Source organism: Dama dama, chromosome 26 (assembly GCF_033118175.1).
Source record: "Dama dama isolate Ldn47 chromosome 26, ASM3311817v1, whole genome shotgun sequence".
Lineage (NCBI taxonomy): Eukaryota > Metazoa > Chordata > Mammalia > Artiodactyla > Cervidae > Dama > Dama dama.
This window is the reverse complement of record NC_083706.1, coordinates 45241646-45385824: the sequence shown is the minus strand read 5'-3', so window position 1 is coordinate 45385824 and position 144179 is coordinate 45241646. Positions and strand designations below refer to the sequence as shown.

At 43.6% G+C, this 144179-nt stretch overlaps 1 protein-coding gene and 1 pseudogene across 2 annotated transcripts; one reads left to right on the top strand and one right to left on the bottom strand.

Moving 5' to 3' along the window:
• Positions 1-30701: 30701 nt before the first annotated feature.
• Positions 30702-30975, bottom strand: LOC133047277 (non-histone chromosomal protein HMG-17-like; annotated as a pseudogene).
• A 7759-nt stretch (positions 30976-38734) lies between these two features.
• CNKSR3 (CNKSR family member 3) lies at positions 38735-141473 on the top strand. 2 transcript variants are annotated; one of them, XM_061130180.1, is made up of 13 exons: positions 38735-38902; positions 100863-101026; positions 109683-109885; positions 110358-110445; positions 116421-116462; positions 119587-119706; positions 121286-121345; positions 126259-126327; positions 126595-126741; positions 132870-132994; positions 135556-135761; positions 136227-136316; positions 139046-141473. In XM_061130180.1, exons 1-13 carry the CDS (start codon positions 38851-38853, stop codon positions 139336-139338), a joined length of 1659 nt encoding a protein of 552 aa, XP_060986163.1. In that variant the 5' UTR covers positions 38735-38850; the 3' UTR covers positions 139339-141473. The 2 variants fall into 2 exon arrangements, with proteins under 2 accessions (XP_060986163.1, XP_060986164.1); XM_061130181.1 differs by having other exon boundaries at positions 139134-139312.
• The last annotated feature ends 2706 nt before the right edge of the window (positions 141474-144179 follow it).

The window sequence follows — 144179 nt, the reverse complement described above, 5'->3', positions numbered from 1 at the left end:
TTCTCCCGCAGTGTAGAGGAGAGAATCCTACCTCAACTGTAGATGGAGTCAGAAAGAGGAGGACAGGATGGGGCAAAGTATGAGGAAAGTCCCCCTGTTTTCTGGCCCTGGGGAGCATGGGGAGGAGAAGGGAGACCGAGAGTGTCTGTGTGAAGGGTAAGGAGAAGGAGGAGAGACAGATGTCAGTCCTGAGTCTCTGAGACGGTGAAAGCAGAAATGTTAGTTGCTCAGTTGTGTCCGACTCTTTGCGACCCTGTGGACTGTAGCCCGCCAGGCTACTCTGTTCATGGAAATCTCCAGGCAAGAATACTGGAGTGGGTAGCCATTCCCTTCTGCAGGGGATCTTCCCAATAAAGGGATCAAACCCAGGTCTCCTGCATTGCAGGAGGATTCTTTACTCTGAGCCACCAGAGAAGCCCCTCTGAGAGGGTGGGGACCCACGAAATCAGTGGGTTACGCTGAGGGCAAGTTGGGGAACTCTTGCCACGGCCACCATGGTGTATGGCCTCAAAAAATACAGCAGTGTGGGTAATTTTTGAGGTTCAGCCTCCTTCTTATGTGAGGATGAAGCTAAGTCAGCCTGGGGTGCTGAGGCGCAACAGGGCAACCTGCTGCGGGGCTGGGAGCCCCGGGCACTCGGGTCAGAGAAGGCGGCTGGCAGGAGCCTAGAGTGAGGTGGGGTAGCCACGTCTGGTCCTGGCCAGGCTCAGAGGGCCCGACCACGGGTCCCGCTAACACCTAGGATGCAGAGGAACTCTGGATGATGCTGTGTGGCTCTGGGAATCCCAGCATCTCCCCCAAGCCTCAGAGACACCTCCATCCCATACCTCTGTTTCTGTTCACCCAGAAACACTTCAAGAAAGAAGTGGGAGACGGGCAGGCGTCTTAAGTATCTTTTCCAAAGAGAGACTTGGCATCCCCTACGCGTGCTATTTCAATTACTGTGCTGAGCTATGCTTTTAGCAGATGTGAACATTAACTGAATTTATTTTTTTATTAACCAGACTTACGAAAAAGGCCAGCATAAAGAAATTACTTTTTTTTCTGCACATCCCGGTTGGAATGTGTGAAGCAGTCCACTCACCGTTGGTATTTGTAAGGCACGATATAAAGTAGGACATACGATTTTCAGTTCCCCTTTCTCATCCCCCGCCCCCCTTTCTTCTGCTTCGAATGTTTTACAAAGTCTGAAGAGAACCAAGGGCAATATTCTGAGGCTCCAAATTTGGGCGACTGACTGGGTGAGGCTGCTGCTAACGTACTCGAGATTAGAATGGATTTGAAACGGGAAACATGATTAAAACTCCATTTAGGACAAGTAAGAAGAGTATACATTGATGGTGGAGGAGACAGCCAGTAAAAAAGACTGAGAAGGAAGAATGTTGCTCATAAAGTGTTCAGTTGGGAGAAAGCAAGACGAGGTCGTGGAAGGCGAAGAAGAGACAGCGTCAGGAATTGGTCTGTGACAACCTGGGTCAAATTAGTTAATTAATTATTAATTCATTCAACAACAGCTAAGCGCTCATCCTGTGCCTGGTGGGGAATTAGGCTCCGGGGATACAAAGATGAAAAGACAAAAGCTGCAAAGTCGTTGGCGGCTTGCCAGTTTGGGAGAGGTCACTGGATTTTGCCCCCTGGAAGTCTTGTTGTTGTTCAGTTGCCCAGTCGTGTCTGACCCTTTGCAGCCCCATGGACTGCAGCACTCCAGGCCTCTCTGTCCCTCACCATCTCCCAGAATTTGCCCAAGTTCATGTCCATTGCATTGGTGATGCCACCCAGGCATCTCATCCTCTGACGCCTCTTCTCCTTCATGTAGTTTTAACAAAATGATGGGATCAGGGGTAAAGCCACAGTAGCTGAGGCCTGGCTGGAAGAGAAGAGCTTCCTTCAAGACAATTTGGGGTGAAATGTAGGAAAGCATTGGGCTTCCCAGGTGGCGCTAGTGGTAAAGAGCCCATTTGCCAATGCAGGAGACATAAAGAGACACAAGTTTAATCCCTGGGTTAGGAAGAACCCCTGGAGAAGGGAGTGGCAACCCACTCCAGTATTTTTGCCTGGAGAATCCCATGGCCAAGGAGCCTGGTGGGCTACAGTCCATGGGGTCACAAAGAGTTGGACATGACTGAAATGACTTAGCATGCATGCAGGAAAACAGTGGGGAATATGCAGGAATGCATATTGGGAGGCAGAATGTCTTTGGAAGAGAAACAAGAGCATGTGTGTAAACTGAGTGGAATAAGGCAATGGATCGGACATGACTTTTCCAGCAAATATTTATGGACTAGCTTTTCTGTGTCAGACACTGTTACCGGGTGAGGGGGCATGGAGCAGTACAGTAAAACCCTGTCCTTAGGGGCCCCGTTCCAGTGGGGGAGACAGACACATGTTCTGAACATGTAGAAACATTTTCAGATTTGGGGAAGGTAATAAACAACCTACAAGGCCAGTGATGTGGGAGAGGGGCTCTTTGTCCAGAAGCCAGGACCCCTGTGGATGCTGAGGCCAGGGGGAGGGGGAGGGGCAGCACCCAGACACCCATGTGAGCAGCCAGGGAGTGGGGGAGGGGGTTGGGGGTGACGGGGAGGTGGGTGGAAGCGAAGGAGGATAAGCAGGAGCAGGGCTGCAGGAGGGGAGGCGAAAACCCAGGCAGGGTCAGCTCACCCTTGGCTAGTCAAAACAAAGCGTTTGGCTTTTGTTTTAATCTCAGTGGGAAATGACTGGAGGTTTGAAATAGAGGATGGATTTTTTTTTCCTTGTTGGCTGTTAATGGAAAGAGTCTGTTGGTATTGCGGGTAGGGGGACCCCTTCCAGGGCCCAAGAGGGGGCTCTTGTCTAACACTTGGAAATGAATTGTCCGAGGAGTCGCAGGTGCTGCCAAAGCAACAGACTTCATTGGGAAGGAAGACCTGGGCAGAGAGTAACACGGTAAGGGAACCCAGCAGGACTGCTCAGTCACGTGGCTCGAATTCTTGGGTTTCCCAAGTGGTGCCTGTGGTAAAGAACCTGCCTACCAATGCAGGAGATGTCAGAGACGTGGGTTCGATCCTTGGGTCAGGAAGATTCCCCTGGAGGAGGGCATGGCGACCCACTCCAGCATTCTTGCCTGGAGAGTCCCATGGACAGAGGAGCCTGGCAGGCTTCGGTCCATAGGGTCGCACAGAGTCGGACACCAGTGAAGCGACTTAGCATGCACACATGGAGTTACTTTCCGGGTTGTTGTTTCTGACCTATCACTCTGACTCAGGGTCCTTCCTGGTGGTGCACGCCTTGCTCAGACAAGATAGATTTCAGCCAGGATTCTGGGAGGTGGTGGGATACGTGGTGTCTTCTTTTGACCTTTCCTGAACTCTTTGGGGAGGTGCTGGCATTTTAGTTCTGTGCTCCTTCCTAGGTTCTCCTGTTGTAAAATAACTCACACGAATGGTTACTACGGTGCCCGGCCAGGGTGGGTGGCTTCAGTCGGTGTGTTTCCCCCAATATTGGGACAGGAGATGGGGCAGTGAGAACCCTCAGGAGGCGGGCATGGTGGGTGAGGCCTGAGTGCCCGGCCTGGACCAGGCCCAGGTGTTGGGCACCAGGATGTTGGCAAGTGGTGGCATTCAGGACATTTTGGGATGGAAGGCCATCAGGAGACTGTGGGAAGTCAGTGGTGGGGTTCTGTCCCAGCCCACGGGCTGGTTTAAGGCCCAGAGCCCAAAGGCTAGAGAACCAGCAGCGCTGATGTGCAGAGGGTGGCAGTGAGTGGAGATTCGCCCTTCCTTCCGCTTCTGTTCTTTAGAGGTCCCTGGGAGGCTAAGGGTGCTGTCCTCACAGATGTGCGTGTCTTTACCTTTCACACAGATTCAAGTACTGTTCAGAGAAGGCAATGGCAAGCCACTCCAGTACTCCTGCCTAGAAAATCCCATGGACGGAGGAGCCTGGTAGGCTGCAGTCCATGGGGTTGCTATGAGTCGGACTCGACTGAGCGACTTTACTTTCACGCATTGGAGAAGGAAATGGCAACCCACTCCAGTGTTCTTGCCTGGAGAATCCCAGGGACGGGGGAGCCTGGTGGGCTGCCGTCTATGGGGTCGCACAGAGTCGGACACAACTGAAATGACTTAGCAGCAGCAAGTACTGTTGGAGAATCAGCCTCACACACACACACCCAGAAATAACGTTTTCTCAGCTGTCTGAGCATCCCTCAGCATAGTCAAGTTGACACATTAAAATTTATCCTCACGGGAGGATGGAGTAATTGATAAAGCCTCCAGAGGAGGTGAGAGGCATGGGTGTGCATTCACAGGTGTGTGTGTGCAATAGAGATGCTTTGGTGTTCTTTTTTTTTTTTTTTCCCTATAATTTTATTTATTTACTTTTGGCCGTTCTGGGTCTTCGATGCTGAGAGCAGGTTTTCTCTAGTTACAATGAGCGGGAGCTACTCACTAGTTTCGGCATCTGAGCTTATTGCCATGGCTTCTTTGCACAGGCTCTAGGCAGGCGGGCTTCAGTAGCTGCAGCATGTAGACCCAGGAGTGGTGGCACCTGGTCTTAGTCGCTCCTCGGTATGTGGACTCTTCCCGGAGCAGGGATCAAATCCATGACCCCTGAGTTGGAAGGCAGATTCTTAATCAGGAAAGTCCTGTTTTATTTTATTTAACCACCTCCCCCCCCATCGCCCCCCACCCGCAACTAGCTTTGTTGAGGTATATGATGAACAAACAAATATAATTGTAAGGTTCTTCAAGTGCACAATGTGATGATTTGATGGGTATATATATGCTGAAAGATTCCCCCCCCCACCCCATGATGTTAACACGCCATCACCTCACTTACTTACTTTTTGGGGGTGTGGAGGTTCTGATGAGAACATTTCTATTCTACTCTCTTAGCAAATTGCAATTACGCAACACAGGGTTATCAACAATGGGATGCTTCTTTTTAGACTTAGAGGAGGGACACATAAATGAAAAAACTCTGGTGAATTCCTGAACTTCTCTGAGTCTTTTTTTGTAGATCAGAGAATTACCCTTGGGATTAAATCGGCTTTCAAGTGCTAAGGGCTTGGCATAATGCCTGGCACCATAGCAGACAGGTAGCCACTAGACTGTACACATGGGGAGAAAGATGCTGAAACAGGGCAGAGGAAGCTGAAGGGCTTCTTACCTTATGAACAGTATTGTCCTGGAGACCACTTGAGGGACTTCTCTGAGGGTGAGGGCTTGGAGGGAGGAGCAGGAAGGGGCCAGGAGGAGAATGATAACATTTAGAAAGCTGCTGGGGAGGAGGCCAAGGGGGTCAGGAACTGCTAAGGCTGCTAAGGTTCTTGTTGCTCTGTGGTTCAGTGATATTCTTTTCCCTGGAAGTATTTTTTTAAGCCAACAGTTGTATCCAAAAGTGAAGTCTCTCTGTACTGATTCCAAGAACAACAGAAGTCATATTACAATGATAGGACTTGACAGGAAAGCAGTACCCAAGAGAGCTGGCCGAGGATATGTTTGGGAGGGGTTCCCTGCTCATCCCCCAAGCTGACCGGGTCTGGTCCAACCTGAAGACTCTTACCTGGAAACAGGACCTCACCTTGGAAAGGATGGCCTTGGTGATGCTGATGGTGGCCACGCCAGTTTACTTCCAGGCCCCATCCACATGTGCGTCATGCCTGATCAGTCGCTCAGTCGTGTCTGACTCTTTTTGACCCTTTGAACTGTAACCTGCCAGGCTCCTCTGTTAATGGAATTTCCCAAGCAAGAATACTGGAGTGGGTAGCCATTTCCTCCTCCAGGGCATATTTCCCACCCAGGGGTCGAACCCGAGTCTCCTGCATTGGAGGCAGATTCTTTACCGCTGAGCTACCTGGGAAGAGCTATGGGATTTGGTTACACCCAGTAAGAGCCTGAGGAATAGCCACTGATAAGTAATGTTCTGCTATACAGTTTATATGGTGCAAGACCCAATTAGGATGTATTTTTATGGATTTAAATACCCAGTTCATTTTTTTTTTTTTGCCATTTAAAAACATATTTTGAAAGCATAGAATATGTGTATAATACTCCTATCCTAAAAAATTACTGAAACTTTGTGCTATTTTTCTTTGTAACTAGTTTTCCTTGCACAACAAAAATAAGTAATTTCGTCACTGAAATACTGTGCTTTTATTTTCCTAATGTCCACTGTCTCTGAAGTCATTAGGTGAATTAAACTTCTTTTGCATGTCTTGTTTTCTTTATATAAAAAATAAAATATACAAGTATTTTCATGCAGCTGTTAATAAAAGAAGTTAATGTAATCCTTTGTGATACTGATTTCACAATGTTTCTTTTCTATAAACTGCTGTTGCTTGTTTTAATGAAATAACCTGTGAAATTTCTTGAAGTACTGTTATTTTTCTTTCTCTTCCTTTTTCTCACCTACTTTCAAATTTAGTTTGGAAGTTTGCAGCATCTTTATTTTGGTAGCTAACTGTTAAGGTTCTTATCCTTTAAAAAGCTTTCCTACACAGAAATTAAAAATCCAGAATATATTTATGGCTTTAGACTTGCATTTAAGTTAGGAAGCAGTATCTATTGCTGGGACTTACCTGATGGCTCAGACAGTAAAGAATCTGCCTGCAATGCAGGTGACCTGGATTCAAGCCCTGGGTTGGGAAGATCCCTTGGGGAAGGAAATGGCAATACACTCCAGTATACTTGTCTGGAGAATTCCATGGACAGAGGAGCCTGGCGGGCTGTGGTTTATGGGGTCTCAAAGAGTTTGACTTGACTGAGCAACTAACACACACATACACATCTATTGCTGGTCAGTAGAAGGACGATCTTCACACAAGCAGCTGTCTTTGACTTTTCTTAGAAAGTGACCTTTTCCTGTTAAATGGCTATTATTAGGAGAGTCATGAGAAGAGATGGAAAGACACTGCATGGGGTTTATTAATGAGGCTTTCTGATATTAAGTCTAAGAAATTTACATCAATACTTCAGATGTTGGTTTGAAAATCTGATCAGAGATCAATGTAATTGCAATCCTTGGACCATCTAGACCCCTCCACTGGTGCTGTGATTCCTTTTGGCAGGCGCGGTGGCTCCACTTTCTGGACTGTTCCTCTTCAGCTTAACTGAAGTTTTATGTTGTCTTATGTAGCTGTAGAATAACATCTGGCTTCCTCAGTGGCTCAGTGGGTAAAGAATCCACCTGCAATGCAGGAGATGCAGGAAACACAGGTTTGATCCCTGGGATGGGAAGATCCCCTGGAGAAGGGAACAGCAAGCCACTCCAGTATTCTTGCCTGGAAAATTGCTTGGTTAAAGGAGCTTGGTGGGTTACAGTCCAAAGGGTCACAAAGAGTCAAACATGACTGAGTGACTAAACACATATAGTAAATAGCATCTAGGCACTGAATATCATGTCTGTAAACATATGTCACCACATGAGCAAACTGAAAAACAGTTGACTTTGCCAATTACCAATGCTTTAATTTATTTTATAACACTATTTGCTTTAAGTATTTTTAAAATTTTCTTGCTGCCTTTGGACTGTAGTCAAATTCTCAATGGAAACGATGCAAATATTATATTCAACTGAATTTCTATGCAAGTTAAAATATCCACTCTTGGAGAAGTTAAAATAGCCATTGCTTTTGGGCAATCATTTTCTCTTGATGGTTTTATAATTTAGACTTCAAATTCTGCTTTAGTGATCACAACAAACTGTAGTTTGACATTTGAACAATGACAGCATATTAGTTTTTTTTATTTTTTGGCTGCACCACACAGCTTGTGGGAATTCCCTGACCAGAGATTGAACCCACGTCCCAGCCATCAAAGTATGGAGTTCTAACCACTGGACCGCCAGGGAATTCCCCAGCATATTTGTTATTTTAAAGAACATAGGCTTAGGATGGAGGGTAAGTATGAAATAACAGCATTGGGGATTTAGATTTTCTGGTCACCAGGAAATGGATATGTTTTCCCCCCACCAAGCATGATGATAGGGAGAAAATTTGGAAGTCCAGATCAGAGAATCATGAAATTTTTGAGGTATGGAGAATCTTAATTCTAATATGATCTAATACAACTCTCCTATTTTTATAGAGATGAAAGCAGAAGGAGGTGATTTGTCTGAAGATGTTTAGTTTTTAGTGGTAGAGATGGAGCTGGGTTTGAACTCAGGCCTCCAGACTCAATGTTCTGCTTATTAGCCAACAAATCATGTAAGTGGAGGTAGGGGGAATAAGGAGGGCTGGGCAGGATTTTGAAAGCAATTACCACCGAGTTCTCCTTTTTGGAACTCACAACTCTGAACCAAAGGGAGCTAATTAAGCAGTTACCAAGGGGAAATGCAGATGAGATTTGCCTTGCTATGTTTCACACCTTGAAGCCTGCAAGAGATTTGGAATTGAATCCCAATTTTGACATTAATGATTTTAGGCTTAGATGCCTCAATTGTTAAGAAAAAAAAAAGGGCTAGCCTAAATCTGTGATTCGAAGCTTTACCATGCATCACCTGGAGGATGTGTTCAAAACTAGCTGTGTAGGCTCAGTCCCCAAGTTTCTGGTTCAATAGGTCCAGGTGAGGCACCAAAATTTGCCTTTCTGATAGGTTTGTATGTTGTCTGAGAACCATATTTTGAAAACTAGTGGCTTAGAGATAATTTTAAAGGTCTTTTCCTGCACAAAAGCATTCTTTTTTTTTTAAATCAACTTTGTTGAGGTATAATTTATATGCAAGTGAAATGCATGAATCTTAAGGAAATAGTGAGCTGTGACAAATGTATTCATGCATGTAATCACCACCAAAGGCAAGGTGTTTAGATTTTTCCATCAAGGCAGAAAGCTTCCCAATGCCCTGCTAAAGTCAGTGTCATTTTCTTTTTTCTTCTTTTTAACCAGTTTTTACATGGAAGTATAGTTCGTTTAGAAAGTTGTATTGCTTTCAAGGGTACAGCAAAGAGATTCAGTTTTATATATAAATATATATTCTTTTTTGGGTTCTTTTCCATTATAGATCCTGCCTGAAAAATTCTTAACCTTCTTACCCTAACTTTCTCAACAAACGAAAAGTTTATACATTCATGGCCCTTGGAAAGCAAGGGCAGGGAGATATTTTATTTGTATGAGAAATTAAGTTTTGTGAGGTCTTCAAATGAAAGATGCAAGTTATATTCAGTATGACTTTAACAGAGTATTATTTTGAAAGTCACAAATGTTGTAGGAAAAGGAATGTGAGCTATTTTATGTAACTGGCGAAAGAAAATTGTGGAAGAACTGACTACTCTAGGTACTGAGCACACACTTCTCGGTGGGGCCTTCCCAAGGAAGCCGAGCTCATAACAAACCTTATTTATTTAAATTGGAGCCAGTGGGAGTTCCCGACAAGAAAAAACAGTTATAAGATCAAAGCCTTAAGTGAAAAACCAGGAAATAAGAATTTTATGCAACTTCTATCTAAGGAATTCTGAGGGTAAGAATTTTCAGTTACATTTTATTGATGTTTTTTCAGAGTTAAAAGGGCATGAAGTCATGGTTTTAATCCCACTTCTTTCTCAAATGTTAGTACAAATACACTTGGTTGTTCTATTGAGTTTGGCAGTTCTTTAATGATAACAAAGAGAAATGGGGGAGTCCAAATGGGTACTGAGTTTTTGTGCCTCTTGCAAATTGCAGCATCTTCTTACAGGAATGTATGTTGGCTGAGGGTGCTATGCTGAGGTTTTAGATATTACATTTTGTACCATATGTAATGTCATGGCTAAATGGACACACTGTTTAAACACTGTCTTAGGCCAGCTTTTAAAATATTCCCAAGAGTTGGAACATGTCTTTTAAAAGGTAAAAATTGCACTTTAGGTGTGAAAATACACCCCCAGTATAAAAAAATAATTTATTTTTTATTTCTTTAAAAACAACCTCAAGTCTGATGTAAGCCACTTAAAAAGAGGTGACTTGCTTTTTCTGGAAATGATCGAATACACTATTGATCTGCTTTTGTCCTAATGAGATATGACCCTTATAAAATACAAACGCATAGGAAAGAAAGAAAATGAACCCGTACTTCTCATTTGGCTTTCTGTTGGCTGTATAACAAACGGTGTTTTACATGGTTTTTCACAGACTCAGCAGGGAGGAAGTTGTGTGAGAAAGGGTCTTGTGTTGAAAAGTAGCCTGATTGATCCTTTAAAGACCATCTGGGAAACCTGCCTGCAAATAGCTGATGGGCCTCCTGACACTTAGTGCTGGGCCGCATAGTCCCACATAGCACAGAGGAGCTCTGCGACTGGTGTCCGGCTTAATTAGGGCTCCGGAATTTAAGAATTTCTTTCTTTCTTCCTTCCTTTCTTTTCTTTATGTTTTGGCCGCACTGCAAAGCGTGTGGGATCTTAGTTTCCCGACTAGGAATTGAACCTGTGCCCCTTAGAGAGGAAGGGTGGAGTCTCAACCACTGGACCACCAGGGAAGTTCCCTTTTTTCCTTTAATCTGGGTGATTTGTGACACTATCTGTGATTTTGTTTCAGAAGTATATATATCAGTTTAAAAATGAGGTTCATTGTGGTTATTTTTTGGAAGTCAGATAATAACAAATGCTGGCGAGGATGTAGAGAAATTGGAACCCACGTACTTTGTTGACGGGATGCAAAGTGACGCAGCCACTTTGGAAAACAGTCTGGCACGTCCATAAGTGGTTAAACACGGAGTTCCTGCGTGACTGGGGAGCTCCACTCCTCTCCCCCTCTCTCTTCCTCCCCCTCTCTCTTCCTCCCCCTGCTTCCCGTATTCTTTCAAACTCTCCTCCCCGGAGTGTAAGCTCCGTAACAGTCCAGGCCTGCGCTGTCTGGTTGTTGCTCTGCCTCTGACGTCTGGGACAGAGTTTGGCACGTGGCAGGAACTCAGTGTTTTTTTAATTGAGCAAACCAGTAGGAAATAGGCATACAGTAAAGTTATTCAGAGCATAGCCTCTGGAGTTACCCTGCATCACTATGAATTCAGGCCCAACTCTCCCCGTGGGACCTTGCTTTTATTACTCAGCCTTTTTGAGCCTCAGTTTCCTTAGCTGTGAAATGGGATAATAACAGCACATAAGATTTTTGACTGACAAGCCCTCAAGAAAACGTATTAAGAATAAATAAGATTCATTTGAAAAGTGACTAAAGAAATTCATTTAATAAAAAGTTATTAAGAATTGATTGCATAACACTTTGTGCCATATAAAATGAGCGTCATCTCCGTAGATGAATAAGATGTGGTCTCCGGCTTTAAGATCATGAGGAAGTGTCACCCTAGTTGAAAAGAGATCCTTAAAAACCAAGAAAGAGACCTAGGCCTGAGGAGAATATGTAAAGTGAACGCACACCCTTAGCCAAACACTTTAGTTTAGCCTAACTTTGTTCCCAGTCTTTTGCATTAAGGAGAGTCGTTTTGAATTGAATTTGCTTCTCCAAAATGTTGTATATGGAGACATTAATTCCTATGAATTCCAAGTGGACACAATTTGGCCATCGTGAGAAAATTTAATTTTATGCCTGGCCTATTTGCTTCATTTAAAAAGAAGGAAGGGAATTCCCATGGTGGTCCAGTGGTTAGGATTCAGTACTTTGACTGCTGAGGGCTGAGGTTCAGTCCCTGGTCAGGGAATTAAGATCCCACAAGCCTTATAGTAAGGCCAAAAAAAAAAAAAAAAAAATAGAGCTTTGTCTTCCTCCTCTTTAAAGTGTATTCAGTGGGAGTGCTTTCCCCTGTCCCTGATGATAGCTTGGGCAGGTGCTTTGACTCTGGGGCTCACTTGTAGATCCTTTTAGTTCTGTTAGTTGTGATCATAATAGCAGGCTGTGCCTTTCTTGATCCAAAGTTCCCCTTATGCCAGAGTTCCAGAAGATGTGAAAGAATTCACAGTTCAGAAATGCAATACCTTATGGGAAAACAAAATAGAGATAAGAGACTGGGCCGTAAGTCAATCGATTCTTTCCTCAGATTTGCCAACTCTAGCTCATAAAAATCAAACTTGGAACATTAATCTGCACAAAAGCACCCCAAAACTTCTGCAGCTGTTGTAAGATCACTTATAGTTGGGGACTTCCCTGGTGGTCCAGTGGCTAAAACTCCGCACTCCCAATGCAGGAGGACCAGGCTCGATCCCTGGTCAGGGAACTAGATCCTGCAAACTGAAACAAAGAAAAAGAAGATCCCGCATGCTGCAATGAAGATCGGAGATCCTGCGTGCCGCAACTAAGACCTGGCACAGCCACGTAAATAAATATACGCATATTTTTAAACAGATCCCCTGTAGCTGGAGGTCTATAGTTGGGACATTTTTCAAAGTTTCTCAGAAGATTATGATGATCTACAGACGCTTCCAAAACATGGAGGCAAACGGAATCATTGCGAGTTCTGCTAGTTTGGGTGCTCTCAACCTGGCTGTTTAAGTACCCGGAAACACGTCTCTATGACATCCTTAAACGAGAGGAGAATCCTGGGGAGAAGAGAGTGGCAGCTGGGAACTGGCACATTCTTATTCTTAGCAGACTGATATTAGGAACTTGTGTAAAAGAATCAGGGCTGGGTTTTTAACCAACACAGTTTTTCAAAAGTGCATTTTTTGGAAATCTCTAAAGTAAAAGTCATTATTGTTAAGAACATTACTACAAGCATAGGATGTCTACCTAATGGTTTTTACGGTTATCACTATCACACCTAAAAATATTATAGGTATATCTGGGATGTGAGTCTCTTTTTTTAGTCCTAATACTTGGTGAAGGCGCCAAGTATCAACAATCTGCTTTCTGTTTAAATAGTAGAGGCATTTTCACCACTGTTCGGTTAATACTGGAATGCCAGTGTTTGCCATCTCTATAGCAGAGGCTCATCGTGGCTTCTCTGTATAAGGTAAAACTAATTCTTAGAGCAGACAAAGATCTGATTAGTAACAACCTTTGTGTGATGAAAATTCATGTAGTCTGTATAGTCCCTTGTGCCTATTTTTCCATTTAATTAAAGAAAAGAATACACTAAATTAAAATGTTTTTGGAGGCATTTTATACATGTTAAATTAATAATAATGAGTACAGGGGCTTGCCTTAGAGCTCAGTTGGTAAAGAATCTGCCTGCAATGCAGGAGACCTGGGTTTGATCCCTGGGTTGGGAAGATCCCCTGGAGAAGGGAAAGGCTATCCACTCCAGTATTCTGGCCTGGAGAATTCCATGGACTGTATAGTCCATGGGGTCCCAAAGAGTCAGACACGACTGAGCGACTTTCACTTTCAAGGGACCATTCCTTGTCATATACTGTAGCTAGGAGCTTTCTTTCTCTCCTCCTTTTCTAAGATTTTAAATAAATTCAATTTACTCTATAACAAAATAGATCCTAGAAGTAGTTTTTCCCCTTTCTGGTTCTCCAGCCACACATTCAGAGCCTCTTGTGGCTTCATCCTCCAGAGCTACAAATGCTGGTCTCTGGGGTCCTTGTATGATCCCGGAGGTGCAGACCTGAATAGTTGCAATGGGAAAAAAATTGGAGAAACTTTTACTAAAGCTATTTGGTATACTTAGTCATTTCTCAGTTTCCCAAACCCCTGTCCTCACTGCCACCAGGATACAGGTTGTACAGTCCTAGCTCTGCTCACGATCACTTCTTGCCAATGTGCCTGAATCTCTCTGGCCCCTGGAACCGTTCTGAGTCTCAGGTTCACTTTCCCATAAACTCTCACTTTATGCTCAAGGTTTGTACCTGACTTGATCACAAAAATCTCAGCTTCTGCTTTGCTTATGTGAGTCTCAGGTGTGTCTCTTTGCGACCGCATGGACTGTAGCCCACCAGGCTCCAGTTCATGGGGTTCTCTAGGCAAGAATACTGGAGTAGGTTGCCATTTCCTACTCCAGGGGACATTCCAGACCCAGGGATCAAACCTGTGTCTCTTGCAGTCTTTGCTGTGATCTAAATGCCATAGTAAAGTGAGTCCACTGTATTTGATAATGGCATCAGGGAATGTGTGGCTGGGGAAGGAATTTAGTATCTAAAAACTAAAAACAAATTGACAAGTAGACATATACTACAAAATAAAACAAAACCCTCTCATTTCACTGATGGGCTTCTTAATATAGGATTTAGTGCTGAAAAAATTATCATGATTATTGCTAAATCTGTTCAGCAGATTTTGATCACATATTATAATTAAGCATTGTTTGCCCTCCTCTTCTATTTTTTTAAACCTAAAACTTTAATGGAAACATAAGCTTTTTGTTCTGCAGCGTCCTAGTGCATTGCTAAATGGGAAAAGGCCACAATGTCTCCTTATATCACAATTACAGTATCCGCAGCTGTTTGACCCTGGTACTATGTTGTAATACTTCTGAAATCAGGGTTAGATTTTATTTATTTTTGCATTTCTCCTTGGCTTTTAACATGTTTAATAAATTATTAGGGGGAGAATATTTCTCATCACTGTTTTTTTTTTTTCCTTCCTGGAAGATGATTTACAAAAAATACTAAGGTCATTGTGAATATATATCTCCTGAAAGAAATAAAATTTATTTTGTGCCAATTAGTCTTTTATTTCAATAGCATGAAAAATTGCAAAACAAATAAGGAGTATAAAATCAGGACAGTCTCTCCAAATTCTTTTATAGCTGAAAAATCACACAAGGACCTTTTGTGTGAATGTTTTAGTTTGCTGCTACCATTAAAAGAACTCTTAAATCACTACCCAAGACACAGTTATTGTGGGCAAGTCTTCAGGACTTGCCAGTCTTTTCTCTTCTTCAAACTAAAGCAGGTCAATAAAAGGGAGAGATGGAAGACACAGAGATGAAGGGGCGCACGCGCGCACGCACACACACACACACACACACACACACACACACACACACACACACACGGCTGCCTCTGTGACCACCCTGCAGGCTCATTTGGTGTTTTATGGCCTTTATTGTCTTGCTCAGGACAGGGAACTGATGACCCCACCGCATGGTGACCTGTGAACACCCAGATGCAGCTGAGCTCTATTGTCAAAGAAAACAATACAGGTGAGCTCACATATGCTAGTAACAAACATAATCATCACAGAGATGCAAGGTAATTAAGCAGCAATATTTAGCATCTTGTATAAATTACTATAATAATTATTTATTTTTATTAAAAAAAGTAGAGGTTTATAGTTGCTTCTTTGGTGTATTTGTAATCAGTCCAGAATGTTCTCCGTAAAACCTGCCATTCCTTTTTGTCATCATCAGTAACAACTCCAACTGCATTTACTCACAGTACTTGGGACTCCTTGCCTTCAACAGCATCCCTTCTGCCTCCCCCAGCCAACATCCTGCCTGCGCGCTCGGACCCTCCCCCAGCCTCCTCCATCCCTCTGCCCTACCCGTTACTGGGGGTGCCCTTACACCACGCCTCCTGACCCCGAAACCAAGGGGTGAGCACGAGGCCTGTGGACTCTACGGTGGGTGAGCCAGAAGATAATAATCCATCATAAAAGGGTGAGTAAGAAAGTAACAATCCGATATAATAGGGAAGGAGGTCAAAGTTCAAGGACAGTCATATAGGAATAAGAGGGCCCCTTGAGACTGAAGCTTGGCTCCCCAGAATCCTTGAACTGTGATCCCGTGTATTGAAGGAGAGGCCTCAGGAAGGAAGCAGAGGCCCTTGCAAGCGGGCCCACTTTTTCATCTCAGCAAGGATTATTAGCTGCAATTTTGAAAACATGAACAAAAGACTACCCTATTTTTGGAAATTGTTTCCTACAGTTTTCATTTGAGTTATGTTATCACATTCTGTTTATCCTTCTGAATTTGAAGGAACTGTAAAAATCCTCAACTGTGCTGACATCTGGCCTGTTGCATCTATGAGTCATCTTAGGAAGCCTTCTTCCATGTATAAAACATTCCACTGTAGCTTATGAAATATTGAACTGCTTCCCTGCTAATCCTACTCTTTTCTAATTCTAAAATAAGAAAAAAAGTTCATTTAATTTTTAAATGAGATTTAAAAATCTGTTGTTTTTAGATGGCAAAATATTCTCAGCCCACTCTTCACAGCTGGGAAATAGTTGTTCTTACGGCCTTTTCTCTTGCTTTTTACGCTTGCCTTCTGAATTTCATGTTCAGATAAATTTTCTATGACTTGAGAGAGGTTTATGTTACTTATAATGTACTAGCAGGTCTCTAAATGACCAAATCAGTGGTTCTCAAACTTTTTAGTCTTGGGATCTTTTTATCTGGTTTTTTTATGGGATGTTACTACCGATTAAAAAAATAAGTTTATTACTATTTTTATTTATTTATTTGGCTATGCTAGGTCTCAGTTGCAGCACACAGAATCTTCAGTCTTTGTTGTGGCATGTGGAATCTATTTTCCCGACCAGGGATTAACTCAGGCTCCCTGCATTGGTAGCAAGGAATTTTAGCCACTGGACCACCAGGAAAGTCGGGAAGATCACCAATGTTTACCCATAATGGAAAATAAAACTGAGAAAATTGTGATATATTTATTTACAATTCATTTAAAGGCGCAATAATAATGTTAACTGAAGTAACATTATTTTTTAATAAAAAAATATACCAAACCAAAAGAATTTGTGAGAACGGCATTGTTTTACATTCTGGCAAATGTCTTCACTATCTGCTTTACAGGATGGCAGCTGATACTGTAAAGCAATTATCCTTCAATTAAAAATAAATGAATTAAAAAAAGAAGACAATTGAATTCTCATATCTGCTTCTGCTTCGATTTGTTGTAATATCACACATCATGTAGCCTCTGGAAAATTCCACTGCAAAAAGCCCAAATAACTTTGTTTTATTTTGAAAATGGTTTGACTTTGTGGAACACCAGGAGGGTCTTGGGACCATGATAGTCTCCAAACCACACTTTGATAACAGCTATACTCAACCACCATGATAAGGCTTAGAAGAACCTAAGAGGCTATTTCTAATAAGTACAGTCATTCTTAAACCCCTCCAAAATGTTAGCTATCCACAGGTATGCTTATAGGGTGCCTTCCCATGACTGCATTAGAGCATTTCCTTTTTCTTTTTTTTTTTTTTTGGTGAATTTCATCATTTACATGCTATCAGAAGATCCTAATGCTTCGAAGTAAACAACATAATACCATGGTTAAGAAAAATTGCTTTACAAGGTGCAGAACACTGTGTGCTCCTATTTGTGTTAAAAATAAAGAGTGAGGAAGAGATACTTTTATAGACTTTCTAGAAGAATATATAAAAAACTAGGAATAGTGGTTCTTTTTGGCGTGATGACTAGGAAACAGAATATTGGAGAAGAAAAGAATGATTACCTCCCATTTATGGACTTCCCAGGTGGCACAGTGGTAAAGAATCCACCTGCCAATGTAGGAGACACAGTTCACTCCTTAGGTCAGGAAAATCCCCTGGAGTAGGAAATGGTGACGTGCTCCAGAATTCTTGCTTGGGAAATTCCATGGACAGAGCAGCCTGGCAGGCTACAGTCCACGCGGTTTCAAAGAGCTGAACATGACTGAGCGCACACACACACAAACCTCCCATTTATGGTTCATGATTTATTTTTTATTAAAATTTTTTTTGTCCATGCCATGTGGCATGGGGGGATCTTTGTTCCCTGACCAGGGATTGAATCTGTGCCCCCTGCAGTGGAAGCACAGAGTCTTTACCACTGGCCCACCAGGGAAGTCCCCACCATTTTTTAACCAGATGCATGTATTAGTTTCTCAATTAAAAGATGTAGCTAATAAAAGGAAAAAACAACAAAACCTTTAGAATCATAAAGATTTAACTTAGAACCTTCAGTTCAGTTCAGTTCAGTCACTCAGTCATGTCTGACTCTTTGCAACCCCATGGACTGCAGCATGCCAGGCCTCCCTGTCCATCACCAACGCCCGGAGCTTGCTCAGACTCATGTACATTGAGTCAGTGACGCCATCCAACCATCTCATCCTCTGTCGTCCCCTTCTCCTCCTACCTTCAATCTTTCCCAGCATCAGGGTCTTTTCCAATGAGTTAGTTCTTCTCAACAGATGGCCAAAGTATTGGAGTTTCAGCTTCAGCATCAGTCCTTCCAATGAATATTCAGGACTGATTTCCTTTAGGATGGACTATTTTGATCTCCTTCAACTTAGAACCTTAGTCTGCCATTTATTACCCACACAAAGTATGAAAGTGAAAGTATTAGTCGCTCAGCCACATCTGACTCTTTGCGACCCCATGGACAATAGCTCACCAGGCTCCTCTGTCTATGGGATTTTCCAGGCAAGAATACTGGAGTGGGTTGCCATTTCCTTCTCCAGGGGATCTTCCTAACCCAGGGATCAAACTCTGGTCTCCTGTATCACAAGCAGATTCTTAACTGTCTGAGCTACCAGGAAGCCCACACAACTTTGACCTAATTACTTGACCTATTTCTTACCAATTTTTTTAACCTGTAAGTTGAAGTTACTGCTAGCATCTACCTCATGAGACTATTGTGAGTGTTAAAAGAGAAAGTAAAAATAATATCTTACTCTTGGCCCATCGAAGCATATGTTGTACTTATTACTGCTAATCATAATCATCATCATTTTATGAATCAAAGGCTTAATTTGAAAGTTGCTAATCATTCTTTCATTTTCCTTTTATTGGGTGATTCTGAAGTTTCATTAGACAGATATGATAATGTAATTGCAATCATGATCAGCTCAATGAAGACCTGTTAAAAAGATCCCGCATGCTGCGGAGCAGCTAATCCTGGGTGTCACACCTGTGGAATCTGTGCTCTGGAGCTCTTGAACTGCAACTACTGAGCCCATGAGCCCTGGATCCCATGCTGTACAATAAGAGAAGCCCTCACACCACAACTAGAAAGTAGCCCCCACTCACTGCAACTGGAGAAAAGCCTACCCAGCAACAAAGACCCAGCACAGACCAAAATAAAAGTAAATAAATAAAAAATTATTTAAAAAATTCTAGAGTAGTCTATCAATTTTGACTACATCTTCTTATCTTTATGCTTAACATTGTTTCTGCATAACCATGCATCTTAAGTCTCACTCCTGTCCTTGGTCACACTTAAGCTGGGTCTGATTCATCAGTCCAGTCTTACTTAACTCTGTGGCAGAATCTCTAGCTCTAGGTCAAGCAGTCTGAACTGGCCTTTGGCCCGTGTTGTGTTTGAATGTGCTTCATTTTGCTCTGTCATCCCTGTATGGGATTTGGAGTCATCCGTTTTTAGTAAACTTTTAATTTCCTGATTATTCTGCTCAACTAGGCTAAATTTGTAAGTTCCCACTCCTCTGACTTTGATTTGGTATATGTTCTTTTTTTTTTAAAAAAAATTGATGTGTTTCTTTGGCTGTGTGGGTCTTAGCTGTGGCATGCAGAATCTTCGTTGTGATGCACAAACTCTCTAGTTGTGGCGAGCAGGCTTGGTAGTTGCAACGCCCAAGCTGAGTTGCTCCGCAGCATGTGGGATCTTAGTTCCCTAACCAGGGGTCGAACTTGCCTCCTTGCACTGCAAGGGGGATTCTTAACCACTGGACCACCAGGGAAGTCCCTTTGTGTATGTTCATTCCTGTACTGTATTAATGCATTCCTACTTAACCTAATATCTATATGATAATTTTCTTCTTGCCTCACATCCCATTTTTCTGGGGTTGGCTCCCTGCTGGTCACTTCACAAGTGTCTAAGCTTCATCTCCCACATCTTGGTGCCTAACAAATCTGAACATGCTGATCTCATTAATGTACAGATTTATGTGAGAAGCAGATTCCTGATACAAGTGTGTCCCCTAGCAGAGATGGCTTTAGTTGAGACAGCACTCTATAAAGGGTGCTGCTTATTAGATTTTGCCAGAATCTTGGTAGCGACTGTTGTGAGTTCACCCAGTCCAGATATCTGTATAAAATAATAGCTATGAAATTATTGGGAAGGCAGAAGGATTTGTTGAGTATGAAATGAGAAATATATACTTTTTCTATAGACCTTTCTTAAATTCTTATGGATTTATAATGGGTTCAGGTGTCGATCTTTAGGTCCTTTTCAATAAAGAGGTGGTGGTAAACTTAAGGAGTACAGCTAAAAAAATAGCCTTTATTATATTCTAGTTCAGTTTCTCAGCCTGAGCACCACTGACACTTTGAGTGGATAATTAAGTCAGTGTTGTCGGGGGCTATTCTGCGCATTTTCAGGTGTTTAGCAGCTTCCTTGGTCCAACCTGCTGGATACCAATAGCACCCCCTTAGCCACGATGATCACAAACATCTCTGGATTTTGCCAGATGTCCTCTGGGGGTGAAAATCATCTCCTGCTGAAGACTACTGGTCTTGTCTTTGTAAATTTATGACAGTATAGTCTAACTTAATTTTCAGCAAAATGGGTGCAAGAGTATTGGACTTAATTTCCTTCTTCAAAGTTTTCATTTTGTGAAAATATTTTATTATTGTTAATTTTTTGTTTTCATTCTTTCATTTTTTGTTTCCCTTACCAGAAGACTGAATTTTTATATTTGCTACATTTTCTTGTAATTGTTTTTTTGTTATGATTATCGTCCCTATTAATAGCTATCTATTTTCCCCAGGGCTTCTGAACATGGCGCAGAAAAGAAAAACTTTTTCTGGACCAGTGTATGTCCTTGTCTATATTAATTGCTGTCAATTGGTAGGTGCTTAATAAATATTTGTGAAGTGAGTGAATGAATGAATTCTTATGCTTGAATTGGAGGCAGGAAGTTCATGCAAGACTAGAATAAGAGTCAGAAACTCTGGGTTCTAGTCTTGCTTGCGCTGTGGGCGCTTTGGCAAATCTTTTCATTTCGCTGGCTTGCCATTTCCTCTTAGGTAAAATGATGACCCACAAAAGATTCTTCTGTTAACTTACTAGGGCTGCTGAAACAAAAGTATGAAGTACTAGCTCAACAGGTAAAGAATCTGCCTGCAATGCAGGAGACCTGGGTTCAGTTCCTGGGTCAGGAAGATCCCCTGGAGAAGGAAATGGCAATCCACTCCAGCATTCCTGCCTGGGAAATCCCATGGACAGAGAAGCCTGGCGGGCTACAGTCCATTGGGTTGCAAAGAGTCGGACACGACTTAGTGACTAAACCACCACAACCGCTGAGTGGCTTAAAGTAGAAATTTATTTCCATACTTCGCTCTTAGACTGGAAGTCTGAAATCAAAGTGTTGGCAGGGCCATGCTCTCTCTGAAGCCTGTAGGGGAGAATCCTTCCTTGCCTCTTCTAGCTTCTGATGTTTGCCAGCAGTCCTTGAGTTCCTTAGCTTCTTCTATCTGTGTTGCTCCAATCTCTTGCTCCACTGTTACATGATCTTCTTCCTGGTGTCTGTCTTTCTGGGTCTTCTTACCTTATAAGGACAACAGTCATACTGAATTAGAGCCTGCCCTAATGACCTCATCTTAACTTGATGACATCTGCAAAGACCCAATTCCCAAATAAAGTCACATTCAAGGTACCAGGGGTTAGGACTTCAATGTATCTTTCAGGCAGACACGTTTCAACCTATAACAGATCCTATTTAGCCTAAATGCTTCTATTATGGTTTCTGCCTTTGTTCATTGCTCTTACATTATAGATAATAATTAGTATTGAGAACAGAATTATTATTTGAATCTAGTTTTGTGATTAGATCCCTTGAAAAGAAAGGGCTGAAATAGTGCTTGGGGAACCTCTGAGGATTGGCTTTGTTTCACTGTAACTACAGGCTAATGCTGTGAGCGTGTGGATACCCAAACTTTATCTCCAACCCCTACACATGGCCCGCCTTAGAACTTGATGGAGCGTACTGGCAGCCTCTCCACACTTGGGAAGATGGACTTGAAGAAGAGCTTTGCACAGGCACTGACCGCAGACTTGCGTCTATTGGGGCGGTATTATTTTCCTAAGGGCTTCCCTGGTGGCTCAGCTGGTAAAGAATCCGCTTGCAATGCAGAAGACCTGTGTTCGATCCCTGGGTTGGGAAGATCCCCTGGAGAAGGGAAAGGCTACCCACTCCAGTAATCTGGCCTGGAGAATTCCATGGACTGTGTAGCCCATGGGGTCGCAGAGAGTCAGACACGACTGAGTGACTTTCACACATTTTCCTAAACTAAGAGACTGTGTATCAAAGTATCATTTGGGTACGTTGGGTACTTGGTAGCTTAAACAACACAAACATTGCCTCGCAGTTCTGGAGGCTGGGAGCCTGAATCAGGATGTTGGCAAAACCGATTCCTTCTGAGGGGTGGGAGGACCCTCCTCCCGGCTTGTAGATGGCCATCTCGTCCTTGGGTGTCTTTGCATCATCTCTGCTCTACTTGGGTTTGCTTCTGTACTCAAATTTCCTGTTTTTTTGTTTTAAAATAAGAGCACCAGCCATATTGGAGTAGGGTCCAGTCTAAGGAAGTCATTTTGGTATTTCCCTGGTGGTCTGGTAGCTAAGATTTGGTGCCTCCATTGCAAGGGCACGGGCTCAGTCCCTGGTAAGGGAACTAAGATCCTGCATGCCACCCAGCACAGCCAAACAAACAAATAAAACAAACACGTGAATATCTAATGACATCATTCTAACTTAGCTTTGTAAAGACTCAGTCTCCGAATGAGTGCACACTCTGTGGCACTGGGGGTTAGGACTCCCATCATGATTTTTGTTTGGAGGACACGATTTACCCTTATCAGACAAGAATCCTGGGATTCTGTGGAGCCTGGCCCAGAGGGGTCTATGGGTTCCATGTGGCCAGGTCCTCTTAGCAGAGGAAGGTCCCCTATACAGAGGAAGACCACAGGGGCCCAGCGGGTAATGTGCCTGTGAGCAATGCACTCTGTAATGTAGCATATGCAATTATAAACTGTACCAAACTCTGCCCCACCTTTTCCTCCTGCCTTTGCCATTCCAGAGTCAGCTGGGTCCAAGATGAGTAAGACAATTTGGTTTTAGCTCAAACAACTCAAACAAGACCTGGCATTAAAGTTTTTTTCCTGAAATGTTTATGTATTTTTTTTTCTCTTGTAGAGTGTTTTTTATTCTATGAAGGAGAGTGTAATAAGTCAACAGGTAGAGAAAATAAAGTAGGAATACGTATTGGGTGAATGATAGGAGAGGAACATTAGTCAGGGTGGTAAGAGAAAGCTTCTGAAGAAATAACATTTGGCTTACGATCTGACTGATGAGAATGGAATGGCCATGCAAAGACCTGGGGAAGAGTGATCCAGGCAGAGGAAACAACAGGTGCAAAGGCCCTGGGGCAGGGGTAAGCTTGCTGTTTAGGAGGACAGGAAAAGGGACAGGATGACTGTAGCCCAGTGAACAAGGGTGACAGTGATGTCAAAGGAAGAGGAGGAGGAAGGAGAGCAGGAGAACAGATTTTTGTTGCCTGAGATCACACAGCTCATTAGTTACTCATTCAGCTCTGTGAATTTTGAATTCTAGCTCTGTGTCAGGTCTCATGCCAGGCTCTGGAGCTTCCAGGGCCAGAGATGACTGATATTTGTGCAGTGCTTTATAGTTTATGAAGCACCTTTAACACTTAATCATCAGGGTGGTTCTCTTATGATAGATTCCTGTTTGTCAATAAAGGCAGAGAGGTAAAGTCTTTATCAGGGTCACACAGCGAATTAGTGACAGAGTCCAGTCACTCATATACTTGAACATACCAGTCCTCAAACTGCAAATCCATGTCTTTTTGCCAATACCAGGTGACCTAAAAACTGATGACAATATGTTACTTATTTATCTTAAAGAAGATTTCTAGATACTTATATTTGCATTTTGCTTTAGTCATGTCGCTTTAGTCATGTCCGATTCTCTGCAACCCAATGGACTGTAGCCCACCAGGCTCCTCTGTCCATGGGATTTTCCAGGCAAGAATACTGGAGTGGGGTTTATGTATTTTTGATATCACCAAGCTTCCATAGTTTCCATTTCTGTTACATAATTCAGTCAGGAAATTGAATTAATCAATATACAATTTCTCCAATTGCCTAACATAAGACTAGTGTGATAATCCTGTCTATTACAGTAACATTTCAAGGAGTAGGTTTTATTTCCTCTTAGAAAAGATTATTTAATTTTAAAAAATCTTATTTCATTTAATAAATTGCTTAGAGCAGTAGGGGCTGGTGGTAGATACTCAACTCCTTCGTGAGTTAACCACAAGATAAAACACAGACTTTTTAAAGCTGTCTTAGACCTGACTGGTAAAATACAGCATAATCATTTATGAAGCATCTCTTTTATGTCCAGTGAGTATTAAAAAAAGTAAAATGGTACAATGACTGCCATGGAAGAGCACAGAGGAATTGTATAACTTTAATAAAGAGTTAATTTAATAGAGAAAGATTTAGTTGGACACGGGTGGAAAATAATTAGATTGACTAGATGGGTCTTTAGATGCAAATAGGAAAGCTGTTGAAATGGAGAAAACCAATGGACCTATCCGAGTCTGTAGTAAACACAGGAAAGCAGCTGCTTTGTAATTGTTGAAAATGAACACTGTACTATTTATTTTGGTTCTGAGAAGACTTACCACATTGTACTCATGTTACAGCTCCTCAGCCTTTTCAAGTTATCAATAGAGTTAATCACATGACTTAGAGAACTTTTAGTCCATTCTCCCACACTGGATTCTAGGGTGTGGTGTGCATGTGTGTTACTATTTTGGTTTTTGTTTGTTTCTTTATTAAACTCTCTTCTCATACTTATTTGTTGGTTAACACTATGTGGAAAGATTATAGAATTTATCTCCAGTTGAGCCTGTTCCTTTTGTCAACAAATAGATTTCACAGATATTTTGTCTATAAAATAAAAAATTATCTGAACATTAGAAAGGTTATTCCACATTTAGTATAAATATTATTACCATTTAGCACCTTTGCTGATATTTATTCAGTCTGTGTGTGTGTGCGTGCTCTGTCGCTTAGTTGTATCTGACTCTTTGAGACCCCATGGGCTGTACCTCACCAGGCTCCTCTGTCCATGGAATTTTCCAGGCAAGAATGCTGGAGTGGGTTGCCATGCCCTCCTCCAGGGGATCTTCCTGACCCAGGGATCGAACCCATGTCTCCTGTGTCTGCTTCATTGGCAAGTGGATTCTTTACCACTGTACCTCCTTCCCAAACTAAATTGGGAAGCCCACAGTTTAGTTTACTACTGATGAAACAGCAGTTGAAAACATATTTTTTTAAATTCTGCACTCTTCATCTGATAGAGTATGACAAATTCATCAAATGAACTGTGCACTCAAGAAATGTATATCGAGTACCCACTCTGTGCCCTGCTGTTTTTCACTGTAAATGCACAGCACAAAATAGAAATTTTCTGCTTTCTTGCAGCTTATATTCTGTTGAGAGGGGTTTGACAATGGGAAAATTAATAATGTTTGAGATAGTGACATACTGTATATGTGAAAGAAGTCTATGTAGAAATGGCTCAAATATTCTATACTAGTTATCCATTGTTACAGAGCTTAACCCTAAATTTAGCTGCTTAATTTAGAGGTTATCTTACCCACTTTCCATGAGTCAGGATCCAGGACTAGCTTAGGTAATGGTTCAGTCCAGGGTCTCTCATGAGGTCACGATAAAGATGTTGACCAAGGCTGGAGTTATCTGAAGGTGGATTGGGCGTGAAGGACTCCTTCCAAGGAAGCTCCCAGGGCTGGCAAATTGGTGCTGGTCTTTGACTGCAGGCCTTAGTTCCTGACCACGTGGACCCTCTGCAGGGCTTGGGGGTCATTGCAACAGGGAGGCTGACTTCCCCCACTGAGGCTGATCCAAGAGGAAGAGGCAGAAGCCACATGTCTTTTAAGCCATGGTCTTAAAATAACACATCGTCACCTCCACCATATTCTGTTAGAAGAGAGTCACTCACTCAAGGAGTTGGGAATTAGGGTCTACCATTTAAAGGGGTAATAGTAAAGAATTTGTACGTTTTTAAAAAACCACCATAATTACTTAGATACATTGAAGAGCAAATAAGCAAATTAAATATGTTACAGAGCTATTCCACAATGAATTATGCCTTTTTAAATATACGTTGTTAGTATTATATACTAATATATATATATACAAGTGTATATATATATATACATATATATACTTGTTGTACCTTATTTTGCAGCTGTTGGTTTTTAAAAATTGTTTTTAGACCAAAAAAAAAAAAATCTTTGAAAATTTAGGTTTCCTGAACTTTACCTTTTTCTTACTGTTTTGGTTGACTGTTACTATGCTGTCAACACTGTCTAGGGTTCCACAGATGAAAACACTCGAGGTCTTTTTTTTTCATTTCTGGAATTAGTTGATGAATTTAAGGTTATTTGTATTACTCCACATTTGTATTGAATATGGTTTGTCTAAATGACTGGAAGACTGGAGTTTCATAGCCCAGGAGTAAACTAAAATCCTCTTTGGTTCTCAAATAAGTTACTTTTGGTGGGGCATCTAAAGTCTATGAAACATGGACTTCCCTAGCACAGTGGAGAAGAATCCGCCTGTCAGAGCAGGGGATGCAGGTTCGATCTCTGGTCTGGGAAGGTCCCACATGCCATGCCTCGGAGGAACTAAACCTGTGCGCCCCAGCTACTGAAACCCGAATGTCAAGAGCCCATGCTCTGCACCAAGAGAGTAGCCCCTGCTTGCCACAACTAGAGAAAGACCTCATGTAGTCACAAAGACCCAGTGCAGTCAAAAATAAACAAATTAATTAAAAACATAAAGTCTATGGAAACATAACTCCTATGTGGAATCCACATAAACTTGCCTAGCCACAAATGCTGTACTTTGAGATGACAATTTAAAATTGTGGCCAGCTACACTTTAGCTTAGAAACCTGGTGAGAGATTGTGTACGGTTGCTCAGAGGATGTAAATAACACATAGAGAAACATGGATAATTCTCTGGCTACGTGGCTATAATATTTGTATATTTGGTTGGAACAGACGAGAGGCACCCTTTTGTGGCCCGTGTGTGGCGACAGTTCCAGGGCTTATCTCTTAATGACTTGAAATGATAAATTTGGAATTCATCAAGCTTAACTTTTCTCTGTGACTGGACTTCCCCTTTGGGCAGTCTTCCATGGGAAGCCTTTAGTGAGTCTTTAAAAGTACAGCAGCTCTATTGGAGATGGACAATGATTTAGCCTTTGGACCTTTAAAGATAAAAGACTCTTGTCAACTGTATAAGGCCTCCTTTTCTCAGAAGGGAAGAATGCTCTTAAGTTTCTTAGTGGATTAATTAGTAACTGAAAATAGCACCATTCTTTGAATTCTTCCCACTTTTACAATGAATAACGGCAGAAACAAGTGCCACCAGAAGGAGAAAAACAGATAAAAGATGATCAAATTCCAGACCTTATCATTTATGTGAAGATTTCATACCTACTCCTAGATCCTGCCCCAAATAGAAGAAGCTACTGATGGAGTCAGGTGCTGAGGAAAGGGGGAACAAAAGAGGCAGTTTTTCTCCCCCTGTATTGGTGGGAGTTTACTGTCTTGAATGTCTGAGACATTTCTAAGTGTAGAGAAGGATGGAAGCTAGTTGTTTCAGAAAAACATACTAGTTTACACATGCATGCATGCGAAGTCACTTCAGTTGTGTCTGACTCTTTGCGACCCTATGGACTGTGGCCATCCAGGCTCCTCTGTCCGTGGGATTTTCCAGACAAGAATACTGGAGTGGGTGGCCATGCCCTCTTGCAGGGGGTCTTCCCGACCCAGGAATTGAAACTGTACCTCTGACCTCTCCTGCATTGGCAGGTGGGTTCTTTACCACTTTCGTCACCTGGGAAGCCCTGAGAGCAAAATGAAGACCAAAAATAAGGGGAGGGGGGTGCTCCCCGGGTGGTCTAGTAGTTAAGAATCTGCCTTGCAAGGCAGAGGACATTAGTTGGAATCCTGGTCTGGGATCTACGAGCCCACATACCATGGAGCAACCAAGCCCGTCTGCCATGACTACCAAGCTTGAACTCTAGAGCCCTCGAGCCACAACTACTGAAGCTTGCATGCCTAGAGCCCGTGCCCCACAACAAGAGAAGCCATCGCAATGAAAAGCCCATGCACTGCAGCTAGAGAAAGCCTGTGAAGAGTAAGCAAGACTTGGCATAGCCACCCCCCCCCCCCAAAAAAAAAGAACCCCAGGTTCTCACTCAGGTAAGATGGTTCCTTGGGAAAAACAAACAAACAAACAAAAAAAACCCCCAAGTGCTGAATAAAGCCATACTTGGATCCAGGGGTTCTTTTGAATTGGATGAAGCAATCCTCAGATGTAGTACTTATGTTTGTTCTTAGATAACGTTATACAGTGTTGCAATGGTTAAATTCATGATGCAGAGCTGGGATAGACTTTGTAGAGGGTTTGGTTCTGACCCCAGAGAGATGGAATGATTTCGTGAATCATCACTTGGTGAAGGGATGTGGTCAGAGCTAGTTCTAGAAACTTCCAGTACGTTACTTTTTTTTTTCTGAAGACACCAAGCCACTGATTTTTGGATTTTTACGTTTTATAAAATAGTAATCTAATTAGAGGTTATTGTGTGGATATGTTTTCATCTGAGGAGGAGAAAGAAAAAGAAACAAGAGCCACAGAATTAAATAGAATAGGTATTGTTTAAAAAAAAATCAGTTGAGATTATAATTTAGTGTTTGCTTGTGGGCCATCCTGGGCTGGGGAGAAGACAGGGTGAATGGGCAGGATGTAAGACAGCGGTTTGGGTTCTAAATGCAACTGGGGTACCTCCCTTCACACCAGGTGACATTTATTTCTTGGGGAGCCAGACCCTCATGGTAGGGCCAGAGTGGGCATCTGATAGTAGTAAGTATTTTTCTGTGTATTTAATATTTTTATTTATTTTATTTTGATACTGGCACAAGTGAGACCCTTGGTTTAACAACAAAGCATGATTTGTATCATTACATTATTGATAGCTTCTCACAAACTTCATCCTGACCAATGACACAGTCAGTTCAGTCTCTCAGTCATGTCTGACTCTGCGACCCCATGGACTGCAACATGCCAGGCTTCCCTGTCCATCACCAGCTCCTGGAGTTTACTCAAACTCATGTCCATCGAGTTGGTGATGCCATCCAATCATATCATCCTCTGTCATCCCCTTCTCCTCCCACCTTCAATCTTTCCCAGCATCAGGGTCTTTTCTAGTGGGTCAGTTCTTCGCATCAGGTGGCCAAAGTATTGGAGTTTCAGCTTCAGCATCAGTCCTTCCAATGAACACCCAGGACTGATCTTCTTTAGGATGGACTGGTTGGATCTCCTTGCAGTCCAAGGGACTCTCAAGAGTCTTCTCCAACACCACAGTTCAAAAGCATCAATTCTTCGGCACTCAGCTTTACTTTATAGTCCAACTCTCACATCCATACATGACCACTGGAAAAACCATAGCCTTGATTAGACAGACCTTTGTTGGTAAAGTAATGTCTCTGCTTTTTAATATGCTGTCTAAGTTGGTCAAAGCTTTTCTTCTAAGGAGCAAGCGTCTTTTACTTTCATGGCTGTGATCACCATCTGCAGTGATTTTGGAGCCCCCCAAAATAAAGTCTATCATTGTTTCCATTGTTTACCCATCTATTTGCCATGAAGTAATGCGGCTGGATGCTGTGATCTTAGTTTCCTGAATGTTGAGTTTTAAGCCAACTTTTCACTCTCCTCTTTCACTTTCATATCTCCACTCCGAGTTAAAATCTATAAACAATGTACAGAATATTGAATCTCCTCCATTTTCTCCTCTTATCACTACTCCGTATCTTATTTTGAAACTCAGTGTCAGCAAGTCAGTTTACGCAATCACGATGAGTCCTCCAGATTTATAGAAGCCACGAAGCAGGGTGTCAGCTTCCTCATGCCAAACTGCCCTCCCTCTCATCTGCCCAACTAATTGATACTGCAGCATTAGGAAAGAGAATTTTGATGATTTAAACAAAAAAAAAAATTTTTTTTGTCTGCGCTTGGCCTTTTTTTTTCCAAACCAAACTGTATCTAGCTCTATTAAGTATACTTTTCATAAACAATCATGGTATTTCAGGCAGGCCATGGGCAATCGTTAATAGTATACAACTTTCAAACTCCCTTTTTCAATGGACCACCAAAATCGGAAAGCCATTATAAAACCCAGGGAAGTCTTCATGCGATGCTCTGAACAGGGCAAGTTTAGAGTGAGGGCTGACTGTTCACATTTCGCGTGTTGCTTGACAGCTTTTCACAAGCTGACCCTACCTTTCAGGAAATGGGAATGAAAATGGGGGCGGTATCAACCCGAGGAGGAGCCACAGTCTAAAAAAGGAACCACTGCTCTTTCAAAGAATGCCATCTCAGTGTTGACACTGGAAAGTCCAAATTGCCTGACATACTGGTAACCAGTTTTGGGGGGGGGCGGTCAGGTTCTGACAGGTCTCTGGGATTAGGGGAGTCAAGTCTATGCTGAAGTAGAGAAGGAGAAGAGGACATAAAATCTAACTTTAGCTTTTCCATACCACAAGGCATTTGTGCCAAGGTGGCTAATGTGTGTCAACATTAAGGAATCCCTCCTTCCTGGGAATCAAGAAGTCTCTCAAAGCTAGACGGGAAAGATGTTTTTCCCCCCATGTCAACCCAGCTTTGGAGATGCTCCATTAGTGACATGTATCCTTCCCCTCCTCCCAAAACAACAATGAAGTGTTCTTTGTGCTAACAATATAGCTTAAAAAAATTCTACATTTTTATAAAAATTCATAAAAAATAGCATTTCCAGCTGTACAGTCATCAGAAGTACACAGTTAACAAAAATGCACAAACTTCACTTGGCATCTCCAGCACCTTCAGCTTTCTGAGCCTGGTCTGTTTTGGCAACTCCATCTTCTGCAGTGTTATTCTCATCCCTACCAGCATCAGCTTTCCTCCTTTTCCCTTTGGGTCCTTTCTCTCCCTCCTTTGCAGGGGCCTTTGCAGGCTTGGGTTCTGGCTTTGGAGGAACAGGTTGAGCAGATGACCTTGCAGATCTTCTCTGTGGTCCAGCCTTCACCTTGGCTTTAATCTCCTGTAGCATCACTTTCAGCCTTTCTCTTGGGCATGGCGGTGACAGTGGCGGGACATAGGCGCTGCACCCAGGCATGCAGGGGCACGCGGGCACTGGTCTGTCCAGGGGTCCCTCTCACCTCTTCTTCTGTGCTGGCTCTTCAGGGGGCGCGGAATCTTCTCTATTGAGGTGCATGGGTTTAGTTGCTCCCCAGCAAGTAGGATCTTAGTTCCCAAACCAGGGATCAAACCTGGGTTCCCTGTATGGGAAGGTGGAATCTTCACCACTGGGCCACCAGGGAAGTCCGAGAAAAGAGAATTTAGAAGCTAGAAGGATTCCCAAAGTTCCTTTAGACCTAAATCTTCAATGCATAAGCCCCAAAAAGCTGGCTTGCTCAAGGTTACAGGGTGGCTTATAGACTGCTTCAGGACTGGGGTGATCAAGTCAGTTGGGATCTCAAAGAATTTCCCTTCAAGATATGGATTCTCTAAGAATAAAACCAGCCTGAGCCAGCACCTTAGTAGAGATGAGGTTATTTAACCACAGGACACGGGCACACGGCGGGAGGAGGTGGCCTTGGAAGCAGAGGCGATGCAGGTGGCAAACCTGGCCTCCTGACCGTGTTGCCTGGGTCCTTGCAGATGAGGCCAGCATCGTATTTCTCCTGTTCTTATCTCTTGCTCCACCTGGCCGGTATCCACAGGGGACATTATTTGGAGCAGGACAGAGGTGAGGCCTCTCTGGTGTTATGCGGGTCCTTCCGTTGTTTCTTTCCTGCCAGCACCAAGGATTTCCTAGGACCCAGGCATCACAAGCTCGACCAGCAAAGGGCTTTCTGTTGGCCCTTAAACTGAGGTTCCTTTAGCTTCTGGAATCAGCCCCCAACCCCACCCCATCCCAGCTCTTTCACTGGAACTAAACCCAGAAGGGAAAGAACGTGAAAAATGAACAAATACAACCCCATTCCTTTGTAACTCAAAGCAAAACTTATATGGAACTCAAATGGAAAAAGAGATTTGATCTGGCAGGTTCTTTTTTTTTTCCCCCCAGAGTGGCATGCATACTGTAAAACGATTACTGTAAAACAATTACTGTTGCTAGCATTTGTGAGCTGGTTGTGGGTTTAACAACCATTTTGCTGACTTTTTGGCAGCAAGTGTGAGTTTTCCTGTTCAATTAGACCTTTGGGAGTGCTCTTAAAATCCTATGGAATCATCTGATTCCCTCCAGGAAAACACTGATTGGTATTAATTTTCTTCCTTTCCCTTTTGATGCTGTAGTAGACTGAAACACTTCCTGCTTTTCTAATATGTTCCTTTTCTTTCTACCTTTCCTCCATCCCCAATGACTACAATATTTCCGAATACAAGGCCTGGTTGTGGAAAATTAAGGAATAGGGTCCTGTTACAGGCTCAAATGTACAGATCCTCAAAAAGGATCCCAAATGGAAGGCATAAACATGTCTTTAGTGAAAATCTGGGTGTGTTGAATAGCAGAGGCTGAAGAATTTAAATATTGTGATAGGTTACAACTAGAAGAAAATTTCTTCTTTGGTGTGCAATTGTAGCTGTATAATGAAAGAGCAAACTTCTTTAGTGAACTCAAAGTTCATTAAAGCTGCTTAATTATAGTCTGAGCACTTGGATTTATATTTCTATTTGATGTAAAATGACATTATAAAATATCTCTGTTATGCCAAAGTCAAATTAGGAAAACATAAAATAGTAAGTAGACAACTGCTTTTATGTCCTTTTAACACTTTAGAGATTTTTGTGATATTGTGACGTAGTGTGTTTATGATTCTCAAATCTGTGTTTTATTTCTCATGTTAAAAGTTTACTTGGTTTGCTATGGAGAACAATATGGAGGGTCCCTGAAAAATTAAAATAGAGTTACCAGTGGGATCCAGCAATCCCATTCCTGGGCATATATCCAGAAAAGACAAAAACATTAATAGGAAAGATATATGCACCTCAATGTTCTTAGCAGCTGTATTTATGATAGCCAAGACACGGAAACCACAGAAATGTCCCCTGAGAGATGAACGGACAAAGAAGATGTGGTATATATGTACATTAAATATTGCACAGCCATGAAAAAAGAATGAAATAATGCCATTTATAGCAAGATGGACAGACTTAGAGATTATCATACGAAATGAAGTAAATCAGAGACAGAAAGAAACATACCACATGATATCACTAATATGTGGAATCTAAACGAATGACACAAATTAACTTATTTACAGAACAGAAGAGATTCAGAGACACAGAAAACAAACTATGGTTATCCAAAGGGAAAGAGGGGTGGGGAGAGGCATAAATTAGGAATAGATTAATAGATATACACTACTATAAATAAAATGGATCTTAAAAAAAACAAAGAAAAAAAAAGAAAAAGAAAACAAATAAATAAAATGGATCTACTATACATATACAGTATATAGTATACACACTAGTAATATATACTACTATATATAAAACAACAAGGACCGACTGTATAGCACAGGGGATTATATTCAATATCTTGTAATAAGCTAAACTGGAAAAGAATCTGAAAAAGAATATACAGATACATATATGTGTGCATACAATTGAATCACTTTGCTGTATATCTGAAACATTATAAATCAACTATACCTCAACTTAAAAAATATAAAGAAATATTTTTTGCTTGGTTCATTTCATTATAGTTTTATTTTTAAGTTTTATTATGACGAACAAAAGTACTTTTTCACCCTAAGCTTTTATCTGTTATCATCAAGTTGGAATTTATGTTTCAAGCAGAAATCACTGGATCTGAAGCTCTTGGCATTGTATTTTCATGTGCAGAGATGATGAGTCTCACAAAGTTAAATGGAAACTGTAAGAGCAACCAGTACAAATGGCATTTGGTTCCTTCCTGGACTCTTGGCAGCTCATTGAGAGCTGGAAGGAAAAGTAGCATAAATTCATGGGGGAATGTGTAGGATTGATTGTTTCTTCTTGGTCTATAGCAAGCTCCCCTAATGGCTAATTTAACAGTTGTACATAAAGAACTTTTTTTCTGAGTATGGCCTCATGTAACAATTCTTTCAAAATACAGCTCTAAGTCCCGGAAAAGAAGATTTAACAGTGTCAACCTTTCTCTTTTGTTCTACAAAAGTGTCACCAATTTCTGCAACTCTGATTTCAAAAGATGAGGTTTCTGAACATTTATCCAATCAAAATTGATCTCTGAGTTACAGATAGGGCTCAGTAAAAGAAAGCCAAATATCAACTTTCCTGCAGTAGGAGGAGTTAATGTAACTGATCAGAAGAATATGGATAAGTAGGGCAGCCCTTGTGAGAATTAGAAAGACAAAACAAAAAAAGTTGGAGGACTTTCCTACTTGAAATATCTGATAAAAAACTCAGCATATTTAGGAGGGTAACTGCATGATTGTGGTGTGAAGTTCTGACCAAATGGAATTGACTGACAGACAAGATCATCAACAGCTTGGATAATTTACTTAACCAGTGACTTTGCAGTGAGGTCATGTTACAGATAAGAATGCTTAATGCAAACCAAGTAGAATACTTCCCAGGTAGCATTTTGAAGAATGGTTTGGGATCTCTCAAGATGTAAGATAACATAAGAGATATACATGAGACAATTGTATGTGCAGAGAATATTAAGTAATTTGGAATGTTCTGAAAAGAATAAAAAAAATCAATGTGATGGGAAAAAATGATAATCAAAAGAAGGATCATAAATTGTGAGAGAAAGTAGACTGGGGAAGCTCACTTTATTATATTTTTTTCTCTTATTCTGGAAAACATTGCTTTGGATTGGGGGAGGAGCCTGGGTCTTTACAGATTAATTTGCTTACAGGTTTGCTTATTTTGCTTCTCTTGTATTTATCAACTAAATTATGGTAATAACTACTAACACAAATTGTTTCATCTCTAGTTCTCAAAAAATTAATAAAGTATGGACTGGCTCAAAAATGTTCATATCTTATTGATCCTTAGAACTCTTTGGGTCAAACAGGGTACTTTACTCTGATTAAAGATTAGAGGAGAAACTCCCCCCTCTGAAAATCCCATGATATCTTTGTTCTACAAAGGCTGCGAAGAACTGACTCATTGGAAAAGACCCTGATGCTGGGAAAGACTGAAGGTAGGAGGAGAAGGGGACGACAGAGTATGAGACGGTTGGATGGCGTCACTGACTCAATGTACATGAGTCTGAGCAAGCCCTGGGAGTTGGTGATGGACAGGGAAGCCTGGCATGCTGCAGTCCATGGGGTCACAAAGAGTCAGACATGACTGAGCGACTGAACTGAAGTGACAAAGGCTACTTGGCATTTGTTTCTGTGCCTAGTTTCGTGCTTTAATAATACAGAGTAAATATCTCATTGACTGAATAAATGACCTATGTGTGTAAGGAGACCCCAAGGCAGAAAAATAAAGGTGCTGAAAGGAGAAATCTAGGGAGCCTGGGCTTTAGTATCAGTTCTACAAATTCAGTTAAAAAGAGGATTTATTTAGCTCTTTGTTCTGTGTCAGGGATTGCGGTAAACATCAAGCTGCCGGTGAGAAATTCTACTTCTCAAGAATCTAGCCTGGCTGTTGTTTCGTAATGTGCCTGCAAGTGCAGTGTAATAGAGTGGTAAAGATTATAGCAAGCAGAGAAGAAAAACTGGCACATTTATAAATGATCATTTTGTATCCACTTTCATTTCCAAAGTTATTTACCTAAGATTCTGCCTTTATTATCTGCCATTAGTGACTGGACATCTTCAAGTCTGCATTTCAGATAGGAAAGCAGGCCTCCCTCAAACTTTCACATGCTAACAACTGTAATTAAGGTAGAAGGCCTTATTTAAATAGTAATTAGCCTTCAGGACTTGAAGTGTAAACAGAATGCTAATTCATTTAGGTAGTTAATTGGTCTTCCGGGTTAGAGATCTTCACATGGCCTTCCTTTTCAGCAATGATGTATTTATCATCAACACACAGATAATAGGTTGACTCAGTGGGATAAAATTTTGCAAACTCTTGTTTGACTCTCAGAATTTTAGCTTTTAACACTCTGGTAGTGACGAATGCAAATGAGTTTGAAAACACTGTGAAAACATCAAGTAGAATGCTATGGTAAGATCATTTGACATCATTTGACGTCTTCTTCATAATTACAGGGACCATATGGCTCAGTTAATTCATGTTATTCCATCTTAAGTACTGGTAAATCCCCTTTCGGATTCAGGAATATCTTGGCTTGGAGGTAAATTGTGTGGTCATGCTAATCATGACTGAAAGAAGTCACAAAATTCAGTGATTACTGAATAAAGCTGTAGGTAAGACTGGTTACATTTTCCAATGAATTCAGTGACAAACACTGAGAGCTTCCCTATCTGTTGCCATAAAGAAAAGATGGTTAACAATTGATGTTATTAATTTTAAAAAGTCATTTTTTTGGAAAGACTACTCCATCTGGAATTTTGTCATTGCCTTTACCAGGTTTCCTGGTCTACCGGTAACTCTTGCTCAAACAACAACAGCAAAAATCACTGTGTTTGATAACTTCGTATCGGTGTTGTGATGGCTTCTCTGCCCTATAGGTAGGTTGCATGGAAGGTGGGTATGATGCTTCACTTTTCCAAATATGTTTTTTCTTCTTGGGCACTCCAGCTCATCACACCCTACAACAGAAGCATAGGCCTTCTGTTAGCCATCCTTCCAACACGTGCATTCGAGCAGACCTGTATAAATAGTACATATCACCAATTCAACAGATAGTTCATGAATGCTGGGGCTGGCTGGCACTCAGGAGGCATCCACAGATACATATTAAGTGAATGGAGAAACACCAGCCACACCTTTGACTCCTGCTAGATGCCAAGGGGTAGGAAGAGGGAGAGAAGAAAAGCTCTATATAATATCAGGTAAGTTCTGCCCGCCAGGAGTTACCAGTCTCCAAGGGGAAGACATAAATGAATAATGCAATTGAAGCTAAGAATCACTAAGTGCCAAAGAATCTCTGTGAGTGGGAGGTAGAGGCCACAGGGACTGGGGTGTGGTGGGGGGCGGTGCAGTGGGACTTGAGGGAGGAGAGGTAGATATTCGAATTTAGGATTTTCTCCCAATTCTGGGTTAACTCTGGCCTCAGACAGAGTTCCTGAAAGTAAAAGGGCCCTCTGTCAGTCGCTGAAACTGTGCACCGGCCTTTTTTTTTTTTTTTTTTTTTTAAGAGTTGGCTAACAACTTTCCCTTCACGATTGATGACTAATTCAAATAAGCGTTAGCTCCGTTTGCAAATCTAAGTATTACAATACAGCAATATAGAACGCTAAACGCTACCAGTTTTTTATGACTCACTTTAGTTTCGAAGTTGAAATATTGCAACAGCGTTAAAAGAGAAGTGAGTTACAGACATAGACTTGTGGTTGCCCAGGTGGGAAGAGGTGGAAGAGGAATAGGTTGGGAGTTTGGGATTAGTTGATGCAAACTATTACACATAGAATGGATAAGCAAGAGCCTACTGTATAGCACAGGGAACTATAGTCAACATCCTGGGATTAACCATACTGGAAAAAAATATGAAAAAGTATGTACATACATGTATAACTGAATCACGTTTTGTACTGTAGAAATTGCGTGCGTGTGCGTGCTCAGTAATGTCCGACTCTTTGCAACCCCAAGGACTGTACCCAGCGAGGCTCCTCTGTCCTTGGAATTTTTCAGGCAAGAATACTGGAGTGGGTTGCCATTTACTCCGCCAGGGAATCTTCCCCACCCAGGAATCGAACCACACTCTCCCGTGTCTCCTGTATTGGCAGGCACGTTTTTTACCACGGCACCACGCAGGAGAAATTAACACATGTTAGATCAACCATACATCAATAAATTTACAGAAGAGCAGTGAGTTAAATTCCCACAATGTCATCTAAGATATAAATAAAATAATTTTCCCTAAAGAAATGTAAAAGGAGGAGGTCTGGCTCGAAGATCAATATTGACACAAAACACTTAAACACGCAGATCTCAACTTTAGTTTTTGACTTTATTATTTTTCATTGTATTGCTGGTCACAGCCAGACAAACTGAACTGGTACTAAATAGGACCCTGGCCTCCCCCAAGCCCAACGGGCTTTCCAGGATGCACGCGCATCTACAGTGCGCCCCATGAAAAGGAAAGTCGGCGGGGACCACTCGGGGTGAACGAACGCAGGTTTCCAGGGCGAAAGTAACCGGAGTCGGCCGACCCGGGCGGCTCCGCCCCCTCCCACGAGTTTCGCCGGGTGTCCGGCCCCGCCCCCTCTTTTATTCCGCGCTCGCGGCCGGGAGCTGGAACTTTGTAACCCGAGCGCGCGGGCTCTGCGCTCCTCCCAGCCCCGGTGCGGCCCTCCCGGGAGGCGCAGGGGGTGGGACCTGCGGGCGGGAAGGCTCGGGACGCCGGCGCACGAGGATCGGGGACCCCGGAGAGCTCAGCCGCCCAGAGGAGGAGCTGGACGGGGAGCCGAGCGCTCGGTCCGGGAACCGGAGGCAGCTGTGCCGGCCCGGGGGCGCGGAGGGGCGGCGGAAAGGTCCAGCGCTCGCAACCGAGGCCGGCGGAATCTGGACTCCTTGCCCCGCGTCGCCGCAGCGGCCGTCGCCTAGGAGCGGCAGCTGTGTCTGGGGTCCCAGCGGCGGCGGCGGCCGCGGGGGACGAGGAGGAGGAGCTGCAGCTGGACGGTGGCGGCCGGAGGAGGAGCCGCGCCGCTGTCCCGTGCGCCGGGGAGCGGGCAGCGCCGCCCGGGCCGAGCCGTGCTGGGATGCCCCGCTGACGGCGGCGGCCATGCACCCTTGACAGGGCGCTCGGGCGCGGGGACCGGCCGTGGGGCGCGCCCTCCCGGGAGGGGGCAGCGGGCGCAGGCAGCAGGACTTCACCGCCGACTCCAGCCCCGCTGGGTGCCCGGCCCTCTACCATGGAACCCGTGACCAAGTGGAGCCCCAAACAAGTGGTGGACTGGACTAGAGGTGAGCGAGCCTGGGGTTTCCCCGGCGTCTCCAGCCCGGGGGATCGGGCCGGCGGGGAGCTGGGATCGGGGAGGGGGTGCTCAGCCCCTGCTGCAGGCGAGAAGCTTTGAGAGCGCAGCGCGGTGAGCCTGCAAACTTCTCTGTGCCCGTGGCCCTGGTGCCCGCTTTCGGGGGTGCGGGTTGTGGCCAGCCGAGGGGAGCCTCATCTTTAAACCCGGGTTGGGGGTACGGGTGGCCTCTGAATGGAGGGTGAGGGTTGGGGGAGCGGATGTCGGGCCGGGGCGCCCGCCTTGCCCTGCCCGGGTGCGGAGCCCGGCGGCCCGGCCGCCCACCCGGGAGCGCAGAGGCACAAGGCGCCTTTGTGTGGGTGACCCCCCTCGGACCTCGTAAAAACGCCGCCTGCCCAGAGCAGTTCGCTGCGTGAAGAGGCGGTTGGACAGGTACGGGGAGACTCCGGCGGCCCGGCGAGCCTCTCTGTTTTTGTTGGAGAAGGAGACAGGGCAGCACCCGAGCCAGCACTGAGGTATTCGCGCCGGCGAGAAGCCTGGAGCCAGACTCCCCGGGACTCGGTGACTTTTGCTCCGGGAAGGCGCCAGTACCCCCCGCTGGCGCCGCAGTCTTAGGCCACATTTAAACCCTGGGAAGAAGTCTGCTTGGAACCATTATCCTGAGTTACGCCGTCTTTGGGGACGAGGACAGGCCGGGGGTGGTGGACCGAGTCTGCGGACTTGGACTCTCAGCTGTCACTCTTCCTGTTAAGTACCTCCCACGATTTTGAAGCAAAAGTGATAGAGGTTCCTCAAGCCTCTCTGAACCCTGTCTAGAGAACGGGTCCGCCAAGAACACCCCGAGTTTTCGTGGGTTCCGCAACCCCCGCCCAGCTCAGCGTCTCTCTGTGTCAAGTTACTATTTTGTTTTCTTTCTTCTATCTGCTCTTTCAGGTGAGGAATGGTGTCCTTTCTCAATAATAATAACTAGAATTGGGTAGCGCTTTACAGTTGGCTAAGAGCTCTTCTCTGTTATTGCCCTTGGTCATCCGTAAGCCCGAGAGGTAGGTAACGCGGGTAAGATCAGGTCATCTTTCTAACTCTCTCACCCATGGCTGCAGCATCTCCAACACCGGTCATCTCTGCATCCCATTTCTCCCGCCTGCCGAGTACACACAGACCATGTGCAATGGGGTGTCCCAGACGTGTGGGAGATGTGGGGTGTCAGCGGGGGGAATGTCTGACCATTCATTCTGGGAGAAGGGACAGGATACACTCTCTCCTGAGAAGAGGTTTGTCCAGGGACCAAAATTTGGGGGGTTCTTACTTAAAACGAAGATGAAAACACCAAATACTTCTATGTGGAGTAATGTGTAACTAACAATGTCTGTGCTGGGATCGGGATGGGGAATAAGTGTAAATCCATGGCTGATTCATATCAATGTATGACAAAACCCACTGAAATGTTGTGAAGTGATTGGCCTCCAACTAATAAAAAAAATATATATATATATATATATAAAACATAAAATCTGTAGAGACCCAGATGCTATTTTGAAATGGGATGTGTTCCCCCATCCAAGATACTACTAGGTCCCTTGTCTAGTGACTTGCCTGGTCTGAGGTGGTTGGTCTATTTTACCATCGTGTCCATCAGAGAAGCAACCTGAAAAATTGATGACATCAGTTTTTGATCTGGAGAGCTGATCTGTCTAATATGGTAGCCAGTAGTCACTCATGGGCCTTGGGCTCTTGACATATGGCTGGTCTGAATTGCCCTGTGCTGTAAGTGTGAAATATACACTAGGGTGAAAAATAGCATATAAGCTATCTCATTACTAGTTTTTTTTAATACTCATTACATGTCAAAATGATAATATTTTGACATTGGGGGTAAATAAAGTTTATTACTAAAGTTAATTTCACCTGTGTATTTTTACCTTCTGAAAGGTGGCTCCTGAAAAATGTAAAGTTACACAAACAGCTGACTTGTACAGCTCCCATTATATTTCCGTGGACAGTATTGCGCCAGAGTGAAAGAAGGGGTTAAACTTACCACTCTTTGGCTTTCCTTGAGCAGTTGCCAGCCTACCTGATAATGTACAACCAGAAAAGCGGTAACAGGCACACAGGGGGATTTTGGAGTGAGGTCTTCACACCCTCAAGATTTCTGTCCTTTTTTTTTTTTTTGGTCCCTTTTGGGATTGGGAGAGAAGTGTAAGTCCACAATCTATTATGCTTGTTTAGCATTTAAAAGGCAGAGCAGATTAAACTGCTTTTGGGATCCTGCTGCTTTGACATTGTGACTTAGTTGAGACTGCTTTCACTGAGCGGAAGTTCCCTATTGGCCTGCAAGAGAAGTTATGGGTGGTTCAGTTTTCAGTGTCTTGATTTCTGGAGCACTGGATGCTAATTAGGGTACATACCTGTGGCTGCTACTTGGCAACTTTGTACAAAATGCTTGTGCCCTTTAGACCCTTAGGTGCAGCCCCATAGAATGACCCGGATACTTTCCGTGTTAGAATCTAGAAAAGATAGAAAGAGCAAGTGTGTAACCAAGTCTTAGACAAGAGGCTACATTCTCCCAAATTGCGTGACACATTACTTGAATATTTCTCAAGAGTCATGATGTGAAAGTATTGACTTTTTAATGAACTGTTGGCTTATGCAAACTTGTTTGCTTATAGGACTATTTTTAGCTGTCTTTGTTAACCTTTCTACCCAACTCCCATTTTATAAATACATCCTACTGATAAGCAGCTCTTCATGTAGACTTTACCACTCTTGGCATCGCATGAGTGTGGCAGCGGTGATGGTGAGCACTGGAGAAAGCCTTAGATTTAAAACTGTCTAAATCCAACCACAATCTATAGCTTGCTTTCTTGCTGATGTTATTAGGCAGATGCGTACATTAGGAAAAAGGTTGATGTCTACAGAATGAAGTAATTCATCTGGTTTTTATTATTGTTACTATTTTCATTTGTTAATCGCTAGCACTACCACCACCAGTGTTGCAATATTAGTAGTGAAGTGAAATGAAGTGAAAGTGTTAGTCGCTCAGTCGTGTCTGACTCTTTGTGACCCCATGGACTGGAGTCCGCCAGCCTCCTCTGTCCATGGAGTTCTCCAGGCAAGAATATTGAAGTGGGTTACCATTCCCTTCTCCAGGGGATCTTCCCAACCCAGGGCTTGAACCTGGGTCTTCCGCATTGCAGGCAGATTCCTTACCTTCTGAGCCACCAGGGAAACTGTACCAGAATTTTAGTGACACTCAGTGAGTGTTAGCACAGGTCTAAGCATTGTACATGTGTTAGCTCCCTTAAATACGTAAGCACCCTGAGGCAGGAGCTGTCATTTCCATTTTGCAGCTGAGAACATGGGGGCACAGGAAAGTTAAGTGCCCTGACCATTGGCACACAGCTGAGAAGTGTTTGACCACAGATGGTTTGGCTTCATTTCCTTCCATCTTCTCATGAGGTTCTTCCCAGGGTCACCCCTAGAGGACTGTTAGCATCTTTACCACACTGATGAGGAGACCATCAGAAGCCCCACCAAGAGTTCTCTTTTATATGATAGTGCGGGAGACTCATCTGCTGTGTGTGTCTTCTTCTCCCTATTCTGTATGTGTCAGGAAAGTTATTTGTGAGTCATATCACTTCATCATTTCATGGCACCGTGCCTTCCAGATGATTTGGTAAAGGATTTTGCAAAGCAAATGAGCTTTTACAACACATATCAGGCAAGAAAAAAGGTCAGCTGTGTGTAACAGAAAACCCAGTTTTTGGTGGACTAACCAAATGAGTTGTGGTTTTTCCTTGTCAAAGAAGTCTGGGGATAGGGAGTTTAGGACTTCATGGGGGCTTCGTGGTGCCGTCCGGATCCCAGGCTCTTTGTCATCCTGGTTCCAGTTACCTGATTCTTCTTCCTTTAGCCTCTAGGGTTGCTGAAAAAGGAAGGTCCTTTTCTTTTGGCAGCTGTAGGTCTACCATTTGGCCATGGGTCAAGAACTCTTTGCTTTATTCCAATTTCTTGCCAGTTCTATCTCCTGGACTCCAGCCATAGAGTTTTCTTAATCATAATAGTAGAAAAACATTCATTGAAGCATTTATTATATATCAGACAGTGGGCCATGTACTTCATTTAGGCTTCCTCATTCATCCTCAGAAAACCCAGAGAGGTGTAGGAACCATTATTAGCCCATGGTAAAGACAAAGAGACTAAAGCAGAGAGATGCAGTGTTTGGCCCCATGTTGATAGGCAGTGATGCTCTAAACACCTTTTTCTGCTCCATTATTTCATTACTTCTGTGGCTTATACCACAGAAGATGGTGGTACTTAGAGATGGAACTTAGAGATGTGAGTAGGAACTTAGAGATGTGAGTAGGGGCTGTGGAATCAGATTCCTGGTATCTCCTCTGCCGGTATGAGCTTATGTAAGCTCTTATATTACTACTCCTTGTTTTATTGCTTCCTCTCTTCTTTGATCCTATAGCTCCAGGACATGAATTGTTCTCTCTGAGCAGCCTTCTGTCAAGAGGTTGATTCTTACCATTCAGGGATACCAGTCGGTGTTGTGGAGATTTCTCTGCCAAGCACGCAGGGAACCCGGGGTGGGACTTGTAGCTGGTCAAGAAGGTTCTTGTTTCCTGCCCCCCTTCCCCCCTGGCTTTTTCTACATTGATATTTTATTAAATTCTTTACATTTTATACTCATAACAATACTCTTGCATCCTATGTGCAAAGTAAATTCTAGGTGTAGCTAAAGCTTAATTAAGAAGAGTAAACTTAAAAATATTAGGAAAAAAAAGCATATGGAAGACTATTAATTCATCTTAGGCAAATTTCTTTTAAAAATACTAAAATGCAGAAATAATAAAGTGACAAGATGCACATAGATGCCCAACAAGTATATGGAAAGATGCTCAGCATCACTAATCAGGGGAAAATTCTTGGTTTGCCATGTGATAATAGGGGCTTCTCACCAACATCATGAGCCCTCTTTGGGAAATAAGTTCCAACCGTATTTTCTCAACTCTTTTCTTGCAGTAACTGGACTTCCAGTGACCATGGCGTTAGGACTGGCTCTTGCTTTGGACTGTGGACCCCGGTCTGGCGCCTAGTCCAAGACTCGTGGCACCCGCATCACCCAGGAGCTTGTTAGAGATGCAGAAGCTACAAGCCTGCTGACTCAGAATCTGCATTTTAACAAGAGGCCCTGGTGATACGTGTGCTCGTTGAGGCTGGAGAGCTCTGTCCTAGCAGCCGCTGCAAACGCATTTTCTTCCTTCGCTGGCAGGTCCCGCTGTCTGATCGGACTTGGGCTCCATCTGTTTTATTTAAGTTCCCCAGGGATGACACTTAACTTCAGGGTGCTTGACTTGGCCACTAATTAAAGCAGAAAAGCAATCTTAGGGTGTGTGTTTATGTTTATAAGCGCCACCTAGCAACAGCATCAGGTTCTTCTCTGCAAACTGAATGAGACATTTCTCTTGAGCTTTCTTCCATATTTTGTGGGACGTGAAGCATTCTCATAACAACATTTTTTTTTTTTTTTTAAAGATAAGTAGTAGGAAGGGTGTCAGGGAGTGGCCGTGGGTATGTGTGGTTGAAGTGTGCTTTTAAGATCCTCAGGTGGACTCAGGGGGATGAGATGGCCTTTTGGCCAATCACTGGGCCATCCCATCTGCGATTGCACCAGGTTCACCAAACTTAGATGATTTTGAAGGGAGACTTCTTTGTTGCTGGAAAATGACACCGAGTGTCATTTCAGGGCAGGTCTCAAAGTTTGGAAGCACATCGAGACCGGGTGTCTGAGCTCTCTGTTGGTGGAGATTGTTCAGGCTGCCCCTGCACGCCACCCTTATGCGTTCACATCGTTGCGGAAGGCTGCGGGTGCATCTCTTTTCTGTCTCGCTGCTTCTGTGTCACCACCTCGATGTTTGTTCATCTCTAGCCGGTTGTGTTCCAGCTCTGGGACATCCGTGTCCTCACCTCCCTTTCCTCTTTGCTCTCGTCTCGTGAGGTTTCTGGGGTTTTCACCCCTGGCTTAGCCGTTGCTGCTGCTGAGTCGCTTCAGTCGTGTTCGACTCTGTGCGACCCCATAAACGGCGGCCCAGCAGGCTCCTCTGTCCCTGGGATTCTCCAGGCAAGAACGCTGGAGTGGGTTGCCATTTCCTTCTCCAGTGCATGCATGCGTGCTAAGTCACTTCAGTCATGTCTGACTGTGCGACCCCGTGGACAGCAGCCCTCCAGGCTCCTCTGTCCACGGGATTCTCTAGGCAAGAGTACTGGAGTGGGTTGCCACTTCCTTCTCCAGGCTTAGCTATTAGCTAGGCTTTAAAGCAGGTTTTATTTACCTGAGCTCTTCTGGCATTTTCACAAGCCCCAGAGGGGCACAGTGAAGGTATCCCTCTACCATAAATGAGGAGAGAGGCTTTAGACATGAAATGAGTTGTCCCAGCTCAGAAGGCCAGACCCCGCAGACTTCTTGTTCCCTTGTTCTGTGCAGCCCCTGTGCCTCCTCTGGCCAAGATGGTGCTTTTCATTCTCTCCATCAACAAGTGATGGGAGGGGCAACTTCAAAGAACTTTTGACTTTTCTATTTCCTGAGGATCGCTTCAGGGTTTCCACTCAGGGGATACATTCCTTTTCTTTCTCTTTCCTTCTTTCTTTTTTTTATTTCACAGCTTGAGTAGAACCCTACATATTTTGGGCCTGACCTTTTAGCATTTGAGACACTTCTCGCCAGTTACTTATTTTTATTGTAGTTTGTTGACTGTGTTGTATTGTTTCAGAATGCAGCTCCATAATGGAATGAATCATTTCACTTTTTGACTCTCTTAATCTGATTTTTATTTTATTTTATTTTGAGTGTCATATGATAGGTTTTTTTTTGTCTGTTACAGTTAACATTTCTATTTGAGGGAACCACATCCATCCATCCATATATACCTTTAACTTTCTTCAACAGCACCTGTGATTTTTATGGCTTCATTTCCTGCTTGCCTTTGATTCCTCACAGCTTTTTCATTGTAACTGCTATGGGAGAGATCAGGCCTGGTGAATTATATGCGTGGTTTGGAATAAAATAGATCTGGATTCAGATTCTGTATGTGACAGTAACTGATTTGAAAACTTGGGTAAGTATCTTATCTTCCCAAAGCTTGCCTGAGTTTTCTCATCTGTGAATGGGACTGCTAATTAACTCACAATGTTTTTGTTAGAATTAAAAGAGGTAACGTTACAAACCATTTTGCATAATGTATGGCATATACGTGTTCACAAACTCGTTATTGATTAACTTATAATGACTCCAAGTTAATATGTACTGTAATTGGGTTATTATTGCTTAAATATTTTATTCTGTTGTGACTGATCATCATCTTTCACATTTACTAATATTTTATGACAGTTCCATCCTCCTCTGTGTTGACAGATAGGTGGTGAGTTAACTTCCTTCTCTGCCTTCTCCTCGTTATTTCCTTGGGCACTTTTCTCTCATTTCCTTTGGGGACCTTGTGTGTCCTTTAGGGGGCTTCCCAGGTGGCTTAGTGGTAAAGAATCTACCTGCCAATGCAGGGACGCAGGAGGCGCGGGTTCAATCCCTGGGTCAGGAAGATCCCTGGTCAGGAAGATCCCTGGTCAGGAAGATCCCTTGGAGGAGGAAGTGGCAACCCACTCCAGTATTCTTGTTTGGAAAATCTCGTGGAGAGATGAGCCTGGGGGGCTACAATCCAAGGGGTTGCAAAGAGTTGGTCACGACTGAACAATTGAGCACGTGTCCTGTAGGAAGGTGGTTCCATGGAAAGGTTTAGTCGTGGCTCTCTTGGAGAGAGCTCAGGAAGAACACTTTGCTTGACGTCAAATTCCATGCTGAGTAAAAAGAGAATTTCGTTCATTCAATAACTGATTGCTGCTGCTGCTGCTAAGTTGCTTCAGTCGTGTCTGCTGAGGACCTACTAAGTTCCAAGCATTGTGGAATTTAGCACCTCCAGTTCCAGGCGCTGGAGATCCATCTGTGTTTTAGGTGCAGGGGTCCAGCTGGGTGCCCACTTTAATGGGGTAGAAGTAGAGATGACGAACAACAATAACAAAACCCCCACCAAAGCAAAGCAGATGACCAAGAAAATATCCAGTCGTGATCAGCGCTGAGAAGAGAGTGAAGCAGAGAAGTGAAGGAGCATGACTGATTGGGAGGCTTCTTTGGATGGTGTCTTCCTCTGAGAAGACGATACTTGGGTATGAAAGGCAAGAAGGAACCAGTCACTGTGAAATTAGGGGGAGGGCCATTGTAGGTGGAGGAACAGTCAGTACAAAGGCCCTGAGGCTTGGAGCCTTTGAGGAGCGGAAGCACGGTGGAGTCATGAAGAGCAAGGACAGCGGGGCTGTGCTGGATGGGGTTGGGGTGAGAGAGAGACACATCGGTCAGATCACGGAGGGTCTTACACGTCTTAGGCATTTGCGATATTTTCTAGTTACTGTCGAAAGCAGGGGAGTGACTTGATTTGATCTGGATTCTCGAGGCAGAAATGAGTTTAGGGAGCCCCGCTGGAAGGCACTGCGATATTCTGGAGATGACACTATTACTATCTTGGTTGAAGGTATTGGTGACTCCAGCATCTGAGAAACCAAGTTCTAGGTACAGTTGGTTCACCGGTAACATCACATCTGGATAATTTAAGAATTATCTTTGAAACTGGGATGTAGATTCTTTTTTTTTTTTTTGCTTTCTCTGCCAGGGTTAAGAGCTCCCCGTCCTCTCCCCTCATCCTGATTACTCTCTTGTCATTTAAAAGGGAGGGTGCAACCCTTCTTTCTGCGTTCACATGCTTTGTTCACGTCATTGTTCTCTTCTGGCACATTTTGCTGGGAGCTACAGTTTCTGAGGCTGTTTATTCATCTATGAATAGGGTTTTTGTGAAAGTGGACTTAGCCTAGTTTGTTTTCTTTGACATCAAATGACTGATTGAACAGTTTTTAACCTGGGATCAGGAGGGCAGAGGCAGTTGTGTTTACTAGAGCAAAACAGTTCCTTAGAATTCAGTAGGTTGTAAAATTCAGAAAGCTTTTTGTATGAAAACTTGAAAATAGTTGAGTCAAAGGAAGCTGGTCAATAGATCTAATGGAAAATATTTTGCTCCACTAAAAGACTATCATAATTTTACTTTACAAAATTGAGTCACCATATTTTTGATTGAGCAGATGGTATTTTGAGAAATTTTCAACAGGTGAGAGTTGAACACATTAAAAAAAAAATTGCAATGCCTTACTTATCAACAGGGAAGGAGTGAGTGGGAGAGAATTGAAGGTCGGTAGGGCTTCCCTGGTAGCTCAGACAGTAAAGCGTCTGCCTACAATGCGGGAGACCCGGGTTTGATCCCTGTGTCGGGAAGATCCCCTGGAAAAGGAAACGGCAACCCACTCCAGTATTCATGCCTGGAAAATCACATGGACCAAGGAGCCTGGTGGGCTACAGTCCATGGGGTCGCAAAGAGTCGGACACGACTGAGTGACTTCACTTCACTTTGCTTCAGGTTTATACTGGGGCTTCCCTGGCAGCTCAGCTGATAAAGAATCCTCCCGCAATGCAGGAGACCCCAGTTCAATTCCTGGGTCCGGAAGATCTCCTGGACAAGGGATAGGCTACCCACTCCAGTATTCATGGGTTTCCCTGGTGGCTTAGATGGTAAAAAATGTAATGCGGGAGACCCAGGTTTGATCCCTGGGTTGGGAAGATCCTCTGGAGAAGGGCACAGCAACCCACTCCAGTATTCTTGCCTGGAGAATCCCATGGACAGAGGAGCCTGGCGGGCTATGGTCCATAGTTGGACCCGATTGAAGCGGCTTAGCACAGTAGCACAGGTTTATATTAGAATAACCTAGAAGCTTTACCTCACACACCTGATGTCAGCCCCACCCCTTTAAGGAGAGTATCTCTCGGGCTTTTAGAGGAAACCCCACTGTGTCATCAGACAGAAAAGGGGCAGTGAGCATGACCATATGAATCATGCCTTCCTGAGGAAGACCTTTTAGTGAAAGGAAGTATTCTATTTCCTATTTTCAGAGATTTGCAGCAGAGGGGAAATTCAGAAGTTTGGGGTTTAGGAGTGGATGTGTGTGTACGTGAGTGAGTGTGTGTTTATGTGTTTCTAACTTTAACCTATGTTAATTGAACAGACTTTTGTGTTCTCAGAGTAATTTTATATTACCATGTCTTGGAGAGAAGCAAGTCAAAAGTCTACCTGGAATATGACCTTTGAAACAGAAAAACTAGCTTACTGTGTGGAGTGGGACCAGACTTCACGAAGCACCATTGATATTGTCAGCACCGTCTTTGCATGGATTCCAACTGGAGTCTTAAACTCGCTGTGATCAGGTGATACACCTGTGAGTAGGGTTTATGAAAACAACTGTCTACACTAAAAGCTAAAATTGTTGGTAATAAGTGTTAAATAAAAAACAAATACTCCTTGCTGGTAAGACATCGAGAGGCAGATGGTATGAAGTGACTTGGTTACAAGCACCCCTAGGCCTTTTCATACTGTTGCTCAGACTACCGCACAATTGCACTCATCTCACACGCTAGTGAAGTAATGCTCAGAATTCTCCAAGCCAGACTTCAAAAGTATATGAACAGTATGTGAACCATGAACTTCCAGATGTTCAAGCTGGATTTGGAAAGGGTAGAGGAACCAGAGATCGAATTACCAACATCCGTTGGATCATCGAAAAGCAAGAGAGTTATAGAAAAACATCCATTTCTGCTTTATTGACTATGCCAAAGCCTTTGACTGTGTGGATCACAACAAACTGTGGAAAATTCTCAAAGAGATGGGAATATCAGACCACCTGACCTGCCTCTTGAGAAATCTGTATGCAGGTCAGGAAGTAGCAGTTAGATCTGGACATGTAACAACAGACTGGTTCCAAATAGGAAAAGGAGTATGTCAAGGCTGAATATTGTCACCCTGCTTATTTAACATATGCAGAGTACATCATGAGAAATGATGATGGATGAAGCTCAGTGGGCTGGATGAAGCTCAAGCTGGAATCAAGATTGCCGGGAGAAATATCAGTAACCTCAGATATGCAGATGATACCACCCTTATGGCAGAAAGTGAAAAAGAACTAAAGAGCCTCTTGATAAAAGTGAAAGGAGAGTGAAAAAGTTGGCTTAAAACTCAACATTCAGAAAACTAAGATCATGGCATCTGGTTCTGTCACTTCATGGCAAATAGATGGGGAAACAATGGAAACAGTGAGAGACTTTATTTTTTTGGGCTCCAAAATCATTGCAGATGGTGATTGCAGCCATGAAATTAAAAGACACTTACTCCTTGGAAGAAAAGTTATGACCAACCTAGACAGCATATTATAAAGCAGAGACATTACTTTGCCAACAAAGGTCCATCTAGTCAAAGCTATGGTTTTTCCAGTAGTCATGTATGGATGTAATAGTTGGACTATAAAGAAAGCTGAGTGCCAAGTAATTGATTCTTTTGAACTGTGGTGTTGGAGAAGACTTTTGAGAGTCCCTTGGACTGCAAGGATATCCAACCAGCCCATCTGCAAGGAAATCAGTCCTGAATATTCATTGGAAGGACTGATGCTGAAGCCGCAACTCCAATAGTTTGGCCACCTGATGTGAAGAACTGACTTATTTGAAAAGACCCTGATGCTGGGAAAGATTGAAGGCTGGAAGAGAAGGAGATGACAGAGGATGAGATGGTTGGATGGCATCACCGACTCAATGGGCATGAGTTTGGGTAAACTCCAGGAGTTGTGATGGACAGGGAGGCCTGGCATGCTGTGGTCCATGGGGTCGCAAAGAGTCAGACTTGACTGAGCAACTGAACTGAACTCCTCAGCCAGGTTTAAGAATCTCATCTAAAGCTGATATGCAAAGAAAGACTCTTTTCAGAGGTGGAGAAACACTAATTCTTCCTATGTGCTTAGTCACTCAGTTGTGTCTGGTTCTTTGCGACCTCATGGACTGTTGCCCACCAGGCTTCTCTATCCATGGGATTTCCCAGGCAAGAATACTGGAATGGGTTTCCATTTACTACTCCAGGGCATTTTCCCAACCCAGGGATTGAACCTGGGTTTCCTGCTTGGCCGGCAGAGTCTTTACCACTGGGCCACTTAGTTGGGATACTTAATGAGCACCTGTAAATCTGTGACAGTTGTCCCTGGTTCCTGACGTTTATAAGAAGTAAGCATAATGTGGCTCAATGTCTTGTCACCACTGCTCTTGAACTTTCTTTTCTTTTTTTTGTTTTAGTCCTTCCAAACTGCAGTCTACTTTTTGTTTTAAACAAATGTATATATTTAAAAGCTGGATCCTGTTTTAATTTAATTAAGCATAAGGTTTTTTAAAAAAATTTAGTGACATATAGTTGATTTGCAATGTTGTATTTAATTTCTGCTGTATAGCCGAGTGACTCAGGTATATGTATATACACATTTTTTTCCTGTTTTTTTCCATTCAGGTTTATCACAGGATATTGAGTATAATTTCCAGTGCTATATAGTAGGGCCTGGTTGCTTATCCATTCACCTTCCCTTTTCAACATCAGAGCTTAGACATGTAAATTCTCAGGCCGTATCTGAGAGCCACAGATTCAGAAACTCTGGGGGTAGGATGCAGGAAGCTCTGTTTTAACCAGTCGGTCACTGATTCTGGTGCTGGCTAAAATTCGAGAACCACCGATGTGTACCACTCGTGTGGAACCATAAATGATGTATGTCAGACCATCCTCCATAATTCTTGTCTCCAGGTGGTTTTCAGCTAGTACATAACGGTTGATTAGGAAAGAGAACTTTTCTAGTAGGGACAGTTGTTACATATTTCAGTAGGTGTGTCCATGCAACGAGGTCTATAAGCGTCCTTTCCACAGAGTGGGCAGGGAAGGGTTAAAGCCTTTGCACCTCTGGGCTTCTAGCCAGTTGCACCACCCCAGGCCCAGGGGATCCTTTGGTTGTGAACCTCACCCAGGTGAATGTTCAGCCCCAGGAAGACACAGAATGAGGGGAATGTTTTACGGTCAGGCAGCACCTGTTTAGGTTTTTGTGTGGGATTTCCAGGCCTGGTTCTCAGGCAGTAGCAGAATGTGACACCTCCTCCGCGCCATTCCACTTTGAGGGAGAAAGGATAGTTTTTCTCTTTCATTGAGCGTGCTGGCTTTGAACAAGCCATGCAGTTGTAAAGGGCAGGGAGGGAAAGAAAAAGCAGAAAACAGTGGCAAACATGTTGCAGTCCAAGGTGAAAAGCTCTTTTGTTTTAGGCCGTGGACAGGAGGCAGTGCAGGTGGAGTTTGAGAGCTCCCTCCTGCAGTTGACAAAGGCCAGGAGAATCCAGAAGTAAAAAGCTGCTACAGAAGTGAACCCTGAGGACCAGGGGCGGTGCTGAGACTTGCAACAAGAGTTGCGGACTTGAATGCCTACAGGGGCCTGGAGGCAATGGCAGAAATTGAAATGTGGGGGCAAGTGAGCAGCAGGGAGTGGTGGAGACTGTGGCAAACCCACAGATATATGTGCTACTCAGTCTCTGCTGACGATGAACCTGCAGTTTCCAGAATCTTCTGATTTTTTGTTGTTCTTGTTGTTTTCGAATGAGGCTGGCTGTCTGGCTTTATTTGTGTCATTTTCTAGTTTTTAGGAATCTGTCAACAGTTTTTTCTTTTTTTTTTTTTTTTGGTATAGGCCAAACGTAACATGTCTATGGGCTAGTGTGCTGATTCTCCCGTAGACAGCTGTGTGTGCATCCTCAGTCACTCAGTTGTGTCCGACTCTTTTGTGATCCCATGGACTATGGCCCTCCAGGCTCCTCTGTCTATGGAATTTGCCATATAAGAATACTGAAGTGGGTTGCCTTTTCCTACTCCAGGAGATCTTCCCTACCCAGGGATTGAACCCATGTCTCCTCCATTGGCAGGTGGATTCTTTACCACTGAGCCGTCTGGGAAGCCTGTGGACAGTGGTGGTCAGATGTTAATTGTCTTAGTGAGAAACAGACATATAAGATGTGAATACACTTAGCTACGTAGCAATCCATTAATTATTTAGCATATCTGTTATCTTTAGTTTCATTTTGCTACTTAACTAATTCTCTTATTTCTAGTATTGTAATATGTAATTCCCTACAAGTATTATTAAGCCAGAAATACCAATGCATTAATGAGCCCAGCAGACCACTGAGTAGTTACTCTTCAGTGTGAAAACAGGAATTTGGCTTCTCTGGATTGAGTTTACTTTGCCATTGGGTTTGTGGTATTGGTGCCTAACAGGAAGTGTTTCTGTTTGTACAGTAAGATTTTACATATAAAATAAAGCATATGCCCTGAAATAAGGCATTTGCTCCTAACTTCTCTCCTGGCTTTTGTGGTTGTCTTTGAAGAGTTACCAGTTTACTCAGGGTCTGTCTATCTTCCCGGTGTTCTGAATTGGGAGACACACAGGAAAAGCAGTAGTGTTAGTGCTTAAACTGGGGCAGTGCTCACCCCAAAATGCAATCCACAAAACTTCACGACAAAGGTTTCAGGATATTTCAGCTTTCCAGCTTGCTTTGTAAATAAACAATCCATTTGTGAATGAACAGTGTGTATATGTGTGTGTAAACACACACACGTAAGTGTAAGTATACAGGCTGTGTTTATATAAATACATACACATGTTCATTATGGATCATCTTTTGTTAAACTTTCATTAAGTGTTTATTTCTACTATTTATTCTTTTTGAAAATTTAAAATGAAAAAATATGTAGATTTCCTTTTTGGTACCAGTTCCTCTGCTTCATGCAAGGAACAGAAAGACCAGTTATAAACGACAGTTTGAGAGCCACTGGCCTTTAGGAAGTTTGTTGTTAATTCAGTGGATAATGGAGAAGTAATACAGGGGTTTGAAAGGAGGCATAATGCTGGCAGAACTGTGGGGTGTTGGGGGGGTGGGCTTTGGATGGAGGAGTGGTTGGAGTCTGAGACCAGCTCCAGGAGGCATTTGAGCTGGCCTCTTGGAGAGAGTTGAAGAGGCCTGTGTAAGAGAAGGGGTCTTGAGGGGGGATGGGAGGAAGAGCTGTTGAGAGAGGCATGGCCCACGAACGGTCCTGAAGCCTTGGCAAGGTCTGCTCGTGGGGGTGGAGAGCAGGGGACCACTCGTGTCTGCCTGCCATAGCATGGCCGTGCCTCACTGGAGTCTGTGGAATTCTGGAAACAGCTGCTCTGTGGGTTTGGGAGTGAGCGCACCTTCCAGGTACCACCCTCAAAAGCCGATCCGGTTTGTAGAGGAGACATCTTTTGCACGGGCCCAGCATCTCGCACGATTCAAACACTCCAGAAAACACAGTGCCCTCCCTCACGGCAGCACTCTGATCGTCTCATGTTTTAATGAGGTGTAAATATCATGCAGGTTGGCACACGGAATGTGTTAAAATAGGAGAGTGTTAGCGGAAATTTAGGTCCTCCACCTTGAGTGTGAAATGATGCAATACACATGAATTTGACACCCTGAATTATTTCGGTACGGTGCCGTCTAAGACACGGCACACGAGGAGAAGATTAGAGCACTGCAGGACAGCATGTCAGTGGAGATCCAGTCAGTGCTCAGTGCAAAAAATGCATCTTAGAGGAATCGCTTCAGTCTTGTTCAACGCTTAGTGAGATCAGCGTTTCTGGCTGCCATTCCCATGTGGGTTGAGGAGCCGGTTCCCTGAGATTAGTGGCTCCTTTGCATGACAGCGTCTGGAAGAGTGCCAAGGGTGTGTAGGTCTTGTCCAGGGCCTGGCACTCAAGGGGATGACAGGTCTGTCCTCCACAGGCGTGACATGACCTGTTTTCTTATTCGTCATTGGCTTTACCAGCCCTTAGAAGTACATATGATCTTTTCTGTGAGTTTCAGGTAAAGCTAATAGATTCTTTACTCAACAGGAACCACTGTAGTATGGTGGGGCTTCCCTGGTGGCTCAGATAGTAAAGAATCTGCCTGCATTGTCGGAGACCCAGGTTCGATTCCTGGATCGGGAAGATCTCCCGGAGAAGGGAATGGCAACCCACTCCAGTATGCTTGCCTGGAGAATCCTTCTGGACAGAGAAGCCTAGCGGGTTGCAGTCTGTGGGATCACAAAGAGTGGGACACAACTGAGTGACTAACACCACCATAAAATGATAGGTGATCTTTCTTACAACATCTTGCCTGGTATTCTGCATGCCTGACATTTCTCTTAAAATCTGCTCATTTCTAAACTGTGACTTTTAAATACTAACAGCACTACCTGGTATTCTGAAATGATGCCACATGTCTTTCACATTAGGTGTAGCTCTGGAAATAAAGTTTTGGATGAAGTCCTGTCGCTAGGCCATGGTAAGAGGAATATAACTAACTCTTTTGCATTTAACTTTTCCATCTGTTAACTCGAGTGCCCTGTTAGCTGGCACTTACACCAGGCTTGGTGAGGGTAGCTAGTCACCAGGCAGTCATTCAGCAGATTTGTATCAAGTGCCTACTCTGTACAGGCGCTATTCTGAGACCTGAGGGTCCAGCAGTGAAAAGAAGAGAGAGTCGTTCCTGTCTTCCTGGAGCTGATGTTCTCATGGGGCAGACAGACAGTAAGTAAAACTCGTAGCACGTGGGTGTGGTACAGGCTACGGGCCAGGCCCATAGATGGATGCAGAGGGACGTCGGGCATACGGCATTCGCTGGGATGACCAGGGGAAAGCTTTTGGTGGGCACCTCGGCTAAACGGGTGAAAGAATGTTCCTGGCAGAGGGAAGATGCTCTGAGACGGGCCAGGTCCTGGCATGTGGAGGGAGCAGGGAGGCCAGGGTGTCTCGAGCAGAGGGAGCCAGGAGGAGAGCAGCAGGAGATGAGGTCAGAGGAGAGGGGGGCCCACATCGTGCAGAGCGTAGGGATCGTTATGTATGCTTTGGCTTTAAGTTGGCATTTGAGGAGCCTTTGGAGGGTTTGGAGCCAAAGAGTGGTATCAGATGTATGTTTTAAGGTTACCGTGGTTGCTGTGTTGAGTCGACAGAAGTGAGCAAGCGGCGGGAATCAGGGAGCTAGTTAAAACACTGGGGTGGGCTTCCCCAGTGGATCAGTGATAAAGAATCCGCCTGCCATTACAGGAGACACGGGTTGCATCCCTGGTCTGGGAAGATCCCACATGCCTTGGAGCAACTCAGCCTGCGCACCACAACTATCGAGCCTGTGCTCTGGAGCCCGGGAGCTACAACTCCTGAAGCCCGTGCACCCTGGAGCCCCTGCTCTGCAACAAGAGATGCCTCTGCAGTGAGAGGCCCTCTCACTGCAACCAGAGAGTAGCCCCCTGCTCTCTGCAACTGGAGAAAAGCCCATGCAGCAACAAAGACCTAGCATGGCCCCAAAATAATAATACTAAGAAAAGACACTGGGGCAGTAATCATCTCAAAGGTGATGCTGGGACCGGCGCTACCTGTGGCCCTTCTGTGAGAGGTGGCCGCGTTCTGGGTGTTCCAAGTGGCCGTATCCTGGGTGTTCTGAAAGACCAGGGGGTTTACCGAGAAATCAAATGGTGGTGTGCGACAATACCCATGATGTTTTTGGTCTGGGGAGTGGGAAGGACAGAGTTGCCATCCACAGAGAGGTGGGGGAGTGTGGGAGGAGGTGGTTAAGAGAATATCTGGATTTGAAATGTCCAGTGCTTACTGGTTTGCTGAATGAAGCAGGTGGTTGGATGAGTGTGTGTGCATTCATGGGGGAGCTTGGGACGAGGAAGACATTTGGTGACCACTGGGGTATACGTCGGAGAAGGAAATGGCAACACACTCCAGTGTTCTTGCCTGGAGAACCCCAGGGATGGAGGGGCCTTGTGGGCTGCCGTCTGTGGGGTCGCACAGAGTCAGACACGACTGAAGTGACTTAGCATGTCTATCCTAAAGGAGATCAGTCCTGGGTATTCATTGGAAGGACTGATGTGGAAGCTGAAACTCCAATACTTTGGCCACCTGATGCGAAGAACTGACTCATTTAAAAAGACCCTGATGCTGGGAAAGATTGAGAGCAGGAGGAGAAGGGGATGACAGAGGATGAGATGGTTGGATGGTATCACCGACTCAATGGACATGAGTTTGGGTAAGCTCCAGGAGATGGTGAAGGACAGGAAAGCCTGGCGTTCTGCAGTTCATGGGGTCGCAGAGTCGAATACAGTTGAGTGACTGAACTGAACTGAACTGATGCATTGGAGAAGGAAATGGTAACCCACTCCAGTATTCTTGCCTGGAGAATCCCAGGGATGGGGGAGCCTGGTCGGCTGCCGTCTACGCGGTCACACAGAGTCGGACGCGACTGAAGCGACTTGGCAGCAGCAGCAGCAGGGGTATACATGGTATTAAAATCTCTGAGGCTGGATGATATCACCCAGTGAGTGCGCAGAGGGAGAGAAGAGAAGAGAGGAAATCTGGGGTATCCCCACCTTTACAAGTCTGGAGGAGTTGAGCAACCAGCCAGTTGCTGCCAGTAAATAGAAGGACATTTGTGGGGAGGGGGGTGATGTACAAGAAAGAGTCAGCAGCGGGGCCCAGCACTGGTGGTGGGCCAATAAGGGGAGACTGAATACACACCAGTGTCCCTAGTGTGTGGAAGAGATTGGTGAACTTGACAGTTTTGGTGGGTTGATGGATGCAAAAGTCTGAGTCAAACTCAAGAGCAAATGGGAGAAGAGGCATTGATGTCCTGAGAGACCACGCAGTGTTAAAGCGACTTCCCGAATGTATGACATAAGGACTGAATGCATTTTATTTTATTTTTTTTTCTGAATGCATTTTAATTGTTTAAAATCCGTAACCATCTTTTGGAATAGACGATGGCCTGGCAACTAGATATTTGATGAATTGGGACATGTTTTGCCCTCCCTAACTGGGTAACAGAACACCGTAGATTATGGAGTCTCTTAACTTTTTAATACTAACGAAGCTATTCATTCCCTGAATGACTATGGACCAGTGGCTTCTATATAGAAAGAGTTATTCCATAGAAACTGTCTCTCTGCTTCATGCATGCGTGCTCAGCTGTGTCTGACTCTTTGTGGCCGCATGGACTGTAGCCTGCCAGGCTTCACTTGTCTATGGAATTTTCCAGACAAGAAGACTGGAGTGGGTAGCCATTTCCGCCTCCAGGGGATCTCCTCCCCAGGGATGGAACCTGTGTCTCTTGCATCACCTGCATTGGCAGGTGGATTCTTTACCACTGGATCTCCTGGGAATCCCTCTCTGCTCCATGTTTTTCCATATATATATATATATATATATATATATATTTTTTTTTTTTTTTTTGAAATGAGAGTAAATGGCTTTCTATCTGGGTTTTGTGTTATTCCATAGTTTACCCACTTAGGTAGAAAAGATTTATTATGGATGGACCCCAAACCTCAGAAGAATCCCTTGTTTCATATAAGATTTATATGAAATGTTTTGAATGCAGTGAAATCATGTATGAAAGTGAAAGTGAAGTTGCTCAGTCGTGTCCAACTCTCTGCAACCCTATGGACTGTAGCTGAACAGGCGCCTTCATCCATGGGTTGTTTCAAGCAAGAATACTGGAGTGGGAATACATTTCCTTCTCCAGGAGATCTTCCTGAACCAGGGATGGAACCCAGGTCTCCCATATTGTAGGCAGACGCTTTACTGTCTGAGCCGCCAGTGAAGTCCTGAGATCATGTATAAATGATGTTTATTAACAGCCCAGCCAGAAGTGGAAGCCATTTGTCAGCAGGAAAACTGGTGCAGATCGAGGTAAACCAGTCAACTTTACATGTAAATCATCAAACATTCATCAAGCACCTATCCTTTGTCTCTAGTAGGTGCAGTGATAGGGTCCCTGTGTCTTTGGCACCTTCTGTTGAGTGGCGTTTACAGGCAAGCCCATAGACACTCCAGCTCCAGGGCATCCTAGGAGTGCAGAGGAGTAATCGAGTGATTGAACGGGCATAGCACGGAGGGCTCTTGGATGAAACCACATCCAAGTCCTGACCTGTAGGGTGAGCAGAAGGTAGCCAGACCTAGAGGAAGGAGGACGGGAAAGAGAAGGGGAAAGAGAGGAGGGGAAGGGGAAAGAGAGGAGGGGAAGGAGAAGATTTGGGAGGAAATTGGGCGACCAGAGAGACATGCAGTTTACTCGCAACTGAAAGAACTTGATTGTGCTGGGTCTGTCCAGAGGTGGTGTGGAGAGAGATGAGCCCAGAGGAGTGGTGTGTGCGGAGTAGGCTGCGTCGCCAGGGACCTGTTTATGCTTCTGAGCAGGTGGAAGTCAACGGAGGACTTTATGTCTTGGAGTGGCCTTCCTTTGGGAGGAAATATGTCAAGTAGATGGGGAAACAATGGAAACTGTGACAGAGTTTATTTTCTTGGGGTCCAAATCGCTGCAGATGATGACTGCAGCCATGAAATTAAATGACGCTTGCTCCTTGAAAGAAAAGCTATGGCAAACCTAGACAGTATATTAGAGAGCAGAGAGGTTACTTTGCCGACAAAGGTCTGTCTAGTCAGAGCTATGGTTTTTCCAGTAGTCATGCATGGATGTGAGAGTTGGACCATAAAGAAAGCTGAGCGCCAAAGAATTGATGGCTTTCAAACTGTGCTGTTGGAGAAGACTTTTGAGAGTCCCTTGGACTGCAAGGAGATCAGACCAGTCCATCCTAAAGGAAATCAATCCTGAATATTCTTTGGAAGGGCCGGTGCTGAAGCTCCCGCTCCAGCACCTGATGCGAAGAGCCAACTCATTAGAAAAGACCTGATGCTGGGAAAGATTAAAGGCAGGAGAAGGGGATGACAGAGGATGAGATGGTTGGGTGGCATCACTGACTTGATGGACATGAGTTTGAGTCAGTTCTGGGAGATGATGAAGGACAGGGAAGCCTGGCGCGCTGCGGTCCGTGGGGTCGCAAAGAGTTGGACATGACTGAGCACACACGAAATGTATGGGAAACCCTTGAATCTCAAGGAGAAATAGCAGTTAAAGCCTTTGTGCAAAAATTAACTTGGCTTCCTGGGTATTTATTTCCTTTGATCTGTAAATGTGAAATTGACCAGACTTTTATAGCACAAGGGAACATAACTCTTCATTAAAAAAAAAAGAAGTTATTAAAACATTGACTTGATTGAAAAAAGAGATAGGAGTTGGGCTGCCAGGCAGTGGGAGAGGGGAGGAGGTGGTGAGGATTGGAGGGGAAAGGCGTCTGAGGAGGAGGAGGGGGCCGGGGAGCTGGAGGAAGTGAGGCTGAGGGGGTGTGGCCTGGAGGTCACACCTGGAGCTGTGGGTGTTCAGTGTGTTATCACCTGCAGTCTGCTGCCCGTGGCTGATTAATGATTAATGACCCGTCCTAGCTCCGAGTATAATGTAGTCTTTATGTGAGTCAGAGTTTTCACTCTAGTGGGTGAGCTAAAGCAATAGCGGAGTTATTTGTAGGAATTGACACTCTAGAAGTGGTCATGATGTGACCGCCTGGATGGGAGGAGACTTTGGGGGAAAATGGATACTTGTATGTGTATGGACGACTTGCCGTGTGTGCACCTGAAACTTGGGGCTTCCTCAGTGGCACTAGTAGTAAAAATCCTGCCTGCCAGTGCAGAAGATGCAAGAGATGTGGGTTCAGTCCCTGGATCAGGAGGATCCCCTGGAGGAGGGCATGGCAACCCACTCCAGCATTCTTGCCTGGAGAATCCCATGGACAGAGGAGCCTGGTGGACTACAGTCCATGGGGTCGAGAAGAGTCGGATACAACTTAAGTGACTTAGCATGCACACACACACCTGAAACTATTACGCTGTTTTTCGATTATAGTCCAATATAAAATAAAAAGTTTTTTTTTTTTTTAAGTAAAACCTTGAAAAAAAAAAAGTGGTCAAAAAATATCACCCAAGGGTTTGAAAGTCTCCCCATCCCTGTAACCCAAAAGTATGCTAGAGCATGTAAGAAATGCTGTCCTCTACTCCCATTTCCAGTTTTAGTTTGGTGCAGTTGATAACTGAAACCTTAACAGTTCATACTATGAACATTTCAGATGCAAGCCCAGATGAATCACACTGGCTCTACCAGAAGTGGCTGCGTGGGTATTCATTTCTGAGGTCCTGAACTCTGGAAGAACACGCAGATTATACTTAAAACTAATGGGACTTGATTATGGTAGGATGAAAAACAACAAATGGGGGCCCACCTCTGCAGGGCGTGGCTGTCCTTCCTCTTGCTCGGCATTGTTTCCCAGATCGTTCTGGGTGGTGGACGTTGCCACATCACTCCCAGGGTTAAACATATACCCAGTTCTGGGAAAGCTTCCATCTTCAACAGTCCACAGTGATCCTTCAGTGGAATGTGGTTTTAAAAATAATTTAACAAGGTAAAATTTTAGTTTTTAATAGTTACCACTTAAAAACCCCAGCCAGTTTTTCTGCTTCTATCCTCCCTGCCTGCTTCTCTGTGATTTCTGAGTATCTTGGAAGATCTTTATAGCGTTTACTGTAATCAATTTCACATCGTTCTCTAATATGTTTTAGCAATTGGAAGTTCTGTAATGTCAGTTCTTTTTGCATCACTGAAGGTGTTCCTGTTTCTCCTTCATCTTTAAAAAAGAGCCTTAGAATGGAATGTTGCAAAAGTGTTTTATTAGCTACTGTATAGCACTGGAACTCTGCTCAATATTTTATGATAACCTAAATGGGAAAATAATTTGAAAATGAACAGATACTTTTATACGCATAACTGAATCACTTTGTTAAACACCTGAAACCAACACAACATTGTTAATCACTTACACTTCAATATAAAATAAAAATTAAAATATTTTATTAAGGTAGCATTTATATTGATACCTTTTTCGTATTTTCTGTTTTAAAACTAATTAACTTGAGATAGTATATAATATCCCAGTTCTGCTATAGAAATTCCAGCTTCTAAAATCATGTTATAAAAAAAAATATATATATATATAAAAAAAATAAAATAAAATCATGTTATAATGAATCAAGGAGAAAAGGAACATTTATGACTAACTAATGACAAAAGAAAAGTACGAATGCCTAGAAGCAACCGTAGAAATTCAGGGAGAACGCAAAGGAGCTAAGAAAAAGCTGTCTTATTAAAAATAGCTGTGGTAGGCTTCCTGGAAGTAGTAAATGCAGTGAAATCAATCTTTATAATGACATAATTGTCATCAGAATATCTAAAAACAGTTTTATGGGTTAAGGAAGGTAATTGGGCTTCCCAGGTGGCTCAGCCGTAAAGAATCTGCCTGCAGTGCAGGAGATGTGAATTCAACCCCTGGGTCAGGAAGATCCCCTGGAGAAGGAAATGGCAATCCACCCCAGTGTTCTTGCCTGGGAAATCCCATGGACAGAGGAGCCTGGTGGGCTCCAATGGGTGGCGAAGAATTGGACATGACTTAGCGACTAAACCATTGTCATGAAGGTAATTATCATCCTTGGTGATAACTATGCTTCCCTGATAGTTCAGCTGGTAAAAGAAATCCGCCTGCAATGCAGGAGACCCTGGTTCGATTCCTGGATCGGGAAGATCCGATGGAGAAGGGATAGGTGAAAGTATAATGTTATAAAAACATTGCTGGCCTCTTTTTCTTGTAAAAGCAGACTTCATACATAGATCTTGTTATTATAATTATTGGTTTTATTTGCTTTTCATAGATCCAAAAGGATAATGAAAGCGACATGGTTGCAGTGAGATGTAAGGAGTAGAGCTGTTTTGTTTTTTGTTACATGCAGTTAATATTCTTTTTCTCTTTTAAAAAATAACAGCACAGTTTCATCCCAAAGCCTCATGACAGGATTAACATTTGCACTTGAGGTGGTCAGGCATGGTGTTTTTTTCTACTCAAATGAGGGCCTGCCTGTGCAATAAAGCCCTTTGGTCAGCGCTTGATGGGGGAGAAGGTAAAACCTAACAAACTTGGAGTCAGCTTTTAAAAATCATGGCTGTCAATGGAATGTGTTTACTCTGTAGTTAATTGCCTGCGGTAGAGGAATAACTGTTTTAAGGAGTTTGCCTGGAGAGAAAATGTATTCGTGTATCCATTCATAGCCGCTCTCTTTTCTGTCTGTTATGATTGTCTAAATTTGTGTGTTTCTGTTCGGGCCATTTCTCATCCTAAAAACACTTGTGGCTGCCCCAGTAGTACATAGTGGTTGAGACCAGGAAGGGCTGCTTACATCTGGATCCTCTGCCAGGCGCTTACTGTGTGTGATGTTCACCAGTTTCTATGCCTTGTTTAGTCAACTAGCTTATTTTTATTTTTTTAAGTTTTTAGTCTGTTTTGGTTTTCATGGCCAGGCCACGTGGCATCTGGAATCCTAGACCAGGCATCGAACCCACGTCCCCTGCATTGGGAGCTCGGAATCTTCACCACTGGGACCGCCTGGGAGGTCCTTCAACTAACTTATTTTTAAATTTGGGGTCACACTGTTAGTAAACTCCTAGGGTTTATGTTGAGGATTCAGTGATATAATGCTGGTAAAGTGTTTCCCACAATAAATGGTAAAATAAACTATAAGGTATATAGTCAGTGCTTAAAAAAACTCTAGCTCTTGTTCTGTTACATACATCACAGGGATATCCTGGAGAAAACACTTTTCACATTTCTGAGAGAATTCCCCTGTGGCTCAGTGATAAAGAATCCGCCTGCAGTGCAGGAGCCGCGTGAGACTCAGGTTCAATCCCTGGGTTGGGAAGATGCCCTGGGGGAGGAAATGGCAACCTGCTCCAGTATTCTTGACTGGAGATTCCATGGACAGAGGAGCCTGGCAGGCTACGGTCCATGGGGTTGCAAAGAGTTGGACGTGACTGAAGCGACTTAGCATGCGTGCATGAACACATACTCTGCCTTTAACAAATGGTAAATTACAACTCAGTGAGGAGACTGGTAGAGAGAGGCTGGCCCACACACCCTCTGGGGAGTGTGTCGATATCAGGTGGCACTGAAAATGGGAGATGCCAGTTGTGCCCCTGAAACGTAAAGATGGGCGATTTCTGAATCTTTCTCCCTAGTTATTCCACTAACATTGTGTTGGGAGGCTTAAGAGCTTCCTATAGCAATCTGTAGGATACACTCGCAAAAGTCAGAAGAAAGGCTGTCGCCGGCGACGGGCCCTTCAGTTTGTATTTTCTGTTTTATCACAATTAAAGTCCACGACTTACTCCATTTCCTGCTCTGCTGTGGCATTTGATAACCGGTGGGTGTGACAGTAATCCCTGGGTGTGTCCCTGCTGGAGTGTATATTCCACTGACTAATCGTCTTCTGTCATCAACTACCGTCCATTAGCCCCACATGGAAGGTGCTCCGTCTCGCCAAGCCCCAATTAAGGAAACCAGCCCGGTTTCTTCTTGGGAGCCAAGAAGTTATTTCGTAAGACGTGCTCCTGTAAGCACTGTGGGAATAGCTGTCAGCCTGGTGATTACTTGTGTTCTGTAGTCCCCAGGCTTGATTCTCTCAGTTTGAGAATCACCGAAAGTTGCAAACTTTTCAAGGGATTTTTAGGGTTACCCGTGCAGAGGGAGAAAGAATGGTCCCCATGGATCTCAAAGAGGCATCTTTGCAGGTAGGTACCTGGAGTGAGATGGACCATGCTGGAGCAGATCTGGACTTACGGGCAAGACCCATCCCTGATGTTTCTTAGGGAGGCACGGGGGGCTAAAGGGAAAGCTTGGAGTTGATCTTTGGGCAGAGTACTTTCTGTAAGGCATCTTTGAGTGGAGGGAGTGAGTGTTGTTTTGTTTTAGTCCATGTATACCTGCTTCCAGAACAGGGTTTCAGCAGTGATGAATGTAGACAAGTTCTCTTAAAACCGGATAAATCGGTATTAGGCCCTTTCCCCCTTGAGAACGTGTGTGTTCCATCGCTCAATCGTGTCTGATTTTTCGACCCCATGGACTGTAGCTCTTGAGGCCCCTCTGTCCATGGAATTTTTCCAGGCAAGAATACTGGAGTGGATTGCCATTTCCTCCTCTGGGGTATCTTTCCAACCCAGGGATTGAATCCACATCTCCTGCATTGGCAGGTGGATTCTTAACTCCTCAGCCAGGAGGAGTATATTCCTGGAAGTATTCCAGGAGGAGTATATTTCCAGGAAAGCTGGGAATATAAAGAAAAGGGTATTTTTTTTTTTTCCTGAGGCTATGGTTCCAGGCTGCTTCCCTGGTGGCTTAGTGGTAAAGAATTTGCCTGCAGTGCTGGAGCCACAGAAGACGCAGGTTTGATGCCTGGGTCAGGAAGATCCCCTGGAGGAGGGCATGGCAACCTACTCTAGTATTTTTGCCTGGGAAATCCCATGGACAGAGGATGCTGGAGGGCTACAGTCCATAGAATCGCAGAGTCAGACTCAACTGAAGTGACTTAGCACGTACACATACTACTGTGGTTCCAGCCCTCTGTTTTTTCCCCCTCTGCTGTCTAATCTTGAGTGTTGGCAATAACCGTTGGTCATGCCGTCCAAATACATGTTCTTTTGAATAAATAAATTGTTTCACTTTAAAACTAAAGAAACTGTGGCCCAGAGAATCCCATGGCCAAGATGTAAGGGCAGGACCTAGACTAGAAAGGGAATTCTCCGGATTCCCAGTTCTGGATGTTTCTGATTATAGTATTTCCGCAACCTTACCCTAACTGCCCTCTACCCACAAATCCTATAAAACTGATAGCCTTCTAGGTCCCACCCACCAGCAGTGGTGTGGAACCTCACTTGCCCTTCTGTATTGCAGTCAAGGGCAGTGAGCCTGGTTAACCATCTGTGATGCAGACTAAGTGTGGACTTACGGGGCGTCCAGTTGGGAGGAGCTTTCCATCTAGCAGGGAGGTGGCCATGCTGATTATTATACCATATGGTGCGGTGCATTCAGTGATGGATGTGTTTGCAGGTCTAGAAGCTGTACAGAGGAGCAGAGAATGCATTGTGTGTGTGTGTGTGTGTGCGTGTGTAGGGGACAGTTGCTTGTGAAGGTTTTAAAGGATAAAGGGGAGTTTGCCGGCCAGATGCAGGTTGAGGGTGGAGTCTTCTAGGTGAAGATTTTGGGAAACTAAACAGTCCATTGGCGGTGCCGGAGGATGAACTCAGGGGTGGGATCACAGCCGCCTGCAGACGTCTCTAGGTGGTGCTCACATTGTTCACTTCCCCCAGTCTGTTTGAGAATGGAGAGAGATATGGAAAGTTCATCAGTGACTCTGTTTCCTTTTGGGCTAAAGAACATGAAGTGTCTTTGAATAGGACGGTTGGTGTGACCCAGAGAGGCGGTGACGAGTGTGGACTGCCAGGTCCCTGGGGGCTCTGTGGCTCAGTTGTCATCAGGGGGAGAAGGTTCAGGAATAGTGCTTGGCTTTGGACTCAGAAAGGCAGCAGGTTCTGCCCGGAGCCTTCCTGCCCTTCTTCCAGGATGCCGTTGGGTGAAGGTGTGGGTGCAGGTTTACATGTTCAGCTTCTGGAAGCAGACACCACTGCCTTTGGTTTTCATGGCTTTGGAGGAAACAGATAATGAATGATAGGAAACAGCTGCTCCTAACGTGGCAGCCAGAAATGCAGCCTCATGGAGCAGCGTGGTCATCACGAGAATATTCACCCAAAGTCCTCTCTGATTAAACACTGAGAGCTGTGGAATGTGGCTTGTTTTTGTCTATTTACCCCCCTCCCCCCATTGTCTTTCTGTTTGCCTGCAGCTTTTATTTTTATTTGTCCAGTAACACAGAAATGTTTCCTTGTAAAAAAATTTAAACAAGTTAACTCTCGATAATTAGGGTTTCCCTGGTGGCTCAGATGGTAAAGAATCCACCTGCAATGCAGGAGACCCGGGTTCCATTCCTGGGTTGGGAAGATCCCCTGGAGAAGGGAATGGCTACCCACTCCAGTATTCTTGCCTGGGAAATCCCATGGACAGTGGAGCTTGGAGAGGGCTACAGAGCAGTGGTTCGCAAAGAGTCGGACACGACTGAGCGACTAAGCTTACACACTAGATAATTAAAAAGATATCTAATTTCTGCCTTTGTGCTAAACCCTTTTCCTTTGTCAGAGTTGGGTGTGAGCACCTTCTAGAATCCTTCTGGACACTTACATACATGTTTATACAGGATCATGTGTAATTATTTTCATTTATATAAATGGATTTACATATAGTTTGAATCTGATCCATAGTTTTCTTTTTTTCACATTTCATACTGTCTTAAAGGCCTATCACTCTATTTAGATAATCCATTTTAGAAGTAAGTTTTTTATACTATCAAACTTAAGTAACTTTGTCAGGAATTTGGGAATGGTGGTATAGAGATCTGGGTGTCTCTTAGGAATAGGAGGTTGTGGTGGCTTATATGTTGGTGCCTAATAAGAATTCAGGATGTTTTATGGCAGATGGGCTGGCACCTGGCAAAATATCTTGGATCAGCCTGACGGGAGAACTGAGTCGGACACGTGTCCGACTGTGAGAGTTTATTACTGTGACACTAGCTTGGTTTCAAGCACACAGTTAGTCTTTTCTTGCCAGAATCATATTAAAGTGAGAGATGGCTGATACACAGTCTTTGAGACCTCTGACTTCATTGAGAGAATGTGGGACTTGAACCTTTCCTCAAAACGTGCTTCATAATTTTGCACAGCTTACTTAAGAGAAGTTGACCCAAGGGGACAAGGGAACTTTGAATTATAACCCAGCGAACTGGGACCCAGAATTGATGAGAGGGAAACCTTTGGAAGGGGAAATGGGACCAGTCATTGTTGTGATACATTCATGGGCTGCTGACATCATGGGAAGCAGTTGATGACCTCTTGCTAAATTTGCTCATTTGGGCTTGCCAAACCCAAACAGACTGTGGGCATTTGTGGCTGTTCCCCAAAGCACAGCAGCGATTGTCCCAGGAGCTGTTGGAATGCTGTTGTTATGAGCTCTGTGCATGTTGTTTAGACAAAGGGGGGAGACGCCTTCTCGATTTGATAATTTGCCAGCCACCTGCTGTCATTCTTTTTCTTCAGTGCTTTGAAAGTGACCAGAACATGGTCATCAGGCCTCTTGTAAAAATAACAACATGGGCATGCGTAAAATCACAAAGTCCAAGACGCTGATGTATTACAGAGGACACATGGCAAGGGGTGCCTACGTTCCTCATCTGTTTTCTTGATGGCATCAGTCTCTCATATTTCATGTGGCCAGTTGCTGCCTTAAAGGGGACATTCTAGAGGAGAGATGGACTTGTACTTAGATCTTTTACTGGAATTAGCTATTATCAAATAAGCACTGCAGTGACCTTCACATTTCTTGACTATGTGGGGCCATGTGGTGGCTTTATAAAGAAATCTTAACTGAATTAACTATTTTAATCTGGCTTTCAAGGAAACTGGGGTTGGTGGGAGATATAGCTGTTAGGAACGTGGTATTCTGTTGGCTGTGAAATTGCGCTTTGCAGCTCCGTGGTGTCATGGTACAGTGGGTGAGAGGGACAGGTTTTTCTTTATCACCCACTGCCTTCCTTGGCTTAATGAAGCATCAGCCAGTTTGATCACATGAAGGACCAATCAAGGAGACAGCTCTGTTTCCCTGATCCATCCTGCTCTTGTGATCCTCCCATGCTTGAGGGCAGTACTTGCCTGGGGAGGTCACGCTGCAGGGAGGGGGAAGGCAGAGCCTGCTTCAGGCGGAACAGAAAACCCTGTGTGGAGTTCTCATGCCAGTGCCTCCTGGGGGCATAACCTTACACATGGAGCCCTTCAGAGCATGCTTCTGCATCTGCCAGTGGGGCTAATTAGGACTTCTCTGGTGGTCCAATGGCTAAGAATCCGTCTTCCACTGCAGGGGACACAGGTTCGATCCCTGGTCAGGGAGCTAGGATCCCACATGTCTCGGAATGACTAATCTACTGAGCCTGGGAACCTCAATCAGAGAGAAGCCCGCACACTGAAACTAAGATCTGATGCAGCCAAAATTAAATAAATAATATATATATTTTTAAATGGGGGATAATAAGTCCATCCTCTTCATCTGCATCTCCATTGCTTCCCTGAAACTAGGTTCATCAATACCATTTTTCTAGATTCCATATATATGCGTTCAATATAGATTTGTTATTCTCTTTCTGACTTACTTCACTCTGAAGTAGAGGTTCTAGGTTCATCCACCTGACTACAACAGCATCAAATTCACTTCTTTTGTGACTGAGTAGCATTCCATTGTGGGGCTTCCGAGGTGGCTCAGCAGTAGAGAATCTGCTTGCAATTCAGGAGCCGCAGGAGATGCAGTTTTGATCCCTGGGTCAGGAAGATTCCTCTGGAGGAGGGCATGGCGACTCACTCCAGCATTCTTGCCTGGAGAATCCCATGGACAAAGGAGCCTGGCGGGCTATGGACCATAGGGTCACAAAGAGTTGAACACGATCAAAGCAAGTGAGCATGCACGCCTGCAGCGTTCCATTGCGTCTATGTACCACATCTTTATCCATCCATCTGTCGATGGACATATAGGTTGTTCTGTCATGACCTAGAGGGGTTGGATGGGGGGAGGGGAGGAGGCTCAAAAGGGAGAGGAGAGAGAGATATATATATATTTATAACTGATTATCTGTATAATTATGACTTCGACTGATTTGTAGTGCAGCAGAAACCAACGCAACATTGTCAAGCAACTTTCCTCCAATTAAAAAAAAAGAAGAAAAATAATGGAGATAATAATACATTATAGGGTTCTTCTCAGGATTAATCAGACCCTAGGAGTGAGTGCCCAGCTCATGTTACAGAGTACAGAAAGATCCAGAAATGGAACTTGTGATTTCTTTCTTTGTCTTTCATATTCCCCTGTCCTTAAGTGAGATGGCCCCAGCGCTGGACATTCTGGTGCTTGGTTCTCATTCATCAGGGATAACTCTCTGTGATTTACAGTCAACAAAAAGAAAGTTTGCTTCTTTAAAAATCTCCTCCTGGAGTTGCAGCCATCCTGCCATCTGTCTCCCTCTGGCCCTCCCCCAGCCTGACCACTGCAGTGCAGTAAACCCCAGGTCTGTTCAAGGGAAGAACTAATTTTAACCACAGTGTGAAGGCATGTGGGGGCTGGGGGAACCTACCATATAGAGTTACAGTAAGTTGCAAGCACACAATCTCAAATTATGACTTTGGCACAAATTTTACATTTGTAAGTCTCTTCCAGGTGCTTCCTCTAGACCAAAGACGTTAGATTTCCACAGAAAAAGGACACTTGGTTATTTAAAAAGCCATTTTGCAATACGTAAACATGAACGTTTCACAAAGCCACCTCAGTTCTGAATTGCACATCTTCCTATTAATCTTTCGCAGGGGGCTCGATTTGTGTGGTGATCACTGTCGGCCCTGGTTTGACTCATGCATTCCTCGCGGCCGCAGTAAGATCTGTGTTTATGTGAAATATGGAAACGATTTCTTCTCCTTCTTTCTTCTGTGCTTGAGTTGGGATAGAGCCGCTGAGTTGTTTTCCATTGTTATTTTTAAAGGGTCTTCAGTTTCAGAATTCCAGTCTGGGCTTGAACGGGACAGCTGGCAGTGTGGCTTCGGCTGATCTTCGGGTGATCTGGCCTTGGATCCAGCATCCTTACCCCGAAACAGGAGGCCTTCCTTTCTAAAACTCTGATGAGCCCAACCCTGAAAACAAAGTGGAAGCTAAAATAGTGGTAGAGAAGTCTGCACTGATGGAAGAAGTTTTTTACCCTGAAATCTGTCTTCTTTATCAAGACCAATATGTCTTGTGTCTTGGTCTCTGCCATTTTTTTTTTTTTTTTTCTTCTCCTTCAACTGCTTGGGTACCATGAGGATGGCAAGGTGTAGGCTGAGTCATTACGGGTCCAGAGTTTAGTTGTACAAAGAGAAAAAACCAGAAAAAGAGTGTGTTTTGATCCTCCTGGAAAAGAAAGTTTTGTGAGAAGGATTCCAGGCTCTGAAAGAGAGGATTAGCTGGCTTTCATTGGGTCCAACACCACATTCTCATTTCATCGTTAGCAATCCTTGTAAAGTGTCTTGGCAAATAGGGGCGCTTCCTTCACAGCGGAGTGTTTTTCCAACTGCAGATTTATAACTGCTTCATGTGCCATGACGCATGGCGAGGTGTCAAGATCATTTTATGGGAGGAAAACCCCCTAAAGACTTCTAAAGCATGCAGCTTTCGGGGGAAAAAATAAGTCAGTTTTACAAAGAGAGTTTTAAATAAAAGGGTATTGGTGGGTTTATGCTTTGCTCACGGGCAGACCTTTTTAAAGATGACAGTGTAAAAGGAGGACATAGGTCTCATTCATTCATTCACTGAGTCCCTAAGGCACTGCTGTCTTGGAGGGCCAGGTGCTGGGAGTGTAAGGATGAGTGTCACTTTGGACTTTAAGTGGTGGTGGTTGCAGTTTTGTTGCTAAATCGTGTCTGACTCTTGTGACCTCGTGGACTGTAGCCCACCAGGCTTCTCTGTCCGTGGGATTCTTCAGGCAAGAATACTGGAGCGGGTTGTCATTCCCTTCTCCAGGGGATCTTCCCCACCCAGGGATCGAACCCATGCCTCCTGAATTGCAGGCGGATTCTTTACCGACTGAGCCATCAGGGAAGCCCCTTTTCCTCAGGAGTCAGAGGCATGAGTCAGAATACCTCGTCCAGATGGCAGGAAATTAGGAGTGATGAACTCTACTGGGGTGGGAGGCGGTGGGTGGCTGGTGTCCAGAGACGACCTCATAAAGGAAGGGAAGCTTCAGGTGAATCTCAGAAGATGGAGAAGAATTTGCCAGATCAAATAAGAGTGTGGGAGGCGTTGCAGGCAGAAGGAGAGCAAATGTGAAGGCGTGAACGTATGAAGCAGCAGGGTGTGTTAGGAGAAGGAGCCCAGCTCTGGGAGGCCTGAGCTTCCGGATGCGGGAGGCAGCAGGCAGGGGAGGGGCGGTCAGGAAGCCTGGGGGCTTACTTCCAGAGGCCTTTGTAGGTCACAGGGTCGTGCTGTGACTTTCTGGACTTTGCTCCCCTCACGTGAGAGGCTTTCCCTGATTAGTACCATTCTCATTTCCTTTCCCTGCCTTCTTCCCAGCTCTTACCCCTGACTTGTCATTGGCTGGTGTGTTTGGCCTGTGCCCCACTGTTTGAATGGAGACCCCAGGAGAGCAGGGGCTTCCTCCTGTGTCCCCAGCGCTGGACACCAGTGATGTTACAGAGTGTGGACTTCATCCTCTGAGTGCTGGAGAACTGTTGAAGATGCTAACTAGGAGTGGGGTGGGGTCACATGAGTGCACCGGGGTGTTGGGAAGAGCAGTGTGAATGTCATGTCCAGCTGATGGCAGGTGAGGAAGGAAGCGCCTTGGTGCATACGGAGGGCAAGGGAAGGAAGCCGAGATCCTGCTCCTCGGCTGCCTTGGATGGGGCCCAGCCTTGCTGCCCTGGTTGATTATCAGTTGGTGGTGCTAGTGGTAAAGAACTTGCCTGCCTGTGCAGGAAACTTAAGAGACCTGGGTTCAATCCCTGAATCGGGAGGATACCCTGAAGGAGGAAATGGCAACCCACTCCAGTATTCTTGCCTGGAGAACCCGTGGGCAGAGGAGCCTGGCAGGCTACAGTCCCCGGGGTCACAAAGCAACTGAAGCGACTTAACACCCACAGTATTGATCTCATTCTATAGCAGATGTTTTGAAACTTTACTAAACGTTACAGAGAAGCTCCAAGAATTTTCTTTCCTCTCCTTTACAACCCAGTAGCTGCCTGAACATTCCAGTAGATATCCTGATGTCATTATATGATAATCACTTTAATCACAATAATATGATAATAGTCACAGTAGTATGTATAATAGTCACATACATGTATGTATGATAGTCACAGTAGTATGATAGTCACTTTCTTTATTGATACTTCAATGAATTATCTTTCTTTGGAATGCATTGAATGCTTTGATATAAAATGAATTCTTTAGGTAAAAATAGGTTTGAGGACTTCCCTGGTGGTCCAGTGGCTAAGATTCCATGCTCCCCATGCAGGGGGCCTGGGTTTGATCCCTGGTCAGGGAACTAGATCATACATGCCACAACTAAGACCTCAGGGCAGCCAAATAAATAAATAAATAAAAATAAAAATAGGTTGATGTCAGAATATGATAATCATTTATTGCATTTATTTATACTTCCGTGATGGATTTGAGAAATCTTAATGAATTATCTTTCTTTGAAATGCCTTGAATGCTTTAATATGAAATGGATTCTTTATGTAAAAATAGGTTTAATAGTTTCAAGACAGCTGACCTCATAGCTATTTGTGGCTTTCAGCTAGATTGTCTGGAAAGTTAAAAAACAAGATAAGAAAGAGGACATTCTGCAGTTCTTCTGAGAGCATTAATATGATGTATTATCCTGTTGATTGGACTTGAAGAAGGAGTGAATAGTTTCTCATATATAACTTTTCCTGGTAACAGAACTTCATCACTTTAAGACCTGGGTATTTTTTATTTTTTTCTTCAACTTTGGATGAATATTTTCCTAAAATTATTTACTTTCTTGTGTTCATAAGCAGAGTGTATTCAACTTTCCTTTCCTGGGAAAGAAAGAATTTTGCACAATGATTGAGGCACATGATTACTGTAATGGTTATTGATTGGCTGAATATACATTAGAAGGACTGATGCTGTAGCTGAAGCTCCAATATTTAGGCCACCTGATGCGAAGAACTGACTCATCGGAAAACACCCTGATGTTGGGAAAGATTGAGGGCAGGAGGAGAAGGGAACGACAGAGGATGAGATGGTTGGATGGCATCACTGATTCAATGGACATGAACTTGGGCAAACTCTGGGAGATAGTGAGGGACAGGAAGGCCTGGCATATTGCAGTCCATGGGGTTGCAAAGAGTCAGACATGACTTAGTGACTGAACAACAACAATGTATTGGCCACTTGTGACTGTCCTGACAAGTGACTCCAGAATGCCAGGTTTTCAGTTACTGTCCTTGGTTTTTAAGTAGCGGGTGCTCCCCACAGCATACCCATGTGTGCCTTTCTTGAATTAATTCAACCTTCCTCTTGAAGCCTGGTAAACAAGATAGTTTATTTGCTTTGTAAAATGAGAGTAAATAGGCCGTGGGAGGGGCTCTGTCTGAGAAGACCTGGGTATGTCAAGTGAGTGGATTTTATTGCATAGACTTTCTCATATCCTTAAAAAAAATATAGTTCCCTGTGATATACACTCAATGCTTGTTGTTCATCTATTTTATTTTATTCATTTATTTTTATTTTTTGGCCATGCCACAAGGCATGTGGGATCGTAGTTCCCCGACCGGGGATTGAACCTGTGCTCCCTGCATTGAAAATGCAGAGTTTTAACCACTGGACAGCCAGGGAAGTCTTGATTTTATCATAGCTTTAACATTTCAGAGAAAGAGGACTCATTGTTTATTTTTCAAGCTTTCCTAACAAGTAATCTGTATCTGAAAAAAAAAATGATTATCTCTTTTCCACTGTCAATGATGACACTGGGTTTGTGAAGGGAAAGAAAAATCCCCAAGTCTCTCATAGTGTTTGTCCAAAGGCCCCGTTGCTTCCTTTAGGTTGAAGGTGTGTGAGAGGAGGTCACTGGAAGTGTTTCTGTACTAAAGGTTGCCATCATCTCTGATGACTTTCTGGGCATCTACCATACATAAGGCACTTCGAACAACACAACAACACAGGAAGTGCCTTCTTCCTAGAGATTTAAATCCTAGTTTGGAAGAGCAAGTAGTGGAGGAAAACAACCGCAGTGCTTGGACGTTGGAAGGGGATGCAGCAGTGTGGTGTAACCCGAGAAAGCCCAGGGCTGAACAGGAGACGTGTCTCCAGAAGGTTGACAAGACAACTCAGGTGGAGCCGAGGGGAAGAAAGAGCCCCGGATAAGGCTCGGCAGCCAATCAGCCGTGTCCATCAACAGGGTGGTACATAGTGACCAGGTCAGCATACCGAATTAAAGCTTGTCTGCACATGCCTGGAGGGTGGTGTTAACAGCGAGGGCCACGGGAGTCGGAGGGAGGTGATCACGTCCACATGGCGGGGGGAGTGGTTCATGAAAACTACATGGAGTGGGAGGGTTTTTTTTTTTTTTTTACATTTTATAAAGAAGTATAGAAAACTCCAGGAGATAGTGAAAGACAGGGAAGCCTGGCCTGCTGCAGTCCAGGGGTTCACAAAGAGTCGGACACGACTTAGCAACTAAACAACGACATAGCTGATTACAACCTTGTGATAATTTCAGGTGGTCAGCGAAGGTACACATATACATGTATCCATTCTCCCAGGAGGGATATTGCTAGATCTTGATGATTTGAGTGCCATTGCTGAATCACAGGAACGGGAGGGCCGGCCGAGAAGGGGTGAGGGCTAGGATGGGGAGGAGAGGGGTGCCGAAGGGCCAGGTTTGTGTCACGACTCTGTCCTACTCGAGAAGAAGGCTTCTGTCTTTGAGCCTCCCAGTGGAAAGACAGTGGGTTCTGGAGTTGGATGAACTGGTCCCAAGACCAGTTCTACCACTCTCCAGCTGTGTCCCCTTCAGCAGTTTTCTTCATCTCTGTAATATCAGCTTCCCTGTAAGAGGAAGGGAGATAATAAGATTGATCTGTGGACTCTTCAGAAGAGTACAAGCCTTATATTTGACCGTGCCCCACAGAAACGCAGTATGTGCTCAGTCATTGGTCGTTTCCTTGGGCTAGCCCTTCCTCGGGGCCCTGATCTGCAGCTTCCTGATGCCCACAGGCTGTGTCCACTTGCTGACTCCCTTGTAGGTGCAATCAACTCGGTAGGTGAGGGACCAAATGCATTACATCATCTTCTAAATGTCTCCTCTCTCAGATCTTTCCTGTTTGCCCTTTTCTGTGGCTGGGATTTTTTTTCTTTCTTTAATCTGCTTGTTCAGTTGCTCATTCATGGTCAACTTTTTGTGACCCCGTGGACGGCAGCATGCCAGGCTTCCCTGTCCTTCACCATCTCCCAGAGTTTGCTCAAGCTCATGTCCATTGAGTCGGTGATGCCATCCAACCATCTTGTCCTCTGTCATCCCCTTCTCCTTTGAGTTTGAATTCTTACAAGTTAACCCAGCTCAAACCCTTGGTGTCATCTTTGGTTAATTTTTGTCTTTCATGTGACATTTCTTCTTCTTTTCAAAAAAGATTTATTTATTTGGCTGCATTGGGTCTTAGTTGCAGCTTGTGAACTTTTAATTTTTATTTATTTATTTATTTATTTTCTTTCTTTCTTTCTTTATTTTTTTTTTCAGTGAGTTTTGTCATACATTGATATGAATCAGCCTTTTGTGAACTTTTTAAATTGCAGCATGTGGGATCTAGCCCCCCTACCTAGGGATTGAACCCAGGTTCCCTGCATTGGGAGCATGGAGTCTTAGCCACTGGCCACCAGGTAAGCCCCCTCATATGACATTTATAGTGAAGTTAATGTCTTTCTCTTGCGATATTACGGACTCCATCTGCACCGGGCTCACATCGTGTCACGAATGGATTCCTCAGAAGCTTCCTGACCTTGGTCAGTCTGTCCAGCTTGCATCCTTTAGGTTCTACTGAACACCTCCGTCCTTCCACAGTTCTTTGTTGTAGCCATACCTTTTCCATCTAATCTTGCTTTTCATGAGCTCTTAGAGTAATAATAGCTCATGTTGGTTTATGCTGCTTGTGAGCCAGGTATGTGACAAGGACTTAGACCATTTTCTTTATTTCAGCCCCCGACTTTGCACAGCTTAGTCAGTGTTTGAACCCAGGCAACTTGGCTCCAGACCCTACGCTTTTAAGACCTGCCTGTCTTCACTGTCTTCCTTCCGTATAAACTCCTAGGGAGCAGGATCCATGCGATTCATCTCTGCTCGCCACGCTCTGTGCCGTGTCCTGACATGTAGTAGACACCACTGTATGCACTCACTGCATAACTTCCTCCTTCCTCCTCTGGGCCCTAGTTCACGCTGTCCTCTCCCAGTATCACGGTAGGAGGTTCAGGAAGGGGTTAGTGCTCTGACATGAACTCGTACAACCGGGTTCAGCTCTCGGACATTATACCTACTGTCTCACCTTGTTCTGGTCACTTCTCTGAAGCCACAGTTGTACTCCATAAAAGGGGGATAATAGTAATGCCACCTCATAAAGCTGATACGATGAACCAGTGAAGTAATGTGTGTCAGATACTTTAGTTCTGTGCCTGGCATATGGAAAAGGGTCCATATGTATTCGCTCTTATAAGCAGTTGAATTATAATGCCCTCCTCTGCCTCTTTCAGCTCATTTTTGTCTGTTCTTTTAGGCCTTTTTCAACTTGCATCGGGCTTCCCAGGTGGTGCAGTGGTCAAGAATCTGCCTGCCCAAGCAGGAGATGTGGGTTCAATCCTTGGGTTCAAAAAAATCCCCTGGAGGAGGAAATGGCAGCTCACTCCAATATTCTTGCCTGGAAAATCCCATGGAGAGAGGAGTCTGGTGGGCTACTGTCCATGGGGTCTCAAAGAGTCAGACATGACTGAGCGACTGAGCCCACACACAGCTTGCATCATCTATCTGGCACTTATGTAACTTCTTCAGCTCACAGAGAATCAGATGCTTGCTTCTTTTTGACCATTTATTAGCTGTGTGACTGAGCAAGTTACTACATTTTACAAGTCTCAGTTGTCATGTGATAAAAAGGATTTTTTTTTTGAGATTAAAGAAAGAGTATGTGACACATTGTAAACATTTCGTAAATTTTAGTTTTCGTGCCTTTTTTCCCCTCCCTGGTTGCCAGCTCCTTCACCACTGACCAACAGGTCCCCGTAAAGGCTCATTGATAGACTCAAGTCCTAATTTCATTGTTTGGAAGTTACGTGAAAGAAAGAGAGGCTTCTATTGTACGGAAAGAACTGGATTGCAGTCCAGTAGCAGGAATGCGAGGAAGTTGAAGAACATCTGTCCTGTGCCCTTTGGTCTTTTTGAAACATAGTTTTGATGGTCATTGTAAACATTGTTGTTGTTCAGTCACTAAGTCTTGTCCAACTCTTTGCTACCCCATGGACTGCAGCCCACCAGGCTTCCCTGTCAGTCAGTATCTCCCAGAGTTTGCTCAAACTCGTCCATTGAGTCAGTGATGCTATCTAACCATCTCATCCTCTGCCACCCTCTTATCCTTTTGCCTTCAGTCTTTCCCAGCATCAGTGTCTTTTCCAGTAAGTCAACTCTTTGGCGTCAGTTGGTCAAAGTATTGGAGCTTCAGCTTCAGCATCCGTCCTTCTAATGAATATTCAGGACTTATTTCCTTTAGGATTGACTGGTTGGATCTCCTTGTAGTCCAAGGGATTCTCAAGAGTCTTCACCAGCACCATAGTTCAAAAGTATCGATTCTTTGGTGCTCAGCTTTCTTTATAGTCCAACTCTCATATCCATACATGACCATTGGAAAAACCATAGCTTTGACTATATGAGCCTTTGCAGGCAAAGTCATGTTTTTGGTTTTTAATACACTCTCAAGGTTTGTCCTAACTTTCCTTCCAAGAAGCAAGTATCTTAATTTCATGGCTGCACTCACCGTCTGCAGTGATTTAGGAGCCGAAGAAAATAGAATCTATCACTGCTTCTACTTTTCCCCCTTCTATTTGTAAACATAGGCAAGCCTTATACTGTATAACAAAATTTTGACATTTTTTGAACTCATTCATTCAGCAAATAATCCTTGAACACCTCTTTTGTGCCAAGAACTGGCCGAACTGTTGCGGGAATAATGATGGGCAAAACCAACCTGCTTCTTGTCCTCCTGGAGCTCGTCCTGCTGGGGAGACAGACACCAGGATGCAAATATTAAATGATAAAGTGAGTTGTGTCACGAGGGACAAGCGAAGGTGCTGGGAGATGCATGCTAAGGGGATTCAGTATTGAGGGCCAAGAAAATATTCCCACTGGAAGAGAAGTTTGAACTGAAATCTGAGGGGTGGATCGGAGTACCCAAAGAGGCAAAGGAAACCTTCAGATGGAGTGCCGCTTCTTTTTCTCTTAAAGTAAGATGCAATTTAGTGTTATGCGAAGCTTGGATGATGACGGATGATAATTAGTTTTCAAACCTGGAGGTGCCTGAATATGCTGTCACTGACTGTTTTTATCTCACTTGTGCATAAATAGTGCATGTGGCGGGAGAGGGAGGCTGAGTGTACCTGAGCACAATCAGGCGTTGTGTTTTCATTGTACTCGGGGCCAGCGCCGTCAGTCAGGCTCTTCCAGGCACTTTGTCACATTACGCGTGGTGCTGTCTGGACTTGTCTGCCCAGGGGCAGATGCTCTTTCCTTTAATTCACATTACATCTATTTGCTCGGAAAGTTGTTTTTGTTGGAACTTGGAGGGCCAGGTGCTTGCAGCTGGAGAACGGGCCAACTTATTGGAAATTTGAACGAAGTTCATTAAAACAGAGAAGGGACACTGCTCAACCAAGTGTAACAGGCTACCGAAATATGACAACTGTTAGGGAGCCGTCCTTTAACACCCCTCCAATCTAATCATCGTGATGGGACTCATTTCCTGACCTCTTTCAGGAAAGGTATTTCCTGAAACGTTGTAGTAGACTTTTCCAAAGTGAGGCACCCATGATAGTCTTCGAGATGACTTTAGAGACTGACAGGTCAAGGGAACTGTCTTTGTAGCTAGCCTTTTTTCAATACCTGTTCCTTGCAAGTTCTCTTTTAACATGAAGAAGCAAGCCCTCAGAGATTAATAGCTAGCTAACTTTGCTTTTGTTTTCATTATATTTATGTTTATGATGCTTTCTGCTTATGGCAAGTGATACTAATATATAGTAGTGATTTACAGACTTTTTCAAAAGTGAAGTGAAAAGTGAACTGATTTTTTTAAAATGACATATGGAATAGTAGAAATGGCACCCAGGGTTGACAAAATCATTAAGGTGGTTCTTGAATGACTGAAGTTAGGGGAACACTGCCTTGGTATCATCTGGGCTTTTTCCTGCTATCTGGCATTTTTATTCTATTTTGGAGGACCTATTAATAATTTGGATGTTAAAAATCTGATAACAATAAAATATTACACCACATTGACTAGTATAACTCTAAAAAAAGATGGATGATAATAAGTGTTGGTGAAGATATGGAGAAACTAAAACCCTCATAAATTCAGAGTAAGAATGACAAATGGTGCAATTCCTTTGAGACATATTTTGGCAATTTCTCAAAAAGTTAAAATATAGAGTCATGGTATGGCTCAATAATTCCACTCCTAGGTATATACTCAAGAGATTTGAAAGCATATGTTCAGGTAGACACCTGTGCGTGAATGCTCACGACAACATTATTCATTATGGCCCAAAAGTAGAAACAACCCATATGTCCATCAACTGCTGAATCAATTAAAGATAAATATATAGTTTATCCATACCATGGGTTATTATTCAACCATAAAAAGGAATGAAGTATTGATGCATGCTGCAACGTGGATGAACCTTGGAAACGTGCAAAGTGAAATAAGCCAGACACAGGAGGCTACATCTTGTAGGGTTCTATTTCTAAGAACTGTCCAGAAAAGGCACATGCATAGAGGCAGAGTATAGATGAATGGTTGCAGGATTTGGGTAGAGGGAGGGTGGAGAGTGGTTGCCACTGTGTATGGGATTTTCTTTTTGGGTGATTAGATGGTGGTCACACAATCTTTTGAATAGACTAAATATCACTTTACATTTTTAAAATTTTTTATTAAAATATGTTTAATTCAGAAGATGAGAAAAGTTCACTCTTGCCAGATTAACTCATTTACAGATGTATTCTCATGAACCTTTTCATTGATGCCACTACAAATATTCACTCAAGATGTCTTTCATAACCATGATAGAATAATTCATCATTTGCAAAGTACTCTCAAGCTCAATACTTCTTGTTGTATTAGTTCAAAACTAAGGAAACTGAAGTCTAAAAGTTAAGTAATTGGCCCTGAACACATAGCAGAGTCAAGCTGGGTTTTAAGCCGGGTTGTCTGACTCTATGCCTGCTGTGTTTTGTCTCTCTGTTCTTTCCTCATGTTTTGTTTGGAGCATGTGGATCCATGCATTCTTCATTCATTTGACAGTTACTGAGTGCCTCGTAGGAGCAAAGATGTTCTCGGAGGTGGAGTCATGCAGGTGATAAGATAGAGAAGGACTGCAGCTCTTATGCTTTAGATGGTTTAGAGAGAGGAGGCTGACGGGAGCCCATTAGCTAGTAAAGCAGGCACTTTCAGAGCGATGTCTTAAGAAGAAAATAAGATGGTAAGATAGAAGTGACTGGGCCATGTCTCTGGACTTTTAAAGATTAGGTGGTCAGGGAGGACCTCTCTGAAAGGTGACATCAAGTTGAGACCAGAAGGACCTGAGAAAGCGAGCTGGGTAAAGATCTGGCAGAAGACTATAGAACATCCATTGTAGTGTAGACCCTCAGCATTTCCTGTGTTGTTTTAGGAACCAAATTCTGAGACTTAAGCCACTGTTCTGAGACAGACCACTGTTCTGGTCTTCTGGATATATCTATATTGCCAGATAAACTGTGTGTATATCTATACTGCAAAAAAGTAGAAAATGACAGAAGTATACATATACATACAAACTCACAAAGAGTCGCACGCAACTGGAGTGACTGAGCACACACACATATGTATATGTAAGTGTATGTGTATATATCTATATATATAATGTCACTTATGTGTATGTATCTACATATGTAGCTATAGATATACACACATGGTATGTTATATAGTATAAATGGATAAATAAGAAACGATTATAAAAAATCAACTTCAAATTAAATATATTTTCAATAGAAAGATAATCTGGAGGTGTGAGTCTCCCATAAGGCATAAGCCTTTTACGAAATCACTTGAAGCGATTCCCTCTTAGGAATCTGACCTGTGGTTTTTGCTTGGGTGACTGAACAGTTGTCATGATGACCGTGGAAGAAGGTGGTGTCTCCAGTTGCTGGCCTTCATCAGGACCACCTGTTGACCATACTTTGCATGAGACCACCCCCCGCCTCCGAAACCCTTGCACGCTGAAGGTGTTTGCAAACCCTCCACACATGAGTGCTAGTGAATGTGCTCTGCTGCGCTTGGTTGGTCAACTTTGTCCAGCTGTTTGCAACCCCAATGAACTGTAGCCCTCTAGGCTCCTCTGTCCATAGGGATTCTCCAGGCAGGAATACTGGAGTGGGTTGCCATGCCCTCCTCCAAGGCAATTTTCCCAAACCAGGGATTGAACCCAGGTCTCCCGCATTGTAGGGAGATTCTTTACCATCTGAGCCACCAGGGAAGCCCCAGGCAGTGAATGGTTGATGCTAAATGAATAGATCGAAGTTGGCTCACATAGAATGAACTCATTGTTCTGAGGAAAATGTCACTCTTTCAGGACTTACGAGCAGAAAGCTTGTGTTTTGTTGGTGTGTGTGTGTATGTGTGTTAGTCACTCAGTCGTATCCAACTCTTTGTGACCTCAGCCCATGAGGCACCTCTGTTCATGAAATTCTCCAGGCAGGAATATCGGAGTGGGGTGCCATTCCCTTCTCCAGGGTATCTTCCTGACCCAGGGAGCAAACCCGGGTCTCCTGTATTGCAGGTAGATTCTTTACCATCTGAGCCACCAGGGAAGCCCGTGTTTTGTTGGTAGTACCATGCTTTTCTAATATAAGAAACAGGCTGATGAAAGGATAGAGGTGATTGGAGTCAAATACTGTGAGCTTCGAGCAGCGGGTGGTGGTGGTGCGGTGGGATTGGGGAGGATAAGGTAGGAGGGTCTCCTGAAAAAGATTTCAGTAACCGTTGTTGTTTTTAAGGTCCAGCTGGTCTCCATGATGATTGTCAAGGCTTTTTGGGGTCTCTCAGTGGAAACAGAGTAGCCGTCGAATCTGCAGTTCCTCTTCCCCAGAGCTTCTCCTCTGTGTTTACTTTCCAGTACAGTACGTCCCCTAAGAGAGTGTGTGTGTGTGTGTGTGTGTGTGTGTGTGTGTGTGTGTGTGCTCGCGCACTTAGTTTCCCAGTCGCGTCTTTGTGACCCCAATGACTATAGCCTGAAGGGTAGCTTTGTCCATGGGGATTCTCCAGGCAAGAATACTGGAGTGGGTTGCCATGCCCTCCTCCAGGAGATCTTCCCAACCCAGGGATCGAACCCAGGTCTCCCGCATTGCAGGCAGATTCTTTACCACCTGAGCCTCCAGGGAAGCCCAAGTCCCCTATATACGCCCCTTCAAGTTGCAAACTGTCAAAGATGTGAACGTGCGTTTGCATGTTCAATCATGTACGTAGGTCACGTGTCTGGCAAACGTCACATGCGTGCACCCTCTGCACATGGTTGTGTCCTTATGTCCTCCGCTGCACCGTGCAACAATGACAACGATGACTGGTTAGAGTCCAGGGCTCCCCAGACATCACCTGATCGTCTTTTCAAGGGGGTACATAGAACTGAATCCAGCCAGGAACCAGAACCTGTGCCGTCAGTGTCAGGCAGGAGTGACGTTGCACCTTGCTCTCCGTCGCTGACGATCCTTCAGCTCTGCCATCTCCCGCCTCCTGCCTCTCCTCCAGGCAGGAGTTCTTCTTGCCTGTTGACTCGATGCCAGCCCCTGTATGCCAGCTGTTGTCCTCAACTACTGGGCTCTTCAGGGTGCTGGACTGTAAGATTAAAAATATCTTCTTTACTTTTTTCTGGTTGTTTTGTTCTTTATGTATTATTAAGGTGAAAATTATATAAACCTGTTAGAGTGCAGTACTATATAGACGATTGTGTTACTTGGATTCCTTGGCTAATTCTGTTGGGCTTACCTATGCGCTCTTGGAGTGGAACTCGTTTGTATGGAGGGGACTTACCGAGCCTGCCTGCTGCCTCCCTATCCTGCTTGTTCTCTTTGCTTGTTCTCTTGTTCATTGAGCAGCGCCTTACATTTTCTTGGTGGTGTTAAAAAATACAAGTGCAGGACAACAGCTCAGGACATCTTTCTCCCTCTTCCTCTTCTTCCCCCACTTAGGGTTTCTTCCTGAGAGTTCTCCAGTCTTACCCCGAGAGCAGAACCAGGGTCCCAGGCTGAGGTAGAGCCCTCCAGTTTCGTGCTATGCCCCAGTTTTTGCACCATCCTTGCTCATGCTTGCCCTTGCTCATGTGCTTCTGGAGGGCAGGTGCTTCTCTTCATTTTTTTTTCTGTGCTAGATGCAAGTCCATACAGGAGCCCGGTGAACTGAGCTGTTCTCTGCTTAGAAAGTGCAACATACACAGGCCCCTCTCCCCCCTCGCCCCGCACCCCGCCGCCCCTGTGGTTTACTTGGCTGATTTTTTAAATTGGAGTCTAGTCAGTTAATGATGTTGTGTGAGTTTCAGGTGTGCAGAGAAGTGATTTGGTTATATATATATATATATATATATATATATATATATATATATATTTATACTTCTATTCTTTTTCAAATTCTTTTCCATTATTGTTTATTACAAGATACTGAATGTAATTCTCTATGCTATCCAGTCGGTCCTTGCTGTTTATCTGTTTTGTACATACTTGTGTGTATCTGTTAATCCTAAACTAATGTATCCCTCCCTACCCACCTCTCCCCCTGTAAATTTGATTTTTATGTCTGTGAGTCTCTTTCTGTTTTGTGAATAAGTTCATTTGTATCACTTTTAAAAAAAATCTATTTTTAATTGGAGGATAATTAGTTTAATATTGTGTTTGCTTCTTACTTCTTAATATTAATTTACTTCTTAATATTGTGTTGCCTTACAACAGTGTGAATCAGCCATAAGTATATGCATGTCCCCTCTCTCTTGAACCTTCCCCCCACCCCACCAACCCCATCCCACTGCTCTAGGTTGTCACGGTGGAATCTAGAAAAGTGGTGCTCATGATCCTACTTGCAGGGCAGGAATAGAGACGCAGACAGAGATGACAGACTTTGGACACAGCAGGGGAAGGAGAGAGTAGCATGGAAACATATACGTGATCACATGCGTGATCACATGTGAAATAAATGGCTAATGGGAAGTTGCTGTATTGCACAGCGGGCTCAACCCAGTGCTCTGTACGACTTTTTTAGAGTGCACATCTAAGTGATATCATACGGTATTTGTGTGGCTCTGTCTGACTTGCTTCACTTGGTATGACAATCTCTGCATCCATCCATGTTGCTGCAGATGGCATTATTTTGTTCTTTTTTATGGCTGAGTAATATTCCATCGTATATGTATACCACATCTCCTTACCTGTTCCTCTGTTGATGGACATTTAGGTTATTTCTATGTCTTGGCTGTTGTAAACAGTGCTTATGAACACTGGGGTGCATATCTTTTTTTTTTCTTTGTCGCCCTTAGGATATACAGTTAAGTGTTGCACTGACAGCTACTTTTCATTTTCCCCTTCTCTCTCTTTCTCTTTGTTTTTGTTATATTTACTCTCTTTGCCTTTGTCTTTTTCTGGGATGCTAATGGCATGCAGAAAACTTGAAGTATACTGCCTGATCTTCCCTATTTTTATTTGATTTCAGAAAGAGATAGCTTGCCTTTTCTTAAGATCAAGGTTTTGAAAAGTTGTCTGGGAAATATAGGTGTAGAGAGAGTTTGGTGAAGCCTACAGATATTTAATTCTTTAAAGGCAGTCATTTTTATTGGTGTATCGCTACCTTCTTATGGTCACCACTGGCCTAAAAGGCCGGTTTCCAGAGTCACTTTAAAAAATGGAAGAGCTAGAAAAGACTTAAAATTTCCTAGGATAAAAGTACAGTTTGTCTCACCTGTGTCTTAGAATGTTGTTAGGAAATGAGACATCAACAGAGTGGGTTCTGCTGGCCCGGCTTCCTGAGCGGGGAATGGATCCAGGGAGGTGGGCTACACTGCGTCCTGAATGAGTCCTCGATGAGCCAGCACAGGGCCGGTCCTTAAATTATATACAATACAAAAGCAAGGAGTATACACTTTACAATTCTGCCTTCATTCTGGCCCATATGATCTTATGAAAGTGAAAGTTGCTCAGTTGTGTCCGAGTCTTTGCCACCCCGTGGACTATACATACAGTCCATGGTATTCTCTAGGCAAGAATACTGGAGTGGGTTGCCATTCCCTTCTCCAGAGGATGTTCCCAACCCAGGATTCAAACTGGGGTCTCCTGCATTGCAGGTGGGTTCTTCACCAGCTGAGCTATCAGGGAAGCCCATATGAGGGCTTTTTAATACCATAAGGTATTAAAAAGTACTCTGTTCCCCATGTTAGTTACTGTGTATTAATAGTGCTAACTACCTGTCCTTTGGATGGGAGCTGTAGTCATGTATGGACGTGAGAGTTGGACTATAAAGAAAGCTGAGCGCCGAAGAATTGATTTGGAATTGTGGTGTTGGAGAAGACTCTTGAGAGTCCCCTGGACAGCAAGGAGATCCAACCAGTCCATCCTAAAGGAAATCAGTCCTGAATGTTCATTGGAATGACTGATGTTGAAGCTGAAACTCGAATACTTTGGCCACCTGATACGAAGAGCTGACTCATTTGAAAAGACCCTGATGCTGGGAAAGATTGAAGGCAGGAGGAGAAGGGGACGACAGAGGATGAGATGGTTGGATGGCATCACCGACTCGATGGACATGAGTTTGAGTAAACTCCGGGAGTCGGTGATGGACAGGGAGGCCTGGCGTGCTGCAGTCCATGGGGTTGCAAAGAGTCGGACACGACTGAGTGACTGAACTGACTGACTGACTGGCTTTGGTATTTGAGCCCTTGCCCTTTCTTTTAACAGGAGGTTGGATGATGGTGGTATTTTACTGATTTGAGGATGGGAAGAAGAAGCTGGTGACTTAAGATCCATGTGACTCCATGTAGTTTAGCCTGCCAGGCTCCTCTGTCCATGGAATTCTCCAGGCAAGAATACTGGAGTGGGTAGCCATTACCTTCTCCAGGGGATCTTCCTGACCCAGGGATCAAACCTGGGTTTCCTGCACTGCAGGCAGATTCCTCACTGTCTGAGCCACCAGGAAAGCCCCAAGATTACAGAATTATATGAGAATTCTCTGGCAGTCCAGTGGTTAGAACCTGGTGTTTACACTGCTGTGGGCTTGGGTTCGATCCCGGGTTGGGGAACTAAGATCCCGTAAGCAATGCAGTGAGGACACACAAAAAAGAGACTACAGAATCATAGAAATATATTGCTTTTCTGACCACAGGGTCAGCTTTCCAGCCCCTGTCTTTGCACGTGGAAGGATTGGGTGACATGATCTGCTTGAGGTCACATAGCTCCTAAGAACTGGAGCCACACGCCTGCATGCTCTTCACTCTGCACAACATAAAAGAGACTTTGCAAGATGAGGAGCTATGAGATCAGTGTCCCTCAGTAGCACAGGATGTGGGACATTTCATGTTTTACCAGAGAGTAGTAAAAATTGGGATTTTTCTGGAGAATGAGGAGAAAGCGTCACTTTAGTCCTTCAGGAAACCAGAGTGGACATTTTCTCAAGCCACAATTGTGGAAAACTTGTGGGGATTTTGTGTGAAAGAACCCAGAAGATTCTTCTGCCGCCACACCATAGCTGCAAAGGCTAGGACCTTCTGTATTGGTTTTCCCATCAGGAATATCAGGAATATTTACAGCTCTGGTCTGAGGGGGTTCCAGAAAGAAAGATGAGGAGATGAGGGCTAGACAGGGTCCCTCAGAGGAGTATGGCAGATGGAGGGAGGTGGGGTCCTACAGCCTTCACCATTCACCCCTTCGGAGTTGGGGTCTTCAACCTCAGGCAGGATTTCTTTTCTTTTTTCTCTTTTATCCAGTCAGTATCTGAGGTGGGTCATCAACAGAGGCCTGCCCGGGTCCCGTGTTTTAGAGAGGCAAAGGCAGATTAATGAACAAAGAGAGATGCTCACAGGCTCGCTAAGTCCCAGGAAGGAACAGATAGGACATACAGTGAAGAACAGTGGTGATGGGGCTCCTTCCTCTCCTGGGGTCTCCCTGTAATGTGATATCTGAGCTGAGATGAGGGGTGAGGAGGAACAAGCGTTCCGGGTTAAAGGAGCATCGTGGGCACAGGTGTTGAGGTGGAAAGGACCAGATATCCTCCGTGTCGAGCAGGGCGGTCTGGGGAGGATGGGGCAGGACCCAGACAGACCAATCTGGACTTTGCTGGCCACGGATTTTTATCCCAGGTGCCGTGGGAGCCAGCAGGACTTGGAGCAAGGGAGTAACATTTAAACTGTGTGTTGAGAAGGTTTTAATGAGTCTTGAGAATGTTAATCTACGTGAAAGGCACCAATCACCAAAAAACATATGACCCGATTTATGTGCAGTATCTAGACTCCATTATGTGAAATAGCCAGGCAAACCCAGAAAGACAGAAACTAGGTTCATTTGGCCTACTGGTGGGGGTGGGGTCGTGAAATGGGCAGTGACTACTTTAGGGGTCCAGGGCTTATTTTTGGGGGGGTAGGGTTGGAAATGTAAATTTGGTTGTGATTATGGTTGCAGAATATACCAGAACTCATTGAATTATACAGTCTATATAGGTGAATTGTAGGTTCTGTACATCATAGTTCAATAAAGCTGTTATTAAAAAATAAAAAAAGATCGATGCTGCCTGACAAACCTGCTCCGTTGTCCGAGGCATCTGTCGCCAACTTAGCAGCTGTGGGGGCCTTTCTCCATTCCCCTTGTATGTGAACATCCCTTGCATCAGCTGCTGATACTGTCAGCTTCTTGCATCAGACTGAGACAGGCTGGGACCTGGGACAGTGTTTGCATCTGGACACACCTCTTCTCCAGCAACAAAATACAGAGAAACTGTAAGGGCCTAAAAATAGCTGCATGCAGGAGCAGTTGGGTCCAATTATGGACAAGAAGATATAAAGAGACCAAGAAACCCAACTGCCCCTTTTGAAGAGCCCAGAGTGAAAGTAGGGGGTCAGGAAGAAGAAAAGCAGATCCTGCGCATGCCCCCTGCCCTCAACACCACCTAAGGGGTGGTCAGGCCACCTCTCATCCTTCCAGCCCGACCCCTGGACACACCACTACCCTCACCCTGTAGCTTGTTCTCACTCCCCCTGCTGCAACATGGGTCCCGATAAAGCCTTGCCTGAATTTCTTGCCTGGCCTTTGATCAAGGAGGCCAAGATCTCTGGAGGGTAACAAAACCTTCAGGTCTTCCAATCTCACACGGGCTTCAGTACTGTCCTTTCACATGGCTCACATGTGTGTTGTGAGTGTGTGTGTGTGTGTGTGTGTGTGTATGTGTATATATGTGCTCAGTTGTGTCCAGCTGTTTGTGACCCTGTGGACTGTAGTCTGTCAGGCTCCTCTGTCCATGGGACTCTCCAGGCAAGAATACTGGAGCGGGTTGCCGTTTCCTCCTCCAGGGGATCTTCCTGAACAGGGATCGAACCCATGTCTCTTGTGTCTCCTGCATTGGCAGGCAGTTTCTTTACCACTGCACCATCTGGGAAGCCCAGAGGGTTGGATAGACTATAGTTTTTCCACGGAAATCTCAATGGACTCAGGCAGGCAAACTGGAGGTGATTGTGTTGTGTGTTCAGGAGCAAGGAAGAACTTGCTCCTGGGTGGTACTGATACTCAAGCAATGAGTGAAGCTCCCAGGTTGCTACTGTGGCCACCACCTGGTCCAGACTCTTGAGTGGATCGTCTGCAGTTCTATGAACTTGAACTTGCTGTGAGTCCAGGAAACTGGTCAACTCTTCCCTGGGTTCAGGGTTAGCATGCCAGTGAGAGTAGTTTTAGCCAATGTTTGGTTTTTAGACCAAACCTAATTTATAGTTTTGGAAAAATAAACTGTGCTGGGGGTGGTGGAGAGTATGAATTACTGGGCAAAGGACAGTAAATTCTTTTCTCATCTTTCACGTGTTGCCCGCCTCCCTCCCCTCTTGGTCCACAGTTCCAGAATTGGATACAGTGGTTTGGTTACTGAATTACAACACCAGCCTTGGAAAGTTCACTTTTCTTTTACCCCAGAGTATTGTGGCTTGCTTTGTGTTCATCTTCACAATTTTATTTTTGTTTTTAGCATCTGAAAACTTGGCTTGCCATCTTTGTTTAATAACAACGGTTATATGTATGTGTATGTACGTACACACACAGTCGCAGACATCTACATCACTGTTGAATTTCTTCCCTGCCCTCGCTGTTATCTTTCCAGTTTATCATACTTTTGGGGATTGGGGGCAAGGGAAGGGGAATGCGATGCTGAGCTGTCAGAGCTATTATATTCTGAATTTTCATCATCCCTTTAGACCATCAGTTCTTTGGTTGATTCTGATTCGCATGTCAGTGCTTTTTCAATGATTTAGAGCAGGATAAATATCTTCCCCAAATGATGGTTTCAGACAACAGTAACTTCTGTCCTTTCCCCTGTCTCCACTCTGGGCACTTCTCCCCTTTGTGGCCAGACTCAGGATGCTGGGGGCATAGCAGGCTGACCTTTCACAGCATCAGAGGTTGTGCAGAGTCTGGGTAGGGGTGGGGGCAGGGGAAGAGTTGCCAGACTTGCATCTTGGAAGCCAGAGTTTCCTGGTGAAAATCTTCAGTTGAGTTGCATTCCTTCCTAGTTCGTAAACCTCAAATGAGGGCAGCTCATCTGACTGTTGTTTTCTGGGTAACTTGAATCCTTGAACTCCTATTTTCACTTTCTTAAATTATCCTGGTGTGGATATATTTGCTGTTTCCAGTTTTGTTTTGTCATAAATTTGTTTTGTTTCAGTCATAAATCTTCCACGTATATAGTAAAACCCAAGGAGTTGGCTGGCTTTTTGGTTCCATCTTCTGATGTCCTCAGAGTGATGTAAGTCTTAGAAGATGTTGGTTACTAGCAAGAAAGCTGAGTTTGCTTTAGAAACACAGTACTTATTTTGATTGCTTCTCCATAAGACATCAAAGCTACATTCTTTTGCAGCTCTTCCATGATGTAGGGACCAGCCTCCCCTAAATGTTTAAAAGCACAGACTTTTTAAAATAATTAATTAATTTTAATTGGAGGCTAATTACTTTACAATATTATGGTGGTTTTTGCCATACATCTACATGAATCAGCCATGGGTGTACATGTGTCCTTCCATCCCAAACCCCCTCCCACCTCCCTCCCCATCCCATCCCTCTGGGTTGTCCCAGTGCACTGGCTTTGAGTGCCCTGTTTCATGCATCGAACTTGGACTGGTGAGCTATTTCACATTTGGTAATATACATGTTTCAATGCTATTGTCTCAAATCATCACACCCTCGCCGTCTCCCACAGAGAAGTCCAAAGGAGTCCCAACAGAGTCCAAAAGTCTGTTCTTTACATCTGTATCTCTTTTGCTGTCTCACATATAGGGTCATCATTACCATCTTTCTAAATTCCATATATATGCGTTAGTATACTGTATTGGTGTTTTTCTTTCTGGCTTACTTCACTCTGTATAATAGGTTGCAGTTTCATCCACCTCGTTAGAACTGACTCAAATGTGTTGAGTAATATTCCATTGTGTATATGTACCACAACTTTCTTATCCATTCGTCTGCCAATGGACATCTAGGTTGCTTACATGCCCTAGCTATTGTAAACAGAAAAGCACAGACTTTTATTTTGTCTTCAGTACTTCTATTTTTTCAGCTTGGTGCCCGTTCCCCTCCTCCCCACCCCAGATAGTCAGCAGAGTGTCCCTCCTCCTCAAAATAAGCTGCTCCATCCCATGAACATAGTGAAGAGGCTTTGTTGGTTTGCAGTTGAGCTTCTAGTATCTCTGTATCTTTGGCTGCATCTTTGGCTGTGTTTGGATTTCAAGCAGCTTCTGCCTGCAAGGTGGTAGCAGCCTTGGGCATGACTTGGTACAGTCAAAGCTCTAATGAGGGCAGAAACCCTGATGGAGTTTTTCTCAAGACCGGATTCATTCATTTTGATGTTTGTCTTTGGCTCTAAGGAGGTTTGGGATTCCAGTTTCTGAGCAATTTATTTCCTTCTTTATAATCTGCAACTGTAAGTACAGGTATCAGTACTAAGTGGAGAAGTGTAGATTTTTAGATCTGAAAAGTACTGAGAGAGCTTTTTAAAAATTTATTATTTTTTTTAGTTTATTTTTAATTGGAGGATAATTGGTTTACAATATTATATTAGTTTCTGCTGTACAACAGGGTGGATCAGCCACATGTACACGTATATCCCCTCCTACTAGAACCTCCCTCCCACCCCTGAGAGTTCTTTTCAGACATTATGTTTAGTTCTGGTCCTCTTTCTTTAAATTATATTTAATCAGAGGCCTGGTAGGATGACTGAGTAAATCAAAGAAGTGAGTAAAAAGTGTGTGGGGGTGTCAGTCTTAATGGAAGTCTGTTAGTTCACACGGGGGGCCCAAGAACTGGAAATAAGTGATTTTGTGTGCATGGCAGGACAGGGACCAAAGCCAGGCTGAGAAATCAGGTTCCCTTCATTAGAAACCAGGGCACTGGTTACCAGGGGCCATGGAGAAAGAACTGACCCAGCAAATGGGCCCAAGGCAACTGTTTGGGGTGACAGAAATTTTCACATCATGATTGAGGTATCACTGCATGGCTGTAATATCAGTACATACATGGCTGTATGTATTTGTCAGAATTCACTGACTTGTAAACAGAAAAGGGGTGAATTTTGTTGTATATAAAGTGGATAGAAATTGTAAGAGGTCTGAACTTCCCTGGTGGTCCAGTGTGTAATGGAGTGTGTAATGCTTCACACTCCCAATGCAGGGGTTCCTGATCTCTAGGTCAGAGAGCTAGATCCCACATGCTGCAGTGAAGACTGAAGATTCCCCATGCCACAACTAAGATCTGGTGCAGCCAGATAAATAAATAAAATTATTAAAAAAAAATTATAAAGGGTCTCCTAAAACATGTTCAGGACTTTTTTGGGGTGAGAGGAAGGGAGATAACATTTTTTTCCTGCTTTTTAATTCAGTGTAATTATATCAAGTGATTCTTCTAAAAATATAAAAAGAAAAGAATCAGAGTCACTTCTTTCCCAATCTCGTCTGTTTTTCCAGTTGGCAGATTTATCATCCCTCTGAACTCCTCGTTGCTGCTGTTGGTTATACCAAGGCTTGGTGCACCTTTTCTGTCAAAGGCCAGATAGTAAATATTTTAGGCCTTGGAGGCATTTGGTCTCTGTCTCAGCTACTCAGTTCTGTTATTGTATCTCAAAAGCAGCCAGAGACAATATGTAAACAAAAGAGCGTGGCTGTGTTCCCATGAAACTTTACCTCTCAAACTGGGCAGTGGGCTGGATTTAGCTCATCAGTTGTATTTGCCAGTCTCTGAGTTACACCTTTGTTCCTTTCAGAGAAACTCAGGGTGTTTTCTCCATTATCAGCAGAAGGAGGAACGTTATAGAAAAGTGAGATTGTAGAGGTGTTTGGAAGAGGACAGTTCCTGAAAGTCTTGGAATGCCCTGCTAAGCTCACAGATTTGGATCTGTTGAAGGAAAGTTATGATCAACCTAGACAGCATATTACCCACTCCAGTGTTCTTGTCTGGAGAATCCCAGGGATGGGGGAGTCTGGTGGGCTGCCGTCTATGGGGTCGCACAGAGTCAGACACGACTGAAGCGACTTAGCAGCAGCAGCAGCAGAGCATATGAAAAAGCAGAGACATTACTTTGTCAACAAAGGTCCATCTAGTCAAGGCTGTGGTTTTTCCAGTGGTCATGTATGGATGTGAGAGTTGGACTATAAAGAAGACTGAGCGCTGAAGAATTGACGCTTTTGAACTGTGGTGTTGGAGAAGACTCCTGAGAGTCCCTTGGACTGCAGGGAGATCCAATCAGTCCACCTAAAGATCAGTCCTGGGTGTTCATTGGAAGGACTGATGTTGAAGCTGAAACTAATACTTTGACCACCTGATGCAAAAAGTTGACTCATTTGAAAAGGCCCTGATGCTGGGAAAGATTGAGGGCAGGAGGAGAAGGGGACAACAGAGGGTGAGATGGTTGGATGGCATCACCAACTCAATGGACATGGGTTTGGGTGGACTCCGGGAGTTGGTGATGGACAGGAAGGCCTGGCGTGCTGTGGTTCATGGGGTCGCAAAGAGTCGGACACGACTGAGCGACTGAACTGAACTGAAGCAGAGGATGGTTTTTGCTCAGGTGGCCTTGTGGAGGCTGAACTAAGGGGAAGAAGGGACTGAACGTGGAAACCAGTTTCTAGATGAGTGTAGAAACCTAGGCAGCTGTGACAATAAGATAAGATGGAGGGGCTCTAGTGGAGGGGCATTCAACATTGAGATGGCGAGAATTCAAAGGCCTAAAGACTGGAAGTCCTGGGGATGAAGAATCTGGAGGAGGAGGAGGGGGATGGCTCCCACTTTCTAGCTTGGACAACTCTGTAAGTCTTGGAGTCATTAACCTAAATGATGAAAGTGGGGGAGAGGCAGGCTTGATGAGAAAGATGAGGAGTTCCGGTTTGAATTGTGTTGAGTTTTAGATTAGTTAAAAGAATTTGGGAGGCATCACTGTAGAGCTCTGTAGCTTTCAGATTTTTTGTTTTTTCTTTTTTGCCACAATTCACAGCATGCGGGGTCTTAGGTTACCCAGCCAGGAATTGACCTGCACCCCATGAAGTGGAAGCACCACTAGCCTGCCTGGAAAGCCCCTGTAGGTTTCAGATTTTTGATCGTGCTTTCCCAGGGCACACATCAATAATACATGGACACGTAACTATAAGTAATGTACACATTCTGCTGGACTAGCATGCATATTGTGAAACCTAATATAAGAAATTTATTGTTCAGCAGCTAAGTTGAGTCCGACTGTTTGTGACCACATGGACTGCAGCACGCCAGCCCCTCCATCCTCCACTATCTCCCGGAGTTTGCTCAGATTCATGTCCATTGAGTCAGTGATGCTATCTAACCATCTCATCCTTTCCCGCCTCCTTCTCCTTTAGCTTTCAAGATAAGAAATACGTTGAGTTGGTTCAGTCGTATCCAACTCTTTGTGACCCTGTGGACTGTAGCCCATCGGGCTCCTCTGTCCATGGGGGTCCTCAAGGCTAGAATTCTGGAGTGGGTTGCCATGCCATCCTCCAGGGGATCTTCCTGACTCAGGGATGGAGCCCTCGTCTCCTGCATTGGCAGGTGGATTCTTTACCACTAGCACCACCTGGGAGGCCCCAATATAAGAAATAGGTACCCAAAAGGGTAGGAAATATTTTTTTTAGAAAAATCACAAAGCAAATACCTGTTTAATGTGTGATTCTTCATTAGCATGAGATGTGATGCTGTATTTCTCTTAGATTTGGTTGTGATTAGATTAAAAGCATCAGTTCACCCCTTGTAATAGTTAGCTTGTGCTTGTGTTACCTTCAGGGTGCAGTTCATTCTGCTTTTCATCCTTTTTCAGATCAGTAGGGGAAGACAGAGGATCTTGAGCCGAAAAAGGGAAGTCTTGGCTGTAGTTTCTCTCCTCAAAGCGGACACGGGATATTCTGATAGGGGAGAAAGAGGATGGCTTGGGAGGAAATTGGCTTCTTCCATGTTGAGAGGGAGGAACTGTGCTTCCATCAGGGGCCTCGGCAGGTGCAAAGGCTGGGGGTGCCCTTTTGTCTCAGCCTGTCCCTGGGGCTGAGACAGGCTGGGGCCGGGGACCCTCTGCTGCAGCGCTTGCACCTGGACAGACATCTCCTGGAGCAATGAAATACAAAGAAACTAGAAGGGACAAAAATAACCATGTGCATGCCCAACCGGGGCAAGTTATGGGCAATAAGATACAAAAAGACCAAAAACTCCCACCTGCTGCTTCTGAAGAGCTGGGAGCAAAAGCAGGGTATTGCACTTGTCCCCAGCAGACAGCAGCACCAAAGTGGTGGGCGAACCGCCTAAGCCTCCCCTCCAAACCACCCCTGGACCCGCCCCTACCCTCCCTCCATATAAGGAACCAGCTTGCCCGCCTTGGGGAGGGAGCAAGGGGACTTGTTACTTGTTTTTGCTCCCCTTGCTGCAACAGGGGTCCCAATAAAGCCTCTCCTGAATTTCTTGTCTGATCTCTTATCAATTTCTATTGATTAAGGAGGCCAAACACCAGGAATCCGCAACAGAATTACCTCCCTTTCTCCTTCCTAGAGACAGTGGTTGTTCTTTTGACTCATTAAGAAAGGCCAGTGGGTCAAGGGCTTGTCTGATAAAGCAAAAAGTATCCCTCAATCTTTAACTGAGCTAAAACTCAGTATACCCTGTGTTTCAAACATGCTGTTACTGCCTAAACTCAGACTGCTGTGGTTAAACCACTTGTATCAACTAGCTTTAAAATTAAGGCCAACAGATCTTGACAAAATGGGGTGACAAAGAGCAGTTATTCCAGAAGGATAGAGTTGGGTGGTAGGTAGTGTTATTACCTCTCTTTTACAAGTGAGCCAACCGGGTAACTTGCCCCAGGCACCCAGTTAGCAGGAAGTGGACGGAGACTGGACTCAGGCTCCTAGCCACTGCCCTCTTGGCTTTCTGATATAAATCAGAGAATAGTATTTTTAAAAATCATGAGATGTTTGTTTTTTTCCTTTTTGCCTTTGGGATTTCTTTGAGAGTGTAGGATTATTTTCAGGTTTAAGGATAGGGGAGGGAGTCTGGGTGTCTCTCCCTGCGGCTTCCATTCTCTGGGAACCCTATCCTTTTCCTTCGTGGTTCTTTTTACATTGAATTGTGTGTTTAATTTAATTTGTATAAATGGAATGTCTTTAATCTAATTTGGTGTAATTATGTCTTTCTCTCAGCCCTGCTGGACTTTCTGTAAGTTCCTTGAAGCAAAGAACTGGTAAATAGATACATTTGACAAATAAGTTAAAGTGCAAGGTGTATTACAAATTCTAAAACTGGTTTATTTTAAATTGGGGATTTTCCCCTCCTTTGTGGGATTGCATAATAGTTTGATTTGGCTGTTTGTGAGTGTTTAATTGTATTCTAAACAATAGGATAACTGAACAATAGGCCATGATGTATTGGAATAATAAAACTGGAGACAATACTTTTTGAAACATAGCATATTCAATATATGTGTCCCTTGTGGGGAAAGTCTTTTTATTTTTAAAATTTTTTATTGAAGTATAGTTGGTTTACAATGGTGTGTTAGTCTCGAGTGTGCAGGAAAGTGATTCAGTCATACATATATATGTATGTTTCTATTCCTTTCCAGAGTCTTCTCCATTGTAGGCTATTATAAGATATTGAATATAGTTCCCTGTGCTATACAGTAGGTCCTTCTTGGTAATTTATATATAGTACTGTGTATCTGTTAATCCCAAATTCTTAATTTATCCCTTCCCCTTTGATAACTGTAAGCTTATTTTCTTCATGAGTCTGTTTCAAAGTTCATTGTATCATTTTTTTTATTCCATGTATAAGTGATATCATTTATTTGCTTTTGTCTGACTTACTTCCCTTAGTATCTCTAAGTTCATCCATGTTGCTGCAAATGACATTATTTCGTTCTTTTTTATGGCCAAATAGTATTCCATTGTGTGTGTGTATGTGTGTGTGTGTGTGTGTGTGTGTGTGTGTGTGTATCACATCTTTAGCCATTTGTCTTTTGACAGGCATTTAGATTGCTTCCACAGTGGGGAGTCTTTAAGTCACTCTAGATTCTGTATTTGGGTAGGTAACCACATGGTGTTTCTACTTGATAATTCTACTATATCTTGGGGATCTTTTGATTAGTTGAGGTCAAACCATTTATAGTCCTCCAAATCCTTAAGGAGATTCTGGACCTTTCGCAGGCAAATGTTCTGCTGTTTTCTTCACTTCCCTCTTGTCCTATCCAGAAACGTCTTTACATCTCTCATATCAACCTTCTTCTTTGTGTCCAAAATATTTCCTTAATGCTCAGAAGCTATTTCTGAAATCCTGTTTCTTCAGTGGAACTTTTCACAGTTAAAAGAGAAGTCTGGCCTCATCTTTATTTCTACTTACTATTAAGGGATGAAGCTTATGAACACCTATGGTGCATGGGTCCTTCACTTTAAGTGTAATAGACTTGTTTATTCTGCACATGAGAAGTAATGTGAGCCAGTCTTATTCTCGTATTTTGAGCAAAGAACTTGCTTGGCACAGTAATTCTGTTGGTCATTGGGCCTTGTTTATTTTAGGAAAAAGTTTATCACATGTGGATGAACATGAAGTAAAGTATCATTAGGTTTGTGTTGGTTTGTTAGAGCTGTCATAACAAAGCACCACAGACTGGGTGGCTGAAACAACAGGAATTTAATGTCTCCAAATTCTGGAGGCCAGAAGTCTGAGATCATAGTATTCGCAGAGATGGTTCCTTCCGAGGCCTCTCTTCCCGGCTTGCAGAGACCTTCCCCTCTATGTCTTCACACGTTCCTCTCTGGGTGCGTATGTCTCCTCTTCTCCTGAGGACGCCAGTCATCCTGGGTTTGTGTGCTCAGTCGCTCAGTTGTGTCCGACTGTTTGTGACCTCATGAACTGTAGCCCGCCAGGCTCCTCTGTTCATGGGATTTTCTAGGCAAGAAGACTGGAGTCGGTTTCCATTGCCTTCTTCATACTGGGTTTGGGCTCGCCCATATGACCTCGTTTGACTTCTTCAACTCTTTAAAAACATTACCTCCAAGTTCAGTAATGTTCAGAGGTACTGCCAATTAGAACTTCAACATATATATCTTGGGAAGATCAATTCAGCTGTAACAGGGTTTAAATGTTTAATATAGTTATCCTAAACATTTATGACAAATTAAACAAAAAATTCCTTTTAAAGCTTAAGAGCAGGCAAGGAAAGAGAACATTCTGAAGGAGGAGAGGGTGTAAGATATTGAATCAATCTGGCTTGAAACTGGCTCAGTAATTTAGGGTAAAATTCATAGTGATTAGTCTTTCGTTCATACTTTCCCACTTTTGGGGGTCAATGAAATGTGAAGTACCTTCTCAGGACCCCTAGGTTTCCATGATTCTGTTTTAATAACTGGAATTAGACCTTGCTCCTTATTTAGGAGCAAGCTTGGAGAGGAATTTTTATAGTCCATGTTTGCTGGGTAGAATGCAAAAGGACCGGGGCTTGTGTCAACAAGCCTTGATGTTAATTTGGGCTCTTTTCTTCTATACGAGGCTGAAGAAAATGGCCAACAAAGTCGTTCTCTTGGCATTGTACCAGCTATGTAACTGTGGGCAAGTTACAGAACTTCCACGAGCCTTGATTTAGTCATCTGTGGAATGGGGACAAAGTTTTAAGGAGGCTCTCCTGTCTCTTGGACTGTCTTGGACTGTTGTGTCCTGCAGATAGACTCTGCCCGCTTGCAGACTGCCCTGGGTACCCTGGATGGCCACCCTCCATACCTGCTGGCTGGTGTGGCCTCCATTGCCTGCGTGACACATGCGATGGAGGCCACCCGGGGCTCGAGGCTATCAAAGTGGAGGTGTGTTTATATCAGTGCCATGACCTCGCTGCCGTGTGACAGAACTCTTCTGCTAGATAGATGTCTCTTCAGGGAGGGTGGGTTAGTTCTGACTAGTTACCATAGTAACTAGTAACTAGTTACTACTTACTACTAGTTACCATAGTAACTTGTTACCATAAAATTAATTTTTTCTTAGTTTCTTCTTCAGGTATTTGATAGTCCCAAATGGTTATTAGGACAACTGTTTTCTCTTTCTACATCTTATCAGGAGGCAAATGGTGAAAGTTTTTGCCACTTTCAATACTTTCAAAATAGTGGGGCAGAGATATCATTTAACACATTTTGATTGCTAAATGGACTCTAGATTTTGAGATTTGTGAACTCTAGTATTGCCAAAAGTAAGTGCCGGACTTATGTATACTTTCCTGGTTCAGAGTACCCACATAGAGAGCTTTCGGGAGGGGTAAATGAAGCGTGTGTGTGTGTGTGTGTGTGTGTGTGTGTGTGTGTGTGTGTGTGTGTTTAGGTGGGGAGGGGGCAGCAGCATGCCTTCCATATACTTTGTTCTACTTAAATTGAGTTTTCACCCTTTGTGTGGGATTGAGTTTATATAAATCTAGTCTTTTAAAACACTCAGATGGCTTTTATTATTAGGCTTAAATAGATAAACTGATTTCATGTAAAATCTTCTAGTAAAACCATTAAAACATGTTGACCGGAGAGTTCTCTATACAGGAATAAAGAATCCCAAGTTCTATTAGGCTTACCTATTTTAATCATTGTATAAGAATATTAAAATACAGCACTGTTGGCAGGAGAATTTGACCTGGAAAAATTCCATAAGCGAACCCACTGAACACTGTCTTTGTCTGGCTCCACTCCTGATACCTTCTTCCCTAGATTCTATATTCATCAGAACTTTTCAGTTGCAAGAGACAGAAATTCAACACAGATAAGCTTAAGCTAAAATGGAAATTTATTTTGATGTAAGTAAAAATATTCTGGGGTTAGAAGTATCTTTAAACAGGATTAGATCCAGGGAAACATAGGATATTACGGGGGCATCTTCTTTGTCTCAAATGGATTTATTTAAAAAAAAAAAAAAATCAGAAAAATGACTCCCAGAATCTCCAAGACTGTATCTTTATGACTTCTAATTGGAAAAGAAGAAGGAGACTTTGTCTTCGTTTGTCCACGTAACAAATATCAGGGGAGATTTTGATTGGTTCTGCTTGAATCACATGCTCATCCCTGAACCTATTACTGGCTGGTGGCTAGAATAGTGTGGCCAGTCACTGTGGCAGAGCATCTTCATTGGCATGTCCACTGGGATCATACGGGCTGGGAGAGGGCTGATGTTCCAGAGAAAGACTGCTTAGCCAACTGACAGATGTGTGTGTAGCACAGATAACTAGCATTGCAAGCCACTAGGGGTTAATGTTTATTCTTCTAGCTGAAAGGGAATGGAAAGGTGACTGTCAAAACGGTGTGGGATCCATCTGAAAATTTAAGCTGTGATTTAAATTTAAAATTTAGATTTAAAATTTGTTTAAGAAGATGAGAACACACTTGATTGTGCGGACAGTCAAATAGCGGAGCATAATTGGTGATTCTGAGGTTGATGTAAATGTGGGCGTTTTTTGGAGTAAGGGAACAAAATGACAATAATGGACTCTTTTGCTTTCTTGGTAGGGCTGGATGACTGCCTGCAACAGTACGTCCACAAGTTTGAACGAGAGAAGATTAACGGAGAGCAGCTGCTACAGATTTCCCACCAGGATCTTGAGGAGCTGGGTGTCACACGCATTGGACACCAGGAACTTGTGTTGGAGGCTGTCGACCTTCTCTGTGCACTGGTTAGTTCAGGAAAAGATGATCTGTACTGCGATGATGGTTTTTTAAGAACCTCACCTTTTAAAATCTCCTTGGTTTTGCTATCTTGCTTGTCATCATTTTCTTAATGATCCACTGAAGTAGAGCATGAGCTGAAGATAATATCAGAAGGGAAGAAAAGAAATAATTTTCTAGGAAGAGCTGGCAAACAATAGCCTGTACCTTCAATCTGGCCCGCTGTCTATTTTTGTAAATAAAGTTTTATTGGAACACAGCCATACCCATTCATTTTAAGTGTTATCTGTGACTACTTTTATGTTACTGTGGCAGAGTTGGGTAGTTGTTTCAGGGACTGTGTAGCCCCTTAAAGCTGAAAATATTTGCTCTCTTGGCCTTTACAGAAAAAGTTTTCCTTTTATGGAAAAAATTCTGTATTCATTTTATTTTCCTATCTTTTATAAAGAATAAAAAGATGAAGATGGTCCTGAATGAACATGTAATCTTCTCCATTGAAATGACAAATGGGTTCTGATTTTTTTGGTGTGTTTTTGTTATGTAAAAATCATTTTTATATTTTACAGATATTTGTGATATTTTAACAACTGATGCTGGTGCTTGAAATATTCAGCCTATGAAATGGCAGCTGGATGGGGAAAAAAAATGTGAACTTAGTTACATTTCTCAGTTGACTGAGTTTTGGCTTGAACATGAGTGAGTTAAATCCAGCCAGGTTCTGACTCTTCACTGCATCTGTGATGTGGGGAGTACTGATAGCTCTTTTAGGTGTGGGCTAAAACCACCTCCAAGGGCATCGTGTTTATAAACTGGTTGGCATAGGGTGGGATCCACGTCAATTGTGGTGCCATGCAAAGGATGCCGTTTCCTTAACTGTCTTGCTTTGGACAAAGTCGGCAGCATTCAGACTGCTCTGCTGTGAACCTGAGCCAAGGGCATATACAATTACATCACTGAGAATGGTGGGAAAAAATGTGCTCCCGATTGCTTGCCATTGGCGGTCTGCATCCCGTTGATTACATAACACTTGCTGCATTGTGCGTGTTCTTCTTAAAATGGACAGAGCCTTGTCTTCTGCTCTGAGATGCCCTACTCTTGTTTAGGAAAGTAACGGGGGAAATTGTGGTTGATGAATGAGCTGCCGCCAGGGAGACGCTGTGGCCAAGTGGTGTGAGCGCTGGCCTGGGAGGCAGGGTTTTGCATTTTAATCCAGGCTCTGCTGCACACTCTTGGCTCTGTGACCTCCAGGGAGACGGCGGTGTCTGTTTTCCCCATTTGTGCCGTGACACTCCCCTAGATGTGAAAGCCTATACTCTGTAGCAGCAGAGTAAGGAGGTTTTTGCTGAGGGCATATGGGACAGGGGTGATCAGTTTCCTGTTTGGAGCCTCGGTAGGAGATGGGCCCCAGCCTCCCTCCTTCAGCCAGCGACCCGTCCAGCATCCATCAATCAGGGAGTCAATCCACCCCAAGGTGGGGCCCCCTGCGGTCTTCACACCTTGGAGGCTTCATGCGTGGGACTGCGTCAGGAGTAGCAGGGAGATTGTCCTTGCCTTCAGTCCCTGGGGAAAGTAGCATGGTTCTTTCTGGATGGGTCCAGCTGCTCCATGGCCTTCTGGCTTGGTTCTGGAAGCTGCCACGGCCCCAGGGCAGTGCTGAGCAGCTCGATCAGCAGCTCTACCAGCATGCCAGTCTGCTTCTCTAGAGCCTGGTGCGAGCTTTTAGACACAGCTGCCCGTCACACAGGATCATGTGCATCTGGGCAAAGAGAGGTCAGAGGGATGGGGCCGGGGGTTCGAGGTCAGGGAGACTTCCTCCCTGCCCTGCCGAGTAAGGCAGCAGAACCAGCATTTAGCTGTGAACTAACATGTGAGTGTTTTGCGCTGCCCAGAAGATGTCCGAGTCCTGTTTATGATGAAAACTTATGTGTTTCATACAGTAAGACATGTTTGAGTTTACTCTTGTTGCACTTTCTGGGAACATTGCTTTTTGGTCTTTTTCTGCTGTTTCAGATCATCTCTTCGGCTTTGCGGTAGTGCTTGGAGGGCAGGTAAATTACTTTGAAATCCACAAGATGGAAGGGGAGGAGGCAGGATGGACTGCAGGCACGTTATGGACGACAAGCGGGCTAATTAACATAACAGCTGCCTCTCTGCTTCCCCTCCCTTCCCTACCTCTTAAAATATTAGACTAAAGTGAACAAAGCTGGAGAAATGCCAGAACCTAAAGCTGTGTTTTATCTCCTACAATTTCCTTCTAATTTCCTTTGTAGACAAAGTTTTGACCTCAGACTCTTTCTGGGCATGTTTCATGTAGCAGAGTGCCAGTGAATGCATTTGACAGGAGGGTCGTGGAAGGGTCTTAAATGAATGTGCCTTTTTTTGAGTCAGGCAGGGTTTTCAAGCATTCAGTAAAATATCTTTAGCCTGGCTATAATCTCCTTTTAAAATATTCTTATTATAATGCATCTGTTTATTATATCAATACTGTGTTTAATCCATTTACACCATATAGATCTTTGTATATTTAAACAAGTGTATATTTAATAAGTGTATATTTAAATAACTTCTTTGGCTTGAACAGTCCATCCCTTGGATAGTTAATATGTATTTGCAATTGTCCCTGGTATTATGAGAGACATTTCTATGTAAACAGTTTAGTGGATGTTGATTTTATGATGGACAGGAAATGAGTAGAATTAGAAGCAAGAGAAGGAGGAAAAAAACAAAATCACTGGAAAATTTTGGAAAGAAAAGGGCAGATAAAATCTATAGGAACCTAAAGTAAGGAACTGCTATTAAGATCCCGAAACCAGCAAGCAGATGGGCCACGAAGAGCTGGTTCTGGATACAGAACAAGAACTCCCTTCTGTGAACACTGGCCTTGGCTGGCTAGAGTGGCTTAGGAGAGTGACTTGTTTTCTGAGGCAGAACCAAGACCAGTTCTCAGGATTGAGCTCAGAATCCAGTTTTTCTCCCTCTGTCTGGAGCCGGGGGTGACTGGGACAGGCTGTAGAACTGCTTTTTTTCCAGTAGCTGCTACATGTGACCGTTTAAGTGAAAATGAATTAAAATGAAATAGTGAAATTCAATTATCAGTCGCACAGCTACATTCCAAATGCCCAGTAGCTACTTGTGGCCAGTGGCTACCATATCTGGACAGTGCAACTGGAGAGCATTTTCATCATTGCAGAAGATTCTGTTGGACAGCATTCGTCTCCAGGGTGGGATGGAGAGTTAAAAAGTACTAATGTAACTGTAAAATCCATTTTCTTTGCCAGATCAACCAGACCCTAGTTTCCTGAAGACCAAGGCAGGGACAGATGTGTTTTTAAGGTTGGAGTAGGCTGAGGAAAGGGAACAGAGTTGGAATTCATACATATATCAAGTGATGCCATCTACATATGTGCTTAAAACGAAATACCTGTGATGTGTCTACCTGCCCAGGGTGCTTCTGTGCACTTGTGTACCCCAGAGATGACCCGTTATTCATCATTTACCATTCAGTGAAACAGTTTAAAACAATTTTTAAAAGTTTCAATATGTATTCATTTATCTGGTGCATGGGGTCTTAGTTGTGACATGCAGGATCCTTGTGTATCGTGTGAGATCTTTCACTGGGGTGCATGGACTCTAGTTGTGGCGAGTGGGCTTGATTAATTGCTCTGAGACATGTGGGAGGCTAGTTCTCCAACCAGGGATTGAACCCACATCCCCTGCATTGCAAAGCGGATTCTTAACTCCTGGACCACCAGGGAATTACCGCCTAAGCCCACCCCCCACCCCCCCGCCATCAAATATTATCCTTTTTGTGGGAGAAATCATGCAAGAAGAGGAATCTTTGCTAGCCATTTGTGTTTACCTTGGTTTGCTTATAAATGGGAGAAGATGTATAAGATTTGCCCTTAGCTAAAATGTGTGCTTTTGAACTGTGGTGTTGGAGAAGACTCTTGAGAGTCCCTTGGACTGCAAGGAGATCCAACCAGTCCATCCTAGAGGAGATCAGTCCTGAATATTCATTGGAAGGACTGATGCTGAAGCTGAAACTCCAATACTTTGGCCACCTTATGCGAAGAGTTGACTCATTGGAAAAGACCCTGATGCTGGGAGGGATTGGGGGCAGGAGGAGAAGGGGACAACAGAGGATGAGATGGCTAGATGGCATCACCAACTCGATGGACATGAGTTTGAGTAAACTCCAGGAGTTGGTGATGGACAGGGAGGCCTGGCGTGCTGCGATTCGTGGGGGCGCAAAGACATGGCTGAGTGACTGAACTGAGCTGAACTGAAAATGTGTGCAATTAATGACACCAGAAGAGTGGACTGCTTCTTCCCCCTGTCTCATCTATTGTTTTTCTGGCCAGACCATGAAATGACCCCCTGATGGATAACTTCTAATGAAGTGGGATCTTGGTGGAAAGTTTTTAGTACATGTCTAAATTTTTGGAGATTCATTTCATTTCCTAGTTTGTACCTTCTTGATACCTTATCTTCAATTAAGCAGTTTCTGAAGGAGACAGACGTTAGGGAAAAGATTAGTGAAAATGATCAAATCTGGTCTGGGAAATTATTCATTTACTCTCTTTCATTGTGGGGCACTTAAGTCAATAATCCTTTGCTGATTATGTTTCTACAGTACAGGTTCTTTGGAACTAATATAATCGGTTTCTTGTTTTCTTATTGTGGAATGGGGTGGAAGGGGAAAGAATTTTCCTTTCTTCCTTTGTTCCTTCTTTACTGCTTTTTAAAATCATAATCTATGTAGAAAAAGCAAAACTATAGTGACAGAAAGAATATCAGAAGTTGTTGGGGACGAGCACTTAGGGAAAATGACTGTGAAGTGGTATGAAGGATGTTTGGGGGTGATGCAAGTGTTCTATAATTGTCATTGTGATGGTGCTTATGTGACAACATACATTTGTTAAAAGGGACTGTGTGGTGCATTTAAGATTAGTAAATATTATGGATCATAAAGTATATCTTAATAAAGCCCATTAAAATCTCTAAAGTACCTTAAAAATAGAATTATAATCTGTTATAGCTACATCTGTTCATCCTTCTAGTCCCATGATTTGTGGGAAATGAAAAAAGATTTTCATCTCAGTGGAAATGAACCAGTTCACAAGCCACATTCCTCCTTTATTTTAATATTAAAAGTGGTTGGTTTATAGGAGATTGAGGTTTAAAATTTCCTGTAACACTAAAGTGCATTGAATCCTCTTTGAATTCAAGAAATAAATGCTGTGTACAGTAATAAAAGTTCCAAGTAATTCATGGTGACACTGGCTATAGAAAGCCGAGCTTCCCGATCTTAGTTCAGAGCTCCTGCCATAAGTTGGCAGGCTGAGTAATTAACTGAATGAAGGGACAGTTCCCTTTAATCATAGTCACAAGTCCTTCAAATAGGCTGTATCAGGTGGCTATTTATCCATTCAGTTGTGAGTCTTTGATTCTCTGAATTTAAAAAGCCATGGTGAAAATCCATCTTTTTATTTCTGTCTTCTTTATTGAAGAACAGTGCCATGTTTTGGTTTCCAGAAAATGACAGTGAAAAAAGAAGAGTGGATGCATGTAAGGTTTAGATGGAACGTTCCTGTTGATACAGAAGACTCATTTTCGTTATGAAATTTAGATTTTTGTAAACACTTGCAAAGAGTTTTCATTTAATGCAGCTGGAGAGTTTTTGTCTTTATATTTGTTCTTAATTTTTTTCTATCTAAATTCTTTTTTTTTTTTTTTTGCTGCACTATATGGCATGCAGAATCTTATCTTAGCTCCCTGACCAGGGATTGAGCCCATGCTCCCACTATACCGAGCATGGAGTCCTAATTACTGTACCACCATAGAATTCCCTCTAAATTAAAATTTTTTTAAAAATTTTGTTAAGAAGTAAGATGCCACATAAATTTAAACTTCACATAAAATCTAATTAAAGTTAGAAATGTTTTCATTCAGGGTATTGTCTTTTGTTGCTATTGTTACTATTTACCATTGTTCATCTTGCCAAAAGAAAAAGTTCTCACAGACTCCCTGGTATATTTATACTTTATGTATCTTGACTTGGGGACATTACTCACCCCTCCCTGAGACATTAGAAATGGGGGCTGTAAGAGAAAAAGACTGTATAATTTTAATACCTTTGGGCCATGAAATTTTTGTACTTTGTTTTTTGTCCCTGGATATGTTCCAGTGTCTGTCTCCTAGTTTATAGTCTATGGGAACTAGAGTAGAATTTGTATCCTACTGTTGTGTGAAAATTGTGTAAATCTTAATTATGTTGAATTGGTTCATGGTGCTTTTTAGGTTTACTATATCCTTCTACTTTTCTGTATATTCGTTCTATTAATTTTTGAGAGTTTGAAATGAAACTCCAACTAAAGATCTTAATTTACTACTTAAAAAAATAATCATAATATATACAGAAACTATATGTAACTTTATTCTGTATTTTCCAAGTCTCCTATAAATGTTGTCATACTTTCATAATTTAAAAAAGGAAAAAAAAAAGAAATGAAGGCTGTAACAGAGGAGGGACCAAGGGACAGGCTAAATGCAGTGGGGACGAAAAGCAGCAATTAGATCCAAAGAAAGTCTGCTGGCCTTCCAGAAGGGTGTAGTTCTGGATGGCTGCAGCTGGTGAAGGAAGCTTCTAACACATCAGAGGGAATGGAGTGGGTCAGGATAGAACTTAGAGGGGTTAAGTTTGGGCTGGATCCAGGATGACTGGCCACTCTTCTTTTTCCTTGTCCAGTATCCGTTCTGTTTTCTGTCTCATCACTTTGCCCTTTCTTGGACAGGGGGTATGGAAGGGGGGATACACAGCTTTGGGATCCAAAGCTTGTACCCTTGATGCAGATTGCCTTGGTTAGATCCTACCGCCTCCATGGATTAGCTGTGTAACTTTGGAGCATTTATTTAACGTCCCTATGCCACAGGCTGCTTACCTGAAGAATACAGGTAATACCACTTCCACCTTCATAAGCTGTTTGCCTGTGATAATGTTTGCCAAGCACTTAGCCCAGTTTCTGGCATAACATGTTCAATAGTATTGGCCATATATTATGACCAAATTTTGCATGGTACCACATTCTTGCTTTGGGATGCTATCGACATAGTTTAATATACCCCAGAGATATTTATTTATTTATTTTTGTTAAAGTGATGAAACACCTATTTAGGACATGTACATGGAATACTGAAATTCATCCCTCCCCTCTAAAGTGGTCTCAAATTTCATGTTGTTTCTTGAGATTTGTTCTTTATCTGGAAGGGAGTTGTTCAGTCACTAAGTCTTATCTGACACTTTGCGACTCCATGGACTACAGCATGCCAGACTTTCCTGTCCACCACTGTCTCCAGGAGTTTGCTCAGATTCATGTACATTGAGTTAGTGATGCCATCCAACCATCTCATCCTCTGCAGTCCCCTTCTCCTTTTGCCTTCCATCTTTCCCAGCATCAGATTCCAATGAGGCGGCTCTTTGCATCATGTGGCCCAAAGTATTGGAGCTTCAGTTTCAGCGACAGTCCTTCCAATGAATAGTCAGGGTTGATTTCCTTTAGGATGAACTGGTTTGATCTCCTTGCAGGTAAAGGAGTAGTCTAGGGCAATATTGTCATATGAAATGAATTTTTTAAAAGCACCCATGTAAGTTGAACGTTGTTCAGAAGGAACAGAGATTAGAAGCTCACGGGACAGTAATGACCTTTCAGGTGAGCTGATGTTTAGACAGTGCCGCTCTGTTTCTGCGTGAGTTTCATTTGATGGAAATTCATCTACTCAATGTCTGCTGTCCTGGAAGTGCAATTCTGAGGGATGTATGCAGAGCCGAGCTCTGGCGGACCATGCATCCGAGTGAGGAAGACAGTGAACAAGGTTGTCCAGAGACAACGGAGAGGTGATGGACTAGAGAGTGACCTCAGAAAAAACTTGGCCATGTCTGAAGACATTTTTGTTTGTCACAACTGGAGAAGGGATACTACTGATTTTAACAAGTAGAGGCCAGCTAAACATTCTACGGCTATAGGAATCCCACCTTAGTCCATCCAAACAGAGAATTATTAGATTTTAAATGTCAGTAGGGTCCAGATTGAGAACCTGCTCTAGGTGGTCCTGGAAGCTTTGAAGAGGAGGGCATATTTGGGCTAATTAGGATGTAAATGGCCTTCCCTGGTGGCTCAGTGATAAAGAATCTGCCTGCAGTGCAGGAGATGCTTGGGAGATGTAGGTTTGATCCCTGGGTCTGGAAGAGTCCCTGGAGAAGGAAATGACAACCCACTCCAGTATTCTTGCCTGGGAATCCCATGGATAGAGGAGCGTGGCAGGCTACAGTCCATGGGGTTACAAAGAGTCGGATATGACTAAGCAACTGAACACACAGGATGAAAGTGATAAGAAAGAGCTATCTATGCCAAAATTTGTGGGAGAAGCATTTTGGGAAGAGAAACTATCAAGAACAAAGTCCCCGAGGCAAGAGTAGGCTATGGAAGGAACAGAAGGAAGGCTGGTGTGGCTCATGTGGGTGAGATCAATACTGTGGGTAAATCATGTAGGGTTTTGTGGCTGACATAGGAGTTATTCAAGTGACTCAGTGGGTTTTGAGTTATTTTAGGAGATTTTGGACATTGTTGATTGTTTTAAATTCTTCCCTTTGATTTTGTTTTCCAGAATTATGGCCTTGAAACTGACAATATGAAGAACTTGGTTTTGAAACTGCGAGCGTCCTCCCACAATTTACAGAATTACATAAGCAGCAGGAGGAAAAGTCCAGCTTACGATGGGACCACCTCCCACAAGCCCCCCAATGAGTTCCTGACTTCTGTAGTGGAACTCATAGGTGCTGCCAAGGCCTTGTTAGCTTGGCTAGACAGGTAAGTGATGGGTGTGCTTTACTGTCGTATGAAAGGAGTTCTGTACTTTGCCTGAGGAAAATGAACCACTGCCCTTGGCATAGTTCAGGAGTTCGGGGTCAGTGGTCCATTTTAGGGTCCCTTTGGAAGTTCTAGAGAAGGTGAATAGCAGGAACAGATTAACCTCAGCTTAGAGAAATCTTGAGTTTTACTGAGGTTGAACATTACTGATTATCTGGTTACATGAAGGCTATTAGTTGACTTTTGAAGGGATGTTCATTCTCTTGGCTCATTTTTGGATGTCTTTTAATCTAGAACTTCTCTGTCTCTTTTCCATTCAGATTCCTATTTTGTGTGTTACTTGAGAGGAAACTTACGTAACAATTTAAACCGGCCTGTTGTGTGTTGTGGTTGTTAATATACTGTGTGGGATTCTGGTGACTTCAGCTTCTTCACTTTTTTTTTTTTTAAGAGAATTTTTATTGCTTTCTAGGGCTCCATTTACAGGGATCACTGATTTCTCAGTGACGAAGAATAAAATTATTCAGCTTTGCTTGGACCTGACCACTACGGTCCAGAAGGTGAGTGCATCACTGTTGTTTTCTAAAAGTTTTTTCCTTTTCCCTTTTCTTCAAAGATTTACATTCAGGTATGAAGTACCACTCTGTCTTTCTCTCCTTCTCCCCCGCCTCATCCCTCCTTAAGAGCTAGGGAGAGATGAAGGGCTTTAAATTAGATGTGTTATACAGATAGTTTCTGTGAAAAATGACCAGTGGCCTTTACATCAAAGATTGCCTTCTTTTGTTTGAAAATAGTTGACCTAATAATCCTGTGCTTTCTCTAAAATGTTACCGCACTGAATTTTTTAAAAAATAGAAGTTCTGGAGTAACAACATGGCACCATAATCTTTGTTCCGAGTATGCTATGGTATCTGCTTCTTAATTTTCTTTTCATTTTGACCTGTGGTGGTTGGATTTGCCAGTCAGGATGAGCTCAGTGATGATGCAGTAACAAACATCCTTCAAACCTCAGCGACTTACTCCCTACGTGTAGATGGGTCAGCTGGGAGATCTGCTTCAGCTCTCCTCCCTGCAGGATGTAGGCTGACAGAACCTCATGTTGTTTTTCCCCAAGGCAGAGGCACAGAGAACCTGGGTGATTCTCACACTGACAGATGTTCTGGTTTGGAAGTGACACGTCAGTTTCATACACCACTCATTGGCCAGGCTTTCAAATCTTAGTGAAGGCCAGGAAGATATTAACTGGCACGTAGCAGATGCTTGTAAAATTATTTTTGAATTGAGTTGAAGCCATGAAAATGTAAGGAAGAGCTTGTTCTTTTTTCACGTCCCACTTGGTTCAAATATTCTGAGATTGCACGTTTGTTTCCACTGCTGATTTGGCAGAGTAAAGAACATCCTTTCCTCAGTTCTAACCATGCCATAAAGTAGATGCAGTTCTGAAAAGCCACGTGCTTTCTGTCTGTTCCTGGAACATGAAGAGTGAAGTTTGGCTGTTGTTTCAGGTCCAGTCCTGAGCGGCCCTTGAACTTGAAGCATGTGTGACTTCATTGTATGCTTTTGAGGCCACGTTTTTAGGAAAGTGCCCAGAGCAATAGAGAGATGCTGAGTTTCAGCTCTTTATGGTGTATAAAGTCATTTTGACAAAAAGTCTGATGCCAGTCATGCTGCATTCATTATGTAGCCACCACGTCCTGGCATTTCTGGTGGAGGGTGCCCAGGGGTACAGATCCTATTCAGAAGGGTGCCCGCTCATCGCACTTGCCCTTGTTTACTGGGGCAGCCTGACGCCTGGTCCGTGATTATTGGCGCTTTCTAAATGTGTGTTGAAATGAATGAGATAATGCTTTTGACAAATAAGCAGGTGAGAATTTACTTCTTATCAGGAAAAATTTAACCCAGGCTTAAGGGACACTGGAGATACTGTTTTTGTTTGTGTTTATTTTTTGTTTTCCCATTAAGCATATGCATATGCTTTAAGCATTAAGCATATGCTTCAGAGATAGACAGCTGCAGGTTCAAATTCTACCTCTACCATTAATTAGCCCTGGGACTTTGGACAATTCACTTAAAACTTATGAGCCTCAATTTTCCCAGCTGTTAATTGGGAATACTAGCAATTACCTTACCAGATGATTTGCTTCAATTTCTACAATTTATTGTGGAATAAGAAAAAAGGAGGAAGAAAGTGTAATATGAAGACACATTTTAAAATATATGTGTATTTGTAATACACAGATACATCTGAAAACCTATATACAAAGAAATATCTAAATATAGTGGGAAATTTGGAAAAGTTGGGTTTACTTTGGCAGGGAGAAAAGTGGGGCGAGAATGTATGAGTCAAGCTAAAGAAAAGAAAACATTTTGTCATTTACAAAAAAGCATGTATGTGATCACATTTATTCATGTAAGAATGGATTTAGAAGAGAAATAGAAAATATTTAAAACCTAGTAAACCTACCTCAAAAAAGTTATGAAGATTAAAGAAGATATATGAAAAGCACCTACTTAAGAAATAATATCCTATAGTAGGAAAAATAAAAGTCTTTGCTGGTACCAGTTTTCTGGAACCAAACTTGTTGTCTTAAGAAGGAGACAAAATTAAGACATATGTTAGTATTTCTTGTATTTTCTAGCTTATTTAAGCTTGAACAATTGTTATGGATTAAGACTGGAAATGTATAAAATATATATGGGAATGTCATTTTATGAACTTGGGTTGAAAAAACATGTTTAGCTCGTGAGGAACATGTGTTTTCTGCAGTGATTAGAGCACAGAGGTGCTTTGGCAAGTGCTAGGATTTGCGTGCATGGTTGAAGGACGTGTGGACTGTCTTCTTCCATGGGAGGTGTCATGGCAGCCACAAGGCTCATCTTGCCAGGGATTTCACACCCTCTTACAACTGGGGGACGTGCAGTTTTTCTCAGAACTTCTTGGCAGAGAATCTTTTGACTCTTTAGGAAGAAGCCTGCCTTTTACATTTATTGCTTTTTTTTTCCCCTGGGGGAATTGAAAGAGTGAAAGCTGGGTCTCTATTATTTCTAGTGACAAGGAACATGTTCTCCTGGAGTCTTTGTTTTGGTGTTCCTGTCTGTGAAGAGAGGCGTTTGTTTGTCCCTTTTCTTGTTCCTCTGTTCCACATGCTGCCCCTTTCCTGTCCTCTTTCTTGTAACTTTCTCTGCATCCTTCCCTCTGATGACAGTGTGGTGTCTCTCCTGACTGGAAGGATAGAGAGTTGTTTTTTTTTCCCCTGCAAGGAAACGGCACACTTCTTTCGTGTGTGTGTATTCATTAGTTTTTTTTTTTTTCTCTTTTCTTTTTTTAATTGAAGTGCAGTTGATTTATCATGTCATGTTAGTTTCAGGTGCATAGCAAAGTGATTCGGTTCTACTGCACACTTCTTTTAAGCCTGCTTGGGCTGGAGTCCCCAGCCGCCCCAACTGAGTCCACAGATAGATCTTCCATCCAGTTTCCAGGTTGTATTTCAGGGGAAGCCTCCTGTGGTGGGAAGGCCTTCTGACCTCTGTCTTCATTCTCTCCTCTTTGCGAGGACGTGAACACTGGTGTGGTGCTGACGAGGGACAAAAAGGCAGTGGCAGATGCTGGGTCCCAGCGTAGAATGAAATGGGGGGAAGTGAGCCTTAGAAAGTGAAGTTGCTCAATCGTGTCCGACTCTCTGCGACCTCATGGACTGTAGCCCACCAGGCTCCTCCATACATGGGATTTTCCAGGCAAGAATACTGGTGTGGGTTGCCATTTCCTTCTCCAGGCGATCTTCCCAACCCAGGGATTGAACCCGGGTCTCCCCCATTGTAGGCAATCACGTTACCATCTGAGCCACCAGGGAAGTCCTAGAGAGCCCAGGAAACGGAGGAGAGAGGACCATCCTCAGAGAAGGGAGAGCCAGGGGACCATTTATTGGGCCATTTATTGGTTAGGTCTCAGCTGTGGACTACCTGCCTGACCTGTCTTATCACATTTAATTCTCAACAATTCTCTGAGATGGCTGTTATCCTCCTGGCTTTGCAGAGGAGGAGGCTCAGGTGTGGAGAAGTTAAACCCATCTTCCAAGGCTCCTCAGTCAGTAAGAAGGTAGAGTAAGGAGGGAGGGGAGCGGATGCTGTCCTTGACTGGGGCTCGGCTCATCCACGTGACCAAGGGATGTGACAGACCTCAGCCCTACTGCCGGAGTCCCGAGGACCTGAGTTGGTTCCAGCGCTTCTTTTTTCCATTCCGTTGCTTTCATGCCAAACGGCATGAAGTCAGGCCTGCAGCTGCTTCCTCCCGGTAGGAATGGGTGTGGGAACCCACGTTCACGAGGGCAGAAGGTAAAAAGCGTGCCCTTTCACACGCTGCCTTGGATGGTTCAGGGAGGCAGGAGCACCCCTCACCCACCTTGGCTCCATCACCACAAGGAGCCTGTTTTCTTTCTTAGTGGCTCCTTGGATCCATCAAAGAATCAAATATGAGGAACCATGAAGTCACACATGCACCTTAACGCCTGAGCTCCGGTGTATGGAGAGGAGCTCTCTGCCTGTGGGTGATTGCCTCATCAGCATGACTGTCCTCCTGTTATTTGGGGATTTGTAATGCTGGGCTACCCAGGTGGTGCTAGTGGTAAAGAACCCGCCTGCCAACGCAGGAGATGTGAGACCTACGGGTTCGATCCCTAGGTCGGGAAGATCCCCTCAAGGAGGGCATGGCTACCCGCTCCAGTGTTCTTGCCTGGAGAAACGTATGGACAGAGGAGCCTGGTGGGCTACAGTCTTAGAGTCACAAAGAGTCAGACACGACTGCGCACGCACACACATACAAAAGGAAAAATCATAGACACAAACCATTAGTTTTATTTCCAGAACAAGACCTTATGAATATTCTGTTTTGCTCAAGTTGACATTTCCTTAATATTTCTGTCCTTCAGCTGGTTTGAATTAGGGGCGGGGTCGTCATAGTATTTGATGGTCTAGTTTCATGCACAAGATGGAGGAGGAAAAGCACATTTTTGGGCTGTCATCACTCATATTTTACAGAAGTTGCTCCTGGAGTTTGAATTTACATCAGACTCATACGTGCAAAATTGTACTCCTAAATTTCTTTTTTAAAGTGTTTTCTCACCAGGCTGCTCTTTTCCTGAGAGTCAGTGTAAATTTTGGGAGCAGTAGAATGACTATTATTTCCCACATTTTTATCTAGTAGATAAAATTAAAAAAAATTTTCAGAAAGCGCTAAAATCTGATTATAAAGTCATAGGGTAGAACACCATACATTTTAAGCCCTATCCCCAGTGGCAGAAAAAAATGACCTAAAGTGACATTTCGACTGAAGCAGAAATCCCTATCATTCCAACAGAGTTGATGAGTATCCTTCCCGTACATGAAATACTTTGAATTTTGCTTAGGGTGCCCCAGTTTGGGATTATACTTAGTGCATGCTGTATGCTAAACTGCTTCAGTTGTGTCTGACTCTTTGCAGCTCCATGGACTGTAACCTGCCAGGCTCCTCTGTCCATGGGATTCTTCAGGCAGGAATACTGGAGTGGGTTGCTATCTGTCCATGGGGCGAGAATACTGGAGTGGGTTGCCATTTCCTTTTCCAGGGGCTCGTCCAGACCCAGGGATCGAACCCCCGTCTCTTGTGTCTTCTGCACTGGCAGGCAGTGGTGCCAGATAAACTCTCAGGAATCGCATTGGTCTCCCTCTTCTTCGGCATGCACAGTGCCGTGTAGCTTGAACTCTTCTGCTCTGGATCCTGTTCTAGAAGGTTAACTGCGAGTTTCACATTGTCAGTTTCACTTTGGCTGCTTTCAGTCAGGACAATGGTGAGTCCTGTAATCAGCTAACTGGGTTCATAGGGTTCTGAGTCTTTTGTTCTTAAGCTGAGTAAACAATGCTTTGCATTCCGGCCCATTATTTAATGTCATCAATAGCATACTTTAAGACCACTTTTTTGGCAGCGTGTTAATGAACGTTTTGTTGAACCCCTTTCATCCGTTAAGGACTGAAATATCTGATTTAATCTCAGTGGTGCTTAAAATAAACTTTGTGGCTAAGTTTACTCAAACCCTTATTTGAAAGCTATTCTTATGGGCAGGCCCAGAACTAAAGGCTCCTGGCTTGTTGGCCCAGTGCTAGCTCAGCCTGGGGTCACGTTTGAGAACCATTAGCAACTTTCTTGGACTCTGACTTCTGGCTTCCTCCTCTCTGTACAGTCTGGACAGTGGGTAGAGTTTAGTTCAGGTGATTTCTATAGGCTTTCTGATTAAATAATTGGTCAGATGGGTTCCTTGGATGATTAGCCTCCTGGATCTGGAGACAGTAGAGTCTTAGGAGGAGTCTAATGTCAGCCCCTTTCTTGCTCTGCCCTCTTTTCGAAGCCTTCTCGTCCAGGTGGTCCAGGAGTCTAGGCTGCAGGGTCGGAGGGTGTGTGTGTCAGGGACCTCCTTGGGTCCCAGGAAATAGCTAGCAAGCTAAGCCAATTGTATCTGAAAGTTTTTGTCTCTTATAGTTTTAATTTTCTTCTTTCTTCCTTTAGGATTGCCTTGTAGCGGAAATGGAGGATAAAGTTTTGGCTGTAGTAAGTATACCTTTTAAAAGTTACTGTAAAATTCCTTTTCTCAAAACAGTGGGAATCACATGAATTAAAGTAAATGTATTGTGGCTAGGTATTTCAAGATTTGCTTTGAAATACTGACGTTTGGGATATGAGTCTATTAATTTAGGTAGAAAGGCAAGAATACAAGTTATTTAACAGCAAGACCAACTAAACTGGGTATATTGGGGTCTCTGCTTTGCTCCCCCAATGCTTTTTCAAGGTATAATTATATTTAGATAGCTAACTCTCAGTTCTCAGGGTTAAACTGATGAGCAAAAATTTCACTTTTTTTTTAATTAAAAAAATCTTGGCAAAAATCTTATGATGGAAGGGGGATGTACTGTGACTGTTTAAAGAGCATTTTGTAACTATTCATCATCACTTCCTCCTTTTGACATAAGCCAGCCTGTGCTCTTTTGATAAGGCCTTCCTCCTACTGATGTTGAGGAATTTAGCAATGAAACCGCTATAAATATATTTTCCATAAATAGGGAGGTTAAACACATTGGAGGCATGCAAAAAGTGTCACTTCTTGGATTCTTCCCCCTTAGAAGAAAAAAAATCACTCTTTAGAATTTCCTGATTTCTTTGGTTGTTTAATTTTGAAAGGTTAGATGAATCTGATTGGGAGAAATAACCACACGTAGCCACTATGATTTCTGCATGGAGACCACTTAATAGGGATCCTCATGTCTCTATATTTATTTTATCTGGTCAGTGTTTGGTGTTCAGAGAATGTGAGTCATCACTGAAGACAGACCTAAATGTAAAATGGAAAACTATAAAATGCCTAGAAATAATAGGAGAAAATCTTGCTGACCTTGGGTTTGACGATGAGTTTTTAGATATGATGTGAGATGTGTGATCCATGGGCTTCCCGGGTGGCGCAGTGGATGAGAATCCGCCTGCCAACACAGGGTACTTGGGGTCTCTCACTTATCTAAGAAGACCCCACATGCCACGGAGCAAGTAAGCCCACGGACCACACTGCTGAGCCCATGTGCTGCAAGTACTGAAGCCCACATTCCCCAGAGCCCATGCTCTGCAACAAGAGAAATCACTACAATTACAAGCCTTCGCAATGCAACTAGAGAGCCAGCCCCCTCTCACTGCAACTAGAGAAAGGTCCAGCTCATGCAGCAACAAAGACCCAGCACAACCAAAATATCAATAAATAAAAACAAATAAGAAGATTAGAATAGTCTGCTTGAAAAAAAAAAGAATGCCTTGGGTTGGGGATAGATCAACTTGTTGACTCTTTTTACTAATGAAAGATGGGGTCAATCCCAGCTAGAGAGCACATCTGGATGTGTGAGTCTGTTGGGAAGCTCAGGAGTGAAAAAATAAAAACGTGTGATCCATGAGAGGAAAACGGGTAAGGTAGATTGCATTAAAATTAATATCTCTGCTCCATCAATGCACTGTTAAGGGAATGAAAAGACAAGGCACAGACTGGGAGAAGTTGTTCTCAGAACACACATCAGATAAAGAACTTATATTCCAAATGCACAAAGAACTCTTAAAGCTCAGTAATAAGAAAACAAACAACCTAATTAAAAAAGCAGGTGAAAGATCCAAGCAAACACCTTCTGATAAAAGATATACAGTTGGCAGGTAAGTATATGAGAAGATATTCAGCATCATATTTCATTAAGGCATTTCAAATTAAAATGACAATGAGGTACCACCATACACTTAATAGGATAACTCAAATCTAACACGTGATGACACCAAATTTAGAGCAGTAGGAACTCTCCTTCATTGCTGGTGGGAGTGCAAAATGGTGCAGCCACACTGGAAAGCATTGTGGCAGTTTTTTTCCTTACAAAACTAAATGTACTCTTACCCTGCAAACCAGCAGTTATCCACCTAGGTGTTTGCCCAAATGAAAGAAACTTAGATTCACCAAAAGCTGCATGAAATATCATAGCCACTTTAATCATAACTGCCAAAACTAGGAAGTAGCCAAGGTGTCCTTCAGTATATGACTGGATAAACCTGGTACATCCAGACAATGGAATATTATCCAGCAATAAAAAGAAAGGCGCGATCAAGCCATGAAAAGATATGGAGGGCCCTTAAATGCATATGACCAAGTGAAAGAAGCCAATCTGAAAATCCAAAATCTATATACTGTATGATTCTAATCATGTGAGATTTTGGAAAAAGCAAAACTATGGAGAAAATAAAAAGGTCAGTGATCGCTAGGGGTTCATAGTGCGGGAGGAGGGACAGACAGGTGGGTGGAACTGAGGGAATTTTTAGGGTAGTGACACTGTGATGGTGAATATATGACATTGTGCAGTTGTCAAAACCTGTAGAACCGTACACCATAGAGAGTGAATTCCAATGTAAACTATGGAACTTAGTTGACAATAATGTGTCACTATTGGTTGATCAGTTGTAACAAATGTACCATATTAATGCAAGATGTTAATTGTGTCTTATTATTAACCATTATAATAATATAGCTGTGTTAGAAACTGTTGAGATGAAAAAGAAAGTAGATGGAACTCTGTAATTTCTGCTTATTTTTTCTCTAAAATGAAAGCGGCCTTAATTTTGTTTATTTACTTACTTAATGTTTTGGCTGTAACACTCCGGTGACATGTGGGATCTTAGTTCCTGACCAGGGATCAAACCCACACCCCCTGCATTGGAAGCGCAGAGTCTTAACCAGTGGACCGCCAGGGAAGTCCATAAAACTATTTTAAAATATGAAACGCATTTTTTAAAAAAAGGTGCAGGACAAAATAATTTATTTTTACATTGTTGGTATTTGGTATGCAGAGAATGTGAGCCATTCTTAAAAAACCACAGAGATGGCTGGGAATACGTGGTTCTCTTTAGCTCCTGAAAGGGGGTTTCCGCCCAGCCTTCTGGAGCTGCCCAACTTCAGCAGTTGTAAATAAGTTACTCTAAAAGCTGCACTTTTTAAGCAAAGCTGGAATAATGGCACTGTTCTACACATTGCAAATATGGAAGCCACATGCCACGTGTTCATGGGGTGGTATTGTCACAGTAAAGATGATCGGTGAAGTGCATTTTTAAAAAAAGATTCAGCCGGAGATAAACTTGGTTAATGATTGACCTTCTCCAACTCTAGGTCAAGGTTTTAAATGGCATCTGCGACAAGACCATCCGATCTACCACAGATCCTGTAATGAGCCAGTGTGCGTGTCTGGAAGAAGTTCACCTACCAAACATTAAACCTGGGGAAGGTTTGGTAAGACTTCTAACAGCATTTGTTTATTTTCGGACAGCATCATTTATTAAAGTTGCTGTGTTTTTTTCAAAACAATAATTCCATATTGCTTTCACTAGACTTCTGAATAGTAGAATTAGACTGATTTCCATTATGTAGTTAAGAATTTGCCGTCTTGAACTGTTGATACGTTTTATATCAAAGCCTCTTCAAAGTATAAAAATAAATACAGTTTTAAACCTGTAAACTCGTATCTTGAGGAATTGTCTTAACAGTTTTATTTTTAGGTCTTAGCAAAACAAGGAGATAGAGCACATTTCCACAAAGGAAAGATGGTCTCTGGGTAGGAAACAACATCTGCTGTGAAGTCTCTATTAGCACTTAGGCTTTATGTGAGAAGAGACAGGTTGAAAGAAATGATTCTTTTAAAAAGGTTCAGAAATGTTTTAGAAGTAATGTATGAGCTCTGGAATAACAGGCCCTGAGAATACCTACAGGTCGATAACCTAGATCAGCACCTCGGTCCACATTCTTGGTAAGGAGAAATGTACAGACCGAGACTGCTCCACTTCAAAGTAAATGATGGCTTATATGGACGTAAACGCGGAAGGCTTCCTGGGGGTGGGCTTTTTCACATATTGAAGTGGAGAAGTGCCCGAGTGGGCAGAAATGGAGTTGCCGTTCCAAATGGTGACGCTATCCAAGCAAAGGTCTGTGAGGAGGAATACCATGTAGGGGGAGAAGCTGATAACTCTGATATGAAAGTGACAGGAGCCGAGAGGCAGGGCAGAAACCTGAAGGTTAGTGCTGGATGAGATACTCATCCCCAGAGGCTTGTAGATTGCTGAGCGAGGCAAGTTCACGGTCAAAGTGACTTCTGAGGAGGTTTTGTGTTATTATAGCCTTGGTACCAGGGTGAGCAACTGCTCTTTGCTCTCTCTACCTTTTATTCTTTCCCCATCTTATAAAAGTTTAATAAACATTTTTAAAAATAATACATAGTGCCTCAAACTGCAGAGATGGTTTCTTCCAGGCTATGCATTCACCTCTGAGTTTGCCCACTGGGCATTTGAGGATGGAGTGTATTAATATTTATGCCTCCCTTAAAATGCAGGAATGCCTGTTTCTAATTTATTTCTTATATTGTGTTACTGAGCAGTCTCTGCTCTTACATCCTGGTTTGGTTGTTTGTGGCTTGAATAAGTCACCGTGCAGTGACTGCTGAGACCAAATTAAGTGAATATATTATGTCACTACAGAGAGAGATGGTCGGGAGAGGACCGGCCTTGTTTGAACTGCCTCATTCATTCAGCAGATCTGAGAACATTCCTTCTGAGTCCTCAGACTCAGGGCAAAATTCTGTGTGCCTGGTACACACATTTTAATATCAAAGAGATCTCGTTTCTGATTTCTTTCACTAGTATTTGTTTAGTTCCCCTTCACCGCTCTTTGGATCTTGTTTTACAGTGTTTCGGGAGGCTGAAGAATGAGGGGTGTTCTGAAATGACTGCCTTTAATCTTTTGTTACGTCTAAGTCTCACTTGTGGCTCTGTTTCTGAACGCTGGAGTAATGAGTTAATATGTTTGTGACTCACTCTAGGGTATGTACATCAAATCGACCTATGATGGATTGCACGTGATTACTGGAACCACAGAAAATGTAAGTGCATATCCATTTAATGTAAAAGCTATTGTGCCTGCAAACAGATTTGACAGTGTCCCTGTTCTTTCCATTTAAATATGTGTATGTTGTTCTGTTATCTGTAAGGGAGTGCGGACGCCTGTTTTGTTTATTTCTGTTGTTAGTGTGCTGCTCATAACCAGCTGTCATCAATGTATTATTTAGATTGTCCTTTATTGCTCTCGTTCACACACCTTGCCCAGCTTTTGCTATCTTGTGTTTATTTTTATTTTTTTTGCACTCTTGAAAGTGTTAACTCATAAATACAAAAGCAATGATCTCTTTGTTGTCGAGAATCACTCTTATAAGAGCTGGACTTGGTGACCATATGTGTTAAATATAGTGTTTTTTTAAAAAGTGAAATTTATATGTGTCACCAGAGCAACTATTTTCGGGTTTTTGCATGACAATGTTTCTTTTTATAGAGCTGTATTTCATAATATTTGCATGATACTGAAATTTAGTTTTTTCCCCCTTAATCATTTGAATAGAAAAAGCAGGGCCATTTCTGTTGTGAGGAACTTGTACTCTGTTATCATCCTTTAGAAAATTCTGCCACATAAAAGATTTTTCCTTAGTCCCTCAAACATGTTGAATTTGTGAAAAGTAGAGCTAATTGAATGCTTTCTTTATGCAACCTACAATACGGCTAGCTTTTGAATGACATTGATACAGAGCTTGAAATGTCTGAAAAACTTCTCTGCATCTGTGTAAAAGTAGCATGTGTCTATGTAATTAATTGCTATTTAATCAAATAAGACAAGAGGATGAAATTCAAGACACAAGAAACTTGGTGACTACTTTTCTTCATCATTGTTGTTTTAGTCCCAGAGTCATGTCGGACTCTTTGTGACCCCGTGGGCTGTAGCCCCCCAGGCTCCTCCGTCCATGGCATTCTCCAGGCAAGAATATCGGAGTGGGTTGCCATTTCCTTCTGCAGGGGATCTTCCTGACCCAGGGATCGAACCTGGGTCTCCTGCACTGGCAGGGGATTCTCTACCACTGAGCCACCAGGGAACTACTTTTCTGATCTGGTGGAAAAATGTGTCAAAGTTTGAGCTTCAGCTGCTGGGTCTGTTGATAAAATAAAATGGCATGATCTTTGATGAGGGTTTGTGACACATTTGATTGTTATAATAAGAAAGAAAATGACACCACCTAAGGCATTCAGTGAATTACAAATATGTTGTGTAGTTCTGGCAGACAAATGAGTAGAAGCTGGTAGTGTCTCTAAGCATTGTTTCTTGGGCTACAGTGAGAGCACTCAGACCACTGGGAATTTTTATACCATGGCAGAATGGCACAGGATCCTCTCCTTTTAGGCTGGGGGTGGTGCAAAAAAAAAAAAAAATCACAATAAATGTTCCTCCCTTATCATTGTCAGAGACTTTGTGTATTTAGCTGAACATACTCATGTACCACTCAGTACATTGTTCTGAAGTTGGATAGATTCAGAGGGATGGTGAATGTCATTTCAGTTTTTATATTTTATTTATTTTATTTTTGGCCTGGGTCTTTGTTGATTTGCACGGGCTTTCTCTAGTCGTGGTGAGCGGGGCTACTCTTTGCTGGCTGCTCCAGCTTCTCAATTCGGTGGCTTCTCTTGTTGTAGAGCAGGGCTCTAGGCGTGTGGGCTTCAGTAGTTGCAACACTCGGGCTTAGTTGTGGAATCTTCCCGGACCAGGAATCGAACCCATGTCCCTTGTATTGGCAGGCAGATTTATATTCATTGCACCACCAGGAAAGTCCTATTTTAGCTTTTAAACAGTTGAAGTTTTGCATCTAGTAATTTGGTGGTTGCATTAACAACCCAGACCTGTGCAGTTCCAGACTCAATCAGGGCTTCAAACAAATTTCAATCTTGGATAAACATACAGAACACTGTAATATTACTTCCTTTCACTGTCTACCTCATCCCTGGCCTGCTTCCCCCCACACACTATCACTATTAAGGATGGAGAGCTAAAGAAAACTGCCTTTGAATCAAATCAAATGTCAACTGATATATTCTATAGAATTTCTACCAGACTCTTTACCTGGATGTGGTCGATCCTAGTGCTTCCAAACAAGATGGTACCTAAGTCATCCTTGAAAGAGATGGTTTCCTTCTTGTTCGAGATCAAAGAAGGGGAAACTGATCTTACTCCATCTGGTAATCTGCTAGAAAATGTCCCTCATTCTTGCAGTCACCTATGTTCATTGTCTGGAATATGCTACATACTGTGTAATTCTTGTCGATGACAGTGAGGAGTTAGGTAAGAGCCCACTTCTCAAGGACTTGATCTGAATATTTTATAAGCAGTGCTGGATGTTTTACACTTAAATGTTAAATGCCAGTAGAAAATGCCAGCTCCAGGACAGCTTTCTGTCTGTCACTGGAGGTTGCTATGACTTTACAGTCAGAATGTTTTTATAAAAGCCTAGTGTTGGAGGGTGAGAGTGGACAGAATTCACCAACTTCTTTCTCATGTGAATTGTCTCTACACTCCTCTGTCTTGGACTCTGGCTGATGCAATGCCAGCAGGTCATCTCAGGCCTTTAGTCCTTTTTTTTTTTGAGGTTACCTGAGGAGTCAGGATCATTCCAAGATCAGACAAACAGGATCTAGTGATTCTCTATCTCCTTTTTTTGATGTTGCTCAAGACCTTGACAGAAGTCTTGATGGGATCTTAGCCCTATTCCTCTTCTCCATCCCTGACATGAGTTGGGAAGTAGATGAGCCTCTGAAGAATGGATGCATTCTTCTTCAGGGCATCACTGTTCTGCAGTAAGCCAGATCAAGCATCATTTTTCAGGAGTCCGGCACATGGTTAAGGTCATCAAGAGCGACTGCCCTAGGGAGAATGTTGATATCAGGCTCTCTCCTTACCAGTGTTCTGCCAAGCACAATGCTTAATCACTTGGTAGGACATTGGAGAAATGAATATGTGAAGATCCTTAGGAATGGAAGTCAGTTCAGGACACTGGGGCTTGTTTTTTTTTGTTGTTTGTTGTTTTTTTTTAAGATTGCTTATCTGTAAACAGGGACTTACTGGCTTCAAGGCTATCTTTTAGAAAGTGAAGCTTACCTTAGCTGAATCCCCAGCCCAGGAAGATTAACTGGGACTGGACTGATTATGATCAGACTTGCCAAAGTTGACCTGTAACCATGGGTTCAGCATCTGACACCAGGGGCAAGAAAGGAGCATTGACACATTTGTTTGTTTAAGAAGTGCCTCAGGAGCAGCGGATTGGAGACAGACCATCTCCCTGTGGTACCCACGGTGCTGGTCTCTCAGGTGAAGCACAGCTGGTAGTTACGGTGGCAAGTTAAATGTTTGCAAAAGTAGCTGGCATAGTTACCTGTGCCTTGTGTTGGCCCAGGTGAATCCAAGAAACTGTCTCTACAGTTTAATGCTAATCTTTCATTTTTTAATTTTCCTTGCTCATTTCTTGTTGAGCCTATCGCAACAGCTGAGTGAGAAAGTTCAGCTAGGGTGTCTTGAGTTTAGTTGCTCCCCCCATTGCTGTGTTCAGAGGTGTTATTTTTAAAGGATGGTTGTAAATTGCTTGAAGATTTCAGTTATATAAGTCACAAAATAAAACATTCTGGCTTAGATAACAGTTCATTATAATTTGAAATCAAAGTTTCATCCTTTCCTTCTCTTTTGATCATATGAAGTATCTTTTTTTAATATAATTCTGTTTTGTTTTATTTTATTCCATGAATTTATTGTTTTTGCAATTAAATAATAATAATAAACCTATACTTCTAGGTAGGATTAGACATTACACTTATCCTAAAATACTTTTCAAATTCTTTGTCAAAATGTTTAGTCTGTAAAATGTATTAATGAGAGAAAAAAAGTTGAGAAGAAATTATGGCACAGGATCCCTTTAAGATGAAATAATACTTCAACATATAGGTACAATTTATCAGGGGAAAAGTTTGAAGGTATTACTTTCATGTTAAAAACCACCTAATAAGCATAAAGTTATATTCTGCATCTTTCACTTACTCTGTGTCCATAACTGAGTTATTTACCACTGAATGTCAATTTCCTCAAAACTCCATAAAATAAGCCTAATGATATCTGTAAAGTTTGTTGGCAGAATTTTTTAAACATATTTTAAAATCGTATGAAATATCTTAAACACTGAGTTACAGTTTGATTAAATGAACAAGAAACTATGAGAAAATATTTGACGAATAGATTACATTTATTTATCTGCCTATACACACATATGTGGATGTATATATATATATATACAGATATTTGCAAATTTGTAGCAAACTATTATTTGAAACAAGCCAAGTCTGGACTTTGTTTTGATACTGTGAAAACACATCCATTTAGAATTCAACCTGAAGACAAAAAAAATTTAAATTTTCTCTAAATATCTTCTGTTTTCACTATCTTTCTATTTTAACAGTGTGTTGATAACATGTAAAACAAGTTTGAGTAAAAGAAAGATTTAGTTTTAATCATCACGTAACAAACAATTGTATGACAGAGTTACAGGGACCAGCTTTACATGTTAAGCAGTTGGTCCGCTTTTACAAGATTAACTTTGACAGGGATATAGGGAAGGTAGCTCTTAGATGAACCAATGGCTTTGATCAGCCTGTTACGTGGACAGCGTGTGCCACTCTTCACGGTAGGTTAGATGACCTTGGCTGTTCCTACTGACAGATTATCTTGTAACAAACCACTGGAGATAACACGAATATTCACATGCCAAGTTCTACAGGCTGTGTAGTTTCAGGAAACTCAAGCACATTGTGTAACCGTTCTTGAGAAAATTGTATTCCCATTGCTTATTTTGTGTAGAAGAAGGGAGATGAAATAGAAGCAGAAAGAAACAGGAGGCTTAAAAAATAAGACAGGTCTCTCTCTGTTTGTTTCTAACAGTCTCCTGCAGACAGATCTCAGAAGATTCATGCTGGTGATGAAGTCATTCAGGTTAATCAGCAAACTGTGGTGAGTTTGTTCACTGAAGCTTCAGATTTCTTCTTCCCCTTCTAGAACTTTTAATTCATTTTGCTTGCATTTAAAAAATTTGCATTTTATATCCAGTTTTCCATAATTTTAAGCAGTGCTAGAACGAACAGATTTGTATCTGCCTGTTTGCTCATAGCTGATTTCCTTGAGATGAATTCAAGGAAATTTGAATTCCTTGAACTCAAATAGGCTTGAGTTTTCATTATTCATGAGTAAGCCCCCTCTCCTCATTGTCTTTCTTTGAAGGTGGGATGGCAGCTAAAAAATCTGGTGAGAAAGTTGAGAGAGAATCCTACAGGAGTTGTGTTACTGCTTAAGAAGCGCCCCACGAGTTCCTTCAACTTCACTCCTGCCCCCCTGAAAAACCTACGGTGGAAGCCGCCCCTGGTGCAGGTACTGTTATTGGTTGTAAGCCTTCCTTTGACATTGGTGCAGGAACAATGTATAATATCTGAGTTGTCTAAAAAAAAAAAAAGATTACAGTTTGATTGGTTTCGGGAGTGTATGGATTATCTATGTATGGATAATTATTCTATAATCCCATACGTACAAGTGCTCAGCCGTGTCCGACTCTTTGCGACTCCATAGACTGTGACCTGCCAGTCTTCTCTGTCCATGGGATTTCCCAGACAGGAATACGGGAGCAGGTTGCCATTTTCTCCTCCAGGGGGTCTTCTCGACCCAGGGACCAAACCCTCGTCTCCTGGGTTGGCAGGTAGATTCCTTACCACTGTGCCACCTGGGAAGCCCATCCAATAATCCTACTTATGTGAGAACAGACTTGCTGGATTTGTGCTAATATGGCAGCCACTAGCCACCTGTGACTGTTTCAATAATTAAAATGAAAGCTTCAGTTCCTCTGCCTCACCGGCCACATTTCAGGTGCTGGGTGGCCACTTGGGGCGAGTGTCTGTTATCACTGCAGACACTTCCTTCTGGCCCTTCTCTCTTGTTTCAAACACACACTCCCATAAAGGAATCCAGTTTGAACATGGATCTGAGAGAGACCACCTGGGGTAGAGTCCTCTACAGTGGTTTATCAAGGCAGGGGTAGGGGCTGTGAGACCAACCCACCGGTCAGGGAGCTCTGTCACGCCTTTGTTTAGATTTAGCAGTCTTGGATGATAATAAAAAGTGGACTGGCTTTTAGTTTTATTATTTGAATTCTCTACAGACAACGCACTCCTTACTGCTTACACTTGGGTAGATATGCACCCCACCAACCCTCTCCTTATATCATCGGTTCTTTGTGTTTAATTTCTAAACCATGAAAGAAAATCAGCACACTTTAAAACTCTTTTATAAGATTGAGATTGTCACTTATGTGTAACTCTCTGTGATTTTACTGTCCATCTTCAAATGGAAAGAACGGCAGTATCTCACGCTATCAATGGATGTTTCGTGATGCACAGGGCGCTGGAAATCTGTCTATGTGTGTACCTTAGGGGGGCGGGGGACACATAAAAATAAAGAACAGGATGTGGAGAGTGGAGCCAGGAGGGGCACATAATTAAAGCCACTTAAATAAAAAGGGAATGTATCAATTGCACTCCGGCAGCTTCTGTTTGCTTTGGTTCAGTTCAGTTCAGTTGCTCAGTCGTGTCCGACTCTTTGCGACCCCATGGACTGCAGCACGCCAGCCTTCCCTGTTGTTCTGTCTGCATGACTCAGTGTACAGGGCACCATCTTTCAATACTTCTGGAATTCTCAGAATGTGTTACTTAACACAGAAGAGGTCTTACTTTATCACTGATAGTTGATGGAGGGCTTCCCGCCAGCCAGCTCTGCCAGCTCCTTGGTGCAGGGGGGTGAATGTTGGGTTCTGAGGAAGGGGTGGTGGGCATGGACAGGTGAGCAAAAGCGCCTTTTCCCGAGGAGGTGGGAGCCTGGGAAACTCGGTGGGATTTCGTAGGCAGATGGGAGGCTCTTGGTGGAGTAGATGAACGCTGTTCACATGGCCACCAAGGAAGGATGCATTGCTGTCAGGGCAGGTGGTGTCCAGATAGGGTTTCCTGGAGGCAGAGAGTGTGGCAGACGTTCTTGTGAAATGATTTAGGGCACGTGCTTCCCGTGAAACTTGTCAGGGAGGGAGGGAGGCAGACGAAGGAGGGGAAGCCCGCAAGATGCTGTCTCAGGTAGGGTCTAGTCTTGGGCTGTTATCCAGGTGTAACCACACATCACAGGCTCTGACAGCTGTATTCAGGGGTGTCTGCTGTCGGCTGAGGGCAATTCTATGGAGCAGGGGGTGACCGTGAGCTTTTAGCAACAAATAATCGCAGCAGCTGAGTTTACTGGCTGACCAGAGGGGCTCTGGGTGAACATCACAGCTCTCCTGCACAATTAAGTAGACTAGACTCTCGGGCAGAGGGTGGGAGAGGAAGCTGGACCCATGGGCTGGGCTGGACAGGTGGGTATAGAGTTATAGGCTAAGGAACAGGGACCTCATCCCGCAGGTAATAGTCAACAGGTTGACAGTTGGTTTTTACACTAATGTCTGGGTTGGTTTGCTAGGGCCGCCATAACAAAGTACCTGCGACTGGGTCACTGAAATGAAAGTGTATTCCTTCAGAAGTCTGGGTGCTGGCAGCCTGAGGGCAAGGTTGGCTTCTTCTGATGTCTCTTTCCTTGGCTTGCAGATGGCCATCTCCTTGTGTCTTCACGTGGTCTTTGTTCTGTATGTTATTGTTTAGTCGCTAAGTCATGCCTGACTCTTTGTGACCCCATGGACTGCAGCACTCCAGGCTTCCCTGTCCTTTACTGCCTCCCAGAATTTGCTCCAACTCATGTCCATTGAGTCAATGATGCCATCTAACCATCTCATCTTCTGTTGCCCCTTCTCCTCCTGCCCTTAGTCTTTCCCAGCATCAGGGTCATTTCCAGTGAGTTGGCTCTTCACATTAAGTGGCCAGAGTATTGGAGCTTGCTCTGTATGTCTGTGTCCTAATCACTTCTTACAGGGATACCAGTCAGACTGGATTAGGGCCCACTCATGTGACCTTATTTTAAATTAAGCATATCTTTAAAGACTGCAAGTACAGTCACATTCTGAGCTACTGGGGATTCAGGGGACCCAGTTTAGCCCATGCCACTATCTAAACTTGAAACAGCAGGTGGGAGGTGTTATATGTCTTTTGTTGTTTTTGTTTTTTAGTGGCTAAGTCATGTCTGACTCTTTTGCGACCCCCATGGACTGTAGCCCACCAGGCTCCTCTGTCCTTGGATTTCCCAAGCAAGAATACTGGAGTGGGCTGCAATTTCCTTCTCCAGGTTTCTTCCTGACCCAGGAATCAAATCTTCATCTCCTGCATTGACAGGAGGCTCTTTACCACTGAGCCACCTGGGTTCTGAGTGAGGCTGGGACAAGGGCGATTCTGTGAAAGACTAACTCAGGAGATCTTTTGGAAGAAGCATCAAGAGGACTCAAAAAGCAGAGGAAGGGACTCCAGAACTGAGCTCCTTGCACTCAAATCCCATCTCTGCCTCATCTAAGCTGTGGGACCTCAGACAAGTAGTTAGTATTTCTAAATCTCAGTTCTAATTACTTCATAGTGACCTTTAGAAAAGTCTTTGGGTTAGGCGTAGGCAGGCAGGGAAAGCGAGCAGCAGATGTGAAATGTGGCAATGACCTTGGGTGGTGATACCAGTAACAGAAATCAGACAGTCAGAAAAGAACCATCTAGGAGGCAGAGATGACAGGTCTTCTGAGCATCACTGAGTTTGATGATATGACAGAGGAAGATTCAGGTGGATGTGTTCAGAAGGAAAGCGAACATTATTTCTAAGTATAGGCTAGCATTAGTTCCTCGACCTCTGGAAATTCACTTAAGAAGGGACATGCTTCCTTTTTCTTTTGTCTACGTTCCTGTCAAGTTCCACTCACTGTGCAGTTTCGGGGGAGAGATGAAGGTGAAGAATGAGACATGTAGCTTCACTTCCAACCCAGCTAGAAAACAGCCATCAAAATGCAGAGGCTGGGGACTTCGCTGGTGGCCCAGGGGTTGAGAATCTGCCTTCCAACGCAGGGGACCCGGGTTTGATCCCTGGCTGGGGAACTACCATCCCACATTCCACGGGAAAACTAAGCCCCCAGCTCGAGAGCCCTTGTGCCACAAACTATAGAACCCACACACTCTGGAGCCTGTGTGTCCGTGAGCATAGCTAGAGAGAAGCCCGCGCACTACAGCAAAGATCCCTTGTGCCTCGGCTAAGACTTGATGCAGCCAAAAATAAATAAGTAAATAAATAAATAAATACTCTGAAAAAAAAAATGCAGAGGCCGTTTACAGCTTAGCCATAAAATATCCCAGCGCTGAGTCCAGGATTTTTCAGAACAAGCACTCTGGTAGACCAGTACTCTGTACACTTTCTCAGCCCCCATCCTGGGCTTTGCCCCTTGTGTTGTTCTTGAGGGGTCTGTGTGCCTGGGTGCCCACCTCTGTTGGGAGGGAGCATCTCTAGTTCTTGTCAGTATCATTAATGTTGTTCCCAGCAAGGTGTTCATTGCTCTGTTTTTAGGCCACCATCCTGGTAAATGAAGGTTATTGATTTAGAAGTAACAATCAGTGTTGATGTTTTGGGAAACACCTGTTCTGTGGAAATGCCCCGGTTTCCTTCTACTTCTCTTTGTGGAGAGCCTGGGCCCCGGGCCCTGTGTCTTCAGATGTTGTCCAAGATGATCAAGCTGAGATGTGGATCCATTCCTTGGTGCAGAGAGCTGACAGGCTGTGTCTTAGGCACCGACGCCTGGGATGTGAGGATGATGCTTGGGGAGTCTGTCTCCCTGAGCCTCAGTGTCCTCCCCGAAATGGGTCTGTCGCTCTCTGAGCACTGATACTCCCAACCTCCCAAGCCTCAGACTCCATTTCACACTCTCACTCCCGGGAGGGTCTCCAGCCATCATCACCTGGGCCAGACAGGGCTTCAGTATCTTTCTCTGGCTCCCCAGGGCCTAGCACAGTCCTCACATGGTGCTTCCCCCTGGCCTTCCCCAAATATCTTCGTGCCTTGCCTCAGATTTCCTTGCGGTTGTTCCTTTTGTTATTGTTGTTTAGTTGTAAAGTCATGTCCATCTCTGCAACTTCATGGACTGTAGCCCGCCAGGCTCCTCTGTCCATGGATTTCCCAGGCAAAAATGTTGGAGTGGGTTGCCATGTCCTTCTCACTGTTCTTTTACCAACCAGAAAGGGCTGATCGTCGCTGTTAGACTATAGGAGACATAGGATTGAAGGTCTCACAAGCTTTTAAAAAAATAGGTCCCCTGAGACCAATAACACGATTAAAGTGAAGCCATGTGAATTTAAAATTTAAAAAATTAGCTCGTGAATACTCAAACTGCATGAGGTTGTGTACTTACTCCGTGATGAGCCTGTGCTAAGCCCGTTACATGTGTTACCTCATCTAATTCTCATAGCTGCCCTTTGTTGCTACCGCGTGTGTGTGTGTGTGCGCGCGTGTGTGTGTGCGCACTCACTGAGTTGTGTCCAACTCTTTGTGACCCTGCGGACTGTAGCCTGCCAGTCTCCTCTGTCCGTGGGAGTTTTATGCTTGTTCCCGTTTATTCCCATTTTGTAGATGAGGCACAGAGGAGTTGAGTGATTTGCCTGGAGACACGCACGCATCAGAGGTATAACGGGGATCGCACCCAGAGAGTCTGCGTTCCGAGGCCACGCTCCTAGTCAGTGGTAGTGTTGCTAGTGATGAGTGTGAGCTCACTCACTCTGTCCTCGCTGCAGCCCTCCGTGAGAGGTACTGTCAGTATGATTGCTTTTCAGAGGAGGAAGCTGAGGATTGAGAGTTTAGGTGCTTTGCTCAGAGCTAAAATTCTAACCTCCTGGTCTCCTGACTCCCAGGCCTCTGATTCTCACAATGCATCTAGCCTTTCAAAACTCTTGGTAAATGGTTTATACATACTATGGAGTATTAGTCATAGAAAAGAATAAACTAATGTCATTTGCAGCAACATGTATGGACCTAGAGATTATCAGACTCAGTGAAGTAAGTCAGACACATATCATATGATATCACTTAAATCTGGAGTCTAAAAAATGATACAAATGAGCTTATTTACAGGACATAAACTCACAGGCAGAAAATGAATTTATGGTCACCAAAGGGGGAAGGGCAGGAGGGATAAATTAGTAAGTTGGGATTAAACATATACACCCTAATATACATAAAATAACCAACAAGGACCTACTACTGTGTAGCATAGGGAGCAATATTCAATATCTTGTAATAGCCTATAATGGAAAAGCATCTGAAAAAAAAATATTGTTACACATATATACATAGGTATAACTGAATCACTTTGCTGTCCGCCTGAAACTAAGGCAACATTGCAAATCAACCATATTAAAAAACGAAGACTTGTGAGTGTCTCAAGGAAGAATATATGTTGAGTGTTGCTAGTAGCTGCAAACACACAAATGACCCAGGACCCTGTTTACCCAGAGGCTGGTGTTGGTTTTGCGGAGAACAATCTCCGAGCTAACCTCCACGCTTTTACACTTGCTCCCTTTCAGACCTCGCCTCCCACCACGACCACCCAGTCCCCAGACAGCACGATGGATGCCTCACTGAAGAAGGAGAAGCCAGCCATTCTGGATCTTTATATTCCTCCTCCACCAGCTGTCCCCTACTCGCCCCGGTAAGTCCGTGACCATTTTTGTGATGTGCTCGTCTCCTGGGCCTGGGGATGTTGCGGGTGGTGGGGAGACCACGAGCATCTCAAGAGGAGGCTGAAGCTTGAATCCACTGTCAGAAAGCATCAACCTGAGTGTGGGGGTCAGGAATGGGTGAAGGGGTTCAGAAAAGTACAGACTTCCAGTTACGGGCTGAGTTCTGGGAATGGACTGTTGGGGTCAACAGCATGGTGACTGTTGTTAACAGTACTGTGTTGTGTATTTTGAAAGTTGCAAAGGGACTAGATCTTAAAAGTTCTTATCAGGAGAAAGAAGGAATTAGTCTCTGTGTGGGGTGATGGATGTTACCTAAGCTTATTGTGGTGATCATTTTGCAGTATATACATAAATCATTGTGTTGCACATCTGAAATGAATACAATGTTATATGTCAATTATATCTCAGTAAAACTGGGGGAAGGAAGTGTAATTCTTAAAGGGGAAGTGTAGGGATAGATCCAGATCCAGATCTGGACCTTGAAGCCAGAGTTTGATGGGGAGGAGGTGGTTCATTAAAGCATGTGCTTTTGGGTCACGTCATTTTCGTTCTTCACTGGGCAGCGGAATGGGCTGTTTGGGGGTTCCCCAAAGCTGAAGTTTCATTAACTACATGGTAAACTTATCTCTGGGGAGGAAGATAATAAATATTTCTGCGAGGTCAAAGTTAGTTTTATCTTGCGGAGAGAGATATGTGTTCTTCATAGGAGTTAAAAAACGTGAAAACAGGTGTGAATGGGCTGTATTTGCGCATTCATCTGTGTTTATGTGTATATATCTATTATGAATTCTTAAAGATCATTGCTTTCTTAATGGCTATTTTAAATGTTTATCGTGAAGTGAGGCTGGTCATGCTAGACGTTATGTAGAGGGTGATTGAGGTATGAAATACAGGCTTATTTATACCATCTGACATATTTACATATGCTGGTAAAACTAGAGATTCTGGCTCATTTATTCAACATACATTTCCTGAGAGTTGGGCCTGATTTACCACCTCATGCAAAACAGATGTAGCTCTTGCCCCTAGAGAACTGGCAGTGTCTTAGTCAACTGTTCAAGAATAAATTGAGAAATACGTAATCATGCTGTAATATTTCATAAGATAAAAGTTTGGACGGAACTTGTAGTGATGTTTCACTTTATATTGGAGTTTTTCATTTGTTTTTGTTTTAAGCTGAACTCTTTGCATCCACTGTGTTTCTTTCCTGGGCACAAAAAAGAAGGAACATCGTTTTCCTCCTCCTTGAGTCTTGGTTTGCCCAGAACTTATTACAGGTGGAGCAGTGACCTCACTGATCAGGGCATTCTGGTTGGTAGATAAGACTCTTTCCTGGATTCGCAGACCAGAGTTCCTCTGGTTGTGGGATCTTAAGTGTATATAAGGAGCTGTTTGTTGCTTCTGCATGTGGTGAGCAGAGGGTTTTGCTGATGACCAGCATGTGGACTGTTCTATCAGAAACTGTAGGGAGGATCACCCTGACACCCCTAATCCTGAATATTCTTGCCTGAGTCTCGGTGAGGGGGGTCACAAGAGCCATGACAAGAAAAAGAGTGTGCACATAGTAAGGGCAAAAGGGAACTGGGGCTTTTAATGTATTTGGGAGAAGACATGTGGGGACACATACATACAGAAAGACACCATTAATAAAGTATATTTTATTAGGAATGAAACATGCACATGGTCATAAGAACAAGTGGTGAGTGTGGAAAGCATTGAGAATGGGGAAGTTGTATTCCAGGTTTAAAAGTATAGAAGGAGACAGATTCATGGTGGCAATGAAGGGGGAGAGCTACAGGTACAGGTATTCACTGGGAATACCAGTAGGCCAGGCTGATCTTTAGACTGTTTGGACTTAGTAGACTCTGTATTTATATAGTAGTTTTGCAATGATCCCCTAATGGAATTTACTAAATGCAAAAAGTTAACCAGCTGGTAACTTGGACTCAACTAAAATTAATTTTATGTCTTAGTATAAGCTGACATTCAGAAAGAATTAAGGTCCAATTTTTGCTGATTTTCTGTACTTAGTTCAGAAAATAGACAGTTTCCATTGGTCACTAAAAGGCCCCTTTGTATTTTTTGACATCATTTTCAAATCCAACAACTGCCATTATACTTCAAGTGTCTTCTTTGCTTGATCTTGGCAAGGATACTAATCTTGGCATGAGAAAAAAGCTTTGGTCATATCTTCGCTTGTGGTGTCTGTGGTAAATAGGAGATTCAGTTCTACTATAGGGTGGGTGTACAGCAAAACCAAAGCTAGCTTTTCAAAGGTATATTTGTATCCTTTAAACTGTATATATGAAAAAGTCTCATTTCCCCTTATTTAGTAGCATCATTTTCTTTTATTTAATAGGATCTCTATGTATTTGAGAAGCAGCTGTGCTTGAAAAAGTATTGCTTTTTCCTCCAGAGGAAAAGGAGAATTTAACTTGTCTTCCGTGTGCTGGCAATAGTATGTCTCTTATAATTCTTTTGTTTGAGAGGATCTTCGTAAGCAACTTAATTATTGCCTTCCATCCTGCAGGGAAGAGAATGGGGGTTCTGTTTACGGATTCAGCAAATGTAAACAGCCACAGCCTGGTCCGAAGGGTTCCGAGTCCCCCAATTCCTTCCTGGACCAGGAAAGCCGGAGACGGAGATTTACCATCGCAGATTCTGATCAGCTGCCTGGCTATTCCGTGGAAACTAATATTCTGCCCGCAAAAATGAGAGAGAAAACGCCATCTTATGGTACGTTGCTGAGTGTTCATTTCTCTTCCCCTCCCCCTTCCTTATTTGGAACTGTTGGATGAATTTGGCAGACTTGAAGGGTAATCTGAGGAAAACATAAACCTCAATGAAATTCAAAGTATGAGACCTTTATTCATCTCTCCAAAGCCAAGGCTGGTTGAGTCATCACACCGCCTGGCATCCAAGCCCAGTGGGGTGAGATCATGTTACAGTTTTAACTTTCAGTTGCCTGCATTTCAACTTGCAGTTGCTTTGCTCTGGGGACCCACAGACTCAGGTTCAGCACGCCTCTGTCCTCATGGCGTGCTGAGGAAACCCAATGCTTTAAAACACTTTTTCCTTATTTTAAACTAGGTTTTGCTTACACTGCAGTGAGCGTGGTATTGGGGTGGGGGGCAGTCAAGTACTAAATAAAGGGTTCTCTGAAGTCCAGAAACTCTCCTTTTTCTTCCCCTTCTTCTGAAGGCAAGCCCCGGCCTTTGTCGATGCCTGCGGATGCGAGCTGGATGGGCATTGTGGACCCTTTTGCTAGACCTCGAGGTCATGGGAGGAAAAGTAAGTTTAAGCAAATGGAAAAAGCACCAAACGTAAAGCCCAGGCCTTCATCTCGGGCCTCTTCCTGAGTGTGCTCAGTGACCACAAAAACCATCTTCTCTACAACATCAGGGCTGCTGAAGGCCTCTGAGGGTCTATCTATGTCTGTGTTGTTGTTCACCTGCCCAGTCATGTCTGACTCTGTGCGACCCCACGGACGGCAGCACGCCAGGCTTCCCTGTCCTTCACGGTCTCTGGGAGTTTGCTCAAACTCATGTCCATTGAGTCGGTGAAGCCTAGTTAGCGCTTGTAAATCTCCTAATTAGTATCATGTGCTTTACACAGACTGTAGACGTCGATGGCCCAATTTCTAAGCAAGTAGAAGAACCTTATTCATTAAACAATTCCATCCTCAATTTTGAGCTTTTCATTAGTGGAGTCTGTCTGATTTTTGATGGACAGGCGTAGCTTTTTTCTTCCCCGTCCTTATATTAGAGAATAATTACTATTGGAAAAGAAACTTGTGTTTAATTTACCCTCTATTCCAAGTTACTGATGATGATGCTTCTCTTAAGGGAAATGTTGGCCCAGATTACATTTGATTGTCAAGACATCCTAACATTGATTTTGCAGTGCTGAAACAAACAGCCGTTGAAAAGATAAGACAGCAGGTAGGCCTGAGATAGTAAAAGGAAGAAGAAATAAATTCTGGTGCCTCAATTACCAAAGTGCTCAACCCCTGACATTTCCCTGGGACTTGGTAAAGTTTGTCACCTAAGTAGCTGAATCCCCCGGATGATACTAAATTGGAAAAAGGAAGAAGACGCCATCGAAGGTCCAAGACACCCTTAGCTGACGTGAAAAATCTGTGGAGCAGACAGCAGGGGGCAGGGCAGTCCTTTGTTTAGATCTGAAATGTCCACAGGCTCATTGCTAGTCTTTTTAGCCTTTGAAGCCCCAGATGTAATCTTTTAATATTTGAGATACAGGGTGTAGGGCTGGGGAGTGTGAGGTTGGGAAAATGGAAAGATACTTGACCTCTATCCCACCTGCCACATTTTCCTGGTGTTATCATTTTAGAAGGAAAGTTATCTGCATAAAATAATGGACCCTTCAGGAAAACAAAACAAAACACCACCTTTTTTTGGAGAGACAACTCACATACCATAAAGCTCACCCTGTTAAAATGTACAATTCAGTGGGTTTCAGTATATTCACAGAGTTGTACTAATTCCAGAATATTCTGTCATCTCAACAAGAAAACCCTGTAAGCAGTCATTCCTCATTCCCACCTCCTTTAGCTCCTGGCAACCAAAAATCTTTCTGTCTCTTGATATACCTACTTAAGGCATTTCCTATGAATATACTCCTATGGACACTTTTAAAAAGTAACTTTTTCCTCCTTTGATTACAAAAGCAAAACAAATAGAAAATATAAGAAAATTTATCTGTAATCTGCTTCCCAACCTAGAAATAATCACTCTTGAGTGTTTTGTATTTCTTCTAATTGTTCCTATATTTACATATTATACACTTAGGAAAAATATGCAAAATGGAATAGGTAGATGTTCAGAAATACTATGTAAGAGGAACACGTACGTTTTTTGTAATAGTTGCGTTAGTAATCTGTCTTACGGCAATGGTGGTGGTTTATCTGCAAAGTCCTGTGCAACTCGTCTATGACCCCATGGACTGTAGCCCACCAATCTCCTCTGTCCATGGGATTTCCAAGGCAAGAATACTGGAGTGGGTTACCAGTTCCCTCTCCAGGGGATCTTCCTGACTCAGGGATTGAACTTGTGTCTCCTGCATTGCAGGCAGATTCTTTACCGTCTGAACCACTTATTCAGTCTGCTATGTTTGGACATTTGGGTTATTTCTGTTTATTTCCTCTCAATTGTAAATAATGCTTCAAGAAACACCTTGTACATACATAGTCCTATGCTTTTTTTTTTGGCCAAACCTCACAGCATATGGGATCTTAGTTCCCTAACCAGGGATTGAACCTGTGACCCCTGCATGGAAGAGCAGAGTCTTAACCACTGGACTACCAGGGAAGTCCCAATCTTCGTACATTTTTAGAAGTGGAATTTCTTGATCAAAAGAAGGCTGCCAGGATGCCCTGTATTTTACATTTCTATTTGACTTCTTACCTCCCCCGCCCTGCTTCCTGTCCCAGGGGGGCTGACTCTTAGGGTAGGATCATTCTTTCTTCTCCAGAAATGTCCCAAGCCTTGCAGAGCAGTAGAATCTTTGAACCCCACCCATTAAGGGTGGAGAGTGCCGGCTCTGCAGTCAGGGTGACAAGCAAAGGTACCCCACCTTCCTGAATGCCCCTGAAGGATGCTCCTGGGTAAGAACCACGGTTGCCAGGGCCGGTGCTCCAGGGTGCAGGCATTGAACAAGCACAAATGTGGAAGGAGTGATAGTATTACAAGATTTTCTTTGTTTTTCGATTTCAAGTGAAATTATGAAAATCCTACACTGATTAAAAAGGGCAGGCTTGCTGATTCTTCTCTGCCCGTCGTGTTACCTCTCAGATAGAAAAGCAGCCTGAAGTGTGGGTGTCTTCCATGTCTGCTTTCTTAAAGCCCTGCGGGAAGGGCCCAGCCGCCTGGGGGACCCGGTAGCCCATCCCCGAGTGGAAGGCAGGGTGCGGTGCCTCTTTCAGAAGCAGGGCAAGTCTGAGCAGCGGGTGTGCGGATGACGGGTATTTTAATGGGCCGCTTGTGGGCTTTATCCGATAACAGGTGAGGATGCCCTCTGCCGGTATTTCAGTAACGAGCGTATCCCTCCCATCCTCGAAGAAAGCTCCTCGCCCACGTACCGCTTCTCAAGGCCCGCGACCGAGAGGCAGCTGGTCCGAGGCGCAGACTACATCCGAGGCAGCAGGTGCTACGTCAGTTCGGATCTCCACAGCAGCGCCACGATTCCGTTCCCGGAAGAAGGGACCAAAAAGAAAGCCGGCTCCTCGGCCGCCAAGTCTCCAGAACCGTCCCTGCTGGTCAGCTGGTTGACTCGCCTGAAACTGTTGACTCACTGAGCCCCGCGCTTCCTGGGGCTTCCCGGACTCCTGCTAACAAGTGCCTTGTTTCCCCGGTTGGCAGTCTTGTTCTGATTTTCATCCACAGTATTATGTAGCGGTCTTACGCGATTTCGTGGGTTTCCTTTTTTTTTTTTTTTTTCGGAAAGTTGTATACTGCACTTCTTGGAATCTTGAAGTCATTGGATGGGAATAAATCCAGAGAATCTTAGATCAGATGCTGACTTGTGGCGGCCAAAGGAGAGAAATTGGGAGAGTCTGCCCCCCTGCCCCCACTTTTTTTTTTTTTTTTTTAGCTTCCTTAAGAGTCAGAACACAGAGACACACTCTCTAAAGCAGAGCCTTGGCCAGGAACGGTATGATCGTTACAGAGAACTGGGCCAGTGTTCGTTTTGAGGGTGGAACTACGATTGGTGGCTGCTGTCACACAGATGTGTTGGGTTTTGGTCCAAGTTCTTCACCTGAAAAAGCCAGTGGAGAAAAGTTTTGTTTTGATTTTTCAAGCTATATATACCACATGTGTAGGTGTAGCAGCCTTGACCTTGAAGTAACACGTGGGCACCATCTGATGCTCTTTCAAAGCAGAGGTATAAATGTAGGCCTGTTACACTTGTTTAATGCCATTTGCATAACAATCAGTGTAGGTCAGTTAATACAGAAACACGTGAAAACATTTAGATAGGGCTTACTACACACAAAGAAGTTTATGGTTATTTGTGAGGGGTGTCATTGTTGATGTTGTATATTACTGTTTTTAAGGGAAAAGAAGCTATAAGACTTGCTGACAGCCAAAGTCTCATTCAGAAAAATGAAGCAAGCATACTTAGGTTTATGAGAGAGACATCAGTTTGCATTTTAACCTGTTCAGTGACTATCTTCCAGAAAAGAATGGATGGTTCTTCAAAACTGTACACATTTTGCTCATTAGAAACCTCTTGGAAAAATCTCACGGTCACTCATTTTCAACTAGTATATGGTATTTTGGAAAAGTGTGTCTGTGTATTAACTCTTGTTTAAACTGAATGTATGATACTTTGTTAGAATGGAAAAGTACTATCTTGTTAATTTAAGTGTTTTAAATATAGTTGTATATTTTTCTTACTCTTAGTCACATATAATTGGTATATTTCTGTTTTGTGTCCTACATGAAGCTAATGAAAAAGTGTTCAAGATGTTTTCAGGTTTACCAGTGACCACCATGGCTGTTGCCACTGTGGGCACTATTGTTAAAAAAGAAAAAGAATAAACCCTCTGAAGCAATTTTAGAATTTTATGGATTAGAAATGGGGACCTTGAGTGGGCATGTGTGAAGTTTACATTCGGGGAATTTTCTGAGCTGTACCCCTGGACAAAGCTGGTATTTGTCTTGAATTGTCTACTTTGCTGAACTGCCTGAAATCGGAGATTCCTTGGAGTTAGCAAACATCTTCCTTTTAAAATGCCTCTGTGTGATTGAGGGAGTTGGTGAACTTCAGGGCACTGGCAACCACTTGTGTATTTGTGTGAATGAATTCAGTCAGGCTGTTTTGGTGTCAGCCAACCCCCAAAGGAACTGCAGTGAAGATACAGTTGTTTCATGGAAGTGACAAGGGGTTTGGCAAATGGAGGGAAGAAGAGGCTTGGAATGTGTGACTCACTGGGTGCTTGACAACACAGTATAAGGGCAAAGCCAGGGCGGGGTGGTCTGCTAATAGGGCACTGATGACTAGGAGGACTATGGAAAAGAGGGAGCACCAGGCTTGGCCTTTGTATGTTGGCTTGGCTGGCTTTAAGCCCAGACAACAGGGGCAGGGGACAACTCTTCCTCTCACTCCTAAGCTTTAGGGGAGCTTTAGATCCCCTGAGTTATGAGTTCAATGGCTGTGGAGGTCTTACCTGGAGGTCAGCCCCTTTGCTGTGGACTGAATGCCCTTTGTGATCAAATGACTATCCTCAAGTGAATTTTCAGTGCCCAACTCAAGTAGCTGTACTAGATTGGTGTTTCTCAGACTGTTCCCTGAAGTCCTGAGACGGGGACTTTCTATCTCTACGTCTCTCTCCACCAAACTGAATGTACCTGTTTTGTGGGGCTTATAATCATTTTGTTTTTCCTCCCTGAAAATAAAGCAGTAGCCTCCTGGCCTGAAGACCATCAATATTCCCAAGTTTCAGCTTATTAGCCCTCAGAGAACTCTTAGAGGTATTTATACTTACCTTTTCATCCCCCTTAAAGAGCTGGTATAAGTAAATCTCTGATACTTGAGCATGTTGCTATTTTGCCACCACAGGCATAAATGGAATGATCATGCAGGCCTAATGTGGCTGTTTCCACCTGTTGAATATGTGGTTAGTACTTGCAGAGAGTGTTAAGTCACTCAGTCGTGTCTGACTCTGCGACCCCATGGACTGTAGCCCACCAAACTCCTCTGTCCATGGAATTCTCTAGGCAAGAATATTGGAGTGGGTAGCCAATTCCTTCTACAAGGGATCTTCCCAACCAGGGATTGAACCCAGGTCTCCTGCATTGCAGGCAGATTCTTTACTGTCTGAGCCACCAGACGTTGGTCACATTTTGCTTCCACTCTTATGAATAGAATCACTGCATGATTTGCTTTGGGATGAAACTTCTGCCCAGTTCTTCCTTGGATGTTATTTGGAAGGTGGGCACCTTGAAAAGGAAAAACCTCCTCTTGGTATGGGGTTGGCCAATGACATTTGAGGGCTTCCCTGATGGTAAAGAATCTGCCTGCAATGCAGGAGACTCGCATTCGATCCCTGGGTTGGGAAGGTCCCATGGAGAAGGAAATGGCAACCTACTCCAGTCTTCTTGCCTGGAGAATCCCATGTATAGTCCATGGGGTTCCAAAGAGTTGGACAGGACTGAGCAACTTTCACTTTCACTGACATTTGATTTCATTCACCTTTGCAGTTCCCCTGCTTGTGTGTGTGTGTGGTTTTTTTTTCCCCACTTAAAAGGCAGTTAGGCCATTTACTAGCATTGGGAGAGCATTCCTTTAAACAAAAGAAAAAACTCTGAACACTAGAATCTCACCCAGTCTATGAAAACTTGAGACCAAACTCTCCAGCGTCTGTACACAGCTTAATCATGAACAAGAGCAAGAAGTTGAGTTAAATAAATTAAACCAAACTGTCCTGCTACAAGGAAATGAAAACTGGGGGACCGCTTATGCCCTCCCTTCCGCCCGCCCCCCCTCACCTCTGAAGTCCTCGCTTTCACATTTCAGTGTTTCTGCTCTACGAATGTGAAAATTCCCCAGTGCAGTACAAAACCGCTTCCCATTGTCTCTTAAGGCAGTCATTTAATTACCAATCGCCAAAGGCTAAGAAAATTTCATGGGAAAGGGGCGTACCCTTTGGCTCTGTGTGTGATCTGTAGCTGAGGAGCCAAGTTCTTCAGACCCGACCACTGGCGGACACCTCCTTTTTCGAGGAGAGCGCCCTCACAAAACCTCAGGCTTCGGGGCTCAGCGTCTCCATCTGTAACATGTAGGCCTGGAGAGGGAAGACCCGCTAAGCTTCTGGATCGAGGTCGTCATTATACTCCAGCACGTGTCGCACGAGTCAGCCCAGGGGACGCGAAGGCCCCCAGCTGCACGCGACGAGGGTCGGGGCCGCCGCGGGGGCCCGCGCACACGTGGCCCTGCTCCCGGAATGCCACGGCGGCCTGGCGGTGCTTGTGCCACGCGCAGCTTGAGGAGCACGCTGGGCAGGGCAGAGGGTCGAGGCCGTGAGGACATCGCAGGCTTCCAGCGACCGGCGCAGGCACGAAGCCGGAAGCGGCCACTCGCGAAACGGGGCAGGCGCCCGAGGGTTGCACAGGCGCCGTGCACACCTCGCGCCCCGCCCTGCCCCGCCCCGCGGCTCGGAAGCCTGTTGTCCTCTGGCCGCTGCAGTGACGTCGTTGTCGCGACACACGCAGCAGCTCGTGGAGGCTGTGATCCCTGACCTCCCAGTTCAGGCAAGTCCACCTCCGTCAGCAGCTTCTGCTTTGCGGCACTTAAGTTTCTGCACCGTGATGCTGCTGGGATCCTGCAGGACCCAAGGCCCTCCTGCTTGTGTTATTTTTAAAAAATATGTTCATGCTGATCACCCGGAAGGTGAGTATTTAAAAATCTGCTGATGAAAAACTGGCTTAAAGAGTACGCAAGGCCGGGCTTCCCTGATAGCTCGGACGGTAAAGATTATACAAAACTGACGTTTCTGATGTTTCTTCAAATATGTGGAAGACCTTGCGTGATGAATCAAGCCCAGGAGGACCTTAATGCAAGTTTACTGATACCTAAAGGGCCTCATGGAGGAGGCAATGGCATCCCACTCCAGTACCCTTGCCTGGAAAATCCCATGAATGGAGGAGCCTGGTAGGCTGCAGTCCATGGGGTCTGGAAGAGTCAGACACGACTGAGCGACTTCACTTTCCCTTTTCACTTTCATGCATTGGAGAAGGAAATGGCAACCCACTCCAGTGTTCTTGCCTGGAGAATCCCAGGGACGGGGGAGCCTGGTGGGCTGCCGTCTATGGGGTCGCACAGAGTCGGATACGATTAAAGCGACTTAGCAGCAGCAGCAGCAGCAAAGGAACTCATAAGTTTCCCTCATAGCTCAGTTGGTAAAGAATCTGCATGCAGTGCAGGAGACTTGGGTTCGATTCTGGGTCAGGAAGATCCCCCGGAGAAGGAAATGGCAACCTACTCCAGTCTTCTTGCGGAATCCTTTAGTCTGGCGGGCTACAGTCCATGGGGTTGCAAGAGTCGGCCATGACTTAGAAACTTTCATTTCACGAAGGGGACTCATAAAGTAGATTTTATAAACTGTAGAATTTGGGATTAGAAAATAAATTATTA

Coding starts and splice junctions, on each gene's coding strand:
- CNKSR3 (XM_061130180.1), top strand. CDS start 38,851: ATGGAACCCGTGACCAAGTGGAGCCCCAAACAAGTGGTGGACTGGACT. Junction 110,446..116,420: donor TGACCACTACGGTCCAGAAG/GTGAGTGCATCA, acceptor TTCTTCCTTTAG/GATTGCCTTGTAGCGGAAAT. Junction 126,742..132,869: donor GGAAGCCGCCCCTGGTGCAG/GTACTGTTATTG, acceptor GCTCCCTTTCAG/ACCTCGCCTCCCACCACGAC.